At 31.8% G+C, this 128,396-nt stretch overlaps 14 protein-coding genes and 2 long non-coding RNA genes across 24 annotated transcripts; 9 read left to right on the top strand and 7 right to left on the bottom strand.

Annotated features, from left to right (window-relative positions):
• Positions 1-7,623: 7,623 nt before the first annotated feature.
• Positions 7,624-11,238, top strand: LOC105792899 (DNA-directed RNA polymerases II and IV subunit 5A). 2 transcript variants are annotated; one of them, XM_012621743.2, is made up of 5 exons: positions 7,624-7,729; positions 7,928-8,142; positions 9,074-9,253; positions 9,698-9,811; positions 10,908-11,238. In XM_012621743.2, the coding sequence occupies exons 2-5, from the start codon at positions 7,942-7,944 to the stop codon at positions 11,031-11,033; spliced, it is 621 nt and encodes a 206-aa protein (XP_012477197.1). In that variant the 5' UTR covers positions 7,624-7,729; positions 7,928-7,941; the 3' UTR covers positions 11,034-11,238. The 2 variants fall into 2 exon arrangements, with proteins under 2 accessions (XP_012477197.1, XP_012477196.1); XM_012621742.2 differs by having other exon boundaries at positions 7,626-7,774.
• Positions 11,239-12,150: 912 nt separating this feature from the next.
• On the top strand, positions 12,151-13,932 carry LOC105792898 (peroxiredoxin-2). The gene is made up of 3 exons (XM_012621740.2): positions 12,151-12,390; positions 12,502-12,581; positions 13,467-13,932. The coding sequence occupies exons 1-3, from the start codon at positions 12,236-12,238 to the stop codon at positions 13,718-13,720; spliced, it is 489 nt and encodes a 162-aa protein (XP_012477194.1). The 5' UTR covers positions 12,151-12,235; the 3' UTR covers positions 13,721-13,932.
• Positions 13,933-15,178: 1,246 nt separating this feature from the next.
• Positions 15,179-19,598, top strand: LOC105792897 (transcription initiation factor TFIID subunit 15). The gene is made up of 3 exons (XM_012621739.2): positions 15,179-15,451; positions 18,137-18,440; positions 18,807-19,598. Exons 1-3 carry the CDS (start codon positions 15,244-15,246, stop codon positions 19,420-19,422), a joined length of 1,128 nt encoding a protein of 375 aa, XP_012477193.1. The 5' UTR covers positions 15,179-15,243; the 3' UTR covers positions 19,423-19,598.
• A 473-nt stretch (positions 19,599-20,071) lies between these two features.
• On the bottom strand, positions 20,072-27,257 carry LOC105792895 (peroxisomal fatty acid beta-oxidation multifunctional protein AIM1). The gene is made up of 18 exons (XM_012621736.2): positions 27,090-27,257; positions 26,946-27,017; positions 26,787-26,849; positions 26,602-26,658; positions 26,452-26,519; positions 26,252-26,333; positions 26,070-26,125; positions 25,305-25,607; positions 25,070-25,156; positions 24,691-24,865; positions 24,369-24,490; positions 24,051-24,214; positions 22,906-23,160; positions 22,455-22,576; positions 22,235-22,356; positions 21,832-21,980; positions 21,097-21,235; positions 20,072-20,390 (listed from the first exon to the last, which is right to left on the bottom strand). Exons 1-18 carry the CDS (start codon positions 27,181-27,183, stop codon positions 20,346-20,348), a joined length of 2,175 nt encoding a protein of 724 aa, XP_012477190.1. The 5' UTR covers positions 27,184-27,257; the 3' UTR covers positions 20,072-20,345.
• Positions 27,258-34,764: 7,507 nt separating this feature from the next.
• On the bottom strand, positions 34,765-38,388 carry LOC105792894 (rho guanine nucleotide exchange factor 8). Its single transcript, XM_012621735.2, has 7 exons — positions 38,141-38,388; positions 36,429-36,545; positions 36,164-36,318; positions 35,983-36,057; positions 35,640-35,906; positions 35,235-35,555; positions 34,765-35,155 (listed from the first exon to the last, which is right to left on the bottom strand). The coding sequence occupies exons 1-7, from the start codon at positions 38,364-38,366 to the stop codon at positions 34,835-34,837; spliced, it is 1,482 nt and encodes a 493-aa protein (XP_012477189.1). The 5' UTR covers positions 38,367-38,388; the 3' UTR covers positions 34,765-34,834.
• A 5,556-nt stretch (positions 38,389-43,944) lies between these two features.
• On the top strand, positions 43,945-48,940 carry LOC105792892 (subtilisin-like protease SBT6.1). 2 transcript variants are annotated; one of them, XM_012621733.2, is made up of 10 exons: positions 43,945-44,643; positions 44,735-44,863; positions 44,960-45,112; positions 45,378-45,494; positions 45,973-46,157; positions 46,403-46,666; positions 46,770-47,841; positions 47,927-48,409; positions 48,499-48,559; positions 48,698-48,940. In XM_012621733.2, the coding sequence occupies exons 1-10, from the start codon at positions 44,107-44,109 to the stop codon at positions 48,784-48,786; spliced, it is 3,090 nt and encodes a 1,029-aa protein (XP_012477187.1). In that variant the 5' UTR covers positions 43,945-44,106; the 3' UTR covers positions 48,787-48,940. The 2 variants fall into 2 exon arrangements, with proteins under 2 accessions (XP_012477187.1, XP_052491026.1); XM_052635066.1 differs by lacking the exons at positions 43,945-44,643; positions 44,735-44,863 and having other exon boundaries at positions 45,096-45,112; positions 45,368-45,494.
• Positions 48,941-49,161: 221 nt separating this feature from the next.
• LOC105792893 (proline-rich receptor-like protein kinase PERK1) lies at positions 49,162-53,756 on the bottom strand. Its single transcript, XM_012621734.2, has 8 exons — positions 53,066-53,756; positions 52,182-52,733; positions 51,525-51,611; positions 51,370-51,440; positions 50,907-50,983; positions 50,505-50,646; positions 50,222-50,383; positions 49,162-49,908 (listed from the first exon to the last, which is right to left on the bottom strand). Exons 1-8 carry the CDS (start codon positions 53,754-53,756, stop codon positions 49,588-49,590), a joined length of 2,103 nt encoding a protein of 700 aa, XP_012477188.1. The 3' UTR covers positions 49,162-49,587.
• A 4,385-nt stretch (positions 53,757-58,141) lies between these two features.
• Positions 58,142-59,417, bottom strand: LOC105792891 (heat stress transcription factor C-1). Its single transcript, XM_012621732.2, has 2 exons — positions 59,157-59,417; positions 58,142-59,066 (listed from the first exon to the last, which is right to left on the bottom strand). The coding sequence occupies exons 1-2, from the start codon at positions 59,367-59,369 to the stop codon at positions 58,296-58,298; spliced, it is 984 nt and encodes a 327-aa protein (XP_012477186.1). The 5' UTR covers positions 59,370-59,417; the 3' UTR covers positions 58,142-58,295.
• A 1,164-nt stretch (positions 59,418-60,581) lies between these two features.
• LOC105792890 (kinesin-like protein KIN-13B) lies at positions 60,582-65,868 on the bottom strand. Of its 2 annotated transcripts, none has more exons than XM_052620328.1 (12): positions 65,672-65,868; positions 65,297-65,551; positions 64,937-65,125; positions 64,024-64,131; positions 63,261-63,338; positions 62,764-62,849; positions 62,529-62,684; positions 62,141-62,443; positions 61,827-62,045; positions 61,415-61,760; positions 61,261-61,326; positions 60,582-61,177 (listed from the first exon to the last, which is right to left on the bottom strand). In XM_052620328.1, exons 1-12 carry the CDS (start codon positions 65,786-65,788, stop codon positions 61,001-61,003), a joined length of 2,100 nt encoding a protein of 699 aa, XP_052476288.1. In that variant the 5' UTR covers positions 65,789-65,868; the 3' UTR covers positions 60,582-61,000. The 2 variants fall into 2 exon arrangements, with proteins under 2 accessions (XP_052476288.1, XP_052476286.1); XM_052620326.1 differs by having other exon boundaries at positions 65,657-65,867.
• A 5,055-nt stretch (positions 65,869-70,923) lies between these two features.
• Positions 70,924-74,332, top strand: LOC128042899 (uncharacterized). The gene is made up of 3 exons (XR_008198428.1): positions 70,924-71,225; positions 72,056-72,213; positions 73,650-74,332. It is a non-coding gene; the product is annotated as an uncharacterized LOC128042899 (long non-coding RNA).
• Positions 74,333-83,152: 8,820 nt separating this feature from the next.
• On the top strand, positions 83,153-89,531 carry LOC105792888 (casein kinase 1-like protein HD16). 2 transcript variants are annotated; one of them, XM_012621729.2, is made up of 18 exons: positions 83,153-83,334; positions 83,991-84,113; positions 84,194-84,399; positions 84,891-85,016; positions 85,116-85,189; positions 85,628-85,697; positions 85,799-85,854; positions 85,955-86,026; positions 86,118-86,212; positions 86,312-86,378; positions 86,493-86,622; positions 86,727-86,945; positions 87,029-87,159; positions 87,448-87,622; positions 87,711-87,801; positions 88,344-88,501; positions 88,584-88,772; positions 89,318-89,531. In XM_012621729.2, exons 2-18 carry the CDS (start codon positions 84,017-84,019, stop codon positions 89,375-89,377), a joined length of 2,016 nt encoding a protein of 671 aa, XP_012477183.1. In that variant the 5' UTR covers positions 83,153-83,334; positions 83,991-84,016; the 3' UTR covers positions 89,378-89,531. The 2 variants fall into 2 exon arrangements, with proteins under 2 accessions (XP_012477183.1, XP_012477182.1); XM_012621728.2 differs by having other exon boundaries at positions 83,988-84,113.
• A 1,821-nt stretch (positions 89,532-91,352) lies between these two features.
• LOC105792887 (uncharacterized) lies at positions 91,353-96,848 on the top strand. The gene is made up of 4 exons (XR_008198890.1): positions 91,353-91,998; positions 92,128-92,190; positions 92,273-92,636; positions 96,127-96,848. It is a non-coding gene; the product is annotated as an uncharacterized LOC105792887 (long non-coding RNA).
• Positions 96,849-97,426: 578 nt separating this feature from the next.
• Positions 97,427-103,072, bottom strand: LOC105792886 (probable ADP-ribosylation factor GTPase-activating protein AGD14). 5 transcript variants are annotated; one of them, XM_052634621.1, is made up of 14 exons: positions 102,904-103,071; positions 102,395-102,503; positions 101,917-101,978; positions 101,693-101,780; positions 101,529-101,590; positions 101,353-101,449; positions 100,714-101,184; positions 99,504-100,151; positions 99,276-99,413; positions 99,088-99,192; positions 98,889-98,972; positions 98,442-98,616; positions 97,989-98,034; positions 97,427-97,875 (listed from the first exon to the last, which is right to left on the bottom strand). In XM_052634621.1, the coding sequence occupies exons 2-14, from the start codon at positions 102,491-102,493 to the stop codon at positions 97,740-97,742; spliced, it is 2,211 nt and encodes a 736-aa protein (XP_052490581.1). In that variant the 5' UTR covers positions 102,494-102,503; positions 102,904-103,071; the 3' UTR covers positions 97,427-97,739. The 5 variants fall into 5 exon arrangements, with proteins under 5 accessions (XP_052490581.1, XP_052490582.1, XP_052490583.1 ...); XM_052634622.1 differs by having other exon boundaries at positions 98,889-98,951; XM_052634623.1 differs by lacking the exon at positions 98,442-98,616 and having other exon boundaries at positions 102,904-103,072.
• Positions 103,073-105,005: 1,933 nt separating this feature from the next.
• LOC105792885 (nudix hydrolase 20, chloroplastic) lies at positions 105,006-108,609 on the bottom strand. The gene is made up of 10 exons (XM_012621720.2): positions 108,133-108,609; positions 107,951-108,015; positions 107,660-107,837; positions 107,354-107,434; positions 107,120-107,245; positions 106,734-106,813; positions 106,462-106,577; positions 106,165-106,285; positions 105,966-106,049; positions 105,006-105,229 (listed from the first exon to the last, which is right to left on the bottom strand). Exons 1-9 carry the CDS (start codon positions 108,442-108,444, stop codon positions 105,980-105,982), a joined length of 1,149 nt encoding a protein of 382 aa, XP_012477174.1. The 5' UTR covers positions 108,445-108,609; the 3' UTR covers positions 105,006-105,229; positions 105,966-105,979.
• Positions 108,610-112,575: 3,966 nt separating this feature from the next.
• Positions 112,576-116,849, top strand: LOC105792884 (palmitoyl-acyl carrier protein thioesterase, chloroplastic). Its single transcript, XM_012621717.2, has 7 exons — positions 112,576-112,734; positions 113,622-114,194; positions 114,327-114,460; positions 115,150-115,263; positions 115,521-115,692; positions 115,806-115,874; positions 116,127-116,849. The coding sequence occupies exons 2-7, from the start codon at positions 113,712-113,714 to the stop codon at positions 116,394-116,396; spliced, it is 1,242 nt and encodes a 413-aa protein (XP_012477171.1). The 5' UTR covers positions 112,576-112,734; positions 113,622-113,711; the 3' UTR covers positions 116,397-116,849.
• A 6,048-nt stretch (positions 116,850-122,897) lies between these two features.
• LOC105792882 (auxin-responsive protein IAA1) lies at positions 122,898-125,929 on the top strand. Its single transcript, XM_012621716.2, has 5 exons — positions 122,898-123,214; positions 124,096-124,268; positions 125,028-125,139; positions 125,562-125,629; positions 125,717-125,929. Exons 1-5 carry the CDS (start codon positions 122,961-122,963, stop codon positions 125,755-125,757), a joined length of 648 nt encoding a protein of 215 aa, XP_012477170.1. The 5' UTR covers positions 122,898-122,960; the 3' UTR covers positions 125,758-125,929.
• Positions 125,930-128,396: the final 2,467 nt, after the last annotated feature.

The raw sequence follows: 128,396 nt of genomic DNA, 5'->3' as shown, positions 1-128,396 counted from the left end.
AGCCATTATAACCGGAATTTATTTACCAAAAGTACCAAATGAGCCGATAGATAGTGTGATATAGCTCCGACAAGCTTCCAAATTACTATAAAACACGAAAAATAACACAGAGTTAGTAAGTTCGTATAACAAATAAATTAACTTACCATTTAATCACATTTAAGGTAAGCATACAAAACATATCCAAACCAATTTGGCCAAAAGCCTAAACACATATCATTAACATGTTAGCCCTGTAAAACACATATAATAGCCAATAAACATGGATGAACATAACCACTAAGCAAGTTTCATATATATGTATAATCCATTTCATGTTCCAATATATCATGTAATATCCTTTCCATGTATTTCATGTATTTATCTGTAATAGTTCGTATCGAACTCATATTGTCTCATAACAGAACATTTCCCGTTGAACTATTTAAAATATCATTGGATACACGAGTAGTACACATGAGGTGTACTAATCTGTAATCCGTCAATTAATGTACATATATGCTCATACGAGCTATGAATCGGTATACTCTCACGAGCTGTGAATCAGTCAGCTCATACGAGCTGAGAATCGATAAGCTCTCACAAGCTGCAAATCGAGAAGCTCATACGAGCTGTGGTGTATCCGCAACACATGCAGGACCTCAACCAAATCGGTAACTCGAATAACATGTCATTTGTATCCTACGAATTCCTAAGGTTCAAACAGGACTCAGTAATCGTTGGATATGCAATCAGTATTTATACATGGCAATTTATATGAATCACATACATATAATTCAATTTAAAACATATAAGTATACAATTTAATTACACGAACTTACCTCGACGAGTGTACGTAGATACGGAGACGACTAATCTGATATTTTCTCTTTACCTCGATCTAACTCTGTACAAGGTTTGACAGGGTCTATACGAATGAATTTAACTCATTTCAATATAATTCTCATTCAAATTAATCCAATATGGAAATTTTGGAAAAATTATCATTTTGGCCTATACTTTTAATTCCTTTGTAATTTAGTCCCTAGGATCGAAAAATGAAATCCATAAAATTTAATCCTTATTCAAGCCTAGCCGATTTTTATACATATTAATAGCAGCACAAATTTTTCACAAAATTCACAAATTTTACCATAAATTTATCACCTTTTTCAATTTAGCTACCAATTGATGATTTCACCAAAATTCTCTTTACAAAAGTTGTTTATCTAACAACAACCATTCATTTTCTATCATCAAAATTCGAAACTCAAGTATGTTCATCAATAGAAAAACCCTAATACTTTAACAATTTTACAAATTAATCCCTGGGCTAGCTAGATTAAGCTACAACGATCCCGGAAACATAGAAATCATAAAAAAACAAAACAAAAATACATACTTAATTGAGCAAAATAAGCTTGCCTAATTTCAAGCTTCCATGGCTAGGTTCTTTTTTCTTTTTTGGTGGAAGATGATGATAATAGGTGATAATAGTTTATTTTATTCAATTAATTATAACTTTAATCACTAATTTCTAAAAATAACCTTAATAATTCCTTCAAATTCCAATGATGATTATTCATGCTTATCCACTAACAACCTTAATAGCTAATTACTATATAAGGACCTCCAATTTAAAATTCTATAGCTATTTAATACCTTTAGCTATTAGAACTTAACTTTTGCACTTTATGCTATTTAATACTCAGTTCCTCAACAATGGAAGGTATTGTCCCATGGGGAAGGGTTTCTACGAAGAGTCATGTATGATTAATAGGGGAGTCAATAGACCTATTCATGGGCTGGGCTACCTGCCTAGGCCTGCTCGAAATTTGGAAGGATTTGAGCAAAAGTATTAGGCCCGATAAATGGGCTTGGGCAAAAAAAAAAACCCGTTTGAAATATGGGTTGGGCTTAGGCTTGAACATTCAAGGCTCGACCCTTTTTAAGTTAATAATACTTTATATTATGTTATTTTTAGATATTATGTAATTTAGAACACATTAAAAAAATAAATATATATTAAATATATAATACTACTCTAATGTAAACATTAAAATAATTTTAAGATCACTATATAAAAAATTTCAATAAATAAAAAATATATAAAATTATTAAATATTAAAATAATATTGTAACACCCCTAACCCGAATCCGTCGCTGGAACAGGGTTATGGAGTATTATTGGAGTTTATAAATCAAACAGACATAAAATGCAAACATTTCATATCATATAACATTTAAGTCAAAAACCAATTAAAATCATACATATTATCCTTTATACGAGCCCTCGAGGCCCAAAATACACATTAGAAACAAATCGGGACTAAATCGAAAACTCAAAAAAAAATTCGAAAAACTTTCAAAATTTTCAAAGGTGCAGGGGACACACACCCATGTCTCAGGTCGTGTGGACATTCGAAGTAGGGACACATGACCATGTTCCAGTTCGTGTCCAAAATTAGGTGATTACTGACTTAGGTCACACGGACAAGCCACACGCCTTTGTGCTAGGCCGTGTGAACATTCTGTTTTGCTCAATTTAATAGATACTGGGGACACACGGCTGAGACACACATCCGTGCTTCTGCCCGTGTGGACAAAATTAGGTCATTTCTAAGCCACATTTCTCACCCCATTTGTCATCAACCTAACTTAACACTTTTACACATCAACAACCTATATCATAGCATTCAAATCAAGCTAAATTCAAGTTTTATACATATATTATCATCACATATACTCTAGTATTCAAACTTATCAAAATGACCAAATTCACATATATGCATACTTGTACTAAGTATTAACATCTCTATAAGATTATCTTCATTCAACTATACCAAACACTTACATCTAACATGATATAGTCTTATATATGCACATCAAAACATGTTCGTCACAAGCAATCCCTATGGCTAGATATAACAAAACATTAATAAGCCAACATTGGCCAAATTAACTTATACATGCCATTATAAACAGAATTAAATCATCCAAAATTACCGATAGAACCAATGGATAGTGTGATATAACTCCGACAAGTTTCCAACCCGTTCGAGCTTCTGGTAATCTGTAGGGTAAATAAAAACAAATACGTAAGCAATGAATGCTTAGTAAGCTCGTGTAGTCTTTAATCATATTAATTCATTTCAAATATGAAATCTATACATATCAAGAATAATCCAATATTGATACCACAATACTCATGAAGTTGCATTCATCAATTCACAATATGAATAAATCCACAGTATCACTTATACATATTATCCCAAGCTTAGTAGGATTTTATATAACTTTTAACTCTTCCAAATTTCTTTATTTTCATTTGCATTTCTTTACTTTCCACACTTATTCCATATGCATGACAAACAAGTCATAAACATATCATTCAACCATGGTCACAAGCTCGTGCATTTAACCAAAGCCTTTATCGAATTGATCACATAATAAGTCATTTCATAAGAAATTGCATAATTTAAACATTACCACTCTTTCATGAGCACTAGCATATTTTCACTTAAATACTTATCAATTCAATGCATCATATAAATAAACATATTACCATTCAACCAATAGATTGGCACTTGCCTAAGCATCAAGCAACAACACTGGCTAGCGTACTTGCACATATTACATATAAATTCAACATTGATAAACTTATTTTCTCGACATGTCACACTTGAGTTTATTATTCGTCTCAACATACATAATTTTCTTGAATCAACATATCAAAGATAGTCGCATATTTACATGTCATGATACATATCATTTTCTTGTCGTTTATTCATAAACATATATCAATCATTTCATTATATCAATATTTCATGTACCATCATTTTCATGAATTTCGTGTATATTTATTCCGGTAATAGTTCATAATCATGAATATACATAATTATCGTGCAAGTTTCATATACATGTATTTTCCATGTCATATTTTAATATATCAAATAAATAATTATCAGACAATAAAATAATTCATTTCCTACAATTTGGTCATTTTAGCATTTTACAAAATTATCCCTAAAGTTTTTCTTTTATTCAATTTTGTCCCCGAGCCCAAAACATGCAAATTAACCATTTTAATACAAATCTAAGCTAGCCCAAATATTCAAAGCATTCAATACAGCCCATTTTTTCAATAATTTCACAACAAACCCTTGTATTCATATTAATTCAATAATTTAGTCCCTAATCGAAAATTCATCAAAATCAATTAATAAAATACTTTTAAATAACAATTAATATCTTAAATTCATCATTTAATATAAAAATAACAAGGTTCATAAATGGAAACTTTCAAAATCTTTAACAGTTTCAAAATCGAAGGTACAGACTAGCTGGATTTAGTTGCAACGATCTCAAAAACATAAAAATTATTAAAAACGAAACGAAAATCACTTACCGATTGGATTTTAAAGCTTGGCCAAACCCTAGATTTATTTTCATGGAAGCTTTTGGGTGTAATTTTAGGGAAGAAGATGATAATCACAACTTTTTCCTTATGTTTTTATTTTAATTTAATTTAATCCATCAAATTACCATATTACCCTTAGTTAATAATTAATTTAAAACACCAAAACTATGCCCATTTTTGTCCATCACATAAATATATGGCACAATTACCATCAAAGGAAGGTTTTATTTCACAGTTGATCATTCAATTTAATTAAATTTTAACTAAATAAACTTATTTACAATTTAATCCCAAACTTATTAGGACTAAAAGAACAATTAATCCAAAAGCTAGTGGAATCAATCATAACACCATCGCTTGGAAACTTTGACCATGGTTTAATTACCATTTAAGTCCCTTTTCCTTTATCAATTACCCATTTACTCAAATAGTGATTAAATTTTACATCTTTTACAATTTAGTCGTTTTTAATTAATTAACTACCGAAACGTTAAAATTTTTCAACAAAACTCTAATACCAACTTAATGCCACTCCGTAAATATTTATAAAAATATTTACGACTCGGTTTATAGAAACAAGGTCTCGATACCTCATTTTCTAAAACCACTTGACCTAAATTATTATTATAAAACACAAAGTATCAATTCAAAAACCTTTTTAAAATCCCTATTTGACTCGTAAATATTAATAATAATATTTATGAGCTAACTCATCATATTTGGTGGTCTCGAACCACAATTTTTGACACCACTAAAAATTGAGCTATTACAAATATAATATAAATAAAAAAATTTAAAAATAATATGGGTGGGCCTCAAATGAACTTGAGTTAGTCATTTGCAAATATGGGCAGGTTTGGGTAAAATTTTAGGCCTAGATTTCGGGTCAAGCTGGGCTTGGGCAAGCATAAAGTATGTTAATATTATGCTTAGGCCCGACCCATGAGCACCTTTAGCGGAGTGTCTCAACCATATGTGGACGTACGACCACCCATCTATTAGATCTGGTGCCCTTAGTGCAGTATTTTCGTCTAAGTTTAATAAAACTAGAGGAAATATTGACATGTTAGTTATCTAACGTTTAACTAATACTAAGCAGTATTACATGGTTAGATCATAATACGAAAAGACAGCTTGTATTAATAGATGAACCTAAACATGTCCTTAGTTTAATCGGAAATGAGTAAACCGATTGAAAGACTAATATGTCATCTATCAAATCTTATTAGGGAAAAACTTTGTCTTCAACATCAGAGCAAATGACTTCCAAAAGATAGAGACATAGATGTGATTGACTGGAATGACAGTACATTGGACAGGACCCAAGTAGAATAGATCATAAATCCGTTTATTGATTTATTCGCTTGTGACGTTCATAGTGTGGCATACCTTAATCCTAAGTGGGTGATGAACTATATATACGTGACTCTTATACTTTAATGTAATGCATGTTAATTACAATGTTGTTTTTTAATTACATGACTACCAAGTAACTTTTTTAAATTTAAAATGTTAAACAAGGAAATTTGAAAAAAATACAAATGTTAATAGTTGAACATGAATTTTGAAATTTGAAAAAGTAAATGGACTAAATTCCTGAAAATAGAAATATAGAAACTAAATTTCAAATTTCCAAAAAGTATAAGGACTTATGGTATATTTTAACCTTTTATCTTCGAGGGTCAAAGATATGATGAGCTATGGCTATGGGAGTGAAGAAAATTTTACTTTATGTTATTCAATGTTTAAGCCAATGAAGAGTTCTAACTAATGAAGAAAGTGAGAGGGAGTTCTAGCAGCAATAGTAAGAAGATGAATATTGAGATGATACCAAGGTTTTCATAAACAGATTGGTGGGCAAATTGGTCAAATCATGATTCTTGGTTCAATTTGTTTGTCCAGTTCAATTGAATAAAATATTAAAAATCATAAAAAATTAAAAAAATAGAGAAAACAAATTCAATCACCAATCAAATCCATTCACACCAGTTTAATCGATTCGTACCAGTTCATAAGCCAACCTATCCAACCTCTTATTTCAGATCGACACCCCAATTGATTTTCGATCCAATTTTGAAAACAATGGATGATACCCAACTTTATATTTGTCTTAGAGCTACTCTTTGACTCATGTGAGAAGGGTCGGCTTATTCTCATTTTTGGCCTTTTGTTGACAAATTTGATAAGATTTAAGGTTTAGGTTGTGGTGTGGATTTAGGGTTTTTGTGGCTTGTTTATGGAAGTAGGTATAACATACATTACTAGATTAAGGTACACCCACCATAGGGGTGGAAAACAAATTTATGTAACTAATATATTTATATAAAAATATGAAATTTTGATGAGGATTTGGTTAAAATAGTAAAATAAATATATTAAAAAATTAATGAGTATTTGATTGAGTAGGTTTGTGACTTAGGTTCTTTTGAGTTGCATCATTACAGTTTGGATAATTTTTTGCTTTGGTTACTTTAAGTTTAGATTATTTTAGGCTATTTATTAAAATCAATTCATGTTTAAATCGTTTTTGGATTCGATTTGTTTCGAGTTACAAGTTTAAGTTGTTAACTTTTTTGTCAAAATCGAATTGGATTGTGTTTGAATTAGTATTGATAATAATTAATTGTGATGGAGTGTACCTAAAGTGAAAAGTAAATTACATCCAAAGTCACTAAACCATTAGCAAATTTATATTTTGGTTACTTAATTTTAAAAAAGTTATAAAAAGGTCACTAGATTATTCAAAAGTTTTCATTTAAGTCACTAGGCTATTAAAATCATTGTTGTATGGCCTTCTCTATTTGCACCGTCTGCACCAATCGAAAGCTCTCATTTCCCTTCTTTTTTACAACTCAGTTTTTTTTCCATAAAATAACTTTCGACATTACGAATCTACGAACCAAATCTAAACAACTTTCTTCTTTGATCTTTAATATTGATCGTCACATTGATTTGGAATTAATGTATGTGTTTCTACTCATCAATGGGTATTAATTCACCTTACTTATTGCCAAATTGTAGCTTGGAGCCTGCTAGCTACACTTGAAAAAACTTTAACAGCCCAGTGGCTTAAATAAAAACTTTTGAATAGTTTAATAGCTTAAATGAAAACTTTTGAATAATTTAGTGACTATTTTATAATTTTTTTAAATTAAGTGACCAAAACATAATCTTAAGAATAATGTAATGAAGTTAGTGTAATTTACCTTAAAAAAAAAAAAAGGCAATGCTATATTTTATTACATTATTATATTTGTTACCTTCAAGCTATAGTGCTATACCAAAAGGGAAGGAACTTCAGCTGTTAGCATTCAAAAGGGAACGCAAAGAGTAATTTTCTCTTAGGGTTTTTTTCTGCTACACTTTTTGTTCTTTGTAATCTCTCTCTTCTCTTATCTTTCTCGCCATTAATTTTCGTTCATTTTTATTACAATTTTCGTTTTCATTTACCCTTTTTAAGTTTTAGGGTTTCGTTTTGTGTTCTCAATTGACTTCGATTGTTATTGTCGATTTTTTTCATTGCTGAAGGGGGGAAACACAAAATGGTATTGTCGGATGATGAAATCAAGAGGCTTTTTCGAATTCGAAAGACTGTAATGCAGATGTTGAAAGATAGGGGTTATTTCGTTGGAGATTTTGAGATTAATTTGTCAAAACAACAATTCATTTCCAAATACGGCGAAAATATGAAAAGGGAGGATCTTGTTATCAATAAAACCAAGCGGAATGATAACTCTGATCAGGTATCCCTTAATTGTTTCTCTAACTTTTAACCACAAGTGGGTTTCAAATCCATTTCTAAATTGCTTTTTTTAATGTATTGTACTATAGCCATGTTGAGTGTTTGGGTTTCAAGCTATTTCTGAATTGCTTTTGAATGTATTGTAATATGGCATGTTGAGTGTTTTAGAACTTGTTATTGTTGTTCTTGGATTTTGATCAGTTTTCTTCTTTGATTGTCATCTATGTATTGGAATATGGTGTCTTGAATGTTTAAGAACTTGTTGGTTTTGAATTTGGGCTTATATTCATCTTTGTTTGTTGACTTATTGAATTATGTGTTCTAAATTTTGCATACTAGATCTATGTATCGAAATATGGTGTGTTGAATGTTTAAAATCACATCTTTGCTCTTGGATTTAGATCTGCATTCATCTTTGTTTGTCATCTATGTATTGAACCATAGCATCTTGAATGTCTTTGTTCGTCGACTTATTAAATTATGTGTTATAATTTTTGCATACTAGATCAATGCATTGAAATATGGTGTGCTGAATGCTTAAAATCTTGTTTTCGCTCTTGGATTTTTATCTATATCCATCTTTGATTGTCATCTATCACGTCTTTGCTCTTGGATTTTGATCTGCATTCATCTTTGTTTGTCATCTATGTATTGAACTATAGCATCTTGAATGTCTTTGTTCATCGACTTATTAAATTATGTGTTATAATTTTAGCATACTAGATCAATGCATTGAAATATGGTGTGCTGAATGCTTAAAATCTTGTTTTCGCTCTTGGATTTTTATCTATATCCATCTTTGATTGTCATCTATGTATTGGAATGTGGTGTGTTGAGTGTTTAAAAACTTGTCGCTGTTCTTGGATTATGATTTAAATCATCTTTGCTTATTGTCTTATTAATTTACGAGTGATAATTTTTTTGCGTGCAAGATCTATGTTTTCTTCCCTGAAGAAGCCAAAGTTGGTGTTAAGACAATGAAGACGTATACCAACCGAATGAAATCAGAGAATGTATTTAGGGCTATACTAGTTGTGCAACAGAATTTAACTCCCTTTGCTCGAACTTGTATAAATGAAATTTCTTCAAAGTTCCATTTGGAGGTTTTCCAGGTAAAATTCATTATGTTTATGATCTTCAAATTCCACCCAAGTCATCATGATGTTTACCGATAATTTTCTTAATCAATGACTTGCTTTATCCAATCTCTCTCAATGTGATGCTTGGCATATATTATTGTATACGGAAAGCTTTGAGGCCAATGGTTTATCTAATCAAGCGTACATTCTTGAGCTTATCAACATGATAGGCGAACACCATTTATTAGAAAATTTTTGCTAAAATCGGTATACATGCATTTGTATGTATGTATCAGTTGTATAATCATATTATAGCAACTGAAGCATTGATGTTTAGGTTGCCTCATTCATGTATATATATATCAGTTGTATAATCATATGCACCCCTGTTCTTGAAATCTGCTTTTTCAAATAGCATACACATATATTTTAAAATTTCCCTTCCCGTGGTTCTTATTTTGAACTTTTTTGGTGCAGGAAGCAGAGCTCCTGGTCAATGTAAAAGAACATGCTCTCGTGCCTGAACATCAGGTGCTTACTAATGAGGAGAAAAAGACTTTGCTTCATAGATATACCGTAAAGGAAACACAGGTCAGTATTCTGTAACCCGAATTACTATGTATCCGTAGAACCCGGTATTGTAAAGTGATTTTCCCAAATCTTTGTTAGCCTACATGATATTAGTTGTTTTTCAACTTTATACTTAGGTTCATATTAATATGTTCTTGCAAGCGGTTAATTAGGTGTAGAACCACAGCTCTACTTGAATCATGTTTTGTAGAGTCTTTGCTAATTTAACTCGAGATATTAGGTGCCTTAGTAGGCATGCGTAATTTGTTTGCATGTATATCGGTTGGCTGGCTAGCTTAGTAAAAATTCTGAAAGTGTTTGAGCTCGCCTCATATTAATATGTTCTTGCAAGCGGTTAATTAGGTGTAGAACCACAGCTCTACTTGAATCATGTTTTGTAGAGTCTTTGCTAATTTAACTCGAGATATTAGGTGCCTTAGTAGGCATGCGTGATTTGTTTGCATGTATATCGGTTGGCTGGCTAGCTTAGTAAAAATTCTGAAAGTGTTTGAGCTCGCCTTTGCTTGTTAAAGCTGTATGTGCATGTGTATTTGTCAATTGAAATCGCATACTTTCTGCTGCAGTTTCCCGGATGTAATGCTACATTTCTAGGACTAAAATTTGTGTTCTTGATTGTTAGCTCGGGTAGTTCCTGTTTCTGTTGTTTTGGTTACCTTTCTATGGCTCCCTTAATCTTGTGTGAGGAATATTCCTCTTGGGTAATGGGAAGTGAGCTAGTCTCCAGAAATGCCCATTCCTTTGTTGTTGGGACTAGAAATCTTCCTTGTTTGCTAGGCACCAAGTAAAGCGGCCAGTAAGTCTGGTAGGCAGTGAGTACATACAGTGCAAGTAGGGGCTCTTTTGGAAGAGCCCAAATGATGTAACGAGACGGTCTAACTTCGAAAAAGCATTCTGCCCTGTAATAGTCTATTCAATAGACTGACACTAGATAAAACAGTTGGCTAGTTCGTACAAAGATGTCTCGGTAATTCCAAGCTACAGGAAATGTGTGCAAGAACAATGCAAATCTTAGATATTAATTCATGATAGATGCTGTTTTAAGGCTTGTTCTCTGTGTATGTCCATATTATATAATTTTGGAATGGATTGAATGCAGCTGCCTCGTATCCAGGTGAGCGATCCAATCGCAAGATACTTCGGGCTGAAACGTGGACAAGTGGTGAAGATAATCCGGCCTAGTGAAACTGCCGGTCGTTATATCACTTACCGATATGTTGTGTAAGCATGTTCCCCTGTTCGACAACATTATCCTCCGATAAAGCAATTTTTTTCTAAAACAAAGCCCGAACTAACCGGCCCGTATCCTAGTATTCATGTTGTATTCGTGTATTGTCAAGTGTCAAGTATCATAATTGTGCTCAAGAAATTATATATTTATATAAATTTTGATACATTAATAATTCGAATTGATGCAATAATTTATTATAGTCCTTCTACTATAGCTTCATCATTTTAAATTCTTCTATTATATATGTATTTTTAGTCCAAGGTCAACTTTTTTGGTTAATTCAGTCTAATAATTTGATGTTGCTTGTTTCTTGAAACATATAATGATGTGACTCAGATATATGGAAATTTTTGGCAAATAATTTTAAATTATCTAATATTTATCTAATTGTAAAAACAAATTCAAAGCATGCATATCGTGTCACTCGCTACACGTTTGAAAATAATTTTAAATTATTTGATGAAGTTAATGGAAAATGTATGAACTAGTGGATTAAAGTTTACCATGAAAATTCATTTCTTTCAAATAAAAATTCTTTAAACTAATTTATTAATAATTTGGACAAAATACATTATACCCAGATGATTTACTTATGATTCAATCTATAAAAATCAACTATCCCCAAAAATCTACATATTTTGAATTTTATGTGGCTGAAAGGAAATATAACGAATTTTTCAATAAAAATACATGGAAGTTTTTGGGGAGATAATTGGGTTTTTATAGGTTATTAACAATAAATTGTGAGGGTGTCATGATTTGAATAAAAATTCAATGCATAATAATTAACCTGAAGACTAAAATGAACTTTACAAAGTAATATAGGGACTTATTATCGAACTTTACAAAGAAATATTTATCAGCTGCCTAGTAGAATTTGACCAAACTTGTTGCCGGCAAAAGAAATAATCAAATTGTACTAAAAACACGTTTGTACAGGGACTTATTATAGAATTAGACCTATATAGAAATGTAGGAGGGTCCCGCAATGGCATAGATTTTTATCTCCTTCCTTTACGGTTTTGCTTCGCGGATCTCAAATGTGTATCAAATCAAGCTAATAGGTTGCTTTTTTGTCACCATTTCAAAATCCCCTATAAATATATATACACTGTCCGTTTCTCTCACTGTCCAAACCCTCGTTTATATCACCGATCCAATCAATCGCCTCAACTACCTCACCGAACACATATCCAATGGCTCCGATCGCTGTCGGCGACGTGTTACCGGACGGTACTCTCTCCTACTTCGACGCCGATGATAAGCTCCAGCAGGTGTCCGTACATTCCCTGGCTGCCGGTAAAAAGGTTATCATCTTTGGCGTTCCCGGTGCCTTTACCCCTACTTGCAGGTAAAATGGTCGGCTCCTTCTCTATCTGATTTTTTTAACGGTCCGTTGCCGGTGAACGGTGGTCTATTATTATTATTTTTTGGTTCATGGAGGGTTTTGATTTGGTGTCAGCTTGAAGCATGTTCCTGGATTCATCGAGAAAGCGGGGGAGCTTAAATCCAAGGGCGTTGATGAAATTATTTGCATTAGCGGTTAATTTCTATCTTTTATTCTGTTTTATTTGAAAAAAGAAATCAATTAGCGTCAATTTAGTCTAATTTTTAATTTTTAGCATTCATGGAAGAAATATATTGTTATAAAATGTTGATGCCATATTTGATGAAATCTTCTCAAAAGTATAATGTGAATTTGAGTTTGTATATGAAATACTAAAAGTGAAAGAAATGTGCAAATTAAGCCCTAAATAATAAATCTGGGTAATTTGGTCCATGTACGTTTTATAATAAAAAAATGGAAAACTGTCTAAATTTTGAGCTAAATTTATGAAATTTGATAATACACATCTGTAGGTAGATAGAATTGAAGCAGGAAAAGAATTTCTTAACAAATATTCTCGGACCCTATTACTTTAGTCCATATATTGTTAAATTTTAACAGAGTTAATATTTACGGTTTTCTAGTGTTAATATCTTTTGAAGTTTTTATGGTTTTTGCAAATAAAACTTTTTGTTTGGAGTTGAACTGCTAGGGAAAAAAATATTTTGCTTTATTTGCCAATTTCTTTAGCCTATATACTTTCGTATTTCAGTTCGTATACTTAGATTTTACTTGTTTGCACCAATATCAAGCGTACCAGGATTTAGTTTACTTAGTTGTATAAAACAGGGATTAGATTGCACTTTTGACTATAATACATGGTTCGTTTAGATATTTTAACCCGTTAGTTAATTCCTATCTTCATTTGAATTAGATGATTTTAGAAAAAAACACTCTTTGAAAAGCAAACCCTAAAGTTTGTTGGGTGTAAAAGTTTACAAGCAATAGAATGTGTAAACCCTAAAGTTTCCAATTTTTGATTGCCCGATTCGATATTAGTTTATCGAGAGAAACCTGACTTGAATAACTTGAATTTGCAGTGAATGACCCCTTTGTGATGAAGGCATGGGCCAAAACTTACCCTGAGAACAAAGATGTCAAGTTTCTAGCTGATGGTTCAGCAACATACACCCATGCCCTTGGTCTTGAGCTCAACCTTGGCGATAAAGGTCTCGGCACTCGTTCTAGGAGGTTCGCACTCTTGGTCGATGACCTCAAGGTGAAGGCGGCAAATGTCGAATCTGGAGGGGAGTTTACCGTGTCAAGCGCTGATGATATCCTTAAAGCTCTTTAGGTTTGCTTTGTGCCTAATAAGGTCTATGTTTTCTTGGCCTTGGCTATTAATGTAGATTGCTTTATTTAGCACACCTTTTATGGTATTGTTAATAATAAAATACGTCTCTTGGAGCATGTAAGATCGAACGTGTTTAAGAGCGAATATGTTTCCGTTTTGTATCAAAGAACCATGTTCCGTTTTGTGTCAAAGAGCCAATTACTTCTCTCTTATTTTCCTTCGTTGTGTGGCATGATGAGAATGTTGCGGTATCAAATTAAACTGGTTTTACATTTTCTTTTATATTTTTGCACGTGCATGTCAATTTTGACATTCATGAGATATTATGCATTGACAAGTATTATTTTATTTAAAAATATATATTATTATTTAATTTTTAATTGAATTGGCATCACGACTTAATTGAGTATCGATTTGATTAAAAAATTACAAAAATGTCATTTCGCAATTAAAGTGAGTTATATTATTTTGTATCTTAGTCTTTTCATTTTAACAAAACTAATAAAATATACATATGGTGATATTTGAATCCGTTTCAATTGGGTTAGTAAAATTTTTAATTTACTAACTAAAGCTTTATTTTAACAGTTTTATACATTTTCATTTTATTATCTCTATTAACTGTATATATTCATAATGTATTAAAATTAATGTTACAAGTTAACTCGACATCAACCCAAGATTGATGAGAATACTATAGTAAACAATTTGATTCAATTTTTTAATTTTAATATTGTACATATTTCATGTCTCATTATTAATTAGTTTTAAACTATCATTTTATTATTTATTTTATGTTATTTTTAAATATATATCTATATTATAAATTTGTGGTTTATGCTAAAATTTTAGTATTGATAATAAAATATTTTTATTATTGGTTTTTTTTCTTTTAAATTGTTTTGTAAGCAATCGTCAGTGTATTTTTAACAACTTTCACCCAAAAAATTATGGGACCTATGGAGATGCAATAAGTATTTTTAAATCTATAATTTATAACTTCTTTTAAGTAAAAATGAATTTATGAAGTATGAACGATTAGGGTGGGTTTGGATGGGTGGTACGTTTATCTGCAGTTGGTGTAAAAACAGCGGTGGCGGTGAGATTTGATACTGTAGCGATACTGTAGTGTGAGACAAAAAGTAAGCTAAACGCACCGCACTGCACCGCACCGCATCCAATCGACCATCCAAACCCACCCTTAGTAGGCTGTTCTTTTTTCTAAACTTTTAAGTAAAAATAATATTTTATAACATTTTAAAAGTATCTTTAAATTAACGTTATCCAGTACAGGAGTTACCTGTAATAAAAGGAAAATTTGAGGGATTAAACACAAAATTAAAAAGCATCGGGGGCTATTCCAAAATAAAATCTCTAACCTCTTACGCAATAACACATGGCCGAATAAAAACCAGACACGTGGCGCTAGGGTTTATATACTATATCCCCCACCGTTATGGTATCCATAATCTCAGCGGTCAGCTGTTATAGAAAGGAGAAGAGAGCGAGAGGAAGAGAGACAAATGGGGTCTAGAGACAAGGACCAAACGACATCGCATCATCAGCCGCTCCTTAGCAGCCTTGTTGTAGGACCTTCGGCAAGCGACGGAGCTGACGGTGGTGCAAGCGGAGGACGAGGCCGTGGTGGTGGTGGTAGCGATTATGAGCCCGGGGAGGTCCGGCGTGAACCGCATCCTTATTCTCGTTCTGATCGATACAAAGATGAACCTGGTTGGTTTTTATTTTTAATGGAATCGTTTTACCTTTTTTCTTTTTTTAATTTCTTCTTTGGTTTAATCGATTATTGTTTATTGTTTGATTTTGTTTCAGTGTTTTTTTTTTAATATATCGATAACGGTGAAGTTAAAATTATTTTTCGGCCTTGTTTTAGTCGAAAGTAAAAAGGAATCATGTGATTTGAAATTTGAAACCCTAGATCGATGTAGGTATTGAAATGTATGATTATGTTGGATATTTATAGGTATTGATGAAATTAAACGTCTTAATTTTGAATGCAAATTTACATGTCCAGTAGATTTATACTGCTATTGAGGAATTAATAAAGCTATTAAGTGAAATTAGGGTTGGTCAATAAGAGTATGGTTCGTGTCCTCAAGATAGGAAATTAAGCTGTGAGGCAAATAGCCTAATTGCAATGTGTTTGAATATTCTATGGATACATCTTAGTCTAAGGGGATTTGTTTATGCTTGCTGAGGGGAGCCTGACTTTTTCCGGAGAAGTTTTTCAAGTGTGTCATAAGTCAGGAGCCGACGAGGTGCTCCCGCTTTGTGAACCTGCTGCCGCTTCACGTAGCTTTAGGCACTCAGGTTCTTGTTAGAGTTGGGAGTTAAAACTCCTACCGGGGACGATACCGACCCATTGAGGGGTCTGTCGGCTCCCAACAGATGATACTTTGAAGACTTTTCCTGAATGAATCGGTCTCCCTTCAGCAATGTTTATAATCCAATGTCATGTAAACAGACCCGCTCTTCATGTTGTTCTACTTCTAGTATTCCTCATACCTTGTTTCTATATGATTTATTTGCATATGGGTCTTGTAGCCCTTCTTAAATGCTTAGATGTTTATGTAAACATTATTTGGTAACTATTCCAGTTCAATGATGTTTGTTCAGTGTCTATGTAATAGTTACACAACAGTTGGGAATGTACAACCCGTTATCTCTTCCTTATGTTGCATGTCGAGCAAATGGATCTAATACCCTTATGGTGTATTGAGTTGCGAATGAATTTTGCTGTTGTGTGTTACAGCTGTGAGTGTTTCCTGCAAGAACTTGGGTCTTGATGAAGGAATGTTGGTATGAGTGCAATCTTGGATCATTGTTGGGGTTAATTTTTTTTAGTAAAACAGGTTGTGTTTTGTGTCAAATGCCATTGATATGTGTTGGGTATGATGAATGGACTTGTGGTACTGTTCACTAAGGACAACATTGCATCTCGGTCTTGAAGCTGTTATCACTTATCAAATTGGGCAAGAATTTGAAGATAGTTACTATGGGGTTGGGTTTGATAGAATGACATGTCTAATTTGAAATGCTAATTTCAATTGCTATTTGAGAGGCTTGCGGTCAAGTTTTTCAAGATATTTGCAAAACATCATATGGGAATTGGAATACTGACAATGTCAAGCGGTTTAAAATGGCTATCAGTGGTAAGGTCGGTCCCTTGGCTGGAAAAATTATTGTGTTTGAGGGCTTTACGCTTATGGAACACTGCATAGGGCCATGATAACTAATTTTGTTTGCGGGAGGGAGCGGTCTCTCCTGGACTTTTGTTGGTTTTATTAATTTACGGAATGATAATGGAGCTTCTGGTAACCTATAATGAACTTTTGGGGTGGAATTCGCTTGGTCTTTGTATTTTTTTTTTTTTTTCCTTTTCCTTGGGGTGGGGTAAGTGGGTTTAGCTTTGATGGCTTTTGAATAATACTTTATCGGGGATAGTAGTATCATGTTACAAGTAAATGGGGTATTATGGAATATCCTTTGTATACTATATTCTATCTTCATGAAGCAACCTCTCTGTTTCTGTATTATTTTGTGTTTAATGGGGTATAGTTGAGCTGGTGGGCAAAGTTATCAGATAATTAAGCATTTAGCATAAGCAGTCTCCCTTGGGGATGGAAGAAGCCCTGTCGGTTTGTACTTTCTATCCATCAAGTTATGCATAGGGAAGTTAACTCATGTCAGGTGGATATCTTTTGTGGAACCTTTTCAAATAATGTGCTGAGATGTGCCATTCCGCAAATTCGTTGGCTACTGGTTAATTTCAAGTTTCACAAGGGGGGATATCTTTTGCGGTTTACATCCTTTAGTTCTCCTTCGTTGCCTCGGACTACTTCTCTTTATCAAGGCAATTTGTATGAAGGTTTTAGGTGTATTTGGTTGTTAATGGTTTTTATGTTGCGTATATGCTCGTTTTATTCACTGTGGGGTGCATTGTGGATGCTCTCCTTCGAGTCCTTTCTACCTCTGCTGTATCAAATGTGGTTGCTCCAGGTTTTCGATTTTGGGGTCCATAGTTCAGATATTAGGTTGAAAATCCATAGTTCAGATATTAGGAAAGCGACCTTTTTTTCTTCCTGCTGACTGAGCTGTTGCATGGATAATGGTAAATTGGTATTGCCCCTGCATTATGTACCGGTAATTGGTAAAATGCTGTATTTGAAAGTAACAAGGGCAGTTAACTTTTGAAACAAGTTTCCTTCTGTTCGGGATTTTTCTTTCCGTACTCATGATGAGGAGATCTTGACCAGTGGTAACCATCCTTGCGAACTTTAATCTATTGGACAATTGAACGTTTGATTGACCGACATATAAATACATCTTTTCCCATATTCTTTCTCTTATTTTAATTAGTTTTTGCTTATCTATGTGCTGTTGGCTATTTTTTTCCAGGATATAGAATTCGTGCAGGTTCAAGTTCTCCTATACGTCGTAGGGATGCAGATCACCATGGTTCCCATTTTGATCGCTCAGGTGGTCCATCACGGGGCCGTGATTTTGGTAATGGGAGGGATCCTAGTAGATACCGAGACTCTTCACCTCCTTATAGTCGAGGGCCAGGTGGTGGCAGGCAACACAGCAGCCGGGGTTTTGATGGAACTGGTTATGGTCCTGGACCTATCGGAGGTGAAGGCATGACTCGAAATAATCCTAATGTACGCCCTAGGGAAGGTGACTGGATATGTCCAGATCCTTTGTAAGTTCATATCACCTTCATACCCTGAATTTTGTTTCGTCCTCTTTAATGTCTGGGTAAACTACATTAGCTGTCACCCAACTATGAATTTTTTTTTGGTCACCCAACTTTGAAAAGTTACAAAATGGTCACTCAACTATTAAATTGTCTTTTTTGGTCACCCAACTATCTTGGATTTTTGGGTGTTTCCATTTTTACATTACCAATTGGTGATTGAAAAAGACAATTGAATAGTTGGATGACCATTTTGTAACTTCTCATAGTTTACCCTTAATATTTTTATGCTGATTGCTTTGCATTTCGTTGACGACTCCTTATTTCCCCATTTTTTAATCTGTAGAGACTCTTTTTCCATTTATGTCACAGATGTGCGAACTTAAACTTTGCAAGGAGAGAATACTGTAACAATTGCAAGAGATTTCGGTATGCGCCCACTGGAAGTCCCCGTGGAGGCTACCCTGGTCCCCCACCTCCACATGCCCCTCCCAGGCGCTTTCCTGGCTCACCTGTGGATCTATCACCACCTCGCAGGAACATAAACGGCAACTTCAGGTCTCCTCCTCGTAGTTGGGCTAGGGAAGGTCCACGAGACTTTAGAGCTGCTGGTCCACCACCTCCAAGGCATGAAGGCAGGTTTTTTGATCAGAGCATGCGTAGAGACCGACTTGAATATCTAGACGATGACTACAGGGGAAGGAGTAGATTCGATAGGCCAATGCCAATGGATTGGGGACAGAGAGATCGTGGAAGGGATCACTTCTTCAATTCCAGGAAAGGATACGAGAGACGACCACCATCTCCACCACTTCCACCACCACAGCTTCCACCCCGTGGCAGACCACGTGACATGAGAGAAAGGAGTAGATCACCAATCAGGGGTGCACCTCCACCAAAGGAATACCGTCGCGATATGTACATGGAGCGAGGACGAGAGGATCTACGAGGAGGTGCCGGACGAGACAGAATAGGAGGTCCGTATTAACCAAATGGCAGAAAAGCGTATTGGGATATAAACTTTTGTATCGATTATTGTAGCTAATAAATTCGGGATTTACAGCTTTTTTTGGTTGGGTTTGGTTTTTACACTATAAATGCAGCTTGTTATGGTTGTAAACCCTTTTCCAAGTGTTATGAAGACAGCTAGGACTTCATTTCTCAGTGCTTTGGTTAAAACATGAATCCAATTTGCTTTCCTTGCATTCCATTTAGGTGTTGAATTTGCTGCCTTGGTACTCAATTGCATCTTTATCTTTTTGGATCTGAAATCAAATTAGTATATCAAATCCGTTCTTTCTTTTTTGTATAATACCTACCATCTCTAAATCCAAAGAAAATTGTATTCTATCAATCCTGAGTTTACCGTAGCGATAGTCATCACTTGATTTAATGGACTGAGTTTGAGAAGTTCCAATTTTATTGTTTTATTAATTTAAAAAGCTCTTCTATATTTCATGTCTAATTTTAAAATTTTAAAATCGTACCATATTATTGTTAAATCTTAAAGGCCTTTTCTACATTATGCCAAGTAAAATTTTAATTATCGAAATACTATACATTTTCTACCTGCCGACTTAACTCAAATCAAATATTAAAATATTCATACCCATTCAATAGCTCAAACCAAACCAATATTTAAAGAATGCCCATATCAAGGTCAAGATTTATTTTAGGTCCAAATGCCTTTATACCAAAAATATTTCTTGATACTACTAAATATAAATTTATATTTTTTATGCTAAGAAAAAAAAAGCATAACGTCTATTGCTTTCAAGCATTAGGAGTTGGTTCCCAGGAAATTAAGAGAAAACACACATTTTATATGAAAACCAAATTCTAATTGCTTTTATTACCATAATAATAATAAATCACACCGTGAATCCGTTTTTGTGGGTGAATTTGAGAGCCTTACAGCCTTGATTTTATTGATGCAGATGACGTAGCCGGTGCACTCTACAAATATAAAACATAAATAAATAAAGGTAAACGACAATTTGGTACAATTAAATTCATTCAAAACTACAAAAATCATCGTCATTATATTATTAGATTATATTGCAGGTAAAAAAAATTTATATAAAAACTATATTTATTAAAAGTATATGTAAAAAAAACAAATCAAGGTAAAAAATTTCTAAAATTCATAGTGTCATTAGTTTATTAAATGAGTTTTATTAGTTTTATTATAAATATAAAAAACAAAACAACTACATAATAATATAACTTAATTGGCAAAAACATATTTTTAATCATTCTCCAACTAAATTGATATCCGATTAATTTATGACACCAACTCAACGAGAGATTTTAAATGTAGAACTATCATACAATTGTTTAACTACAAATATGGCAACATACTAAAAAATTTCAAACCATTTTGGTATATAATAAATAAATAAAATAAACAAAACGGATAATAAAATGGAACCAAAATAAAAATTTTCATGTAATTTTGAAATTGATCTCAGAAAGCTTTAAAACAACTATAATACGTGCGTTGAACATATTATATTAATTTGTTTTATCATATATATGTATATGTATATGTATATGTATATGTATATATTATGTTCGTATTAGATTCGACTACTAGCAACACCCAAAGATCAATAAATACGAAAAACTAAACTAAAATAAAATAGAAAGATAGGGGTCTTACCAATGGGATGCCCTTCATAGCTCTTTCTTCCAAAAACTTTGATGGTTTATAAAAGCTACCGTACATTTCCGACCATTTTTTAAGACTTCTATATACATGGTTCGCGCCGACCATATCTGCCCAAAATACTATACCACCACTGCCCGAAAGAAAAATATTGATAAGATCATGGGTGAATTATGTCTTAACAAAGTAAAATCAAATTAATACAAAATCCTGGACTGAGAACCGAAATAATCTGAACTAAAGCCGACTCACATGGCAACAATAAGACCTACATATGACAATTATGCATGACGAAACTCAAACTTGTATACTCAAGACCTTAGCTTTTACAAACGATGCCTCGACATAGTTGGCAATTTTATTTTTTAAAATTGTGTGAAAAGATGTGCATAATCAAGAAACCGATCTGGTTTGTAAAGGATCTATAATTTCTCACGTCGCTGAGGAAAATATCTAATGCTTTCAAAAATGTGAAAAACATTTTCCATGAAAAATTGGTTCCTAAACGAATATTAGGAATCAAAGAATAGATTTGAGGTTGAACTTTGCAATGACATTATATCAAATTTCAAAAATGCGAAAGACATTTTCCATGAAACAATGGTGTCTTTCCATGAAACAATGGTTCCTAAACAATATTCGGAATCAATAATAGACTGAGGATGAACTTTGCAATGACATTACATCAAATTACAAATGAGAGACTACGGCCAATGCCGAAAGACTTACCGATAAGATGGGAAGCTCATCCCAAGAACAGATGCAACATCAAGGTCTGATGCTCGAACCACAACCCCTTCATCAAGAACCCGGCATGCCTCGTTAACTACTGGGAAGAGTATCATCTCCAGAACTTCTCTATCAGTAACCGAAATAGGCTGTCAAACAAAAGCAACGATGCATTAGATATTTCACCTACAAAGGCCAAACGAATCATAATCTTGTTTAAAGCATTATATGTTTTGTGTTTTTGTTCAGGTCCATCTTACTTTTTACACGTCTTCTAGTAGCTAGTTTCTCATGTCGTATACTTATGTCTTCAAAGTTACCGGGTGATTATCTTAAAGTTGGCAGTCAATGGACAAAATTCCGTACCTAGATTATAGAATATTTTGGAGGCAAGGGTACATACCTTTCCACCGGGCATAACATTGGTAAGCCGTCTAGATTCCTCGATAATAGACAATACAGAAGGATCAGGCTTTGGCTTGCTTCCCTTCTCATAAATATAGTATCCTTTCCCGTTGTTTTTCCCTGAAATGCCAAAATTCATTGAACATCCCAATATGGAATATGCATTGACAACACTGTTATAAGTGAGAAAAAATGTCCCAGGAACAGTATGTGTTTACCATTTCTTCCTTCTTTAACCAAAAGTTCAAGCAATGGAGACTCGAATATTCGATCAGAGAATGCCTTAGCATATTCTTGCCCGACAGCAAAGGCCACACCATAGCCAGCCAAGTCTTGAAGCCTGCAGAATTGCAAAGGAGAAGCATAACTTATCACCATATATTATACCAGGGCATATAAGTTCGAAAACATTACTTCAAAGTGAATCGCCATAACCAGATGGACCGAAATCCGATCTTTACTAGAACTCTAAGCCTATGATTTTCTGCTTAGATTATCCAATTACGGAAAGACCTGTTATACCTTCCTTTTCAAATTGCAGAAGCATATATTATGATGAAATTTATTGTACCAAAGCTACAATATATATAATCAAAGTTGGAAAAGCGCTCACTGAAATCATGAAAATATATATAACTAAAAGACATAATGCTAAGGAAAGAAGATTACTGGAAAGGACCCAGAGGAAAGCCAAAATTGCAGATCACCCGGTCAATTCTGTACGCATCCACACCTAAATTGACCAATAAATGCGAACCTTGTGTATAGGGGAAGAATGTTCGATTGACTGCAAAGCCAGTGCAGTTACCAACCACAACAGGAACTTTCTTTATTACTTTGCCAACCATCATAAGATCAAGAATTATTTGTGGGGAAGTTTTCTGTGTTCGTACAATCTCCAAAAGAGGCATCAGATGGGCAGGACTGTTTTAAGAGAGCCAAAACAAATAAGCAAATAAAAAAAAAAAGTCAGTTTATTAAGGACCAAAATCAGACGATATATCTATAATATCTATATAATCATATATAAAAAGGTCATGCTGACACGTGGAATGCCTTCTCTTCCCTTTTTTTTTTGCATTTTATAGTAAAATGGTAAATTTTCAATTTTAATCCTCATGCTACACTCAAATTTTAATTTATACAATAATGGTCAATTTTCAATTTTCATCCCTGTGTTACACTCAAATTTAAGATTCAATCTTTATACCTATACTTTTGACATAATTTGGTACCTCAAGTTTTTACAATGACATTGATTAGCTCAAATACTTTGTTTTGAGTAAAATGCTGATATAACTTTTAAGAGTGATTAATACTAATAAAATTATTTGTTAAATTCAAGTCCATTGCAATGCCTTTTTACTCTTTTTTTAATTTCAAAAGTTAAACCAACAAATTTAAGAGAAGAATTTAATGGTGTTAACAATTGGATCTGAATTTTAAATTTGAAAAATAGAAGGACTAAATTTCTAAAATAAAAGTACAAATACTAAATTTTAAATATACAAAGAGTACAAAAACTTTATGCATATTTTAATATTCAAATATTTACTTGATAATTTGACTTAAAAATAATTAATAATTATCCCAACGCAAAGCATGGTAGGATCCATGCTAGTATATATATGTGTGTATGCATATACCAAACTCTTTTATTTAATCTCTAATTCGTTCAAAAGTACCAAAATATGATCCCGTTAGAAAAGTCATAGAGGATTTAGATTAGATTCCTCCAAATATAAAGAAGCATATGATAGAGAATTAAAAAGGCAATAGCATAGCACAAAAAAAGGGAAAATAAGTTCAATAACCTGAAAAAGTGAGCTCCTATAAGACGATCTTGCGAGTTCATTTTTTCTCCTATTAAATTGAGGTCAATAGTGGATGTGTTTGTTGCCAAAATGCAGTGAGGAGGGCAAGCCTTCTCTATCTCACTGAATATTTTTTGCTTTAAAGCGACATTTTCAATAACAGCCTGCAATTAGAAGCTACATTAGAAACATTTCATTGCAAAACCTCCAACATCAGAAAAACCCAAGTTAGAAAGTAGAGACTAGTGATTCACAGATTACGAACAAGAATAATTATGAAATTTATGTGTGGCCAGGTCATGGTAATCAATAGTTCACCTCTATGACCATGTCTACGTCTTTAAATTCAGAGTAATCCAGAACTCCTTTAAGCATTGAGAGAGCTTTTTCCGCCTTATCCTTGGTAATTTTTCCTCTATTTGCTAAACCTCTAACATTCGCTGCCAACAAAAATAAGAAAAGAAAAAAAATATAGTATTAAATTTCTGTAACATGTACATAGTTCCACATGCAACATAGACGTCTCAACACATTCATTATCTTTTAAAGTAAGAATTAAAACATTATAATTCCTTGCGAAGAAAGGAAAACAATCATAGTTTATTGGCTACTAAAAGAGCAACAACTATGAATAACCCACCTTCTACCGTTTTTATTCCCTTCAGGAGATATTCAGAGTTAACTTCCTTGAGAACAACAAATATATTGTTCACAATAAGAGCTGTAGCTATTCCAGAGCCCATTAGGCCTCCTCCAATAATAGCAACTTTCTTTACTTGCCTTGGTTTGAGACCAACATCAGTAACATTTGGCACCTGCAAAAGTAAAATTTCAGAAGAAAAAAATACCACAAAAAATCCCAATTGGTTGTCAGACTTCACTATCAAAAAGTTCGAATTCCTCAACACCTTATAGACAGCCAACTATTTTCACATGGCAAGTGCTACCACTTGCTGAATTACTGCTGAAGGAATTAAAATGAGAAAAAAGTGCAAAGTGTTCCAGCTATCAGCAACTACCTTTGATGTAGCCCGCTGGGCAAGGAACACATGAACAAGACCTCTTGATGTGTCTGAAAGGACTATCTCCTTAAAAACTTTAGCCTCCTGCATAGATAAATTCCAATGTGAATAACAAATATGAACAATCCAAATGTTTAAGCACAACTGAGTGGAGATTCTTATGGGACTAAACTATCACAGAAAACATTAAAGGGAAAGGATAAATGCAATAGGTCTGAAAACCAGAAACTACCTTTAGAACTCCAGTATATCCCCCATGGACAATACCCTCCTCAATTACATCTAGACATACTTGATGCTGAGGCAAATTTGGAGCAGTTTTTTTGGCTTGTAGTCTTGCCATTCTCAACACCTCCCGTGCTTCAGAGAGGGATCCAATTTTGTCGGTTCTGTGAAGTGAACGCAACCATGGCTTACGTCTCTCTGCCATGTCTAAAGCCCATGCACAAGAAACTTTCAGAAGCTCTTTAGAAGGGACAAGTGCATCAATAAGACCTAGCTTCTTCCCTTCTTCAGACATGATTGGTTTGGATGACTGCAAAGCATTATACTTGCACGTATTAGATTTACCAAGTGAAAACATTGGACTCCACAACTATTAAAAATGAAAATCTTTTTCAAGCTTGGAAAGCGCAATACAGCATCAGCTTAGGGTCATGGGATAAATAACAGAGGTAGATTTACTGTCTAATCATATCATATTATTAGAACAATCAAAGCAAATTAAATCCAGTTATCCCAATTTTTTTTTTTCGTAAAACTTAACTTTTCTTAATCCACTCAATATGTCCAGCAACTAGGTTACAACTAAGGAATGAAAATTTAATGACAACATTTTCTATCTTCTATAGAAGATGGAACTAAAACCATGAAATTCTAACATTTTGATGACAACCCTCCCCTCACAATCCCTCCCTTTTCGTAGTAACAAAGCCATTAGAAATAGGAAAACAAGCCATTAGAAAGTTCAAAAAGCATTAGAGACACAAAGTATTACCAGCATCATTTCAATAGCTTTTGAAAGCCCTACAAGCCTTGGGAGACGCTGTGTGCCTTTGAAAGAGACATAGCACAACAAGCCAGTCAGTGCTTGAAAAGTACAAACTAGTAGCTATCATCTAAAGACAAAATAACTGCTCATCTACACATGTTCTTGTCAACATATACTACTGGCCATACCTCCAAAACCAGGAATCACTCCAAGTGACAATTCTGGCAAGCCAAGTTGAGTTCTAGGAGCAGCAATACGTGCATGGCAACCCTGCATAAGAATAACAAAGATTAGACAACCAAGCAAATTTACAATCACGACATACAAAATTGTTAGCAAAAGAAGATACTGACGTAAAAATATAAATTAGGAGAGAGAAAACACAAACCATTGCAAATTCTAAGCCACCTCCGAGAGCCAATCCTTCAACAGCAGCCACAATAGGCTTCTTGCAATCTGAGAGAATGAAAGTACTGCATAAGATAAGCCATAAATAACAGCCAAAAAAAAAATCAACATAAGAATAGGAATCAGGAACCTTCTACAGCATTAGTGACAAGATCAACAGATACATCAGGCATGATCGACACATCACCTGTTTAACCACCAATCCAATACACAATCAGAGATTCTAAACTTCCACTCCTCACTAAATTTAAGTAATTAACTCGATAATCACTAAATTCACACTCAAATTAAATTGCCTAACTAATAAACTCATACCGGTTCCATGAACTTTCGTGAAAACATTGATATCAAAACCACCGGAAAACCTTCCTCCCTTGCCTTCGTCAACCAATTCAAAAAAAAAAAGTCAGCGAGCTAAATTCGAAGAATCAACATGCAATAAAATGATGATTCGATTAAAAACTCGAGACTCACCGGTAAGAACAATAGCTTTAACATCGTTTCGCCTCGTCGCCTCAGCGAATTTCTCCTTCAATCCATCAATTACTGCAAAAATTCAAAAAAATTCAAAAAATCAAGAATAAAGAAATGAAAAAAAGGGTAAATCAAAAGCTTTACTTGGAATAGCTAAAGCGTTAACAGGAGGATTGGAGATGGTGATGACTGCAACGCCGTCGTTTCCGACCTCTATCGTCACTTTACTTTGCGACATCGTTCTTTTTAGCTCTTCTTTTTATTTTTTTCTGCGTTTTTTTTTTTTGGCTGTTATTCAATCTATAAATAATTTAGAATGCCGTGCTTTGCCTTGCAAAACTATTGAGTGTGAATGTAAATTGAAAATTTTAGTTGACAATAAATAAATGGTGAACTTGTGCTATTAGTCCCTATATTATTAGTAATTTATGTATTTAATCTTTATTTTCTAATTTGAGAATTTTATAGTGTATTTTATGAGTTTTAAAATTTCAATCTATGATCAAATGATAATAGTTAAATTTAACTGACCAAACACATATAATGACATGTCAATGAGCTATTTTCATATATGTGCTTGTAGAAAAGCCATCTCGTTTTAGTTAAATAGATTTAATGGAACATTCTTTAAATTATTATTAAAATCTCAAAATTCAAAAGGTATAGAATTAGTTTTATATGAAATTTTCTTTTCAAATTGGGGAAAATTTTTCTAATGATCTTAACAAGTTAAAATTTTTAGCTTATAAGTTTTGGAAAATAAATTTTGAGCTAAATTATCTATTTATTTCATTTATCATAACCAAATTACTTTCATTTCTCTTTTTCTAATTTTATTTACAATATATATTTTATATCTATTTAAAATATGCAACATTGTATATTTCACACAGATTTCTGTTTATATGTAAATATAATATTTAAAATATGATTTATATATTCAAATTAAATTTTACAAGTTAATTACATTTATTACTTAAAAAGTATTTATACTTTTCAAATTGTTAAAAATATTAATAATGAGTTGTTATAAAGTCTTTTATATTTTATTATAATTATTATAATATTAACGGATTTAAATATAATTTAAATATATATTTTTACATTAAAATTATATTAAAATAAATTTTAAAAGAACATTTCGATAAAAAATTTAAAAATTTTAAAAATAATTTCAAAATCACTTTTTCATGGTGTTTTAAAATAATTTTAAAATCACTACTAAACTAACCTTAAAAATATTAAATTTGAGAATAGGACTAAATTTGCATAAAATAAAATTTGACCAATTTATATAAATTGAGCGAAAATTGGGAAACTATATATTTTGTCCACGTTTTTAAATTAATATTTTCTCATATTTGCGGTGCAGTGCTTTCAGTGCCACGTGAATTTTAATGCCCTGGGTCGGTGGCCGTCTGGCTGGTAGGATGTAGGAACTACGGCGTTTTGATCTCTCAACCGCAAGTCTTTCGTCTCCTTTATCAAAAAAATTTCCGACCTTCCAAGAATGAAATTTATGCCTTTTTGTGAGTATTTTTAACAGAATATGATTATACATAGGGTAAGCTATACTCAATCTGGGACAACACCAGAAAATTCTTTTAGAATGGGTTCAAATGAAATTGTGTCTTTTTATTATAGTAAAAATGTAATTTTATTATTTTGATATCTATATTTTTATAATTTTTAAATGATTAAATTAATTTTTATCATTTATAATAGGGTCAAAGTATAATTTTACCTTTACTAATTTAAATTTTTATAAATTTTAAAGCGGCCTAATTGGGAAATTTTCCATTTTAGGGGGCGAGCACTACCAGCCCCCTTGGCTATGCCCTGTACTCAAGGTCACTAAACTATTATTGAGTTTACATTTTGGTCACTTAAGTTCAAAAGGCTACAAAATGATTATGAAACTATTTGAAAGTTCTCATTTAAGTCACTAAACTACTTGAAAGTTTTTATTTAAGTCACTAGACTATTAAATTTTTCTTTTAAAAGTTCGGTTAGCGAGCTCTAAGTGACAATTCGACGATCAATACAATTGATCAATACCCATTGACGAGTTGAATAACATACCTTAGATCCAAGTCAATCTGATGGTTATTGTCGGAGATTGGAGAAAAAAGCCATTGAAGTTTTGGTTCGAAGATTCATTATGTTCAAAACTATTTCGTGAAGAATTAGAATTGTAAAAGAGAAGGGGAAGAAAAACTTTCGTTTGGTATAGGTGATGTGAACAGAGAAGACCATACAACAACAATTTTATCAGTTCAACGACTTAAATAAAAACTTTCAAATAATTCGGTGACCATATTATAACTTTTTGAAGTTGAATGACCCAAACATAAATTTACTAACGTTTTAGTAACCTTGAGTGTAATTTACCCTTATACAATACAAGATATACTAATAATAAAATTAAAAAAATTATACAAATGTAATTCTAATATAAAAATGGATGTATAAATATATTTAATGTTACAAATAAATTATTAACTTAAAATCAATTATATATAAAATAATTAACTACAGTGATATTGAAAAATAAAGTTAATTGCACTAGACGTAGCTCCTACGCTTAAATTTTGTCCGTATTTATCTGTGTTAATTTTTTTTACATGTTAAATTTATGTTGTTTATATAGTATGTATATATAGGATTTTTTATTTCAATAATACAAAAAAAAACTCAAATAGTATGCCCATGAGATTATTTATCAAAATGGTATGTTTGCTACAGTGTTCTATCAGTGTCGCTTGACAAATTGGCGGCACCAAATTGAAATATAATGATCTAAAATATTTAGGGACCTAATATGTAAATTTATCATTTTGATTGAAAAGCTTTTAAGGGTGTCGCTGACCATGTGCTTGTGTCATGGACTTAGAGTTTTCTCACGCGATCCGTGCGGCCTTAGGCAGTTTCTTTGCTTAAAAACGCTTAAGTCAGCCTAACTCGCAATGATAAATGATTCAATAGCAAAAACGCCTAAGTCGGCCTAACTTGCAATGATAAAGGATTCAACAGAATTCCCTCAAGGCACCCACGAAGAACAGCAGAAGAACGAAGTAAGAACGAAAGTTGAAAGATGAACGAAAGCCACAGAAAAACAAGAACACTTGAGAGAAAAGTTTGAATGAATACTCTCAAAATTCTTATTGATAACTTAATGAATTATAATGAGCAAAGAGGTCTCTATTTATAGTTGAGCCTCAAAGTACATCAAAGGCTACAATTAAAAGCTATATACAATTAGAACTCTAAGACACAATTAGAAGTTGTATACAATTAGAACTCTAAGATTACATAATCATATATTCTTGGATCACTTCTCATATTTACCAGGCTCTTGGGATAGGCTTTTAATCTCTCCAGGCAACGGGCCAGTTTGGTTTGGCCAAATGACCTCCTTCAAATACGATGGATCGCACAAGTTTGTCATGGTTGCGTGCTCCCATGCGCAACCCATGACACTTGCACCAAACTTTAATAAAGTCAATTGCTCCATAAACCGCTCTTGTTTATTATTACTTTTTATTTCCTTGCAACACCAAAAATAGAGAGGCCTCTTATAAAGTTTAATTTCTTTTTACCAAAAAATATTTTTGTAAAAAGCCGATTCAATTGGAATAAAATAATTTAAACAAAAAATTATTTTTAAAAATAAATAAAATTTAATTCCAGTTGTAATTGACTTTTTACAAAAATTCACTTTAGTAGAAAAACTTTTAGAGTAATTAGTAAGAGACATCTCTATTTTTGGTGTTGAAGGGAATAAAATAATAATAAATAAAGAGGGTTTATGAAGCAATTACCTTATTTAAAGTTTGGTGCCACCAAAAGTTCTTTTAGCAGCCAATCAAAGTGGAAAATTTACATATCAGGTCCTTGAATATTTTAAATCATCATATTTCTAGATAACACCGATAGAATATTGTAACAAACGTACCATTTTAGTAAATATTCTCATGGGCTTGAGTTTTTTTTTTTTTTTTTGTATTATTGGGTAAAAAGTCATATATACATTATAATTTAATTTATAAATTTTAAATATACATCGTGTTAGATCCGAATTTATCATTTAACTGCTAGATTGAGAATTAGATTGAAAAAAAAGACATGATCAATACAAAGGTGCTCATGGGCCGGGCCGGGTTTGGGCCGGGCCCATAAAAAATTTTGGCTCGGGTCCTAGGACCGGGCCCGGCCTGGCCCGAAATATGGGCCTAAGATTTTGCCCAGGCCCGGCCCGGGAAAAAAATCATAAGCCCGGGCCCGACCCGGCCCGGCCCATTTTTATTTTAAAAATTTTAAAAAAGTATTTTTAAAATATTTTAAAATTAAAAAAATTTAAAAAATATATTTTAAAAATATTTTAAAATTTAAAAAAATTAAAAAAGTATGTAAAAATATTTTAAAATTAAAAATAAATATATTTATTAAATCGGGCGGGCGGGCCGGGCCGGCCAAAAAGTGGTGCCGAGGCCGACCCGTTTTCTAAACGGGCCTCGTTTTTTTGCCCAAGCCCATATTTTGGGCCTATATTTTTACCCAAACCCTCCCATATTTCGGGCGGGCCGTCGAGCCGGGCCGGGCCGCCCGGCCCATGAGCACCTCTAAATACAATATGAATATTTTAAGAATTTAATTAAAATAATTTGAAGTTTAAAGATAATTTAGGGACTTATGGGTTTTTTACCCAAATAGGATAGAAAAAAAAAATACTGAAATGGGATGTCAGAAAAAAAATTTACCAAAATAGGTTACTTTTTCATTGGAGCCTATTTGGTAGGCGCCAATGAATAAAATAATAATAATTTTTTTTAATAAAATATAATTTTATATTTTTTAATATTTTTTGAAAAAATACGGGTCAAAATACTGGTCGGGTCGGGTGGCGCCTCTCAAGTAGGCGCCAATGAAGGAGCTTGATGGAGGCGCCAATGGTAATGTATTTTTTAATAAATAATTTTGTTTATAATTTAAAAGGTTTATAGTTTGTGAATTTTTAGGATATATTTTAGAAAATATTGTGAATTTTTTATTATTATTATTAATTATAAATTATCTATATTTAGTGTTTATAGTTTAGATTAGAATTTTGTATGAATATTTTAAATTTTTGTATGAATATTATAATTTTTTATGAATATTGTAATGTTGTATGAATATTGTAATTATTTTATAATTAAATTTGTATTTATTGTTTTGGATTAGTAATTTTTGTATGAATATTGTAATTTTGTATGAATATTATAATTTTTTGTATGAATATTGTAATATTATAGTTTTGTATGAATATTGCAATTTTTTGTATGAATATTGTAATTTTGTAATTTTGTATGAATATTATTATTTTTGAATGAATATTGTAATATTATAATTTTGTATGAATATTGTAATTTTTTGTATGAATATTGTAATTTTGTAATTTTGTATGAATATTATAATTTTTTATGAATATTGTAATGTTGTATGAATATTGTAATATTATAATTTTGTATGAATATTGCAATTTTTTGTATGAATATTGTAATTTTGTAATTTTGTATGAATATTATAATGTGGGGATATATTGTAATATTGTAATTTTTTGTATTAATATTGTAATTATTTTATAATTAATTTGTTAGTAATTTGGGAAAAATTCACAATATTTTGTTCACCATTGGTGCCTCCCAAATAGGCACCACCATTGGCGCCTTCCAGATAGGCGCCAATACTATGTATTATACGGGTTATATACTAATCCGGAAAAGTATAAATTATATTTTAATCAAAAAAAATTATTATTATTTTATTCATTGGCGCCTACCAAATAGGCTCTAATGAAAAAGTAACCTATTTTGGTAAAATTTTTTTCTGACATACTATTTCAGTAAATTTTTTTTTTCTATCCTACTTTGGTAAAAAAAAGACATGATCAATACAATATGAATATTTTAAGAATTTAATTAAAATAATTTGAAGTTTAAAGATAATTTAGGGACTTATGATGAAATTAACTCCAGGAAAAGTACATAACGACGATATAAGTGCACGCATTTTAATGTTATTTCACATCCTTTTATTGTTATGTCACTATCATTTTCCATTTAAAGAGAAAATACCATATCTTCTATGCTCTTTTCATAAAAGGGTAATATAAATTTTGCCCTTAAATTTATCAATTAAATTCACTTTGGTACATATATGTTTTTTCACACTAGTACTTAAATTTGGTAACTAGATCTATTTGATCCATGAATTTGAGTAAAAAGTATCCTGAAGGTCTCTGTACTAGGAGTCAGATTGCATTTTGTTCCACATTAAAAATAGACAAACTATACATTGTCCGTTAGATTAAAGAGTAAATTGACTATTCTGTTAAAAATTAGTTATTTTACATCAACATAAGGTACAAGTGGCACGTCAATTTTTAATAGTACAAATGAATGAAATTGTTAACAAGAAAAATCAATTTACTTTTGATTTAACATATAATGACTACTTACTTTTTTTTACGAGACAAAAAGAAATTTGACTCTTAATCTGGGCCTCCATGATTCTTTTACCATGAATTTAATTTCCATCTATATTATTTGATGCAATGGCACATTGAGTTTATACTATGTCATAACTTGAAAATAAAAAAATGCCACATTATATATGAGGTTAAAATATGTTTAAAGTTTTGTACTATTCATTTATTTGAAAATTAGTTTTAGTCTCTCTATTTTATCTGTAGAAAATTAATTCGTATACTTTTTAAATTTCACGATTAAAGTCCAATTGTTAATTTTAAAGTGTTATATTGGTAACTCTATTATTGGATTGTTGTCCGGGATATCTTATTTAGAATTAATATATCTTTTTATTTTTAAAATATACTATTTTTCTCACTTTAATTCTTAACGTGTTTCTTTCTCGAATCGAGAGGGATAACTTGGTGTTCGAGATTTTGAAGATTCTAAAACACTCTCATAGTGTAAAATATCGTAATTTTTATATTATTTTCTATTTCTCTATTTTTTTCTTGTATGCTCATGTAAATTATATTTAATAATTAAGTAAATAATATTAATAGGACAACCAGTAAAAGGAAAAGGGTAAACTACACTAAAATCCAAAAATTGAGAGAAAAAAATCTTATTCAATATTCACAATTAAAGGTACTCAAAAAATTACAAAAGAATATTTAAAATAATATTTAAAAATTCAAAATATTCATAAAACATTTTTCTTCCAATATTTTATAAGTATATGAATTCAAAAATTAAAATGTATTAAAATTTTCAAAATTTATATAATAATGGTAAATTTATATATTCTTTTAAAAATCCAAAATGATAAATTTGAGTCTTAAACAAGTAAATTATCAAATTAAGTTAAACATTCCTCTTAATTTTTTTTAAAAGAGTTCTGAAATAAATATATATTCAAGGTTTTATGTTCTTTAAATTAAAAATTAGTCATATTGCCAACAAGATTTCACTATGGTTTGTTTTATTTTTATTTTAACTTGAACAAATTTATTTAATTCAACTCAATTTCATTTCACTCAACTTAATATAAAAAAATCAAATCGAGTTGAGATTATAAAATAAAACTCGTTGTAAAGAAAATCGTTTCATTCAACTTAAATTTTTTTCACTTAATTTGATCGAATGCTCTCAAATGCATCAATTTTAAGACTTAAATTAATCACTTTTGAGATCCAAATTCTGAATGAAGAACAAGGTAAATTATGCAAAGTTATTGTTACGTCGAAAATCCTACATAGGGTTTGAATATATTAAAAAATATATACATAATGCAAGTTTTGCTTCTAACGTTTAGTGTTCCTCTTGTTTTCCTTTCCTTTGTAAGGTTACCATCAGTTAATCGTCGAGCAGTTTTTCATATCAAATGTCACTCAACTCAGGAATGGGAGGTCTTGGGGTCGGACTAACCGGAGGCTTGGATGCTTTTTTGTCACTATCAACCTTAAACAAGTTTTCCATATCAATTGAACTTCTCTTTAGGGGATCAATGCCCCAACCCATGAAATCCAAAAGTGTCGGTGTCTCCGCAGAACTCAACCTCGTGGCGTCATCATCGGAATTCGAGGACGAGGATTGTGCAAGGCTATCGGCATGAAGGACGTCCTCGATTCTCGACAAGATTGAGAAAGCCAAACTTTCGATAATCCTCGAATAGCTTTCCAGGATAGCGTGTCCTATGTCCTGCGAATGTTCGAAATAGTGTAAAATCTTTTGAATTTGAATACATCGAGGAAATAATAATTATCGTTATACTTATTACCTTGTTATCTTGGATCTTAGATATATCGAGTGAGGATTGTGGAAGCCCTGGAAATCGATACTTAAGTAGGTGAAGGATCGTCTCGACTCTCTCTTCGAAGAGTTCCCGTTTCTCTATACTAACGGCGGAACCCCAAGACGACTTTCCTTCTTTATGATGCATCTTCCTCTTCCAAATAATTATCGATGCTTCGATTCTATTCTTAAGGTCGAGAACTTTGTGTTCGGTTGACAAGTCCATAGACGAAAGGAAATACGCTGGATCGAAATACTCAACTGTTATACTTTTATAAATCGAATCACCAAGGCTTGATCTCCCATTCTATATCGACATCACGGCGAACATCGATCAAAATTATGAAAAATTGTTCAAGTTTTAGTTTCCAGGGAGTTGGATTTCTTTTACCTTAGGGAGGGAATCGATGTAACTCTCGGGGACTTCGATTTCAGATAGGACCGAAGCATTAATGGCCATGGCTGCTTTTAGTACTTGGCTCACAGCTTCTTTTTCAGACAACAACCATCTTCGCGATGTCTCCGACAACCCGTTTGGCGGAACCTTAACCTTCGGATGCCACCATTTCCCTTCCCTCCGACTACTTTCGTTTTCCGGATCATCATTTTTCGACACATACCAAAACTCTTGTTCTTGTCCGAAATTGTCTAGTGTATCCTATTACATTATAATTCAATTAGAAACCGTAGCACTATCCTAATTTTAATCATGTTAGAAATATGTGATTACGTACGATAAGTAATGTATCGAGCTTTCGTAGGCCGGGTATGTTAACAAGCAAATCCTTCCTTTGTTTCGTGACCATAATCTATCAAAATCGAAACAATATTAAAAGCAGTAACAAAAAAAAGCAAACATTGAAGTACATCAGGTTTTTATAAGAAATCGTGACTCCTATGTGGCCGGATCGGTACCTCCATATTCGTCCCGTCTTTCGATTTTTGTTGTGAAGGAACAAATTCAACAATGTGATCAGTTACAGATAAAAGCCAATCCATTTCTTTTCTCCATCTAGCTTTCCTTTCTGGTGCCATTGGTGCCAATTTCCCTTGCTCTCCAAAAATGGATGCTACATTATATAATTAAGCTCAAAATTATTCATCATCAAACTCGTATTACATTCGTATCGTATATGTTCGACACATATTCAGACATAAACAATGAACAAAATGTTCTTACCGGCTAGATTCGTCACTGCATTCGACAAAGCCAAAGCCGAAGAAACACCTTTGCCTCCTCCAGACATGTCTTCACCTAAAAGCAACTTAGCAAACCTTTCCTTCATTTGGTCCATATCTAAATCACCCAAAATAATAACAATAACAATTTTAAAGAATAATAATAATTCTAATCCAAAATTTAATTTAGTTAGTTCATGAAATCAATTTTAAAACATGACATCAAATAGATTTAAAGTTGAAATCTAGGTATCAACAGCCCTTTTTCTTTTTCTTTTTTATCCCCATAAGGCTAAGGATTAGTGGCAGATGTAGATTTTTTAAAGAATTTAATGAGAATTTTCAAAAATTTTGGTAGGCATAATTAAATTTTTGAAAGCTTAACGGCAATTTACAAAAAAACTTGGGGGCCTAATTAAATTTTTAATTATTTTTGGGGGTCAAATCCCTCTTGGCCCCAATGACCGTCTGGCCTTACTAAAAGATAGCAATGAGGCTAGATGGGTTTTTTTTCCTTTCACCCCAACTTAACCCAATCGAGTTTTAGGTCTCTCATTGAAATTTAAAAGATGATTCAAACAAATTTAAAATTAAAATCCCAGTATCTTCACCAATTTTTCCTTATCCTATGTTGAGGTCAAGGATCGCAATGAGGCTAAACAATGCTGTTCTTTTTTTCAACTTGACACCAAGATGACCTGACTTTTAAGCATATACCCCATCCTGAAATTTAAAAGTTGACATTTAACAAGTTTAAAGTTCATATCTTTGCATCTTTAAACTTTTTTATCTCTATGATGAGGTTAAGGGTTACAATATGGTGAACCAGGATGGTCTCAAATCCCAACTTTAGCTCAACTTTTAAGTATATATACTCGAAATTGTCTCAAATTGAATTCTAAAATAAGGCATCGAAATCGAAGTTTAAAGTTAAAATCTCTATATCTTCAACCCTCTTTCTTTGTCTTATGTTGAGGCCAAAAATCACAACATGACCGGACAAAAATGTTACAACATAATGAGGCAGAACGGTCCTAGGCCTCAACTTTTGACCCAAAATCATCTCACCTTGAAGACATCAAAATCGAATAACCTTAAAAGGTGACATCGAACAAATTTAAAGTTCAAAACTTAGCATATTCAACCTTTTAGCCCTTATCATCGTGTTGAGATTTTGGGTTACAACATCGTGCGGCAAGACGGTATTAAACCCCAACTTTTGACTCAAATTTTAGGTATATATACCCGAAACTATCTTGCCTTAAATTAGAAGAAAAAAAAGACATCGAAATCGAATAAGTTTAGAAGGTGACTTTAAACAAGTTTGAATTTCATATATTAGCATCTTTAGTTTTTTTTTTCTCCTTCATCTCCATGTTAAGGTTAGGGGTTACAACATGGCAAGGCAGAACCATCTCAAACCCCGACTTTGACTCGATTTTTAAGTATATATACCCAAAACTGTCTCATCTTGAATTTTTTTTTAAAAAGACATCAAAGTTGAATAAATTTCTTATCTTAGAATCATTAACCTTTCCCCCTTTATCTCCATGTTAAGGCTAAGGGTTACAACATGGTGTGGTAGGACCATCCCAAAACCCAAATTTGACTCAACTTTTAGGTATATATACTCGAAACCATCTAACCTCAAATTTAAAAAAATATATATCTATATCGAATAAATTTAAAGTTAGAATTTTAATATCTGCAAACCTGATTGAGGCTTCTCCTTAGGAGCCTCTCCTATAAAAGGGGGTTGATCCTCCATTGGTTTATTTGTATTTCTTGCATCAATGGTCCTCAATTGTTGTTGCTGCTTATGATCATCATCATCGTGATCATCATCGTGATCATTATTATGATCATCATGATTTGCTCGCCTAATACGAAAAGATCCCCAACTTTGAATGCTACATCGACGAGACAATGCTCGAACCATTGTCTCAATTGTCTTCTTTATTTTTCGCTACTTCTTTTTTTTTCTTTGTGTAAACAACAAAGAATATAAAGGGTTTTTATTTATATTTATTTTTTTAGTTATAACAACATTTTATATATTTCACAAGAAAAAAAAAGGAAAGAAAAAACTACAATTTAAAAATGAGAGGCTAAACAAAGGATTTTTATTTATTTTATTTCGGTTGTTAATAGATAAACATAAATTATGAAGAAAAAAAGGTAAACTTTGTCTAAGAAAAGACAATTGAATCTAAAAGCATGTCAATGGGTGCCGAAATGTTCGATAAAAAAAGGAAAAATACAATTTTAACGAATTTAACTAATTTTACCCCGCTGTGAATTTCCGTTATGTTTCTGTTAAAGATACTAATTGTTTTCGGTTAATATTATATTTTGTTTAAGCAATTAATGAGAGATTAATGCTAGTAAGTTATTTGAGTTTGATTTAAAAAAGTCGAATTGAATTTGGTAATTTTGACTTAATCTCGAGTTTGAGCAACTTAAACCAGGGGCAAATTCAAAAAAAATTTTGAGGCAGAATTAAATTGTATATTTTTACAATAGTAAAATTGTAATTTTACCATTTTAATAGCTTACATTTTTATAAATTTTAAAAGATTAAATCAAAATTTCATCATTTTAGAAGGGTCAAAGTGTAATTTTACAATTACTAATTTAAAATTTTATAAATTATAAAGGGGCTTAAATGGAAAATTTTTCATTTTAGGAGGGGGCTTTGCCACTGACCTAAACTATGGATTGAGTACTCGAGCATCGTAATGCTCGATTTGAACACTTCACAAGTCTAATTGGGCTTGTTATTTTAATATATTTTTATATTGTGAAATTTTATCTTTACCTTTATTATATAGAATGAGCTTAAGTACATGAACGAGTTCGAGTTTGAATATAAACGAGCTTAATTGAGCTCGAGTAACTCAATTAAGTCTCGAGTTGAACTCAAGCTTAGAAATCGATGCTTGAGTCAAGTATTGTGCCTCAAATTTCAAGTTGATATTGAGCTCGAGTTTGCCACTATATAAAAATATTTAAATATATATAAATAAACATGTTAAGATATTTTAGTTTGACTTGAAAAAAAAAACTCACATTCAATTTAATAATTATTAAGTCGAGTTCAAGTTCAAGCAACTCAAGCTATCAGTTGAACTGAATTCTAACACCATAATACCGGACTCAAATAGCTTGCGAGTTTAATCATGTTTTTTTTAATATATTTTTATATTATGAAATTACATTTTACTCTTATTTTTTAGAAAGAGCTTAAGTACGAACGAACTCAAGCTAGAGCATGAACGAGCTTAATCGAGCTCGAGTGCAAGTAGCTCCATTAAGTCTCAATCGAACTTGAGTTTGAAAATTGATGCTCGATTTAGCTCAAGTTTAATTATTGATCATATTTTAAATTGGTCTGTAAACATTAAAAAGTTATATTCGAGTCCTAAAAGTATTGTAACACCCCTTACCCGTATTCGACGCCGGAATAGGGCATGAGGCATTACTAGAACACATACTCTTGTAAACGTATTTAACCGAGTTATAAAATTTCATCTAAATTAAAACTTTCAATTTTTTTAACATACTTTTATAATTCTTCACAATATATCCTTAAAATATTATATTCATAATAAATAGGGCCTACGAGACCTGATACATGCCCATGCAATTCAATGCTTCATTTCCATTTCATTCAGTTCACAATTTCTCATGCTCACAATTCAAATCATATCACTAGCAATTTCCATTATTTACCATGTATTTCAATTAAAACACAATAATTAATAATAATTAGATTTGAATGACAGTAATACAAACTTACTAGGCTAAATTGCAGAAATACCATGATATAGGGGCATTTTGGAAAATTTCCATTTCCCTCGACTTTCCACGCGATCTTGATCTAAATTAATAATTTCATTCAATTTATTAATTTAGACAATAAAACTATTCAATTCTTGAAATTTCGTCATTTTTTTCATTTTTATAAAATTACCCTAAAAATTTTACTTTTATTCAATTTAGTCCCTAAACCTAAAACATGTAAATTAGCTATTTTTAAAATAAACTCATATTATCAAAATATTCACATATATTTTTCCTCCTCCTCCACTCCATTCCACATCCTTAATGTACTTAACACTCTTAGAAAAAACATTTTCTAAAGTTTCATTATTCACCCTTAAGTATATTCAAAGTTGTCTATCCAAGTCAGTATCACTAAATTATTTTTATCTGGAGCTACAGAACTCCAAATTATGCACCGTTAATTTTCTCTGAAACTAGACTCATATATATTTTTACCATAAAATTTTCAGAATTTTTAGTTTAGCCAATTGGTACAGTTTATTCTTTAAAGATTCCCCTGTTTCACTGTCTGCCGTTTCTGACCTCTCTTCACTAAAAATCAAATATCTCTTAGTACAAAATTCAGATGGTATATTTCTCTTGAAACTAGACTCATCAAGGAATTTAATCATATAAATTAAAAATTACAATTATTTTTTTACAATTTATAATGATTTATCAAATTTAGAATAGGGGATTCCAAAATCAATCCGACCCTACCTCACTAAAATTTAAATATATCAAAATATATAACTCTTTTACTTGATCTGTTTATTTTATATAAAAATAGACTCATTAAAAATTCATTTCATATCTTATTCACTCTCTAATTCAATTTCCAAATTTTATGGTGATTTTTCAAAGTTAACCTACTGTAGCTGTCCAAAACTGTTTTAGTGCAAGATGTTGATAATCAAATTTATAACACCCTCCTTTCCTTTCTCTACAATATTTTCTATCAATTTCTCTTGTTTCCCTTCACTAACACATCAAGAACATAGAACCTTATATAATAAATCCCTACATTAACATCAATTCCCTACTTTTTCAATAATATCAAACTCAAAAATATATTGAAATCTTAATGTTCTTACCTTGCTCTATTGATTTCAATCTTTAACTTGATTTTCTCTCTCCTCCAGCCTTTATTTCTTGAATCTAATTTGATATTCTAGCTCCCAATAGTCTCCTTATCAACTTTCTCTCTCGGTGGCTATGGAAATTCTTTTGATTTCTAGATGAAAATGGTGAATTTTTTGTGGAAGGACCAAATTGTAAAGAAAGCAAAACTTTCTTTCTTTCTCTCTTTTTCTCACGTTGGTGCATGGAAAAATGGTGGGTTGCATGCATCTTCATCTTCCTTTTCTTATATATATACTAAATAAAATAATAAAATATCATTTAAAAATCAAATTAAAATACTAATAAACTAATATTTATTTATTTAATATAAAATATCTCAAACATCATCATTATCTTCTAAATTTCTCTCTCTTCTAATTGACCATTTTGCCCTTTATGATATTTTAAAATTCCATCCTTGAGTCATCACTTAATTTGGTAAAATTGCAATTTAGTCCCTCAAAATTCATCACCTTTTTCAATTTTGGTCCTAATCCATCCATTTTCCTTAGTTTCTAGATCATTCCACCCTTAAAATATTTACACCACTGGTCCTTCAACTTTTTCATATTTACACTTTAACCCCTCAATTTTTTAGTATTTATTCTTGGGTAACAAAACTTTTCTCACTTCTGCAATTTAATCCTTTCTTGAACTAATATGTCATAATATACTTTCCAATGTTGACATAACTCCAAAATTTCCCATTTTATCGCTTTATTTCCTTATTTTATTATATCAAAGATAATATTTTACTATAAAAATTTTTGGGTATTACAAGTATCAACCAAGTCCTTCCATCAACTTACATGTCTATCTAAGCATTCAACGTTGGTTTGAATCTAACATGAATAATATTTAAAACATGTGAATCAATTTATAAATACATCAGATATAAGTTGTTCATACAACAAGTACACAAATTTTTACAAATTGATTCACATGTTTTAAATATGTTTAACATCAATTTTGAGCTGACATTTAATGCACAAACTAATGGTTTGGCTAATTAAAGGACTTGATTAATATGATTCTGCTACTTTGAGGTCTCAAATAGAACGTTTTGAAGTTTAGAAACCAAATTAGACCATAAATTGAGGACATGTGGTGCAATTAACCCTAAAAATGTAAGTTCGAATATCTCGTGGAGCATATTTAAAACATATGGACCAAATTGTAAATATATTATATCCAAGTCATCTATATAGTAAGTATATACACGTTTTTAATTTGATTTTTTTGTTTGAAATACGCTCACGACAAATTTGAGTGACATTTAATGTTCAAATTGATAATTAGATTGATTAAAGAACTTAATTGATACAACATTAATATTTTAAAGATTCAATTAGAATATTATAAAATTTAAAAACTAATTTAAAATTTACATCGAATAACTTTCAAGAGTTTAACAAAAAAATACAAGGTAATTATTTTTTGATTTAATGAAAAATAAATGAATATTTATTTAAATGTCGTTTTTTAATTTGGGGTTCTATCCCGATAAAAATAACTTAATTTCAATTCAATAATTTTCAAGCCAAATTCAAGCTCAAGCTATCAATAAAAGCCAAATTAAAGCTCAGTAATACTCTGAATAGCTCATGATTCTTATCAAGTTTTTTTTTTAATATATATTTCAAATATTTTCATGTTATCAAATTATATTATTGCCTTTAATATATATTATTAACCATAAGCTTAATTATTGATCCTAGCTCGAGCTTAAATACACATGAACTTAATCGAGTTCGAGTATAAAAATTGATAAACGAGTCAATTATATCTCAAACTGAGCTCAAACATAAAAACAAATGTTTGATTGAGCTTGAGCCAAGTATCAAGCTTCAAATTTTGAGTCAACCTCGAGCTTGCTAGTATTTGAACTTGACTTAACTTGATTACACCCTTAAGTGGAGGATAGAACTAACCAGGTTCGAATTTAATGGAATTTAGATATATATATATATATATATATATTAGAAATTTGACTCAACTTGATTATAAAATAAATAATTTTAATTTTTATATAATTATATTTTTCAAATAAAAAATTTATTTAAACAAACCAGATTGAACCGAGTTTAAAAATTCTTTTAAATCTAGTCGTTATTTAGGAATAGACAAGATCAAGTCAAGTCTGAATAGTGACAAATTTAAACTCGAAATTAACTTAAAATTTAAATTTTGATACTTGACTAAAGGTGAGTTTGGATGGGCGGTGCGTACCAGCAGTTAGTGTAAAAACAACAGTGGTAATAAGATTAGATACTATAGCGATATTGTAGTGTGAGACAAAAAGTAAACTAAACGCACCACACCCAATCACCTATCTAAACTCACCCTAAAACTCGACTCAAATGTCAATTCTTAAGTTCAAGCTCAGTTGGGTACTTAATCAAATTACTCTAACTCTATTAAACTCATTTATCAAATTTCATCGAAGTCTGTTAAACTCACGAATCAAAGTATATTTTTTGAATTTAATTCGTCATCTAAAGAATTAGGGCACGTCACTTACTTCGTCATGTAAGATTTAGGGTTTTTAAGCCACGTGGCATTACAGTCGTAAAAGTTCCTTCGTGTTCTCCGTTTTTAGACAGTCGAGGTTGTCGGAATCTGAAGATTCAAAGTGAAGGCCGAAAAAGAAAAGGCCTTTCCCCTTTCTTCTATGAAGGGATTTTCCCGCCAAATTAATCCACCATTAACGGCCTATCACCATCATCTTCATCATGATCATAATTCAACTTCCATTTCCTCTCAAATCCGCCTTATTCGTTATCTTTCTCTCCGTTTCCCTCTTCCATTTCAAACCCCTCTTCAACCCGACACGTAAACAAACCCTAACCCATTACGGATCCAACAACCTAACCGTCCGTAACAACTACATAATCCGGTTCACTGAGTATAAACCGGCATCCGATCATCGTTCTTACTTGGAATCCAACCTTCGATCCGACGGGTGGGAATGGATCGAAAGACGCAACGTGGCAGCTAAGTTCCCGACCGATTTTGGGCTGGTTTCGATCGAGGGTTCAGTGAAAGAAGCCTTGATTGAGGAAATCGAGAGGCTGGGATTCGTTAAAGATGTCAACGTTGATTTAAGCTATAACAGGGGTCTGCTTGGGGCTGGTGGTGGTGCTTTTGAGAATGGACGAAAACGACCCGGAAAGATTTTTACTTCGATGTCGTTTAGTGAAGAAAAACATTGCCATGTTTCGGGTTTAAGTAATTCGTCGATTAATTGGAGTCGCCATCTTTTGTCGCAGGTAAATTACCCAAAGTTTTTTCTATTCTATTCCTTTTTTTTTTAGAATTTAAATAAAGAAGTTGTGGAATTACTTGTATTTGATGTTGCAGAGGTCTCAAGTTACTTCCTTATTCGGAGCTGATGCTCTTTGGCGAAAAGGGTACACTGGTGCTAAAGTCAAAATGGCTATTTTCGATACTGGAATTCGTGCTGATCACCCTCATTTTCGAAACATTAAGGTGTGTGTATTTATATATGTATATGTGTTTGTATATACATAGTGGCTTTTCAATGGGGAACTTTAATTCTCACTTATGGGAGCAAACTCTTTTCAGGAACGTACTAATTGGACTAACGAAGATACTTTGAATGATAATCTTGGACACGGAACATTTGTGGCCGGTGTTATCGCCGGTGAAGATGCTGAGTGTCTTGGTTTTGCACCTGATACCGAGATTTATGCGTTTCGTGTTTTCACGGATGCGCAGGTAACGCTTGTTGGTATTAGAAATTTTCTTCATTTTTTGTATTGTCATTGGAAGTTGTTCCTTGGCCTTTATAAATCAGACCCTTTCTTTTACTAGAATACTAGAATTAGAATATATTTTAACTGAGAAATAAATATTGATAGGCAAGATAATGAAGGATTTTTATGTTTAATGCAGTATACCCTGAGGTTTCTTTGTTTTGACATTTGATTTATGATATAAAGTTTAGTTAGATTATGAGAATTTTGTCCTCAGCTTATTGCAGGTATCATATACATCATGGTTCCTTGATGCTTTCAACTATGCTATTGCAACCGACATGGATGTGTTAAACTTGAGCATAGGTGGACCTGATTACTTGGATCTCCCATTTGTAGAGAAGGTAGACTCCCTTTGGCATGTTACGTGTCAACCGTCATTTGATATTTTCGTTTCACAACCAAGAAATTGTGAATAAAAATGTCTGTTTTAGTCTGTTTTGTCGATTTGGACTTTTCAACTTTGCCCTTAAGACTTTGGTAGCATATGGAAATGCTTCATTCATAATGATTTATTTCTTTATTGGAGTTCGTTGAATTTTCTCCATAAACTTCTATGACCTCTCCTAAATTCCATGAATCGTGAATTGATCATTCTAATTAGTGAGTTGAGTTTCTCTTCATAGATTTTAGTACATTTTGAACTGTTTGTCTTCTTTGGACATTAATTTCTTAATGAGGATCACTTGTGATGTTACCCACTTTGGTGGTGAACTTGAAATATTATGCACGCGTACACTTTTGCATACGTTCCTTTTTTCTTTTTAATAACATGTAGCCAAGCCCTTTTCGGTTAATGTTTGCTGCTTTATGGTTCTCCAGGTTTGGGAAATAACAGCCAATAATATTATTATGGTATCAGCCATTGGAAATGATGGGCCACTTTATGGAACTTTAAACAATCCAGCTGACCAAAGTGACGTTATTGGTGTTGGTGGCATCGATTATAGTGATCACATAGCCTCATTTTCGTCACGTGGCATGAGTACTTGGGAGATTCCTCATGGGTATCATATCCTTCTAGTATAAAGTGTTACATATTTTGTATTTTTGTACTTATCCTACTTGGTTTTGAACCTCTAAATAAGTTTATACTATTTATGTCACTTTTTTTTTTCCTCCTTTTTGGTCATGAATATGTAGTACTCCTTATTTTTATGCAATAACTTTTCCAGCCCACAATCTGTTTTTCATTTGAAGAAAGTGTGCTGAATAACGCATGAAGATTTAACTTGGTTAATTCCCTTTGCAGTTATGGTCGTGTCAAACCAGATGTTGTGGCATATGGACGGGAAATTATGGGATCTAAGATCAGTACCGGATGTAAAAGCCTATCCGGCACTAGTGTGGCAAGCCCTGTGGTTGCTGGTGTGGTATGCCTGCTTGTTAGTATCATTCCTGAGAACAAACGGAAGGAAATTATGAATCCTGCCAGCATGAAACAAGCACTAGTTGAGGGCGCCGCTAAGCTCGCTGGTCCGAACATGTATGAACAGGGTGCAGGGAGAGTAGATCTGTAGGTTCACCTGATCTCGGTGCTTCTTCCTTATAACATTCAGAATTTTCCTTTTAGATCTATTTAGTATGTTAATAATTGATTAAGTTTATTTCTTTGTCAGATTAGAATCATATGAAATCCTTAAGAGTTACCAACCTCGAGCAAGCATATTTCCTAGTGTTCTTGATTATACAGATTGTCCGTATTCCTGGCCCTTTTGTCTGCAACCACTTTATGCTGGTGCGATGCCTGTGATATTCAATGCTACTGTTCTGAATGGGATGGGTGTCATTGGCTATGTTCATAGTCCACCGATATGGCATCCTTCAAACGAGGAAGGGAATCTTTTAAGTATTCGCTTTACTTATTCGGAAGTCATCTGGCCTTGGACAGGTTACTTAGCACTTCACATGCAAATTAAGGAAGAAGGTGCACATTTTTCCGGAGTGATTGAGGGCAATGTAACTGTTAGAGTACATTCTCCGCCAGCCCAAGGGGAGAGGGATGTTCGAACTAGTACTTGCGTTCTTAAGTTGAAATTGAATGTGGTTCCAACTCCACCACGATCAAAACGGGTTTTATGGGACCAATTTCACAGTATTAAATATCCTCCTGGATATATTCCAAGAGACTCATTGGATGTACGGAATGACATTCTTGATTGGCATGGGGATCACCTACATACAAATTTTCACATTATGTTCAACATGTTACGAGATGCTGGCTATTATATTGAGACACTTGGTTCTCCTCTTACATGTTTCGATGCTAGCCAATACGGAACTCTTTTGATGGTTGATCTTGAGGATGAATACTTCCAAGAAGAGATTGAAAAGCTCAGGGATGATGTCATTAATACTGGTTTGGGTTTGGCTGTTTTCGCTGAGTGGTATAATGTGGACACAATGGTCAAAATGAGATTTTTTGATGACAACACGAGGAGTTGGTGGACACCGGTGACCGGAGGTGCAAATATCCCAGCATTAAATGATCTTTTGGCTCCATTTGGGATAGCTTTTGGGGATAAGATTCTGAATGGTGATTTTTCTATTGACGATGAACAGAGTCGATATGCATCTGGAACAGATATAGTAAGGTTCCCAAGAGGTGGTTATGTACATAGCTTTCCTTTTTTGGATAGCTCGGAAAGTGGGGCCACTCAAAATTTGTTGCTGAATTCCGGCATGAACAAGGTGATTAAACATCTATAGTCTTTTAATAATTTCAGCATACGTGACTTTTAACAGTGAAAATTATGTGATCTCTTGGCATATGCAGGTAGACTCACCTATCCTTGGCCTGCTAGAAGTCGGTGAAGGTCGCATTGCTGTATATGGAGACTCAAACTGCTTAGACAGCAGCCATATGGTTACCAATTGCTACCGGCTTCTAAGAAAAATACTAGATTTCACAGGTTCAAATATTAAAGATCCTGTGCTTTTCTCCAAGTCTGTTAAGCAAGATATGCCATTGTATGAAGATGACAACCACTTATCATCACGAAGAACCGATGTAAATTTCTCCATGTATTCTGCTGTCCTTGGAAAGGATTTAATCTGTCGGACTGACTCTAGATTCGAAGTGTGGGGAACTAAAGGATACAATTTACACATTAGGGGAAGAAACAGAAAACTACCTGGCTATGATGTTATTGATTTAGGACGAGGCTTAAATTCCACTATCGATACATCAAATTCTCGGCGTCCCAAGTTTACAGAGAAAAATAAGGGCGATTATTTCGGAAACAGGTACTTGGGTGAGGTAAGAAGCATAATACTTTGTCTAAACCGATTCATTCTTTTTATATCTTGAGCCCGAAGACCGATAAAACTTACCTCTTGTTTTGGCAGCTCGATGTGCCTGAACTAGTTGCTAGTCAGTGGCTTGTACCTGCAGTTATCGCAATTACAGGTTGGTGAACACCTTTTATAGACACACACATATATAGATGTTGATGTAAATCTTCTTTGCATTTTTGGCCTTGTATTTGATTAATATCTCTGTTGTTCTTTTCACCAAAAATATATATATATATCTGTTGTTCTTCAGGCTTTGTACTATTCTTCAGCATATGGCGGATTCGACAAAAACGAAGGAGGCGAAGGAGATCAATGTCAGGTCGGTTAGCCAATCTATAGTTGAAGGATAAGACTTTTTTCGAAGTTAGTTTCTCTTTTCACTAATTTTCTATCTGTACTGTTACACCTTTTGAAAGTTTTGATAGCAGCAAGCACCACACAAGTTTAACCTTGAAATCGTACATGCAGAATTAGTAGCAAGTTTCATTATTCATATATATTTGGGTGAATATACCTGAGAGACCCCTTTATTATAGGGAACTGATCAAATTAGTCCCTCTAATAAGGCTAAACTGAAATAGAGTTAACATTAACTGTTTAAAAATTATCATTTATTGTTTAACAAAGTTAATATTTTTAAGGTTTTATAGTTCTGTAAATGAATTTATTTGGAATGGAACTGCAATTGGAAAAAACAATTTTCAAGACAATTTTTATATAATAAATGTTAGTTTTGTTACATTTTGGACTTGATTCTTTTCAATAGTATAGGAATTAAATTGATCCATTTAATAATAGAGGGACTAATTTGATCCGGTCACTATAACATAGGACCTCCCAATACTTTAACCTATATATTTGTATATTTGTGTATAGATACACATACATGCATCCATACATATACATAGTGATAATATGATGTGTCAAATCAAAGATAGATCCAAATTTTGAAACAAATAAAAGAATCAACCAAAGCGTATCCATTGTTTTCTTGTGTCTCTCTAATAAATACAAAATCAAATTAAATGAAAATTTGTGTTGTCTCATTCAAAAGCATGCCAATGGGAACTTTACAAAAAAAATGAGGCATTATAAAAGAGATTGAAATTTGAGCTACACCTTTAGCTGTTCTTCTTCATCCTAACCGCTTCCGTTTCCTGGCTGGTCTGATCTCTCATTGCTCGAGCTAGAAAGGGTTTCGTTTCCTGGTTGATTCGAGCAACTTTCATTGATAGAGCCGAAAGGGTTAGAACCGTATTCGGTGCTTGGTTCACCGTACTCGCCACTAGCACCGTATCCTTGAGAGTCCAACACCATTCTCTTGGACCCTTCCGTGTCTTCGTTGTGCTGGCTTGTATCGATGTCTGAGTTTTCATGAGAGCTGTGGATATTGCTATGTTCGGGACTTGCGCTGTCGTTAAGATCGGACATCGATACATCACCTTCTAAAGCTCGGGTTATCTGCTTGGTTAAAAGTTTCGGGTCAGAGTCCAATTATCTTTTCGTATTAGAGTTTCTTGACTCGAATCAAATAAAAGATTAATGACCTAAAGCTATCTAACTCGAATTCAACCTGAATTCCGATTGGCTGTACCTAATATCAAAACAATTGAAAACCAAAATGACAAAGATCCGAAATGATTTAAACATGCAATGACTCAATTGGCTAAAAACATCCTAAATTTGAATGATTTTATACTGAGAACTCGAAACTTGAAATAATTTAAATTTAACATGTGACACAAATTTAAAATTGACCCGAACCCAAATTTACCTGGCTCATTCGTGGTCGATCTCGAGCTGAAAGTTGAACACAAGCAGCAGCACAAGCAACCATACGAACCATCTCATTGTGGTCATATTCCTTTCCTAATTTTGGATCAGCGAAACAGTCGAAGCTCCCATCATCTAAAGCTTTTGTGAGCAAAGGTCTAGCCTGTAAATCCCAAATTGTACGTTTCACTTAATAATGATTCTAAGTTGATTTAAGAATTTGAATCTCGGTATATGCAATTAGTTCATGAAGAGGGATGAAAAAGAGAAAATAAGAACTTAACCCAATCGGCTAAGCCGTCGTCTTTGTAAGAAGAGCTAACTGGTTTATGTCCGGTAATTAATTCCAAAATCATAACCCCGAACGAGAAAACATCTGATTTATCCGTGAGTTTTCCGCTTGAAGCATACTCAGGAGCCAAATACCTAAAGAGTTAATAGTGGATGGAAACGTATGTTATTCAAATGGAGCGTTAAATTCAAGTATATATATATATTTAGACGATCATTTGAAAGGTTATATTTTTATATTCATATTTGAATATGTGTCAGATATGAATGTAGAATACGAATATCTTAAAGGAAAAAAGAAAAATCAAAACAACATAGATAAAAAAAATTAGTGGACAAAAGTTCTTAGTTCACAAACATAAATATATATATACACACCAAGAAACAAATCTTACCCAAAAGTACCCATCACTCTGGTAGAGACATGAGTGTTGACATCATATGAAAACTTAGCTAGTCCAAAATCAGCAACCTGAAAACACAAATTTTCTCTATATTATTCGTATTGAAATCTGGGAATGAATTTGAATACGGATTTAAATATATGCCTCAATAATTATAATGTAGATTTAAATTAATATAGAGCATAATGAATGAAGAATTGAAAAGAATTCGTTCTTGACATACGCATTAAAACCGCACTTATTATAATTTTACATGTAAAACTCGAATGTTAAAAAATAAACTATCTTTTATCTTACCAATTAATGCCAATAATTAACAAGTAAAAAGAAACACAGATGGTTAATTAAATAAGCAGGATTTTTCTCGAACAGCTTGAGGGCATGCGTTTACCTTGCTATTTGTCTTGAATATTTAGAAATTTCAAAAAAATAAAATAAAATGAAAAATAATTACCTTAGCTTCGAAATTGAAATCCAAAAGAATATTAGCTGCTTTAATATCACGATGGATGATCTTTGGATGACCTGGAAAATTAATATTTGATAATTTTTAACATAAATTAAGAGATATTGAAACCTTAAAAATCTAAAGAGTAAAAAAGAACCTACAATCTTCATGAAGATATGCTAGTCCTTTTGCAGATCCTAAAGCAATTTTCATTCGAGTTGACCAATCCATGATAGGTCGTCCCTCTCCTGCAAATCACCATTCTCATATCATTTCAGCTGATGAAAAAAAAAAACTGACCCGTTTTAGGATGTGACTTACCTATAAAAGTAAATAAACTCAAAATTTTTCAAGTTCAGAAAATCAACTTGAAAATTCGAATATCCAATCACAAAAAAAACATAAATTGATTCGAATCTAGAAATGATTTGAAAATTTTAGGACCTAATAGGAGAGGAACATAATGGTGACCAAGGGGACCTTGGCGCTCCCAAAATTATGGGAAAATTTTTATTTTTCCTTTGAAATTTTTAAAAAAATTTAACTAAGCTACTCAAAATTTTGAAAATTTTTATTATATCTTTTAATTTTTTAAAAATAATTAAACTATATTAAAAGAATTTCTCACTAAACTCCTAAATTTTAAAATTTTAGTTAACACCCAAAATTTAGTTAACTTGATCTAAAACTAACCTAATTAACCCATTTCGAGAAGTGTAAGTATGAGTATTGAATATAAGGTATCTACATACAACATAGTATATTTAATTCTTCTATGTTACTAAAACTTTGAACACTTAATGAAAAGACGATCTTACCATGCAAGTGAAACTCCAAAGTGTTGTTTGGAACAAACTCATAAACAAGCATCCTCGTTGTCTCGGATATACAATATCCAACCAACGAGACAAGATGTTTATGATGAAGGCGGCTAATGATCTCAACTTCCGCTTTAAATTCTCTCTCCCCTTGCCTGCTTTCGACCTTCAGTTGCTTCACCGCCACTTCTTTCCCGTCGACGAATGTTCCTCGATAAACGTACCCGAAACCACCTTGTCCTATAAGGTTGGAATCGGAGAAGCCATTTGTTGCCTTTGCTAGTTCCTCGTAGGTAAACATTCTGTTTGAGAAACTTAATGCAATTTTAGGTGCGGTCGGTAGGAATGGGTTTTCTGGAATTGAATCTATATCAGTGTCGAAACCTCCAAAGTTGCACGTAAAAGGTGGTGGAGGCGGCGGAAGCAATGGTATTAAAGATGTCGAAGAGTGTTCCGGGGACGGAGATTTCCGTGGTGGAGACTGTGGAGGAATGGGTTCTGGATCTGGTGGATTTTGTTGCCCTTGATTATGTTGACCACCATGAGTATCATCTAAAATATATAAATAAATGACATAAAATAAGTTATATGACATCAATTCTTTTTCATGCTTGCAATAACTAGATTAATGTATATAATTCAATGTATGGTACGAAACACAAGATAAAATATCAACAAAATGAAACACTTAACAAAAATTTAGTCAACTAAACATGTTTTATTGATGAAGTTGTTACCCATCTCTTTAAGAGTTTCATTAATAATAAATCAAGATGATGCACGATACATTTTTCATGCATTTTAAACGAGATATTTTTACTCTATAAATTTAGTCTAAATTTTCAACAAAAATTGAGATATATGGAAGAAAAAGAATAATTAACCTTTGGGCCTAGGAGATGGAGGAGGTGTGTAGTAACTTTCTTCATCTCTTCTTTTTCTTGTTCTTTTTCTCTTTTTAGAAGATATAAGAGTAAATAACAAACTCAAAACCAATAATATGGCTATCCCCCCTATTGTTATCCCCAATACCAGCATCGTCGGCACTCCACCTCTGGAATGAGATGGCGGCGGCAGAGGATATGCAGTCGTTGAAGTCCATGTAGGCGGTGGTGGTGGTGGTAGCAATGGAGTGTTGGATGAACTTCTCGGGGTTGGTTGCCGTGTAGAAGGGTGTGGAGGGTAAATAATATTGGAGGATGGTGGCGGAGGAAAAGTGGTGGCTGGTGGCGGAAGGGAAGGGTTGGTGGTGGATGATGGTGGAGGAAAAGTGGTGAATGGAAGCGGAGAGGAAGGGTTGGTGGATAATAGCGGGGGGAAAGTGGTGACTGGTGACGGAAGGGTAGTGGGGAACGACGGCGAAGGAGATGACGCGAAGGGAGGAGGAGCAGTGGTTGAAGACGGAGCAGCAGAAGGGGTTACTACTGGAGGCTGTGGATATGGGGTGAGTGGCGTTTTGGAGGGAGTGCTAGTTGGAGGCGGAGCTTCGGAGGTCGATGGTTGTGGTGATGGCGATGTAGCATTGATCGTTGGTGGTAACGCTGCTGGTGCCGATGCCGGTGCTGGCGATGACATTGCTCTATAGGAAACTGAAAAATGTAAAAAGTAAGAACTCTTAAAATGAAGTAAAATCCTTATTGGGTTATTGGTTAAAAAAAGTTATTTAGATAAATACTTAAAGATAAATATTAGAAAAAGTAGAAAATAATCTGATTATAATTATAATAAAAATTTATAAATATAATTACCCTCGAAAATAGTATTTCGAATAAAATTATAATATAAAATGTTACGTAATATCGCGGACTTTCGAATTTAGGACGAAAGGCTATTTATTAGTTCCTAGATTTTGGGAACAGCTTTTTTTCGGCTCTCTTAGAAGCTTCTTTTAATTTCTTCTTTAAGGTACGACATTTTGAAAAAGTATTCACATATAATAAAAATAACATATTAATTAATAATTTAATTTTTAAATTAAAAAATACTTATTTCGTTTACAGTTGGTGAAGTAAAAAACTCTACAAGCGAATTTAATATGATGTCAAATGTCTTTTTTATTTAATTATTATTTTATAGGAAAATATTTAGTACATTGTCATTGGATGTTTTAGACACTCGTCAATCTCTTAATCTTATTTGTAGAATTTTTTAGTCGATGAACCAAATATTTTACTATAAAATAATAATATTTTTATTATATAACGTCTATCAAGTGATTAATCTAATAGAAGAATTTTAATTGTGTTAACCGTTATTTTTAAAATCTAAAAACATAGAATTTATAATATTTAAAAATAAAAGTAATTTTACTTTTTGAAAAATTGTATTAAAATATTTTATTTTATGCTGTCTAATTTGGAAATCTTTCTATTTAATGAAATTTTGAAGAAAATAAAAGGTATAATCAATTAATTAATTATGAATTTATACCTTTATTACTTTTTCATAGTTATCTTTACGAATCAGATATGTTCCAAATTGAAGTAATTATCTTCTTTTTTTTCTCATTATTATCATCTAGTTTTTGGCATAAGATTAAAATGACTTCAAAACACATAAAACCCACTTTTTTTCCTCATATTAAATTTTAATGGGTTTGAAATAAAGTTTTATTTGCATTCAAAAACAAAATAATAAATAAATTGTAATTCAGAAGAGGTCCCTGATTGATATTTTGAAATACAAATATATAAATAAGAAATATATTATATGTGAAATTTAAAACTACATCACATGTGTATCAAATAATATCTCCGAACTCTCAAACATTTTAATTGAGTTATTAAAGTATTAATATTATATCAATCGGTCTTTTTATCAAATTAGTTAGTAACTTATTCATTAAATGTTAGTTCAAATTTTGAGATCGAACATATTTAAAATACATAAATTAAATTGTAAAAATATGCGTATTAATTATATTAGTAATTTGGATTTGATTAATACAATATTAATACTTTTAGTACACGAGGAAGACTTGAATGATGAATTTAAAATTTGACACATATTTGGTATGTTCCTGAGTTTTAGACCCCATGGCATTTATCTTACTCACCAAGGCCATCTGGATGACACGTGGTGGGGCCTACGGCAGTGATGGGCTCAACGTGTCAACTTGATGGTCTCGCCAGCCTGCTCAAAGTTTAAGCATTGGAATCTTACGCGTGTCGTTACCCACTTCCCACTTGCTCGTGTTTTTAACACGCGCCAGCGAGTGAAGAGTTAGATTATGTGGTCCCCACTTTAAAGTACAAAGAAAATGAATAGAAATGAATATGGTTAAAATTTGTCATAACTCCCTTTTCTCTTGTAAATTTGAAATTTAGTCCTTATACTTCCATCTCTAGGAATTTAATCATTTTACTTTTCAGATTTCAAAATTTAAGTTTAACTGTTAACACATTAAAATTATTTTTTAAAATTCACATTTATTATAGAGTCATTTCTTAGTTACATGGCTACCAGGTTGAGTATTTTTTATTTCAAAATGTCACACCAACAAAGTTAACAAAAAATTAACAATATTAATAATTAGACTTGAAATTTGAAATCTGAAATCTGAAAGTAGAGAGACTAAATTCTTAGAAATAAAAGTAAAGGGACTAAAATCCAATTTTGTGAGGAGTATAGAGACTTAAGGCATATTTTAACCGATGAATATTTAAGGTTAAAGTGTGCTTAAAGTTCCTATACTATTTGTGTATTTATAAATTTAGCCCTCGGACTTTTATTTCTAGGAATAATTCTTCTATTTTTGAATTTAAAACGCAAGTCCTATTGTTAACACCATTAAATTTTCTGTTAAATTCAAATGCATAAAATGCTATGTTTCTATTACATGACGATCGAATGAGTATTTATTTTATTTAAAATCTCACACCAATAAATTTAATAAAATAATTTTAACGGTGTTAGCATTTGGATCTATATTTTAAAATCTAGAAAGTAAAATTACTAAATTTTACATGCACAAGCAGTAGTGAAAGATTTAAAGATAAACACTAAAAACTTTATTTAAACTTAAAATTAAACTCAAAATTCAAAACCCAATATAAATCTTAAATCCTAAACCATAAATCTTAAATTTAAAATTAGAGAAAAACATAATAATTATAATTAACATATTCAATCAATTATAAATTTACATGTTAACCATAGTTTAAGCCCGTCTTGATATAGACATATTGACTTTAACACCAACTAACCATATTATAAATTTAAATTCTTTAAAAGGAGTAAAATCATAAATTGACCATATAATTATATATATATAAATTTTCACTTTATATGATAGGTATTTTATTTGTATAATATATATAAATTACATATTTTAAAATAATTTTTATGAATAATTTTGAACGTGTATTGAATGATGGGCATAGGGCATATTGAAGGAATAATTTGGCTGGCTCGATGCTTATGATAAGGGTATGGAAACCCATATGGAACTATCACTATTTTAATATAATAATTTGATACCTTTATTCAAGTTTTAGGGTATATTTTGTCTATTTTATTTAGAAAACTATTTTATTTAAAAATAGTAAATTAGTTGTTGTATTTGATATTAAAGAGTAAAATGATTATTTTTTTAAAGTTTATCTATTTCTACGGTTAAAACTAGTTCTTATATATTAAAATGAGGCACACGTCACATTTGAATATTCCATCAGCCTAACTAATTTTTAACGGTGTAATTTTTTATAAGGTAACTTTCAAAATATTTAAGATAACTTTCAGACTATCATCTATCGTGTTAGATGGCAATTCATTATATATGTGATATGTATTATATTTTTTAAAAACTGAATTAGATACCACGTGCCAACATCTTGTGCAATCACCAGTTTGGTAGAGATTTTGTGGCATCAAGCAAAAATTGATTTTTTTTTTATCATTCAACTATTTAAGTTTGTATTTTTTGATCACCCAATTATGTTGGATTTTTAGATGTTTTCATTTTTACATTAGTCAGTTAGTGAAGAAAAAATGAAAAAACTGAATAGTTGAATGATCATTTTGTAACTTTTTATAATTAAGTGGCAAAAAAAAATATTTATTTTATTCAAGTATACATAGAGTCGACAACTAAATTTTTGTTCAAAAAAAATGGTTTCGACACATAGTATGTATAATTTCTAGAAAGGAGAAGTATATGGCATTGAACCCACACAACACCTTGTTATTGGTTAATATGTTCATAGTTTGTGCCGAAAGACGTTGGAAGTTAAAACTAAAAGTACATTTATGCTATTTTCCCAATAACAAGAGTTAGGATCCATCAAAAATAGCACATCAAAAGGGATTATAAATTATTAATTATCAAATTCAAAGGAAATTTGTCAAATTCTATTATCAGTCCTTGTACTCTGAGTAAATTGTGAATTTAATCCATATACTTTAATTTGGTCAAATTTATTTTCGAATTAGTCAATTTTAATCCCTATACTGTTCAAAATTTAAAGTTTCATCCATTTGGATGAATTCTACTATTAGTCTTGCTTCAATTAAATCGTTCTTAATTCTTATATTTTTAAAATTTTGAAAATTTAAAATTGGCACAAATAACACTATTAATTGACTTTTTATGAATAACACGTAGAAATAACAAATTAATAAGGCATTGCACATGTGATGATGTGATTTTCATATCATATTTTAAAAACAGTAAAATTTATTAAATTTTATCTAGATTGAAATTTTAAAATTAAAAATACATGAATAAAAAACAATTACGACCAAAATTCATAATTTATATGCAAAATTTAACTAAAGAAAATTATATTTAATATTCTTTATTTAGTTCTATTTCATATATCATCTTAATCAATATCACTAAACACATTTAATTTTCTTAATTATGTTCCATAATCATATTTTCTTATTTGATATAAAACTTTCAACAAAAATTTTAAATATAATAAGTAAATAATGAAAATATTTCAAAATAAAATAAGTAATGTCAAATAATTTAATAATATAAATTAAATCTTATAAAATTTAGTACTAAATTCATTACAGTGATTAGGAAAAGAAATGAAAAATCTAAAATTAAAAAAAAAAACTCAATGAGAAAAAAAGAAGATATTTCATGTGAAGCAAACAAACGGAAAACTAAAAGCCACCGCCAAATAGTGAAAATGGATAAGGCAGTGAAACACGCGCCTCCATCGTCCCTCCGGCCACCTCCGCCATATCTCCTAAATAACGCAATTGCCCATTCCCATCACCATACCCTACTAAACTACTCATCCCCGATGAAAACACCGCCGTGCTGTTTCCATTCACCGGCGGCACCACCACCGGCGATTGGCTTGTTATCGTACCGCAACCGTTGTTCATTACTTGTCCTACAATATCTCTACGCTCCAACACCACCATGGAGTCTTCCGGAGACGGCGATGGCGATGACGAAGACGAAGTCAATTCAGCATGCCATCCTTCACCTTCATATTTCACCGAATTATTCGAAACCGCCAGTGGCGGCACCACCTTCAACCGCCGTTTCTCCAACATAATTCGCCTACTCCGCTGCTTTTCGAGCACCAAACACAAAACGAAACCAGGATCCTCGACGACCTGGCGAAGAAACGCCACCATCTGCTTTGGCCGCCGCTCCGTCGTCTCCAATCGCTCGTTCATCCCTTTCAACTCTTCTTCCAACCATTTCTGCTCCTCTTTCATCCTCGCTATCTCCATCACAATTTCACCGTCGTCGTAACCGTCGCCGTCACTGCCGCCATCTAAAACCTCACCTTTCTTCAACCGCACGCATCGATTTCCCCCGGTTTTTCTCCTCACCACGTTCTTCAACAAATGCTTTTGACCTCGAAGAAACCATTCATTCGCAAATTCCCACTTATCTGAATCCACCTTCCTAAAACCCTAATCATCAACCACAAATCATAAACATCTTTAAACCATTTCAAATACACACACGCACACACACACATTGAATTGAAATTTGAAACTTACATAAGTATTAAGCTGGCGAATGAAGCTAGTAAAATTGCTATGTTTGAAGTAAAAAGGCAAAATCTTGTGAGAGAAATCTAAAGGGTCGATGACTATGAAACTGTTGTTAGTTTTGCCCCAGGTGATAAGATCGTCGGTCGCCGGATCGTTGACCATCTGGTAAGTTTTAGCGACGAAGGGCGGAACGACGTCGTTACAGTTAGCAGCTTCCATAATCAAACATGAAAGCTGTTAGCTTTTTTTTTTTTCAGTGAGGAGAGGAGTATCTTGGCTCGAATAAATATTACTTGACAAAAAGATTGGACCAAATTGATTGAATGGAAAATTAGAAATATATTTTATTAAATTTGATAATCGAATTGATTTTAAAGGATAAAATAATATTTCGTCCTTAAGTTTAATTATTTTTTCAATTTGATCTCTAAATCTTCGGTTCACGTTAATTTGATAACTTTTTAATTTATCCTAAATTTGGATTATTGTGATTAGTTTACACTCTGAATAATATTATTAATTATTCTTATTAAAATATTTATGTATTAAAAAATACATTTCAACTCTTCATGTTTACATATTTTATTAATAATGAAAATTATGTATTTAAAAATAAATAAGTATTTTAATCAAAAATTTTCCGTGTTATTTATTTGGATGAACTATCCACCATATATTAAAATTATTAAATATTTACTTCAATGAATAATATCTAAAATTTTAATTTAACTGTTGAGATAATTTTTAAATAATTTATTGTTATCTAATTCCTAATACATCAAATATAATTTTTTTATAAATATATATATATATATTTTTAAAATAATTTTTTATTAAAGAAGAGGCATAATATTCTTTTAAGAGTGGCAACACATAAGATTCACGTAGCTTCGTTTTTATCATATTTTGATACACTCATGTTCTAAAATGGAGTTTGGATATTTTCAAAGTACATTCGAATATGCTCTCCTTCTGCGAGTATTGGGAGTTTGTTCTAACGCATTTGAGCTAACTTGGGCTGGCTAAAGATTATAAACAATTGGATAAACTATAGTCGATGTCACAAAATTATTAATAAATTTATGTTTTACGCACTTAACTTTAAAAATTTATAAAATAATTATTGAATTATTTAAAAATTTTCATTTAAATCATTGAACAATTCAAAAAAAAATATTTAAGTTATTGGACGGTTAAGTTTTTTATTTAAAAAGTCTGACTAGTGAGCTCTAAGTAACGATTTGACGATCGATACTATAAATTAAAACCATCGACGAGTAAAAAATAATACTTAAGATCCAATTTGATTTAACTGTCAATGTCGAAAATCAAAACTATCCATATTGTGTCCAAAATTACCATATATTTTTCCCCGAACAGTTAAACAAATGAAATCTAATATTACTCATTATACACGGACTCAAATACGAGTGTGCTAATAATCAAATGCTTGACATAAATATTTCACATTCATATCCAAATATACATAGTTCAACATAAATGTCGAATACAAACACTTCAAGCAAAACGAAAATGTCATATAATGTTATGCAAGGAGAAGCTTGAAAACACAAAACAAGGTGTTTCTGCTGCAGAAAATTTTACATATTTCAATAGTGTACTTACATGTATGTGTGTATATATGTAAATCAAGATATTACACCAGTTGTTTAACTTGAAGCATAAAAAATGGAGTCAGAAACAAAGATTCAACTCGTCCCAGTCATCATCCACTCTGATAAGGTATTGTGAGGTCATCAATGTCGGGCCGAATCCACGCCGAATTGGTTCCAGTTGAGCTCCACAAATGCATCAGTGAATTTCACGAGCCCATTTTTTGGCCGGTTAAATCAAATGCCGGAAGATATTAAAACGTTGTATTCGTTTAAACGCTTTTGGAACCGAGCCAATCGGTTCTGCAATTGTAAAATGCCTGCAGCCTTCTGTGAAAGAATGGCACTTAATTTAGAGATATAGTTATCCAACTGATTGCCTGGTTGGTCAGCTTCAACTAGCAGATTCATCTCCTGTAAGCATAACAAAGTTACTCATCTGGACTCGGGTTTGAGTTTCGCTACGAATGAAGAGTCAGAGCAATATAGCCATTTACCTCTCGAACAATCTCTATTGTGTGCTCCACTTGCCTTCGATGAGCGGATACGAGGTCTTCCTCTTCCTAGTAATAAATAAATGAAACGAATTTAATTTCGGAAATATATACAATTAGGAAAGATAAATCAGATGATCGGATCGATTGATGGTACCTTCAGCAGGGCATTTAGATCATCATCTGAATTAGTCTCCTCAGAGTGATCCAAATTATCCTCGGCCATTCTGTTCAGACCACTTTTCTGACCCATGTAATAATCCGGATATGCTACGGACACATTTCCTTCTACCCTTCCACTAGGAACACGGTCGACTTTAAAAGGAGACGTATCTCTTTCAATCCGGTCAGACCATCGAGGTTTGTTATCAGGTATAATGTCCTCAAAGGAATCAGTCGGTAAAGATGAAGCCAAGGGCAATGCAGTCGAGTCCCGAAGATTCGAAGATGAAGATAGCGAATCCTTCTTGGCGGCATTGTTCCCTTTCGATAGGCTCTTCACCCTGCAATGCAAGTATCTGCGTCATTATTCAGTTCTACAATTCGACATTAGTTACAGAACCACATACCGATCAGCATATCTGAGTGTATTCAAGGTATGTTCACACGACCCTGAGCTTGGTGAAATACATGATATCATAACGGTACGCGAGTCGCCAACAAATGAATCTCTAAGAACTTCAGTCAGCTTACTTCCTCTGAAAGGAATGTGTCCGTGATCATTATCAAGAGCTCTAATGCATTCTTTTAAAGCAAGTAAACTTTTATTAATTTCAGCTCCTTCCATTCTGCAGAAATACAAAAAAAAAAAAAAAAAATTCAGATTGTTAATACATCTATGTTACAGTTCCGTGGCTATTGCATATGCAAAAACATTTTATACCTCGTCTGTTTGTCGTTATCAGTCGTATCAGCACCGCGCTCGCTTCCAGCAAGGTCGATAAAAGAAAGCTTCCCCACAAGTTTAGCCGGTTTCTTTTCACTCCCATCAGCTGATCTCTTGATGGCAAGCTGAAGAATTGCATGCGACCTCGAGGATTCTTCGTTCGCTCCCGTGGTGCCGGTACTTCTAGTCGCATTACCTCTCTCGATTAACTCTTTGATCGTTTCAACATCTAATACCTTGTACTCTTGCAAACCTACAATACATACCTGTTGTTTACCATCTTCTCTCATGAAAAGTTTTCTGCAAAATGTATAATTCTAATCAGTGAATTATGAACTATAGGACAATTTATCTACGGTTCTGAATACGTATAAACATAACTTACCTCCGATCATTAAGGAGATCGAAGACTTTCCCGCCATATATCTCGAAGAAACTAACAAAGAGTTGGAAACCTTGGTTCCTATATGAATGATACATTAATCTTAATATATCTTGTGATGCTTTTAGAGGCAGTGGTTGCATAGTATACGTCTTTCCACTTCCTGTACCCAGAAACAAAAACATATTCAACTAAAGTTCATTTGCAATAGCATGACTTTCAAATTTAAGATAGGTACTTGCCTGTTTGGCCATATGCAAAACAAGTAGCTTTTGTTCGATTGAAAATTAGTGGAACTATCGGCTCAACACTCTCGGAATACACCTAGAACAATGGAGAATGAACTTGTGCAACTAGCTAAATGGCATATTAAAAAAAGGGTGAATGCACTTGAGGGGTCCCTCTATTATAGAGACTTGATCAAATTAGTCCTTGTACTATTAAAAGAATCAAATTAGGCCAATTTGAAATAGAGCTAACATTTATTGTTTAAAAAATTCTTAAAATATTTTGTTTGGAATTAAACTGTAATTAAAAAATAATTTTCAAGACATCTTTTATACGGTAAACTTTGACTCTGTTACAATTTGGACTTATTTAATTTTTTTAATCCTATACGGACAAAATTTATCCATTTAATTATAGAGGGACTAATTTAATTGAATCTCTATAATACAGGGACTTATCAAGTACTTTAACCCATTAAAAAGTTATTCAGATCTTGGATATATTCACCTTCTCATTGCTAACATCTTCATTCAGCACAGCATCAAAAAGAAACTCATGCTTTTCAACATATTCTGTCAGGTCAACCTGCAGGGTCATCAATAATTAGATCTCATATAAAAATACTGCTTCTCACTCATATAATTAATGGTTAATATAACTTTTAGTCCTTAACTTGGTAATTAGGTCTACTTTGGTACCTATAATTTTTTTCCACTTTAGTACCTAAACTTGGGACTAGATTTATTTTGGTTTCTGAATTTGACAAATATAAAAGTTTAATGATGTAGCATTTTGTGACTATGCCACATCATCAAAACTTGATAAAATCCAAGCTCAAAGATCAAAATGAATATAATTGTCAAGTTCAAGTACCAAATGAATTCAATTGTTGATTTTAGGGGCTAAAAGTTATATTCATGGAAGATGTAAGTGTTACAGCTGGTAGAGATTATCATGAGTTAGCGAGGCTTTCAAATAATAAGTCAATTTGAATTTTCCATGGAAGCTAAAACAAAGAGCAATTAACTTTGTTTCCAATTTTAAACAAGAAATCTCTTGAAAATGCCATAGCAACTGCGGCTTTCATATAAGAAGTCAATTTGGGTTTTCCATGAAATCAAAGCAAAGAGAAATTAACTTCCTTAATTTCCAATTTTAAACAAGTAGTCTTCTTAAAAATGCCATAGCATCAAAAATAAATCCAAACATGAACATCATAATTCATAACACCCAACTGTCGGAAAAAAGAGAAGCCCTGCCAGCTACTCACCTTTAGCTTTTTCTCGTGAACTGTTAGTGCATTGGAATTTGACAGTATAGTAATAATATCTTCTTCTTTCTTTGCCACTTCCTTTTTATTCAATGGTCTCTTGCGCACCTGCATTGGAAGTTATCATTAGCTTTTTCAACTTAGTATATAATTTGGTATCTAAATTTAATTTTAATGTTTAATTTTGTACACAAGTTTAATTATAATATTAAATTTAATACATAAATTTGATTTTAATATTTAATTTGGTACTTAAACAGAATGATATCATGGAATAATTGTTTGATACATTAACTAAAAAGCTCATATGTTAAAATAAACATTTATGCTAAACTTATATGAAATAAAATTTTCAAATGTCAAAGCAAATATTTATCTTAAACTTAAATATTTACATGAGACAAAAAACCCTCAAATATTAAATTGAAAAACTTAAATATTAAAATTAAGTTTGAAACTAAACTTAAATATTAAATTGAGATAATAAAAAACTCAAACTGCAAGATTATCTTCTTAAGGCTGTTAGCATGCACAAGCCATGATTCAGTATGCCAAATTCAATAGCCTTTTAACTTTAGTTCAGGTAATCACTAAAAGCTGAGCACTCACGTTTTCAAACTCCACAATTTCATTTTATTTCTTGTCACAACCCATCAATCAAAAAATAGAAAAATTGTCTTTTCATTCTCTAATACATGATAATTGTACTTTAAACTTTTAAAATTAAAATTTTTATTTAGTACCTAAAAATAATAAAATTATATATTAATACAATATAAAATTATATTTTAATTTTATAAAAATTATAATTCAATTTCTAAAATTTATGAATTCATCCTTCATCAATTCGATAAACCGATTTAATATTTACCATGCAATAAAGAAAACAAAAGGGAGCATTCAATTAACGTACCACAACTTTAATCTTTGCAACATTGTTAGCTCTTTCTTTATCTACAGAGATGCTTTTTAGAACGTTATTCTCAGCCATTCCTCGTGCTCTGTTTGAAAATCTGTCGGTCGATTGATACGGTTCGAAATCATTAAAACTTTTACCTTGAGCAGATTTATGAAGCCCGTATCCTTCATATATGTTATAAGCCTGTAACTCAGGAAAAAAAAAACATAATTACTATATATTTACAGAAGATCAGATCAAACATCACCGAAGAACAAAATTATTATATATTTTAACTAAAATACAGTTTAAGTAAAAGCTATGGATTAACAAAACAGGAAAAGATGGTAATCTAATTGAAGAAAAGAGTAAAACCTCAGGAAGTAGCACAGTATCAAATGAATACAAATCCATTAAGCTGGGGCTGAGCTCACTGTACGCCACGTATTTATCACCGTTCATCCTCAAACTCATCGATCTAGAAGAAATAGGCGGTGCCGCCGCCGCTGGCTCCGGCGACACGGATTTATCACCATTCATCCTCAAGCTAAACGATCTAGAAGAAATCGGCAGTGCCGCCGGCTCCGGTGACTTCTTGCTCACTCTTTTCCCGCCATAAATCTCGAACTCCTATCCAAACAGCAAAACAAAAATAAATAAAAATAATAAAACAATCACAACGCCGTTACACGAAATGCCAACTGTAAATGCGATCGAAAGTGTGGAAAAAAGAACCTGAGAAGAACGGACATCGGAAGACTGAAGACATTTTCCGTTAAACGCAGAGCGGATGAAGTCATCGGAGTGTTGTCGTTGGTGGTGCGCCGTCGAATTATGTTTTCCGATCCGTCTTCCTACGACGTTCATTCTCACTCGCCGGTCGTAAAAAGAATCTTTTTGCAAGGTTTAGAGGAATTTGTTTACAATAGAAAAAACCAAAAGAAAATAGGAATATATACAAGTAGTTGGTATAATATCGTTATCAGTTTATATATATATATATATATATAAAGTTATAAACTGCGACGAGAATTATATTTGAAAAATTCAGTTCGAATGATTTTTTTTTTCTTTTGTTAAACGTAGGCGTTTCGCGGGAAGGAGTGGCTCGTGTAAAACACGCGAAAGGAAAGGACAAATGACGAGTCTACGTGTAATGCGACTTAGATTTGCTTAGGCGGTTTTTGTCTTTTTCCTTTTTATGGATTAAGCTGACTGTAAATGAGTCATTAGTTGTAGAAAGCAATTTGATTAAAAAATTTTAAATTAGATTTTGATAATTATCTCGTTAAATTTGAGTAGGTGAAACTATTAATTGAGTTGAATTTGAGTATTATAATACTTGATTTGAATAATTCACGAGTTTAATCGAATTTTTTATTTTAATTTATTTTTATATTATGAAATTTTATTTTTAATTGTATAAAAAGAGTTTAAGTATGCTTAAGTTTGAGCTTAAATTCGAACAAGCTTATTGAGCTTGAATACAAGCTTGACTACAAAATTTGATAAGCAACTTTAATAGAGCTTAAGTAGCTCGATTATGCCTAGACCTGAGCTCGAGTTTAGAATTGGTGTTCGATCAAACTTGTCACTTATCGTGTTCAGCTTGGCTCAATTACACCTCTAAGTGGGGTGCGCTTCTCTGCTTTGTAAGTCGATTAGAGTTTATGTTTCAAGACGCTTCCTAGATACTTAACTTTTATATGAAGTGTAAGGACCCTCTAATGATAGTTAGGAGTGTACTAAGAGAGTTGTGGAGGTATTTGGGCAGAATTCCAATAATATAAAAGTTGTTTAGGCCCTTTTTTTGAGATGGAGTACATTAATATAAACGGTGAACTTGGTGTGGACCCAAAGACGGGTGTCCTATGCAAGGTTGACAATAAGGTCATAGGATGCTAACATTAGAATCACAAAGTGTACTACTTAGATGTGATAGAATGTGACTCCACTAAATTTTATAGACAATGATAGAGTCATAAAATGCTAATGGTAGGATCATGGAATGGTTCTCCCATTACTTAAAAGTCTTCGTTTTCTCTACAAATAACATGTCAGATACAATAAGCATTAGATTCAAACGTTTATTACTAATGCTTGTAGATAGAGATAAAATAATATTTAGTCATTAAACTTAGCAAATTTTCTCGCATTGATTTTTGAATTTTTTTGTCCACATTCATCCCAAATTTGGAATTCGTTAAAGTATGATAATGCGATACTCTAGATTATGCTACATCAGAATATGAATTTTTTTAATTATTTATATTTCAAAATTTTTAAGAATTTAAAGATTTATATATTTTTAAATTTTAAATAATGACATGTCGCAATCTCAAATATAACGTTATTGCGCTTAATGGACTAAATTAAAAAGATTACCAAGTTTCGGGACTACCATGGAAAAAATTTAAGAATCAAGTTCAGAATTTTTGTGAAAGTGAAGAACGGTGGACCACACTCAAAGAATCAGCGCGTGGTCCTAGCTTATTATTATTGGGTAGTAGGGAATTTTGCGTCTGGGGGAATAGGGTTGGCAAGTAGAATGTCAAAGCGGGGTTGTTGCTGCTCACGTCCTTAACCGACATGAGATTGTTCTTTGTATATCCCCCACTATAACATCATATTAAATGAAATGCTGACCAAGTATTTCATTCTACGCTACCTACATTATTATTTTTTAGATTAATAATTTTATTATGGATTAATTTGATTTTGATACCTTTCCTACCATTTTTAGTTAAATTATGTAATTAGTATATGTGTTTATGGATATGTTTTGAATTTGGTCATTATATTGTGGTTTGCATCATTTTAATCAATGCTGTAAGAACTGGATCATTCATGGAACCAGTTAGAGGGTTGAAATTTTTCATAAAATTCAAGAAACTCAGAACAAAAAGAAAAATAAACATAAATAAATAATAATATTAAAGGTTTTTTATCATGCTCAACTGAGTTTTTACCGATTCAATCAGTTTTGCACCGGTTAATTATTTCGATTTTATAATATTGGTTTAATCAATTGGACCATCAGTTCTCGGTTAAACCAGATTAGCTAACCAATCTAGTCCGATTCCGGTAATCATGATTTTTTTTTCTTGTACTTTTCGCATGTTGAAATCTCAATCTTAAACCAAACGGTAGCAGTTAAATACGTTAGGTAAAATTCTATTATTAATCTCGTACCATGTGTAAGTTGTGGATTGAGTATCTGTTCTTCAATTTGATTGGTTTTAGTTCTTATACTTTTCGAATTCAAATGGTAGTCGTTAAATCTATTAACTAAACGAATGCATCTTTTTTGTTAATATTACATGGAAATAACAAGTTAACATATGTTTCTCGCATAAGATTTTGGGAATAGAAAATTTTAACTTTACGATTTAATGGCTAGTGTATGCGATAGGGTTAGTACTAAAATTCCAAATTTTGAAAAGTGCATGATTAAAAATGACCAAATTAGAGTATAAGAACTAAATTCATAACTTATCCATAGCGCAGGGACTAATAGAAGTATTTGACCAATTCAATTTGGTTCGTTACTTAAGGATCACGATTAACGCGCACGATGACGTTATGATTATTTAATAGTCAGACCCCAAATCATCATTAATTAAAACCCTAAACCGTGGTACCATTAATGTATATTATCAATATATTTATATAACTAAATCTCATAATTGTAATATATTATCAACCACTTATACCATAATGAATCTGGACAACCTCCATACATTGTGGTCCTTAAATAAAATAAAATTTAAATTAAAAATTTATATATACGTAAATACATATGATGAGACTCAAACATGTCTCGATTCTATTTAAATGATATTTTATTTAAATTATGTATGATTTTTTAAAAAATTATTCTCATTTAAGTTTAGATTCATAATTTTAAGGTTTAAAATTGAAAGTAATTTGATTCTTAACCTATTCGTTCTAATGATTTTATTATGGTAATAGTTATCAAATATATATTATATGTGATTATACTTGTAACTAAAATTTTACTTATACTTTCTTAATAAAATTCCAATCAAAATTAAATATCATAAATAACTTAAATCAGTCCAAATTGAAATCCATTTCTTCGGATTGAATCAATTTATTTATTTTTCATTTTTTCACTCAAATTAAAATCGAATTGGTTCCAATAGGTTTAGTTATTGTTTTAATCCTTATATTAATATTGAAAATTGAAAGTTAATTTCATAAATTTAATATTTTATTTTTATAACAACTGAGTTAGAATTTTAGTTTGTCAAACCGCGCAGCCTTAAATATGTTGGGCCTTGAGTCTCTCCCAAACAATGGGCTAATTTTGTTGGGCCGAATGATCTCTAGTAAACATGAAGGGTTTGAAATATGCGTATCAGTTGTGGGCTCCTTTGAGCGGCTCGTGACATTTTGCCCCACTTATTCTAGCGACGCCATTGTCACGTCCTTGGAACCAAATTGATCTATTTTGTCTCAAAACTACCATAAAGCCTCGGTAGGTTCCTAACCAGCCTTACTATCAAGAAGTCCCTTCCATCGAACAAGATACTCATGCCTCGGCCTGTAGTACTCTGTTGAATCACTTGGTTTGCCATAATACATTGAACTTCACGATCATAGGAGACCTTTACCCCCAATGGCACTCATTTGGACTTACCTCGGTTTGGATCCCCTTGATCCTCTTGGAAAGGCTTAAGCATACTAATATGGAACACAGATGAACCTTGAATTTTGCTAGCAACTCCAGATTGTAGGCCACTCTACCTACCCTCTTCAAAACTCTGAAAGGTCCCTCATACCATCACATTAGCTCATTGCGCAAGCCAATATGGCGCAAAATCAAGTGTAATTTGGAAAGGATTGAGTCACCAACTTGAAGTTGCGCATCTTTGCGATTTTGATCAAACCACTTCTTTTTGGGCCGACTTGCCTTGTGTAGGCAAGATCTGACCGAAGTTGTTGGATGTGATCTAATTTTCTTATAACTTGCATCAGAGTGGGGCCATGAAAGCCCATTTGAGATAGTGACGGGACAACAATCACTCACACCCAATGTTGTTACAACCCTTTTTGTAAGACCAAATCCTACAGCTTGTTGATTTGCCTCGTGACATAAGTACAGTCGGACATAATATATAACGAATTAAAATAACTTTGAACAAGACTTACATAATGTGGGATTTAATCCAAATATAAATCTAGATAGAACCCACTTGATTTACACAGGGCAAGACTCAAACTTGAACACTTAAAATCCAAAACTTCATACATCTCTCTATTTTTTATTTTTTATTCAATTAATAAATAAACAAAATTGAAACATTATCAACTGTTGTCATTAAAGTGATGATATGTGTTTTCTGTTAACACTATTAGCACCATATATTTCAACCATATATTTCAAAAGCTTTAATCGCAATTATTATTCGCAATTTCAAATTTAGTTTACTATTAAAATTAAAAATTAAAAAATTAAATTATCTCAATTTAAAGTAAAATGATTAAATTCATCATAGAAAAAAAAATTTAAATCATAGTTAAACAAATTCGATATAAAAAAATAAACGTAAATCAAACCGAATTAGATGTGTTCATGAGTTGGGTCGAGTTTAGGCATGATATAAAAACATTTTATGCTTGCTTAAATTCGATTTGGCCTAAAATATAAGTCTAAAATTCTACCAAAGCCCGTACACATTTGTAAATATTACTAACCCAAGTCCATTTTAAGCTCACTCATATTTTAAATGGGTTTAAATTTTTTGCCTGAGCCTATTTTTCATTCCTAATTTTTTTATTCAAACCCTTTCAAATTTCAAACGAGCTTTTAAGTTTGGACAAGTAACTGAATCTATGAACAAGTCAAATTACCGAACTCAAACCTTAGGTATAACAGTGGATGGGCCTAGCCATGAGATGATGGGCCAATAAACGTTGGACGAAACTTAATGGCTGATCCACCAGAAAATTAGGCTTATAACCATTGCTTAGTTGGGGGGGTGCGTTGTGGACCGACTGAGTCGAGCACGAGTCGGAGAAAAACAGCTATTTGCCAATTAACGGGGAAAACATTAACCACTAAAAACCAACAATGGCATCATCCATTCGCCTATCCTTATCGCCGCCGTCTAAAACCCTAGCTCCGCCTTCCACTTCCACCAGCCGCGGTTGCAGATGCTGCTCCGTCGTCTCCGTTTCAAAATGCCATAAACCGACGAGGAGAAAGAGGCAGCAGGTGATTTGCATGGCTCCCGAGGAAGAGAAATTGATTCGCCGTAATCCCCTCGATTTCCCCATTGTAAGTTCCTTTATTTTTCGATTAATTGATGCTAAATTATTCGAGTTCGATTCGATTATTCGAGCTATCTAGATCCTTCCGCTTAGAGTCGTTTATTAGCTTAATCGATTTTTTTAGAAAAATTTTGATTCGAATTCTAGCTTAAACTCAACTCAAATACAAAGAATCGAGTTCAATTTTCACTAGATAAACAAGCTTAATTGAGCCTAATTAAGTGAGCTCGAGAACTCAAATTTTATACATAAAACGAAAAAATTTTACAATTGCAACGCAATTAGTCGAATAATGTATCTGTTGATCTGATGCAAGTTCAAGTACATGATTGTGCAATGTGCAGGAACCAAATGTTGTAAAGTTGAATAGTTTGGGGGTCATTTAGATATTAACCCTTATATATAATTTTTGTGGTAAAATAACATATAATCCCTGCACTTGGCAGCTTTTCCACCTTGGTCCATTGATTCTTTTGTCCACACGAGTCTCGGAACTTGACCGCTTTTTCAATTTGGTCCTTGGATACCTCTGTTATAATATGATAATGTCGCACTTTAAAATGTGCTACATCAATCATCATCACCTAATTTAAAAAAAAATCCTTATAGTTTTTTCTTCTTTGTATCTTTGTAGATTTATATAATTTTTTTTAATTGGACATGTCACGTTCTTAAAGTGTCATATTATCACACTTTAACGGAAATGTTGCCAAATTCCAAGGTTGATGTGAGCTAAAAAATGTTTAAGGACCAAATTGATAAAACTTACCAATTTTAGGGACTAAATGTTGCCTTTTTTTCCCTTCGCAAATTCGAACACCTTGGGGTCTAAACCAGGGCGTAGACCTGACATTTTCCCTCAATTCAGTCCCATGAAAACACCATTACCGGCGCCAATGCCATATTCTCCTCCCCAAGAAGATGAAGAAGACGAGGAAGATCCAGAAAAGGAACAGGAACCCGAAAACCCCGAAAAGCAGTCATGAGAAACAGTGGTTAGTACTTGGTTAGATAGCTTGCTTCAACTTTCTCTTTGTTGCATTGCCATTGAGTGAAATGGTGGTCACCATTTTGCATTTTTTTTTCCTGCCTAGTATAAGAGTTTGAATGAAATGTTTATGGTCATCCATTTTTTAGTAAAATCTACTAAATTGAGTTGAATTGGGACTTATTTAGGCTAAAATAGAGAAAATTAGGCATTAGTATTATTTAACACATAGATAGAGGGTTATGATCTGAAAAAACAAACTAATTATGGGTCTGTTTGATTGCCAGTAAAATATTTTCCGTAAAATGATTTCGGAAAAATGTTTTACTTTTCTGTAAAATGATTTCTTGGAAAATATTTTCGGTGTTTGATTGAATCATGTAAAATATTTTACTACTTTTATGATTTCGAAATATTTTTGAAAAAATTATTTTTACATATATTGATATATATTAATAAATTTTATATTTTAAATTATTTTTACATATATTGTAATGATTTATTTATAATAATACTCAATTATTAATCTACAATATTAATCGTTATAAATTGAAAAAATTAATATCAAATAAATTATTTGTAATTGTGTTAAAAAATAAGTATTGAATAATTAAAAAAACAAGTTACTGAAAAATCGATAAACAGAAGTAATTTTCTACCGAAAATGAAGGAAGGAATGAAAGAGGCGATAGAGAGGAGAGCACGGAAAATGTCTTACGAAAATTGAAAGGGTAAGACATTTTCCTTAAAATGTAACCCATTTTCCCTTGTTTTGGAGTTTATTTTCCAAATGGAAAATGTTTTCCGCCAATCAAACGTTAGAAAAGTTAGAAATGATTTTCAGTAAAATCAATTCCTTCAATCAAACAGACCCTATAATTATATCGATACTCGTACTCAAATCTTAGTCACTAGTCTTTTGAGATGTATGTAATATACGAAATTCAATATTTCAAATCTTGGAATAAAAATTCGGAGTCAACGGTTAATTTGAACCGATCGGGATTGAATTAAGTAAAAAATCAGTTATATAAATATTTTATTTATAATTTAATGAGATTTCAACTTTTTAATATGTTACTTCTATATTGAAGATGAAACCATTAAAACCAAAGTTCATTATTTTAGTTTTAATATACATTTTATAGATATAAAATTATTAATTGAGTTAAATGATTTTATTTTATTTCTTTAATGTAATCATTAAAAAGCCGATAAAAATAAAAATTAATTTAAAAGATCAAAACCTATAGTATTAACCCAAAACAGATCAAATCAAACCTAATTGAAATTTAAATTATTTGATATTAACTGAGCCGCAATGGTAAGTAGTAACCGGTATATGATCAATATTAAAACCAATATACAATTTTTGTTGATTATCAATTATATTTATCAATTATTTTTACATTATATTAACATTTATTATTCACACGTACTCAGCGTAGGCGGTGCAGTCATTTCTTGCCGACAAATCGAGCCCCCCACGCATACTCGGCAATGTGATGCCTACACCGAAACGACCCCGGGTGCTTCGTCGGCGAACATAAGCATCGCTTTACCATCGAACCAGCTCGCTCGTCTCTAGTAACCCCGGTTCTCGGTGCATGACGGGCGGTGGTGGCGGCAATCAATGATGCTTGGAGTACCAACAACCTGCGTCGCACCGCCGAGCCATGTTTTCCGGCGGATGGAACGGTTGCGTAGCACATCTTTTTTTGTAAAGCTGAAGGAGCTTTTTTTGTTGAGGTGGAGATTATATATATGAGGAAAAGAAGAAAGGTATAGAAGGAGAGGTGGGCGAGTAAAGTTTTTTGGGGGTTTATAAAGCAACTTCTTTTCATTAAATTGCATCAAAAGGTTTATGCGTTATCCTCAAAGCGTCAGCTGCTCATACGGCCACCTGTCATGCCTAGTATATTAAAGGATAAATTCAATCCAAGGTCACTAAATTATTAGTGAGTTTACGTTTTAGTCACTTAACTTCAAAAAGTTATAAAATACTATTCGAAAATTTTCATTTAAGTTATCAAACTATCCGAAAGTTTTTATTTAAGTCACTTAATTGTTAAAAAAACATTTAACTAGCGAGGTTCAAGTGACAATTTGATGATTGGTATGATGAATTAGTACTATTGATGAGCAGAAGAACATATTTTATATCTAAGCTTATCTGACGGTTAATATCATAAATTGAAAAAGAAGTTTAAATTTAATCCGCAGATTCGTATATATTTCATGAAAAAAAATAAAATAAATTGTAGAACTGAAAGATAAGTATACTTTCGGTTAATGCAAGTGTTGCAAACAAAAAAGGGTCATACAACAACGATTTTAATAGTTTAATGATTTAAATAAAAATTTTCAAATAATTCAATAATTATTTTAAAAATTTTAAAAATTAAATTATTAAAAAGATGGTCTAGGTGCTGCCCATCTGTATCCTATATTAAACGTGGCAGCATCTCAATCGCCACATGTACTTTTGGCCAAGGAGTTTGCCATATATTAGTCTCTAAAGCTTGCACGAATTGATTACTAAAGTCTTAAATGAGATAATTATTCTTTAAAAATAAATTGGATAAATATAATGTTTGAATTTTAATAAGTGTTATTAAAATTAAATTGAACCGATTAAAACAAGAATCGATCAATATATTAATCGAATAAAGAGGTTGAATTAATTTAAAACCAGTTGGAATTGAATAAAAAAATTACGGTTAAACCAAATTTATAAACTTTTAACTTTAAATTAATATTTATGAATATTTGATGAATTATTAATCTAATCGATTAAATAAAAAGAGATAAATATATATATATAAATATCTTAACTTGATAACTTGTATCTATTTGGTACTTAATTTTTTTTGAACTTAACGATATTTAAATTTAGAAACTATAAGCTAACTTGGTACTAAAAATTGACGTAGTATTGACGACCAATAGCATGAGGCACGTGATAACCTCACATTTTGACAATTGTTATTGGTTATTAATGTCACTTCAATGTATTTTAACAATTTTATTAGGTACATAAAAAAATATTAAATTAACTTACGATTTTCAAATTTAAGTACCAATAAAACCTAAAAAATTAAATATTAAATAAATATAAATTACCAAATTCAATTAACTCCGTATATATTAACCTAATAAAAAATTAATAATTTGATAAGTTTGACCAGTTATCAATTTTTTAGAACATTGATTATAATATCGAAGAGATCACGTTTTCTGATGCTTCCTTGATTGATGAATGCATAATATTCAGTTAAGGTGTGCATGTGTTTTTTCATGTGAGATAAGGTTTTCAGTGGAGGAAAAGCTGGAAATTAAATTAGGCTTTTTGGCATTACCTCTCAGTCCAATCCAACTATATCATTTTACATACCAGTCATTTCAAATTTGGATTTTCGAGTTTCAATCAATTTGAATCATTTCGAGTTCGATTCGGTTTCGATTTAACTTAATTTATATTTAAATTGAATAAGTTTGGATTGTTAATTTTTTATGATAAAAAATTTAGGTTAGATTTAAGTTTAAGTTGATTAGAAAATCAAACTTGATAGATCTAATTTGACTATAAATATTATGGGTGGATTTGGATGGGCGGTGCGTTTACCTGAAATTAGTGTAAAAACAGCGGTGACAGTGAGACTGAATACTATAGCGATACTGTAACGTGAGATAAAAAGTAAGTTAAATGCACCGCACTGCACCGCCCATCCAAACTCATCCTATACTTGAACAATATATTAAAAAAGGGTTAGTATTTAGACTAGTACATTGATGGTGTAATATGATAATTTTCCATGTTAGAAATATTGAAAAGTTTTTGAATAGTTTTGAAATTATTTTGTAAATTTTTAAAGTTAAATAATTAAAACATAAATTTATAAATAATTTAGTGACCTTCGATATAATTTATCCTATTGGTTTTATAAGAAACAACTAACTTTATTCTTATTATTTTATATTGTTTAAGCTTTTGGGCCAGCTTAATTTGACCCGAAGTGAAATTGATATCAACACGAAAAAGATATACAAAATTTTGAGTCCAAATTCGATTTTATCCATAATTTCATTAGATATGTTCACGAGACAAGTTGTGGATTGGATCGAGTTTTCTTTCTAAAAATATTTCCACACTCGAGTTTGAGCTATTAAAGCCCTTTCAAAAAAAATATTTTTATTTAATTTTAATTATAAAAATATATAAATAAGGTAAACTATATTTAATGTTATAAAAATATATAAAACATGAGTAAGTTTATATTTTGATCACTTAACTTCAAAAACTACAATATGATCATTGGATTATTCGAAAGTTTTCATTTAAGTTATTAAACTATTCAAAAGTTTTTATTTAAATCACTGAGCTGCTAAGTTTTATTTAAGAAAAAATCTGACTAGTGAGCTCCAAGCAACGATTAAACGATTAGTATAGTAGAGTTACTCATTGAAGAGTATAAGAACATACTTTAGATCATGTTCAACCTTAAGGATTGTTTGAGAGTACAGTTGTCTAATGTTTAGGGTTGGAATGAGCCCAAAAAAATATTTTTTTTAACTTTTAATGTGAAAAAAAATTTAAACTAAAACAAATTAATTAAATGCTTAGGTTTTCGATTTTTCACCATAAATACTTCATCTCCTAGGCCCCAAACAAATTTCAGCTTTTATTTTATTTCATTTTATAATTTTTTTTTAAAAGGGGCATAATTTATTGTTTTATCTAAGGCCCCAAAAATATCAAGAATGAGCTTGCTTTAGATCAAAGTAAATCTAATGATCAGCGTCAGAGATTAGAGAAAAAAATTATTTAGATTTTGATGTTTAAAATTATTTCATAAATTAAAAGATAAAAATCTGAACTGTAGAAGCAAAAGTGAGCCATTATGGTGACCTAGGTAGCAATTTAGACCTGTTCATGGGTCGGGCCAGGTGGCCCGACCCGAAGGCCATTCCCAAAATGTGGAAGGGTTTAGGAAAAAACATAGGCCCAAAAAATTGGCTTGGATAAAAAAATAAGGTCCATTTAAAAAACGAGTCAGGCTTCAGATAAGGCATTTTTAGCCCCGGCCCCGAGCCCGGCCCGAATTCACTAAAGGACAAAAAAATCTATTTTTTAAATATTATTTTCTTATTGTTTTCTCCCTATTTTGCTACCATTTTACTATTATGTTGCTACTATTTTGTTGTTATTGTTTGGATATTGTATAAAACTTATTTTATTGTTAATTTTGTTATTATTTTAGAGGTATTTGCTTGTTAAGTTGCATCAATCTTAGTGTTATTTAAGTATACATATTTTTTAAAAATTATTTTCAATTTGTTGAGAAATATTTATTTTGATGTTTTTATCATTTTTAATGTATTATATATTTTTTAAAATCATATAAAAATTAATATGGGCGGACCGAGTCGGGCCCGAGTTTTAACATTTTTATTCGGGTGGAGCTTGGACAAAATTTTAGGCCCATTTTTTGAGTCAGGCCTAACAAATAGCCCTAAAATATTAGTTGAGCTCGATCTAAACCCGGCCCGGCCCATGCACACCTCTAAGTAGCATCCTCAAAAAAAATTAGAATTTTTGAATTCTCCCTGAAATTTTTAGAAAATTTTAATTAGGCTCCCTCAAATTTTTGAAAATTCTCATTAATCTCACAAGAATTTTAATTAGACTCCCAAAATTCTTTTAAAAAATTGTCATTAAACTCGTAAAATTTTTAAAAAAATTACTAAACCTCCCAAAACTTAATCCCAAGATCTGCCACTATATAGAAGATAAAATGAATGAGAGCTTTGATTAATGCAATTGTGCGGTTAGTGCAAACAGAAAAATTATACAATAATAATTTTAATAACCTACTGATTTAAATTAAAAGTTTTAAATAATTTAATGATAATTTTATAATTTTTTTTGAAAATGAGAGAGGAAAACCTATAATTACTAAAAAGGTTAGTCTCTCTAAGTTTATTTTTAATCAGTAAAACGAGCCAAACTTAGCGACTTGCTACTCGCTACTCGCTAATTGGCTAACGGGGTCAATCTTAGCGTAGTCGCCACGACCGAGGAAAAAACACAAATTTTTCTCGTGTCCACGACGCGTTCGAGAAAATGCCACAACCAGTATCTTGACCATTCACTTTCCACGAAATTGTCTGCCCCCCAAAACTAAGCTCTTCACAGTATAAAAATCATCGCCATTCCCCTCAAAATTCATCATATTTCTTTATAAACTTTCCCCGTTTCTCTTCGTTTCCCCTTAAAAAAGAAAACCCAGAAATTCTCCTTTCTTCTTTTCCTTTAATATTTACTTAATTTTGTTAGTTCATAATTATTCGAAGATGATGAGTTCAATAAAGGTGCTTGTTGTTCAAGTCATTGTGGCGTTGTTGTTCGCAGTTTCGCAACTCGGTTACGGGCAAACGATGGATTCTTCGCCGGCACCGGCGCCGGGTCCATCGAATGATGGTGCTGCGATTGATCAAGGAATTGCTTATATGCTGCTTTTGATTGCCTTGGCAATTACTTACCTCATCCATTGATTTTTTTTTATTTAGATTTATTCATATATGACCTTCCCCTTTTTTCAAATTTTCAGTAGTTATATGAGTATTGTAAATCCAGTAAATAATGAAACCAGTTTATTTTTTATTTATTTTGCTTCTCTTGGAATATTTTAGATTTTCCTGTGGTAAATCCGTAGACAAATATTTTTCTAGTGTAATTTGCTAAAATATTTTTCAATTTTGATTTTTTGTTATTATTAATTTTTAAAATAGTTAAATTATTTTTAACGAAAATGTTGATTAAAAACATTAATCAACAATTTTGGCAACCCATATAGCAAATTATGTATATTTTACGACAATATAATACTATCTATTTACAAAATATTCAAACAAATTATAACTAATATATATATACATAATTTCATAAAAATAAAACATATATAATATGAAATATACATGAATTGTCATATTTAAAAATTAATGTCTTAATCAGTATTTTCGTTAAAAAATAACAACAATTCCACTCTTTTAAAAAGAATAATAGTCAAATTTAACTCAATTAAAATTTAAAATATATAAACTTACTATATATTCTAAAATTCTAAAAATTATTTTTAGCATATGAAAACTTTCCTCGAAAGAAAGTGCATTACAAGCAAATACGAGCCCAGGTTTTATACAACATGTAGTTGGATTTGATTTGGTTTGAGTTAATATTATAATTAATTTTTTATGAAATATGTTATTATTAATTATTAATATTTAATACAAATAAAAATCTATTTAATTTATTTAAATAAAATAAAATGTTTATATTTGATACACATCTATATCTATACTTATACTATATATAAAATGAAAGGCTTTAGGGCCTTCCTTCTTTTCCACCTATTCTTGCTTTTACTTTTCTTTTTATATTATTAAAAATAATGGTTAAATTTAGTCCTTTTATTTTTATATTATATAAAATATTAAATTTTGGTTCTTATAATAGGTTCAAATTTGAGATTTAATCTTTGTATTTTAATTATTAACACTCAATGTTCATAATATCATTAGTTAATCTAAATATTTTATTTTAATTAAAATGCTAACATGAAATTTTATAATTGTTAACAACATTAAAACACTTTGTTAAATTCATATTTATTATAATGTCATTTTTGTCACATGATTATTGAGTGAGTATTTTTATTATTATTTTAGAATGCCACACCAGCAAAATTCTACTGGTATTAACAATTGGACCTAGATTTTCAAATTCAAAAAATAAAAGGACTAAATTCTAAATATACAAAGAGTATAAAAACTTTGAGCATATTGTAAACTTTAAAATTTAACTATTAGTCAAAAAATAATTAACCCATCACGAAGCGTGGGTCGAAAATCAATACTGGTCAATAATAAAACCTCAATATCACTAAATTATTGGTAAGTTTACATTGTGGTCACTCAATTTCAAAAAGTTACAAAATGACCATCGAACTATTCAAAAGTTTCATTTAAATCACTGAGATATTAAAATCGCTGTTTTATGGCCTTCTATGTATGCACCACCTACACCAATTGAAAACTCGCATTCTCCTCATTTTTTATAATTTAATTTTTTTCATAAAATAACTTTAAACGTTACGGATCTACAAATCTAAATCTAAATAGCTTTCTTTTTTCGTCTCCAACACTAACCGTCAAATCAACTTGAATCTAATGCATGTTAATCTATTTGTTGATGGGTATTGATCCACCATACTGATCGTCGAATCTTCGCTTGGAGCTTGCTAACCAGACTTTAAAAAATAACTTAATAGCTTTGTGACTTAAATAAACTTTTTTGAATAATTGAATAATTTAAATGAAAACTTTTAAATTATTTAGTGATCGTTTTATAACTTTAAAGTTAAATGACCAAAACGTAAACTTACTAATAATTTAGTGATATAAAGTATAATTTACCTACCAATAAACTACAACCCACCATGTAAATTTTTTATTGATTTTATTGAATAATATTATGACACGTGGTCAATAAAATTAATTAATTTTATTTACAATACGTCACAATCCTCTAATTGGCCTTCCAAAACTAAATACCAAGCTATTTTTCCACGGAACTCCTTGGTGGCATTGTGATTGCATATTGGTAAATTCTGCTATTAGTCCCTATATTTTTGCGTAAGTTGTTGATTTAATCTTTATATTTTAATTCGGTCAGATTTAGTCTTCATACTTTTCAAATTTTGAAATTTCAATATTAAGCCAAATAATAATTGTTAAATATGTTTGATTAAATGTAATACTAGTATTATACTATACATAAAATTGTAAATTTAGTTTATGTTCTCGAATTGGACCACTCTTGGTTTCTATACTTTTAAAATGTGAAATCCTAGCATTGGAACAAACAAGAACTGTTAACTCCATTAATTACTTTTTGTGCGTAATCAATATGTTTACACATGTGATAATATATTACTCGCGTCATGTTTTAAAATTAATAGAGCTTAACTTATTGAATTTAATAACTACCACATGATTAGGACTGAATTTTAATTCAAAAAGTACAAGAACTATAAATAGACAAATTAACTTATAGGGATTGTAAGGACTAAACCCACAATTTATGTATAGTACATTGATAGATGAAATAACTTAACCTTGTAGATTTGCCTCTCTCAAGTCTCATGCTTGTTTTTCTATTGGTTCAGTTAAAATTCGAATTGAACTTGTATTGGTTGAATTAATTGAAATTTTAAAAGCATAACCGTCAACTTAATTGAAGTGTATTATTAACAACTAACGAGGTATTGACACAGTTGTCAAAGGTCGAGGTTTTGGACCTTGCTTATGCCTTGCATAGGTTTTGTCCGGTTATTTTTGGATTAGTCTAGTGTTTGTGTATTATAGTTGTTCAGACAGTAAAAGTATCATAAAGGCTTATGCATTAAGAGTCGGATTGCATTTTACCCTTTATACTAAAAAATAGACAAATTAATCCACGTATCTTAGATCAAAGAGCAAGTTGGTTTTTTTTGTGGAAAATTTTATTCATTTCTACTGTTAAAAATTAGTCATTTTACGTTAACATGAGGTACACATGGCACATGTGTCACTATCTAGTTATCTCGTCAGCTACACCAGTTTTTAATAATAAATATGGATAGAATTTTTAATAAAAAAAAGACCAAGTTGTTATTTGATCTAATATTCATTGACTAATTTGCTTATATTTTGAGTAGAATAGACAAAATACAATACAACTCTTAGTACAAAACCTTTACCTTATTCGAACATATATTTATACTTCCTTTACCTTGATCGGGCATATATTTATACTTATCATGTAATTATATTATTTTTATCGGTGAAACTTTCGAATAGAAGTTTATTATTGACAAATGAACCGAGAGGAAACAAATTCAATTAATTCGATAAATTTTCGTTTAGCAAAACAAAATTAACCATCCAACAATTTTAATTGATATTTTGTAAATCTAACCAAACCATAAAAGAAAAACATAATAATAAATTAACAACCATCGAATATCCAAATAATACATTAAAAATTCAAAATAAATAAAAATATAAAACTTATACAAAAATCATAATTGGGTAAATTATACCAAGCTCACTAAATTATTAGTAATTTTACGTTTTGGTCATTTAACTTCAAAAAATTTCAAAATAATTATTAAATTATTCGAAAACTTTTGTTTAAGTCATTGGGTTGTTAAAATTACTGCTGTATGATTTATTTGTTCGCATCGCCTACACTAATTGAAAGCTCTCATTCTCCTTCTCTTTTACAAATTAGTTTTTTTTCCATAAAACAACTTTAAACGTCACAAGTTTGCGAATTAAAATCAAAATAATATTTTTTTTCGATCTTCGACACTAATTGACAGATTTACTTGGATCTAAGGTATGTTCTTCTGCTCGTCGAAGTGTGCTGATCCACCATACCTATTATCGAATCGTAGCTTGAAGCTCGCTAGCCTAACTTAAAAAAAAAAACCTTAGCAACCCAACAACTTAAATAAAAAATTTTGAATAGCTTAATGACTTAAATAAAAACTTTCGAACAGTCATTAACTATTTTGTAACTTTTTAAAGTTAAGTGACCAAAACGTAAACTTATTAATAATTTAATAACTTTGAGTGTAATTTACCTATCCTGTAAAAAAATTAAAATCTTAAACCTTTGATTAATTCAAATAAATTCGATTAATTTCGTAAATAGAATCAAATTAACAAATAACTAAAAGTTTTATGAAAAGTATATTTTGAACTGATTTTTTATAGTTAACCTTTTAATCGAACCGCAATCCAAAATCACCCCTAATTTCTCTCTTTCTATTTATTTATGTTTCGACAGCTTTAATTTTTACATTTAATTCTTCATTTTATTTATTTATTTTCCAATTACCGAAACTTTTTAAAGCGCGTAATTGTTTAGCGTCATTTTAATTTCTTGTTCTTATAATAAAAAGCTTATATATATATATATATGTCATAATATATCCCTCCGTTTTATCTATTTGTCTTTTGGCTTTGTTGGGGGAAAAAGGAAACAGCAAAAGCCCCAGTAAAAAGAGGCAATTCGATTTGGGTATGTTTTAATGTTTATTTTTTTGTTCATTTGGTGCATTCTTTTGCAGCAATCGGTTGTTGGGTATTTATTGTTAAGCAATTTTTTATTAGAGAAATGTAATTTTTTTAATCGATTTGGGGGATTAGTTTTTGGTTTATCATCTGATTTTTATTGAGTACACAAATTGATTTTTTGTTTTAAATCAGGTTTTTTTTAGAGCTTATGCTGAAATTTTTTGAAAGCTTTGGACTTTTCTTTGCCGTAAAAAAAGATTGGTAAAGTTTTAAAGTATTTTGGGTTCTGAAATTGATTAAGATTTAGTTTTAGTATTTGGGTTTTTTTTTTCTAAGCAAAAGATCAACGGATTTTAAAAAAAATGATGATCAGAGTGGAGATTTTACAGCTTAAATGATGGTTTTACACTTAGTTTTTTTGATGATATAAACATGCAATTTAGACATGGTTTACTAGTACTTTTAGGTCTAAAATTTATGATCTATGATTTGATGAACTAGAAATTTTGAGGTTGCAGTGAAAATTGATTATAAACTCTATTGAATGAATTATGAATTCCCATTTTTTGTTGAATATTTGTTTCATATTTCTTGCTAAAATTAAATGAATATCCATTTAAATAAATGTTAATTCCATTTTTTTTGGTTATGATTTAGTAGGAGGTTTCCTCTTTGGATGGGAAAGAATGCAAGTTTTGAGAGGCGGAATTCGACAATCGAAGAGGATCAACGACAATCCGGAGAGCTCTGCTTCCTTAGTTCCGACTGCTCGGAATGCTGCTGGTAATATCTTTGAAATTTTAATGTTTTCTATAAATCTGATGTACTTGCTGTTTCATTTTATAATATGAATCTGTGATCAGCTAATAGAGGTAGAGGTAGAGGGAGAGGTAGGGGTAGAGGGCGCGGAGGAATGAATCCTGAAGAAAATCAAAAGCTTGTTGGTCCCAGTGCTTGTGGCCGGGGTTGCAATGGAATAAACTTGCCAGTGAGACAGGTCGTTGAAAAAAGTGCGGAAAAACCGGTTGCTGTCAAGGAAGAAGGAAGTACTAGTTCACTACCTGAAAGGGTATTAATTTTCCTTCTTGGGTCATTAGTTTGCTGTTTGTATTATGGAATGATAATTGTTAAGTGTCTCGTTTTTGTGGGTTAGTATGTCAAATTGTTCAATGTAATTACTTCAACTATACCGACTAGGCACTCTCTTTTGGGCTATGTTTGACTATATGGCCAAATTTGACCACTTATAGTCAAGGGCGAAGCCAGAATTGTTTTTAGAGGGGGCTGAGATTAAGTTATATATTTTTGAGAGCTAAATGCAATTTCACAATTGTATTGGCTTATATCTTTATGGTTTTCAAAAAGACTAAATTGAAATTCTAGCATTTTTTGGGAGCCAAACTATAATTTTACCATATATTATCCTAAGATTTTATAAACTTTTGGGGTCTACCCCCCCTTCCGTTTGCCCCTGCTTATACTTAATTTTCGTCTTCAAATTTAACGCACTAAGCCTTTTCAAGTGATTTGTACTAAGGGTATTTGCTTCTCCTTTTGCAGGTACAACTTGGTAACTCTCCTGTGTACAAGTTAGACAGAAAACTCGGTAAAGGGGGTTTCGGGCAAGTTTTTGTTGGAAGAAGGATATCTGGTGGGACGGGGCGCAGTGGACCAGATGCTTTCGAGGTTCCGTTTCACTTTAACGCTTTAGTGAAACCTGAACAAAATTCAGCGCACATATTGACTATGGTGTTGTTAATGCCATTATCGTGCTTCGTTTTACAGGTTGCTTTGAAGTTTGAGCATCAAAATGGTAAAGGATGTAGTTCGGGTCCTCCTTATGAGTGGCAAGTATATAGGTATGGCACTTTTCTGGCAAAAGTATTATGGAGGTACTTATACTAGGAGTCAGATTACATTTTGCTTTCTCTACTAAAAAAATGGGCAAATTATTCCCTGTATGTTAGATCAAATAACAAATTAATCTTTTTTGTTAAAAATATCATCTATTTGTACTATTAAAAATTAATGTGGCTGATGGAGTAACTGGACAGTGACACGTGGTGTGCCACGTGTACCTCATGCTGACATATAGGGGCCAATTTTTAACTGCAGAAATGGATGGAATTTCTAACATACACGGACTAATTTGCTCATTTCTTAGTATAGGGGCAAACTGCAATCCGATTCCTAGTATAGGGGCCTATAGGGTACTATTGTCCAGATTTCTCTCTTACTGTTGTCCGAACTTAAAATTTTATGACCTAATTTGTTTCATTTCTGAAAATTACTGTCAGCACTCTTAATGGTTGTTATGGACTTCCCTTGGTTCATTACAAAGGTCAACTCGGAGGCTACTACATTCTTGTGGGTTCCTCAGTAAAGAATTTCAAATGCAGTGTTATATTTTACGAAAGAAAAAAAAATTGAGTCCTTATTGATGTTTCTTTTGAATCTTGTGAATCTAGGTCATGGATATGCTAGGTCCGAGTTTATGGGATGTTTGGAACTCAAACAACCAGATGTAAGAAACTATATATTCTTCTTTTAACATTATTCTCACGTGCTTTGAAGTTTCGTATATGATCTTCTATTTTATTGTGTTGTGTTTGCTCTTGGTATAGGCTGACAGAAGAGATGGTTGCTTGTATAGCCATGGAGGCAATATCGATTCTCGAGCAGCTTCATTTGAAAGGGTACTTTCAAAATTGTTGCATTCCATTCTTTTTTACCTCACTTCTTTTACTCCTTGTTGTATATTGTTCGTATTTCTAATCTCTACTTCAGTTTTGTACATGGAGATGTTAAGCCCGAGAACTTTTTGCTTGGCCAGCCTGGGACCTCAAAGGAGAAGACCTTGTATCTGGTTGATCTTGGTCTGGGTATGGCTGCTTTCATATCCTTATATATATATATTAGAGGTGCTTTACGATTTTAAGCATTTATTGTGGAACAACCTAATAATTCTTGAACTTTTTCAGCTTCGAGATGGAAAGAGGCAGCTTCTGCACGTCATGTTGATTATGACCAAAAACCTGATGTGTTTAGGTAATGAACTGGAAGCGAATAAGACTGCTTCTTTTAGGTCACTAACACAAACATTTGTCTGCAAATTTTGATTATTTGCCAATTTGAATTTTATTATTGTTTTTTTCATTTTAGGGGAACTGTACGTTATGCAAGTGTACATGCACATTTGGGTAGGACTGGGAGTCGAAGGGATGACCTCGAGTCATTGGCTTATACACTCATATTTCTACTAAGAGGAAAGCTTCCCTGGCAAGGTTACATAGTAAGTTTATTCAACTGCTCCACTATTTTTTTTTTTTCAGAAATTTATAGCTTAATTGCTGTCTTTTGCTGTTAACGTGTTCATTTTCGTGTATACGGCTGCAGGGTGAGAACAAAGGATTTCTTGTTTGTAAGAAGAAGATGGGAACTTCTCCAGCGGCGCTTTGTTCCTTGTGTCCTCCACCATTTCAACAGTTTCTCGAAATTGTAACCAATATGAAATTCGATGAAGAACCCAATTACTCAAAGCTTATTTCCCTTTTTCATAACAGCATAGATTTCAATTCGTCAATACATCCTATCCAAATCGATGGAGCTATTAAGGTTCTTACCCGGCATTTTATCTTGTGTTGGCCAATACCTTTCCTTATATATATATATAGATTGATGAATCCTTAATACGTCAGGTGGGTCAAAAACGGGAAAGATCACTCACCGAGTTGGAAGATGGTGAGCAGCTTAAAAAGAGAGTTCGGCTCGGGTCTCCTGCTTCTCAATGGATCTCAATCTATAATTCCCGAACCTCGATGAAACAGAGGTAAAACTACTCTTCAAAACCAAATATCTCATATTTGGTATAATCTGCCATTCTCTTTTGACCGTGTCTACAAGTGCATGTATCTTTTGGCGGCTTTATATGCTTCACCAATCATTTGAATAGGGGCAATGCCCTTACGGAAATGTAACTTTAGACCATCTCGATGAAATCCATGTAACAATAAGATACCAATGCTAGAATTTCCAATTGCCTAAACTGAACCCCTTGCATGAGCCAATTTTCTCGAATTTGATTCTTCTTTGTTATAATCCATGGTACGTATCACAGGTATCACTTTAACGTTATGGATTCGAGACTCAACCAGCACGTGGAGAAAGGAAAAGAAGATGGGTTGTATATTAGCTGTGTAGCGTCGTCATCGAATCTATGGGCCATTGTTATGGATGCAGGGACGGGGTTTACATCTCAGGTTTATGAGTTATCACCAATCTTTTTGCATAAGGTAAAGACGTAACAGTTCGGTTTTCAGCTTTTTTAGTTTCGTAATTTTAATCAGTGAAGTTTATCTTTCTTACGGTTTATATAATCAGGAGTGGATAATGGAACAATGGGAGAAGAATTACTACATCACTTCCGTTGCCGGAGCATGCAACGGCAGTGCACTGGTCATTATGTCGAAAGGTAATTGAAACCTTTTTAAGATGCATGTTTGCCTTAATCTTTTTGAGTTATTATTTTCACCGTAGTAAATTGTCTGTAAGGGCGAGCTTTGTCGTTATTACTGTGTCGACGGTAAAAGTAGTATCATAGAGACCTCTGTATTTGGAGCCAGATTACATTTTGTCCTCTTTACTCAAAAAATGATCAAATTAGTCTTTATATTTTAGATCAAAGAGCAAATTGGTCATTTTGTAAAAAATCCATCTATTTTTACGGTCTCTGTATTTTAGCATGATTCTATCTTACACATTAATTTTTAACTGTACAAATGGATAGATTTTTAAATAGAAAGGATTAATTTGCTCATTGATCTAACGTATAGGAATTAATTTGCCTAATTTTTTAGTAGAAGGGGCACAATGCGTGACTCCTAGTACAAGGGCCTTCATTGTACTTTTACCGTTATATTGATCAACTCTCGATGACTGTATCTTATGATTATGTTGTAATAAAGCTCGATGCCGGTAATGCTGATATTTCTTTTCTCCTTATGGCTACTAAAGGTACCCCCTATACGCAACAATCCTACAAAGTTACTGACGTATTTCCCTTCAAATGGATTAATAAGAAATGGAAAGAAGGCTTCTCCGTGACCTCGATGACTGCTGCAGGCAACAAATGGGGCATCGTTATGTCTCGAAACGCAGGCTATCGTCTTCAGGTTTGTCCAATTTCCAGTCTATAATACTCTGTTACGTAATAACTGCATCAATCACTTGCGTCTTTTTTCCTTTGTCAATTAGGTTGTTGAACTTGATTTCCTTTACCCGAGCGAGGGGATTCATCGAAGATGGGAAAAAGGGTTTCGGATTACATCGGCAGCGGCTACGGAGGATCAAGCTGCATTCATACTTAGTGCACCCAAGAGAAAATCACAAGATGTGATGCAAGAAACTTTGCGTACATCTGCTTTTCCTAGTACCCAAGTAAAGGTAAATATATATTTTTTTGCATGATTTTTATTGTGTAATTAATTTTGATCTGAGCCCGAGAATCTAATCCGGTTAACCCAAACTCTAACCCTGGTTGATCATAAAAAATTAATAGCCCGAACTTGAAAATAATCCAAACTAAAAATGATTTGAAATTGGATTGACCGAAATGACCTGAACCCAAGAATCCAATCGAATTAACCTGAACTCAATCTCGATAGAAAGTCAATAACCCCAACCTGAAAAGTGATCCAAACCAGAAATGATTTGAACTTGGATTGACCAAACTGACCTGAACTCAAGGATCCAATCCGATTAACCCGAACTCAAACCTGATTGAAGATAAAAAGCCAATAACCCGAACCCGAAAATGATCCAAATCAGAAATGATTCGAACTTGGATTGACCAAACTGACCCGAACCCGAGAATCCAATATTAACTAGAACTAAAACCTGAATGATCCAAACCGGAAATGATTTGAACTTGGATTGACTGAGTCCGAGATGTATTGGCTAATGATTTATTTCATTTATCTATTTTGTAGGATAAATGGCTGAAAAATCTGTATATTTCATCCATTTGCTATGGAAGGACAGTGTCTTGAAGTTTATTATTTGGAAGAAGGTAACCTGCAGCTACAAGTAAACTCGAAACATATTGTTATCTTAAATCGAGCTTGAACTTAAAAAATCGAACTTATCTGAGTTGTATTTTTGAGCTTCGAATTTCGATTCAATATCAAAGCTTATTATAGTCTATATTTCAAGTGTTAAATGAAATTTAATGGCTTAATGCGTAATTTAGTATCTAAGTTTTGTCGCTTTTTTCTTTTAATAAGGTATTTGTATTATTTTTTATTAAATGTGGTACTTGTATTTGATGAAAATTATGCATTTTGATACTTAAAGATAACAATATCTAATATTTTTTAAATGTATTTGATAAACTAAATACAAAATTGAATAAATTCACGTTTAACACTATTTATTATATTAACGAAAAAATCAAATCTAATAATATTAGTAATTGATTTTCAATTAAACATTATTATCTTTTTAACACAAGTACCACATTTAAAAGTTTCAAATTCAGGTATCTTTTCTTACTTCAAAGCCGAATTTATATTGTAGCATTAATAGTGGTAGCTAAAGCCGAAAGAGCTTGTAATATGTCATTCGGAAATATCAAATTGCCCACGTGCTTGTAAATGATTGGTTGTAGCTGTTCTATTGTTTTGTAATTTTGAATAATAATAATAATAATAATAATAAATGGGCATATCATTTGAACCATCATGAAGTAAAACATTGAGAAATAAATGAAAATTCTCCAGTTATTAAGAAAAAAACATATGCCCTTCATGCACGCTAATTGGGTAGCAGACCAATGATTAAATCCTAAATCTGCGGCAAATTCTTTATCATAAACTATCTAAATTTCATCTCGCTTCCATCCTTGAGCATTAGTAGTAGCAAAAGCTTTATAATTTTTTAAATATATATATATATATAGCCAACATTGGTTTCATTTTATCCTCATTGGCCTTAGTGCTCTGCAGGAGATGTCGCCAACGAACTTTCTGTTGAGCAGAAAGAAAAGATTGCCGGTGAGTTTAAAGTGGTGTAGCCCCCGAGCAGGGATAATAATTACCGTCTGACAATATGAAAGACTTCTTAGAGCCCGAGTTTAATGGAATTATATTATGAAACTTCGACCCTACTCTGCATATTAACGAAACAATTTTAAGTCCTATTAAAATGAATATACATTTAAACCTTTAAATATATAACTAATTTTACGATTTGATGATGTAACTTATCGAGGCCAAAGAAAAGAATATATTAGGATGATCTTAAAATATATAATTTTTAGATACGCGACATCATTCATTTTAAAGATGTACAAATATTATTCTGCACGATATCATCTCCAGTTTAATTTCACTTTAACTAAAATAATTGAACTTTTGGAGGAAATGTTGAAACCATATGCCCCAAAAAGAATATAACCAAAACTAAATAAAATTTGAAAATATTTAAAAAATTAAAAAGAATTGATAAAAATCATAAGCACAAATTGAAAAAATTAAAATCAATTATTAAAAATCTAAAAAGAACACTAGTAAAAAATCAAAATTTGAAAAATTATAACCACTATGGTTTTATCAAATTCTAAAATTTGATTAAAAATTTAAAAATAGAAATTAAAAAGAAAAATTACATGCTTAAGAATTAAAAAATTAACTGCACAAAAATAAAACGTGATTTCAAATCAAAGAAATAAAAGACGATTAAATTTTAAAAGGATTAAAATGGTTCAAAAATTATAAAAGAAGAAAACATGTTTGTTTATTAATCTTTTTTTTTTTTTGAAATAAACTTCAGATTGAGCTTTATTTAAATAACTTCAGAACTACACAGATAGACTTAAGAAAAAGAAAGAAAAGGAGCCCAACTATAAGACTTGGCCCATCATAAGGAAAACAAAAACAAAATTAAAACGAAACCTAATCGCCTAGGAAATCGAAAAAGGAAACAAAAATCTGAAACATATTAATCTTTGCGTTTTACCTTAATCGGCACCAAATCCATTACCGTCTTGTCATTTCATCTATCTTTCATTCTTCAAGATGTTTTCAATTCATCCAAGGGCCTGCTTTAGTCAATCTGTTACCAACCCTTCTCAGACTCCCCTAATTTCGTTTTCTCCCCTTTCCTTGTTCAATCTAGTTCTCTCGCTTTTTCACTTTCCGCTTGTTTTTCTACAGTTTCAGGGACACTTCTGACCAGGTAAACTCCTTTATTTCTCTTCAACGTTTTATTTGCTAAGATATGCGCGAGACTATTTGCTAATCTTGGGATATGTTCAAATCTGCAATCCTTTAAGTTTAACAGTAGCTGATGAATGTCATGGATATATGCACTTACCAATGATTTGTCTGGGCTTTTTGTCTTGCAATTTCTTATTATTGATAAAAAGTATCCTTCAATAATAACTTTTTCCCATTGCATGTCAATGCCGATTTGGAGTGCTTTCTGACATGCGATTGCCTCCGCCGCAAAGGCTGATGTAACCCGTTGATGGATCTCCGAGCATGATAGGAGAACTGTACCCTCACTGTCTCTGGCCACTATTCCCACAGCCGATTTATTTTGTCTATCGTCATATGTTGCGTCGAAATTGATCTTAACAACCCGGTCATGTGGCTTTTTCCATTTGTTAACAGTTATGGAAATTTGTGGTTTGTTTTTATCAATCTCATTTAACTCTGATATGTAGCTATGAACTGATCTCCTTATTTCTTTTCCAAATTTACTCCCTTTTTTATGTACTCTATCATTCCTGTCTCTCCAGATAGCCCATAATGCACAACAAAAAATCCTACACTGTGATGCCGAGCTCTATGAAAATACCCAGGTTAGCCACTGTAAAAACTCCATCTGGTTATCTTGCAAACACTTATGATATGATAACTCTCTTCACACTGATGCTGAAACAGGATATTCACGGAAGAGATGATCCATATTCTCTGTTCCTGAGCCACACCGGGGACAAGCTATTGTGTTCATTAGCCTTTTAAGTAGCATATTAACTCGTGTAGCTAGGAAATTCCATGATATCTTCCACACTGTAATTTTTATCTTGGAAGGAAGATTCAGAAGCCATAATTTTTTTTGTAAAAGTCCTTGTAGTCGACTTGTAAAGCATAAGCTCTACGATCATCTTTGATGCCTTGTAATAGTTTGTAGGCACTACGTACTGTGTACTCGCCCGACGCTTCAGCACTCCAGACTTGGAAATCTTCATGTGGTTCTTCAGCCAGCGAAATACTAATAATCTTCTCGGCAACCTCCTCCGGAAAGGTAGACGCTATCAACTCCTTTTTCCATGTTCTACTACTTGAATCTATTAATTCCGCAACTTTAATATCATTCAAATTCGTAGTTAAAACTGGTAACCTGCCAAGCGATATATCTGGAATCCAATAATCACGACTTACTGAAATATTCGTACCTCTGCCCACCTTCCAGCATAATCCCTCTACTAGAACACCCTTAGTAGCCCAAATGCTTTTCCATGTATATGAAACATTATTCCCCAACTGTGAATTTAAAAAATCGACATTTGGAAAATATTTTGCTTTTAAAACTTGAGCTACTAAAGAGTTTGGATTGTTCAAAACTCTTCACCCCTATTTAGCTAGTAGCGAGGTATTGAATTGAGCCATATTTCTGAAACCCAAACCACCCTCTTCTTTAGGCCGACATAAGTACTTCCACTGACACCAATGGATACCTCTTTTCCCGTGCGCTTTCTGCCACCAGAATTTAGCAAAGATGTTTTCAATATCTCCACAAAGAGTCTTCGGTAATAAAAAGCACGACTTAGCATAGGTTGGAATGGTCTGCAGTATTGACTTTATAAAGACTTCCTTACCTCCTTGAGATAGCATTCTAGTACTCCAACCATCAATTCTAGTAGAAATCTTCTATTTTAAATGCTGAAAGGATTCTTTCTTACGTCTACTAACCACACTCAGAAGCCCTAAGTATCGTTCTATATTTGTTGAGATCCTTACCCCCAATATTGCCGAAACTTCTTCCATCTTTTCTTCTGAAGTATTTGTGCTAAAAAATATGGTAGATTTATTGAAATTAACGCATTGCCCAGAGCACTTTTCATATTCCTTCAAAAAAAATTTTAGCACCCTAGCACCCCTTGTCTGATGCTTCCCCGAACAAAATGCAATAATCTGCAAAATGTAAGTGTGAAATTTCTAGACTTCTTCTGCTGGCCTTTGCACCTTTTATCAATCCCGCTTTTGAAGCCATTCTCATAAAAAATGATAATCTCTCACTACAAATCAAAAATAGAAAATGACTCAGCCGGTCTCCCTGACGCAAGCCTCTAGATAGTGTAAAGATTCTTCCACTTCTTCCATTTATATTAATTGCATAGGACGTTGTGGAAACAAAATTCATAACCAGCTCCACCCAGTCGGTTGCAAAACCCATTCGTAGCATCACTTCTTTCAAATATCCCTACTCAACCCTATCATAGGCTTTGCTCATGTCAAGCTTTACTGCCATGTATCCTTTTTTTCCTATGCGCTTCTGTCGAAAAGTATGCAAAATCTCATAAGCTAGCAACACATTGTCAGTTATTAGCCTTCCCGAAACGAACGCACTTTGAGCCGCATCAATACATCTTCCAATTACTGCTTGGAGTTGGTTTACAATTGTTTTTGCTACCATTTTATAAATGACCGAACACAAACTAATGGGTCTAAAATTAACAATGCTTATGGGATTTGGGATTTTTGGAATCAACACTATGTCCGTTTGATTTAAAGTACCAATACTTGCACCATTATTTAAAATTTCCAAACAAAAATTTATTGTTTCCTTACCTATGATATGCCAAAATTTCTGAAAGAAAATTGCTGGAAAGCCATCATGTCCTGGTGCTTTTGTAGGCCCCATTCCTTTCAATGCCGCATACACTTCTTCTGCTGAATAAGTTGTCATTAGCTCTCTATTGACTTCTGTCGAAATTTTTTTCCTAATGCCCGTTAAGAGATAGGAAAAATCCCCAACTCCATTTGACGTGAAAAGCTTCTGAAAGTATGAAGTAGCTACTTCATTAATCTCACCAACTTCATTAGCTTCTCCTCCATCTTTCTCCAGCTTGGATATTGTATTTATGCGTCTTCGATATGTAACAAACCTGTGAAAAAAGCTGAATTCTTATCCCCTACTTTAAGCCAGTTTGCCCTTGCCCTTTGTTCCTAATAAACTTCATCTTTATCAATTTCCATATTCAGGTGAATCTTAGTGTCAATAATTTCTGCCATCATGTCGTCATTCCTCTCTTTTGCCATTAACATATCAAGTTGCTTCGTGAGTTTTTCCTTTAGCCTTCTCGTCCTTTCTTAATCATTCTCGCCCATACAATTAGGTTTGCTTGTAATCTTTCAAGTCTCTCAACTACTGTGCCTGTTCCTGATTCCCAAGATTCTTTGATTACTTTCTTGCACGTCTCCTCCATCAGGCACCACGCCTCAAATTTAAATTTTGAAATTCCCTTATGAATGTTTTCGCCATTTGTATTAAGAAGAAGTGGGCAATGGTTGGACATCGTATGGGGTAGATGTTTGACGCTACCTGCTGAAAAAAGATACTTCCATTTATCATTTATCACTCCCCTATCAAGTCTTTCTCTAATATTTGTTTACTGCAGATTTCCCCTTTCCCATGTAAACCACACTCCCGAATATCCCAAGTATTCTAAATGGTATTCTTCTAAAACCTCTCGAAAGGCGTGCATTCTACTCTCCTTAAAATCACCGCCTACCAACCATGGGCGACTCTTATCTTGCCCCAATTTCTTCAACAGATTCCACGAATCGCTCTTATTGTGGACATATGGAGAACCGTAGAACCCTGTAAATCTCCACTCTTCTTTAACCTTTTCTTCTTTAACCAAAACATCAATATGATTCCTAGAGAAACTTCGTAAACTAACTTCAGTATCTCATTTCTATGCTAAGCATAATCCTCCTCTCGAACCTTCTGCTTCAATATCAATTCCATTCATAAAACCGCAACTTCGTCTAACTTTTTCCATCCTTTGTTTATCAATTTTAGTCTCCATTAATAAGACCATTTGGGGATTGTGTTGCTTTAGAAAATAACGCAGCCTTCTTCCAGCCCGTGGACTCCCCAATCCACGAACATTCCAGCTTATAATTTTCATTGCGTCCGGTCGATTTGCCTGCTGGCAGCCATCGATCTCAAAAAGTCTTGAATATCAAGTTGCTCAGAATTGTCTACCATCACTTCTGAAAAGCCTTTATCGCATTCCTCTGAATTATCTTGTTCCAATCTTTTGATTCCATCTCTGTCTACATTTTCTTTATTACACCTTGTAAGATCTACATCCATGGACTTCCTCTTCCTCGTGTTATTCTCAGCCTTTTCTGTCATTACCGTGGCAATTGGTTGAGTTCTTGTCCAGTTTACCTTATTCTCATATTGGTTTTGATCCTTTTTTCCTGTACAATCGCTCAACTTCTCAGCTTCTCTTAACCCCGAAAAACTATCCTGCTCCTTTAGCACCTCCCCCCTCCCATCAATTCCTTATTTTCCTGTGACCCCCTCACCTCATTATTCTCTCTTTCAAATCTTCTTGTATTTTTTGGCGACACTCTTTCACCTCCAGTATAAGAACATTGAGCCCCCACCTGCTTCAACAAAACATTAAATTTCATACTTTCTTTTCCGATTAATTTTGATTCTGCTTTTAAGGCCAGCGAATAAGGAGGATTTTCACTGATTTTGTTTTTCCTTGCAGGTATTATCTGAGTGCAATTACTTAGCCCATGCCCCAATCTTCCGCATCCAAAACAGAACATCGGCAAATTTTCATATTTAAAAGGGACCCACACTTTACTAACATCATCAGTAGAGACAAAAATACCTCTTCGAAGTGGTCTCTGAACATCCAAGTTAATTCTAAGCCGACAGAAGTCTTCATTAATTTCAGATCTGAGAACCCCACCAATGTGGCACCAATTGAACACAATATAACTTTCTTATCAAACTCTGGAAAACACGAGTCAATTTTCATCCAAAACGTGATGAAATAAGCCTGATTTGATCTTTTTCCACCGCCTGACATAATCTATCAAATAGGATAATACTTTTTCGAAAAAGCCAAGGTCTCCCCTCCAAAATCATCTCCAGATCTTCTTCCAACTCAAAAACTATCAAAAATAAGTTTTGTCCCACCATCTGAATCTCAAACTTTTTCCTTGTCTTCCATATGCCTTTCATATGCGCCCTAAAACTTTCTGGGTTGTATAGTTTTTCTGTCCAGACTGTACATACAATGTAGGTTTAGAACTTGGTACTACCATCGAACCCTTGACTGATAACAGAACTAGTTCTTCTGTAAGAAGAGAGATCTCATCCCTCCCCTCTCGAACGTCACCACCGCTTTCCTCCATCCCAAGCCGCAACAGTTACTGCTTTCTCTAAGACTTTTAAGCAAAACACTCTTGGGAGCAGAGAGAGTTTAAGAGAGAAACCCTTAGAATTTGTATAGTTTATTAAAATTTTAATTTGTTAAGTAATGTAATTAAGTTTAGATATAAATAAATATATAATAAAATGTTTACATTTTTAAAAGTTGATGATGTGGTATTTTTATTATTAAAGCCTAAAAATTCTATATTTTAAGATTATCTTAATGAGATTTATTTTTTAAGGAAAAAAAATCAATTAAACCATATGTTGGAGCACTAATATTTGACATGACTGATCGTAAATGATTACATTGTTGAGAGATGATATTGGAACAACCAAGCCAACACATGGCTTAAACCAGTAATAACTACATTGTTAAGAGATGATATTTGCAAGGATTATTCACCGCATTCTTTCTACCCAAAAACAAAGTTAAAAATATTTTGATTAATAACTTATTAAATTATTATATTTTTGTTACACTTTATTATTTATCCTTTTACTGAAATTTTATAGAGTAATTTAATTTTAATTAGCTCTTTTGATTCACTTAAAACTTGTATTATTTTTATTTGCAATGTAAATTAGGTTTAAAATGTCATGTAGTGCACAAGAAATGCAAAATCTTCAAATAATAATTTCAATATTACATTACAGATGTCACAAAATAATATTCACTCAATTAAAAGGAAACCTTAATTCCTCTAAACACCATAAGATTACATGATATACAAACTATAATATCGAACTGTATAACACAAATTATTAACGTGTCAAAATTTACACCTAACTTGATAAAAATACGACTAACACAAGATGCATGAACACGGAATATCAATTTAAACTATAACCGAAACTTTCCAATCATCAATTAAACAGGTAGCAACGGTACGATACTTAACCGAAAATGGGCTTTGGGGTGCCTTTGTTCTTTTATGTTCAGCCGAATGGGTTGCCCCCACCGACAGAAGAGAAAGGCTGTGGGGTAGCCGGTGCCGAGAATCTACCGGCCACGTGTTGGTCAGTAGTTATGAAACCGTAGGATGATTCGCTGCCAATGCCTCCGGCTTGATGGCTGCAAATCAAAGAATGGAAAAAAGGGTAATGTTTGGGACGGCGGAGTTTAACTCGGTTGGTTCACACAAAATAAAAGAGAATTCATTCTATGAGAAATGAGAAACGATTTACCTCGACGACGGCAAGTTATCGGGCAATTGAGCTCCCAAGTATGGCCCTGTAAAGTTTTGTAGAGTTCAGAACATTAAAGGGAACGAAATAAATAAAAGGAAGTAAAAGTACCATTGCATTTTATCTCCTCTACTCAAAAAATTGACAAATTAATCTATCGAACTGCAAATTGATCTCTTTTGTTAAATATTTCATCCATTTCTGTTGTTAAAAATTGATTCTTGTATGTCATCATGAAGTATACATGACACGTCACATGTCACTGTCTGGTTATTCCATCAACCACATCAGTTTTAACAGTACAAATGGATGAAAGGAAAGACCAATTTGCTCTTTAATCTAATGTGCAAGGACTAGTTTGCCCATTTTTGAGTAGAGGCAAAATGCAACTCGACTCCTAGTACAGGGGCTTCCATGGTACTTTTACCAAAAGGAGGAATGAAAATGGTTTACTTTGTGGCAATGCTGAAGCATAGGGCAGTGACTGCGATGGCATTCCCGACGCATAAGGTAAAGATTGAGATGGCATCCATGCTGATGATGGTGTACCGCGGCTTGAAGTGCGTAATAGGCCAGAAGCAGGTGGCAAATTTGGTAGGGCACCTTGTAAGGAAGCCATAGAAAGGGGCTGCACCACAAGCAATAAGTTCGAGGGAAAATTATTGGGATTTCAACAAGGGAGAGTAGGTTTGGAAGTGTAGTTATTTGATAAGTTGATCGCATATATTCCAAATAATCAACCAGAAAATCCAGTTTAGTAAACTATGATCTACAGAGTCAAACACACAAAACAAGCATGGCAGCATTATAAACTGCCATACAACAGTCCTTAAACCCAAGCAGGATCAAATCAGTCTGGCACAAGCAGTAAAATAGTTCGAAAAGAAGTGAATAACGTACTGTTTGCGTTTGAGCCCGAGGTGCTTCACCACCAAGATCAAATGGGTTTATCGACCTTGATAACTGTGGAAAAGCAGACAGTGGCTGTAACACCAAAATGTATGGACAACTATAAGTGATTCATAAGTAAACTAGACATGCGGTTTAGTAAAGCAAGAATGATCTTGTGAATCTAGTTTTTCTAGGAATGTAATAGTACCGCTGCAGTATGATATTGCATGGTGAACCCCATGCCACGAGGCGGGGCCATTTGCCATCCTGGTGTAGGTGCAGGATAGGTAGGATAGGTTGCAGTAAATAGATCCTGCAAAGATGAAGAGGCTAACACAATTATCTCACGGCAGAAAGCTAAAAACCTACAATGTCCTTGGTCTAAAAAGAAATTACCGCAGGTAGTTCTTGTCTTCCACTTGCTTTTGTTTCTGTAGGTGGTCGCTGTGATGCAATGGCAGAAGTGACATCCTGGAAAGGTTTTGAGACAGCTTGAGGCCCCTGCATATGCGGGGAAGGAGCAAAATTCCATGGCTGCCAAAAAGATATGACATCAAATTAGGTGAACAAAAAGTCGATTATTCATAAAATATTGCAAATATAAGAACACTAGAAGACAAACACCTGACTGGTCGAGGCTCCATTAAGTTGTTGGCTAGTCTGACCGCCAGCTGTGGAGAAAAAATGAGTCTGTTGGTGCTGCATATTAGGCCATTGTCCAGCATTATTAACACCAATCTGGGAACTGCCACTGCTGACAGGCACTGTATGCGTTAGTCCAGGAGCAGCCGCCAGAGGACCAGTAGGAGGCAATGTTGAGAAATTGCCAACTGGTGCAGATGCAGGAGCACCAGCACCAAAAGGTATTGTTTGGATCTGTCCCGTAAATGCAGCAGTGGAAGGTGCCATATTCATATTGGCCGCATGAGCAGGCAACTGACCACCAACACCACTAGGTACTCCTGATAAATGACCAGGTACAGATACCGGAACTGACAATTGAGAAAGAACAGAGTCCAAAGTGTTCACATTAGAAGAAGTCTGAGAAACATTTGTCTGGGGGGAAACATCGAAAGAGGCCCAGTTCTCGTTGGTAGAAGAAGTTGGCTGCACAATGGATTGAGTCGCGGTAGTTTGTTGTGTCTGAGTAACCATAGGAGCTACTGGAGGTTCAGGATCAGCATCAAAATCAATTAAGCTACCAGTTGTCTCCAACTTGGCTTCTACTGGATTACCGCTGGAATGTCCTAAGCTGCTAGAAGACGCGGTTCTCTGCTAGTAGAAATCCTTCAGTAAGTTCATTTCCTTTATGTAACTTCAAGGTATAAATAATCATACAACAAACATCGCAAAAGTGTTGAAGCAGCAGAGTACCATGGAATCATAATCAAGTCATTATAACTCAGAAAATTATCATCATTGGCAGCATGGAATATCAATCACTATAGCTGGCATAGAATCATGTCCAGCACAAGCTACCAAGTAGTTCTAATAAAAGGTTTTCAACTACTATCGTATAGATGGGAATTATAAGGTCCAATTAAAAGTAGGATAAATACTCTGAATAGATCACCAAAAGAAAGGAGAAAAAGCAAATTCAAAAGGAATGAGAACCGTGCCAAGTGGTTAATTGTGGCAAAAGGTATCATGTTAACACTAAGGCTTTTGAAAGAATTTCAGAAAGGCATAACGGTAAGACATAAATAAATCACTTCGATGTTAAGTAAGAGGAAAAGCCTATCTTTTTGCGGGATCAGATCAAAAGAAAAAAAAAAGATTCGTGAATTAGACCAGAACATTAGAATAGTGTTTCCTAGCACATAGTAGAAACTACCTGCGTCTGAGGGCCATCGACAGTTCTGTCGCTATTTGCTTTTGGAGGTTCACTTACACGAAGGGGTATTACATTCTCACCCAAAATTTCTCTAACAGGACGAACCACTGGAGGACTGGATGACTCTTTTGGCCGCTCAGGTGATCTCCCTTCTAACTTGGGATCTCCATCAGATACTCTATTATCATCAGGTTTCCTCCCATTACCAAATCTATCTTCTCGGCGCCAGTCATTGATAACCTCAGGGCGAGCAGGGCTTCTTCTGTAATCACCATATTGTCGACTTTCTTGATCATATCCAGGACTTCGCTTTTCATCATAACCATATCTAGAATTTCTGTCATCATTTCTTCCCCCTGGACTGGACCTGTCACCGTATCGGCGATCATAGGTATCTTCATATGGTGGACTTCTAGACCCTCCCCGATATCCATCAGCCCTCCTACTTCCATAAACATCTTCCTTATCACCCTGCACAATGTACAATTCAGAACATTAAACAGCACTCTTCAGTTGCAGATTCGACAATATCAAGATATCTAAAACTCCCTCCCTAAGAAGCAGGGACCTAACCTATCTCACAACTTGATAACTGATTGACATGCAATGCAAATTAGGTACAGGGAAGTTCATCTTTACCATCTTTCCTCGTGGAGGCTTGTCATAGTTTCTCTCTCCACTGTATCTTCTATCCTCGTAGACATGCTTAATGAAGTCCCGAAGCCTCTCAACATTACTGGCAACAAAAATTTTGCCTCAAGACACAAAGAAACTAATAAAAGTACAAAATAAAGAATGGATATTTGAGTGATAACCTGCTGTCAGGACCAGAATTACGCTGAGGATCCCATTCTTTCATATAGATTTCTCTAGCGCGCTGCATGTAAGTGAAAGGAATGAGGGAAAAAATGAGAGCTGGAACATCATAGTGAGAGGAAAACTACACGTATAAAAAGAAGGAAGAGGAATTTATCTCTACCTGATTTCCACCTTCTTGAAGAGCAGTAACTTCTTGAGAAGTAAATTTAGCCATCGATACTGATTTAACTCTGTGTGTGAATTCCCGGCTGGAAAAAATTAAAACCAGGAGCCAGTTTTAGTAAACCGACTATCATTACAAAGGCAATTAAGTCTTGGATATAAGTTAATCAGCAGCCAAAAAGTAAATAAATCTTCATGTGCCAGAAAACTCTGAATACTTACTGTATTCCACTACAGGTGGTGCAAACAAATGTCCAGAAGTTTGTGCAAACATATTGAGGTCCCTGCTCAACTGACAAGTTAGCAAATAGCAAAACTGTAATAGAGAAAGTAAATGCACTCCATATTTTACACATGAAGGATATCACACTCAATTTCATATAAGGAAAATGTTGCAAAAAAAAACATATTTCAATTTCGAAAATTCGGAAGCAACATTATATGAGGATATTCGAACAATATTTTATCAAACAATCAACACTCCCCCAAAAGTTTAAGAGTGGAGATTCAAGCAACCATCATAACATTAACCAGGCTTTCTAATTGTAAAAAAAATTAAAATACAGTATTCAAAATATACAACCTAATGTAGTTTTATTTCATCAATCTAATGCAGGAGACAACAGTATAATCATCAAATAATCCAATGCAGTTCTCCGACTACAATCCTAGGATCAAAAAATAAACAAGAAAATCATACCAAACTATTGCAGTTAATACATCTTCGATTCTCCGGTTGTTTGAGAAGACCTCGAATTATCCGTTCATTTCTCTCGTCTTCCTTCACTCGACTCGCCATGACTTCCTTCCTATATCAGGATAATATAGGCCAAAATAGAAAAAAAAAATTTAAATGAAAAAATAGTTAAAAAATTAGTAAGTCGACATGAAATTTCTCCAAATTATCATTTTCACACACAAAAAAATTAATTAATTTCAAATTTCAAACCAAATTAACTCCAAATTTGCGTCTTCTACATTATTATCATTACACTGATTAAGCAAAAGTATACAATCAAAAATTTTCCAGCTAATCAAACAAATTAAAGAAAAATAAAACACAATAATAATAATTCAACTAACCAAAAGCCACGGATCTGAACAAGCAAAGCAACTTAAAACCACAAAACAGCAGAAAAACATCAAATAAGTACGTGTTTGGAACCCTAGAAAAGTTTACACCAAGAAAAAGGAAACAAAAGGACTTACCTGGAATCAAAGAGAAAATAAAGCAAAAGCTTGTCTTAAACTTTAAACGAGGCTTTTAAAAAAATCAATTCCGATCCAACGCCAAGAATATTATGTAAAAACAATTAATAGAGAAATTATTTAAGAAAACACACGAAATTAAATATAAAGAATAAAATGAAAAATAGATATATATATATATATATATATATATATATATATAAATTTGTAGATCTTTGAAATGGTGTGTTCGTAAGAAGCTACGGTACAGCTAAGAACTTAAGAAAAAAAGAAGAAGAAGAAAATTAGGAGAAAAAAATGGCTGCTGTAATTTTTTTATTGATTTAATGAGTATATTTAAGAGAGAATTTAGAAAGAGAGAAATTCGGGATTTAATTAATTAATGTTAATTAATTATTACTTTTTCAGAACAAAAGTGAGAAAAGAGGAAAGGCTTTGTCGCCGTGCAGTTGCCCTTTTTGACGGTATTATGGATTTTTTTTGGGTTTTATTTTACGGGTAAACTACATTATGGTCCCTTAATTATTAGTAAATATACATTTTTGTCATCTAATTATGAAAAATTACAATTTAATCTTTCAGTTATTTGAAATTTATCATTTAAGTCACCACTCTGCTAATTTGTTAATGGATGTCAATGTGAGATGTTGAGTCACTACTCACTATTATGCAAATATATTTGGGTAAAGTACACTGTTAGTTAATCAATTATTAGTGGCATAATTGCCAACAAGGGTACGATGTAGCTTACCCAAATATATTTGAGGAATAGCAACTTAACTGCCATGTTGATGCCCGTTAGCAAATTACCAAATCAATTTCAAATAATTAAGTGACCAAATTGTAATGTTTCATAATTAAATAACTAAAGTGTATATTTACTAATACTTGAGTGACTATGAGAGTAGTTTACCTTACTTTTTATTTTTACCATTAAAATCTATTAAATTCTTTTTTAGTATTTGTTTTAGGAAAAGAAGATATACAATAATTCTTTTATAAATTAAAATTTTCATTGTTAACACATTAAAAATTAGGAGTTAATTGCAAAGGACGCTCTCAAACTATAATTGAAATTCAAAATTAGCTCTCAATTTTTAATATGTTTTAATTGAACCCTCAAGAATCATGGTCATAATAAAAAATAGCCCTTACAAATTTTAAAAACACTATGTTTGACATAATAGATTTAAGTTATTTATGCTACCAGATCCACGAGTTTTAAATGTAACTTCACATTCAAGTTGATGGAAAATTTTGATCGATATGATACTGATTCTTTAAATACTCTTTTAGAATATTTTTAAAGTTTAGAGATTAATTTAGAATTTAAATATAGTTTGGATACCTCTAATGAAATTAACCCAAAAACACAAGGTCCAATTCTACTGCCAATCCCTATATTTGAATAAAATTTGAAATTTAGTCTTTATACTACAAAATTAAAATTAAACATTCTTAGTTTTCAATTTTGAAATCCGTTAACCTTTTCTTACCAAAATTTTTCATTAATATGATTATACAATTATACCAACTTCACAACAATTTTCCAATTTGATACTTAAATTTTGATTCCGTTAAAATATTAATTACATAATATTTGAAATTATAATTCAAATAATAACACGCATCATACTTTTTAACAGAATCCAAAAGGGGAAAAAAAAAACACTATAAATAGGGGATAAATGTTTTTTTTTTTTCTCTTAGGCTTTTCATTTTTCTTGCTCTTGTTTTCGGCTTTGTACTTTAAAAAGGGTTTTCATTTAGTTTTGTTGGTTTCTTTGTTCTTAAGAAAGCCCTTTGGCAAAAAGAAAGAAGAAGAAAACCCAACTCCATACAGATTTATTTATCACTAGATTTAATTGTTTTTAAATATTTATTTATTCTGTTTATAAAAATTTAAATAGTAATAAAAGATAATTACTATTAATTAAACATAAAGTTTATGGTGATATGAATTAAACCCGGATTCCGAACCTACTAATGGCAGTCGCCTGCCATCCCTGGAAAGTAACCGGTTAGTTCTCGAGCCCATGCTTCATTCGGTCACAAACTATGTCAAGAAAACTGCAGAAGAAATGAACAATGAATGCAGAATATAACAGTTCAAAGGATGAATAATAATAATTCATGTTATATGAATCTTGTAACACGTTCATGTAATGTATTCATATCGTGTAACCATGTCGTATCTAGAGTTGCTCGTGCCTCTCGCTTATCGTTGTTTTTGCTTGCAGGTATTTCAGATAGAATACTGGGTGATCAAGCAGCTCGGAGATCGCTGGTTCTTCAATCTTTCGCCTTTTATTGCTTATATGTAAGTCTACAACATTCAATTTACAATATTATTATTACAGTAATGATTATATATATGATGGATACATTGGTTATATATATCAAGATATGATCGAGCTACTTGAGTTCGATTTGAAAAAACTTCAACTAAATTCGGTAATTATCGAACCAAGCTCAACCTCGAGCAGCTTGAGCTATCAATTGAGCTGAATTCAAGCTTTGTAATAATACTCGCCCCGAACAGCTCACGAGCTTTATCGAGTATTTCATTTTTAATATATATTTTATATATCTTATTATCATTTACATTATTACTCTTGATATGTATTATTAACCCTAAACTTAATTATCAAGCCAAACTCGAGCTTGAGTACAAAATTTATAGAGAATTTAATTGAGCTCGAGTAACTTGATTATATCTCAAGCTAAGTATCCAACTCCGAATTTCAAGTCAAGCTTAAGCTTGCCAATATTCGGGCTCGGTTCGGCTCAATCACACCCTATTCATATAAATATGTAATTGATGGAAGACATGTCTGTCATAAAATTACAGGGAAGTGAAGTATTAATGAGGAAACCGAGAATAACTCTGTGTTTAATCTAGTAGGTTCATCTAATTATGACATTAAGTTCGAGTTTTCAGATCTTAAAACTTCTTTTGTAATTAATCTGTATAACCAAAAAATTAAGAGGTAAACTAAACAAGTTGAGCTTGAAACATCCAAATATTAATAAAGAAGAATATGGCTATGATTTTTATATACCTTTTTAAGTATATTTACGAGCAATCTCCGCTCTTCAAACTTTGAAGAAGATCCAAATATCCAAAACATTCGGGAGTTATGTACCTGCAATAAACATTAGAGACAAGAAAACATCAATGTGTAGGAACACGAAGCAAGGAGCACTATTTTTTGCGCGGGTGTGCGTACAAATTGTAAATATAATAAAGAAGAAAGTTACCCGTGTCGGAACAGGAAATCGATTATGACGATGTTGCAATTGGTCTTGAAAAAATCTGTCCTTTTTATGATATTAGCAACATGTTTCACAGGGATCAACTTGAAGCTTTCTACCTCTCCATCTGCCATATATATATGTATGAAGTCATGAAAGTCCCATCAAAGGTGAGATAAGTTCATTTGAAGTATTACTAGTCTGATAAAAATCTCCGAAACAATTTAACATATTAACAAAATTTGAAACTTTTGTCTAGTGTATGTTTCGACAGATGGTAGAATTGTGCTTTGATGTACTTACCTTGATTATTTGGTACAAAACTTTCGGGGAGTTTTAAATCATAAGTGAATAGAACATCTCGCTTGAATCTGTGCCCATCGATATCTGAATATGAAACAGCACCAACCGATATAGCTCTGTATGAGGAACATAATCGGTTAAGAGCCTTTCAATATATACCGAGCAAAATAAACTGCATCAAGCCATAGATATCGACCTAACGAGGTTCAACTTCCAAGCCGATATAGGATATGCAAGATCTATTAATATTTATAATAAAACGAAATACGGACCTACTGGATAGGGTTCTTGGTATTCCGGCTTCCTCTTCACATTCCTTGATAAGATTCTCCCCACAAGCAATTCCATGAGGCTATAACCAAAGACAAAAAATTTCACCATCAAATAAGTTACAATTGTCGTAATTGTATTACCTGATAAAAAAGCGACATAAAGAAAAAAAGAACGCTTTCACCACTTTTCTGAAACTATTAGAAACTCCATAGATTGAACCATTTTCTTGACTTTCATTATAAACATAAAGTCGGATACTCAGATTCATCCTTTAATATGAAAATTTTTCCTTGTTATGCACATTTAGTTTGTTTCGTCACAGATAACTCGCGGATGTTAACTGTTCTAGAACTACAACTTGGTAAAGAAGCAAGTTTTTACAAACCAGTCCTCCAGCAACTAGATGATCAAGCATTCCAGGAAAAGTAGACTTCACGAGACTCCTCTTTCCTAGCCATAGAAATTTTTGCTCGTCTTTTTCAACATATCCGTTCATGTGAACACCATAAGCCTATGGATTCAGAAAAGAAACATTTCAGCTTCTAATATTGTGAAAGTTTCAGTAATGGAAGATAGGTGATAGCATCCCGATATGCAAATCCTATAGGGAAAAACACACCTTTATTCCGAAATAAGGTGCAGCGGCACGCTCAAGGGAGAAAAAAACCGGGGCACCATACGATGATGTCACAGGGAACAACTGTTTAACATCAATAATAAAACAATCGTTCCATAAAATAAAATCCCTACAAGAAAATGTAAACTCCAAGGACCTTTGATCGATTTAATCGGAAAATAGGCATCAAGAGATCCTAAAGATAAAAGGGCAATTGATTTCCGGCATTTTAAAAGCAAGTACACAAAAAAGACGATAACATCGTAATAAATCAACTTCTAATTCCTTACATTCAATTTCAAGCAGTACCTCATTCCTTATACCTGGAATCAATTCATTTTCAGCTAAGCATTTGATCACTTCTCCTACAGCTCTAGTTCGATCATCGGCCGATTTTAATGATTGATGCAACATCACTTTACCTCCATCACAATTATCTTTAGATAATATAAAAACGTCCTCAAAACTCCTTAAATTTTCAGCAAAACTGCACATTAATTACAAAAAATATCATAATTAGCCTAGCTAACACATTCTTTTAATTCACATTAGTCTAATAATTAAGTCTTAGAAATAAAGAAAAGCATAAAAAGAATTCACCCTTTATGTATGTAGCCAACAATTTGGTCTTCGACAACAAAAGGAAGGAACTCAGATTGCAATTCCTGTATTTACAAACAAACACCCCAATTTGAAAATAAATAAATAAATAATTTCTGTTTGGTTGCCAAGAAAAAGTTTTATATAGAATTTGGAATTTAGAAGGTGAGAGAGATGCTCACAGCGCCACGGTTGCAAGCTTTGATTTTATCGAAGAAACCTCGGAGATTGGAAGAATCGTTGGGATTAAACTCCGGTTGAGAGACGCGAACGACGTCGTTCCAAGAGAAAGTGGGAGTGGAAGAGGCGGCGCCGGCAGAAACTTCGGTTGAAGCTGAGACAGAACGGAGATTTGTGGGTTTCATTGGGCGAGCGAAAGGAGAGTGAAAGAGCGGAAATGAATGTATTAAACTGCCGGGAAACGGCCGAGGGGACCGGGCGGCGCGGCAAGATGAGATTGAGAATCGGAATTTAGCAGTGCAGCAGCTGGCCATTGAAGCGCCGCCGGCGAAGCTTGCATTTGGGGGGGGGGGGAACGCGATGGAAGATGGATGGATTGTCGGCGGAGGTAAACTGTGAAAAGAACGTTGCGAACGACACCGTTAAAGAAAATCAAACATTTTGGTTAAATTTTCTCGTTGGTCCATGGTCAATTGGTCATGTTATCCGACAAAATCCGAAGTTTTGTCTGAAATATGTGAGAAAAATTTTTTTGATCTATTTTGGGTCGAGATTGGGCTTCATCAGTTTAAGCCTATCCTGTTTTATATTTTTTTAATATATTTTTATTTTGTTTTGGGTTGAGCTATCTGTTAAAGTCTAAAAGTTTATTCGAAATTTGGAGAATTTGAATAAAAGTGTAAATTTCAAGTTTGGATTAAAAAATAGAACTATTTAAAATATGGGTCGAGATTGAGCTTCAAAATACAATGCCTAATTTGTTTTATATTTTTTAAATATTTTGAGTTAAGTTATTTGGTAAAGCCTAAAAGTTTGCTCAAAATATAAAAGGGTTTGGACAATAATGTAAAGCCCTAAGCTTGAAAAAAAAAGTTCTATTTAAAACATGAGTCAATACTAAACTTCAACGTTCAAAGCGTCGCTTGTTTTTATACTTTTGAATTTTTTTTTTATTTTCATATATTATGCAATTTATTTCATACAAATTTAAATATATAGTAGTACAATACTATGTAAACATAAAGCAAAATTATGTTAAGTTTTCTAAATTACAAAATAATAAAAGGAAAGCTATTTAAAATGTTTAATTAAAAACAAACTATGTTAGTCATTTATAATTACGAGTGGGTTTGAGTAAAATCATAAATCTATATTCTAAGTTAATCTAGACTTGAACAAACATAAAGTATATTAATATCACACATGGGCCCGACCTGAACTTGAATAGGCTCAGGCCATGAACACCTATACATAGACCAGTCAATTAGTTCAGTATTCTGTTCAAGTTGGTCTTGGATCAGATCAATTTAGATTAATATTTGTCACGTCGAGCTGTCCAGTTCATAAACACCTTTAGTCTTTATATTACATGTAAGTCGTGGATTTAGTTCTAATTTGATAATTTTTAGTGTTTGTATTTTTAGAAATTTAAAATTTCAATGTTGTCTTGAATTATAGTTGTTAAATTCATTAAGTGAAATTATATTATTTCTAAATTTATGTCACAAACATGTTATCACACGTGCAACGTAAACTTACTATTTTCACATAGTACACACCAAAAAAAATCATGTCATTTTGTTCAGTGGATTTAATGACTACAATTTTGAGTCAACACTGAAATTTCAAAATTTGAAAAGTTTAGAGACTAAACAATGATCAAATCGAAAATGAAATTGACCTAATGAATTTAACTACTATTATTTTGAAATAGGATTGTAATTTTATAAATTAAAAATACAATGACTAAAATAATCATACATATATATACAAAGACTAAATCCAATGCGTATGCACAATATAAAAACTAATAAACATTTGACGTTAAACGGAGAATCAATATATTTAACTTAATTACGATACGAATATCATATAAAAAATCATTATAATTTAATCTTTATTAATTTTGAAAGTGAACAAATACGATACTAAAATTTTTCGTCAATTATACATACTAATTAAATCTATTTATAATATATTTACTTTTTAATATGTTATTAATTAAAATAAATAAATTATACTATTAACCCATGCACCGTAGTGAAAGAAAACTAATATAAATATAAAGAGATGTGATAAAGTCAAAACCTTGGCAAAGGATTGAAGTTAAACGTGTTGGACACCATTAATACCAGCAAAATTTCATGTAGTTTAACAACTCTTTCAATTTTCAAATCAACCTTTTAATCATACTTTTATAATAAAATAAAATAATGCAAATTCCAAATTGGAATTTGAAAGCTTTGCACAATAGAATTGCAACAAGTAACTTCAAAACAACTTGCCTCAATCTCCATTTCAGTTGGAAAATGGAATACTAATTTTATAAAGAGATTTAATTAATTAATATTATATTAATTTAAAATATGAAAATGTTATCGAAAATTTGAACGTTACACTAAATTCGGGGTTAGGATTTGATACATTAGTGTTGAAAATTTTATTTCATAATCAGTCTTAAAACTTCGTCATGTGTATTTTTTAAAATATTTTATTATACATTTATAGGTATTTGTCAATCTTTAATTTTACCCGTGAAGTTTAAAAATCATACTGATGATGTACCAAAGCTTTTTCCTTAAATTCGATCCAAATTTACATCATATTCACTCCTCAAATACAAAGATTTAAGTTTTGTTTAAGTTACAAGTAGTTAGATGAACATGATGTAGTGATGGAACGTGAAATTAAATTTATTTTATTCAAAATTTTAAGGATTAATTTGGTGAGAATTTTCAATAATTTAAAGATATAGTTAAAATTTTTGCAAAAAAGTTAAAGGAGAATTTTCGAAAATTTTACAAGGTTTTTGCTAAAATTGTCAAAATTTTATAGGGCTTAATTGAAATTCTCAAAATGCATTTTATAAAGTATAGGGTTAGATAACTATTTAGAGCCTGAATTTAATAATAATCTCGTATTGGGCTCGACTTTTTATTGTTTAAATTAGTCTCGAATTTGATAATTATTCTTATATTGGGTTTAAATTTTTTTTCCAAGTTAACCTTTGAACTTAATAACTGTTTCTATATTGGGGCTTGAATTTGACAATTACCCTACATTGAAATCTGAACTTTAAGTTTTTAATGAAATATTATGGACTAACTTCGACAAAAAAATTAGGCTCTAATACTGAAACAATAGTCTAGTCCAAAATTAATTTGGATAGAAAAATTAAGTCTCAATTTAAGAATAATTGTGAAATCCAAGTTTCAAAAAGTAATTTAACCTATAATATAATATAACTTAACTGTACATATTGTAGAAAAAACTCTACGTAATTCCTGCTGATTTCAAGTAGTTGAACTACTCCTTCAAATTCCAAATCAAATTTTCATCATAATTTTATAATAAAATAAAAACAAATGCAAAAAGCTTGCAAAAATTGACGATTTATCATACGTAATTTCAAAACAATTTGCGTCAATTTTCATTTTAAGTTAGAAACATGAAATTTTGTTCAATTATTCTCTAAAACGTAAGAATAAGGATAAAATGTGATATAAATATCTCTACGCATTTAGTTTTTATAATTCAAAATTTTGATTTAATTATTAACACTGATAATATTTTAGTTAAATTCAAATTCATTATAGTACTATTTTCTGTAATTATATGATTATTAAGTGAGTAATTTATTTCATTTTAAAATGTTACACTAATAAATTTAATCAAAAATTAACAGTATTAGTAGTTAAACCTAAATTGTAAAATCTAAAAATAAAAGATTAAATTCTAAAATTTTAAAAATATAGACACTTATGATTGTTTTAACCACGGAATAAATAAGGTTTAGAAGCCATTTTACTTTACTTTTTTTTAAGAATAGTTTAGTGTTTAGGTTCGAATATCATTATATGTAATTGATGTATGAGTCTTTAATCCTATCATATGTATATGTCATGTATGTACTTTGTCTAGATTCTTTAATGTTTTGTTCGGTTTTTCATCCATTGTGCTTTTGCACAATGTTGTTTGAATTGGACTGGACTGATTGAACCAATAATCAATTGAGGGATTGGTTTGGAATGTGACTTTGAATTGGTCTGATCGGGAATTGATATGAACCAGTTGAACTGATTAAAAAATTGGTTAAACAGATGGTTGAATCGGCTAAAAACAGATATTTTTTTAAAATTTTAAATAATTTTTTAATAAATCGATTGGACCAACCAATTAGTAGCTTAATTGGTTCGACTATCGATCGAGTTTAAAAAAACTTTTGTATTGATTTGATTTTACAGTGCAGTTTTTACCATACTTGATGATATTAACCTTATCTATTTTTTTTAATAAGGAGGTAAAATACAATCTATCTCTTAATAGAGGGGCCTCTATGTTAGTTTTACCATAGTTGATGGTATTAACCTTATCTATTTTAAAGACATGTGTACGGTATAAAACGGTGTCGCTGGACGCCGATTCCCAGCCACGCAGTGAACTCGCTTTTTTTATTTTATATAATTTAGTTATCGTTTAGAAAAGTCGAAGCGAAATTTCAGAAAATATTACTTTTTAAAAAAAAGAAGCAGAAGAAACAAAAGGAAGGGGAGCGAACAAAAAAGAGTAAGGAAAAGCAGTACTTTGATCGCCAGCCCTAGAAGGTACGGACACAAGGGTTTTACAGATCCTTAAAACGCAAATTTGCATTTTCTCGAGAAAATTTCTCATCATTTGATTCGGTTTTTTCTTCGTTAAGGATGGTCGTAGTTTTTCTTTTCTCAGTTTTAGTTTGATCTGTGCTTTATTGGTTGAAATGATGCTGATCTCTTTAGTTATCGAGAAAATAAATGAGAAGGATGTATTGTTATATTGGTTTTTTTTTTCTCGAAAGGTTTCGAGTGATAGTGGCGGCCATAGGAGATCTAATGTTTTCTCGCATTTTCTCGGCAATCAAAGGCAGCTTAAAATTATAATTTATATGAAAAAGTTCAGCTTATTGTTTAGTTTATTGTATTTTTTTTCTCATGAAACACAGAAAGAGCAAAGCTTTTTAGAGAATGCTCCATTCTGTATTGTTTGCTATTTTCTCTTTCATTTTTTAATTTATTTTCCGGTTTTTCGTCTTTTAAACTTTTTAAGCGTATTACTGTTTTTGTTTTTAGCGATTCTACATCCATTGTGCAACATATGTTCTTCATCGCCGATTTAAGATTCTTTTTGCGACGCTCTTTGTTTAAGTACTGTGATTTTTAGTACATAACAGTTTGCTTTGAGCTACTGGTTAATCCTATCTTCCTTTTTGTAAATAGATCCTTACAAATCTAGAACTTAGAAATATATACAAACACGTGTATATTATGTTCTTTAGATTATGGCTGCTTATTAAATCAAGTAGAAAGAAATTATTTACCTATTAGATTGGAACCTGCTTTTAAACATATAGAATATGTAATCTTCTATATAGTCAAAATCTGAAGATTTATGTGATTATATTTATTGTTAGTGCGTCTTTAGGAAATGTTCTGATTCTTTAATACATGTGATACAGTTAACCCATGCACCAGCTGCTTGTATAAAAAGCTTTACATTTTGCAAAAGAAGGGATTTCAGCACGAAATTGAAGTTGTTTTTAAAAACCATGGTTGCCACTGCTGTGACATCGGCGTTTTTCCCAGTCACTTCTTCACCTGACTCCTCTGACTCGAAAAACAAGAAGCTCGGAAGCATCAAGTCGAAGCCATCGGTTTCTTCTGGAAGTTTGCAAGTCAAGGCAAATGCTCAAGCACCTCCGAAAATAAACGGTACCGTGGCGGTGACGACTTCCGTGGAAGGTTCCAAGAACGATGACGGTGCAAGTTCCCCTCCTCCCAGGACGTTTATCAACCAGTTACCTGATTGGAGCATGCTTCTTGCTGCTATCACAACCATTTTCTTGGCTGCTGAGAAGCAGTGGATGATGCTTGATTGGAAGCCGAGGCGGCCTGACATGGTCATTGATCCGTTTGGCATAGGGAAGATTGTTCAGGATGGTCTTGTTTTCAGTCAGAACTTCTCGATTAGATCATATGAGATAGGCGCTGATCAAACAGCATCCATAGAGACACTAATGAATCATTTACAGGTAGAGTTACAGTTATTTGGCTAGTATGTTTGAACAATGAACATTGGGAAACAGGATTAACATTTATTGGTTTCTTTTGTAGAGATATGGCATAAGCTTGAGTGTTAGTTAATACATCTCACTTTTTGGCAGGAAACAGCCATAAATCATTGTCGAAGTGCTGGACTGCTTGGAGAGGGTTTTGGTGCAACACCTGAGATGTGCAAGAAGAACCTAATATGGGTTGTCACACGGATGCAAGTTGTGGTTGATCGCTATCCTACTTGGTAAGACATGCTTTTTTGCTCATGATTATAGCAACAATTCATGATAAGCCACTTTTGCTCTACAGTATGGCTGTGGCATGTCTTTTGATACTAACTAGTTCAGTTCTTGAATTCCGGCAATATTCTGTATTATACAAATGATCTGTATCACATCTGGCGGACTTGTGTTTGTTTCATTAAAACTTGGATTTATGTTATTGTTTAAGCTTTTAAAGGTTAAGATATGAAGTTGAAGACAATTAAGGCTAGCCCCCAGCAATGAATAACATAAGAAAGATAAACCTGATACGCTTCTTTGTTTAATGGGATTCCCTATTTAATACTAAGAACGGGACCTTAACTTGTCATTTTTGTTAATGTTAATACTTCCCCTCTAATTGTGATTTAGGTACCTATGCACTATATTGTTTTAAGCACTTGGCAAGTTATTGGTGTTGACAATAACATTCACTTAACTGATATTAGCTTGGCATTAGGGCTTGTTTCAAAAATAATAATAATAACGAAGAAGTTGGCCTAAAATAGTTATTTTTAGCAAGGTATGTACTTGTTGGAGCACCGTTCTTTTTTGTATGTCACAAAATTAGTAGTTCTGGAGGTATTAAGAGTATATAGAAATATTATTATTATTTTGGTTAAGTGTATGTATATATTAATGAACATTGAACTTATTTTTGTCGGTCTTGCAGGGGTGATGTTGTTCAAGTCGACACTTGGGTCAGTGCATCGGGGAAGAATGGCATGCGAAGAGATTGGCTTGTCAGCAATAGTGAAACTGGTGAAATTTTAACACGAGCCACAAGGTCGGTTATTGTTTATGAAAGGATCATGACCATATGTTTTTTTTCGTGATGTAACCTGTTGAACTCTAAAATATTTCAAAATTTGTTTTGCTAGCATTTAATATGTTTTCAACCGATACACGAATCGATATTTTGGTTTCCCAGGCCACATCGAATGACTTTTTCCTGACCTTTTTTGGTGTGCTTGCACTTTAATGAACAGTGTTTCATGAGTGACTAATCCCAGTCTCCTCTGTTTTTGTTTTGTTGATCTGCAGTGTATGGGTGATGATGAATAAACTGACTAGAAGGTTATCTAAAATCCCAGAAGAGGTTCGAGGGGAAATAGAACCTTTTTTTATGAATTCAGATCCTGTTCTGGCTGAGGATAGCCAGAAACTAGTGAAACTCGATGACAGCACTGCTGAACACGTGTGCAAAGGTCTAACTGTAAGTCCCCGCTTCCCCTGTTTCTCTTTCATATACTTACAGCGTCTGTCACTTGTAATTGCTGTTATGTTCATTTGTTGCAATTTGTAATAAAGTTTATATCTAATTTGCAGCCTAAATGGAGCGACTTGGATGTCAACCAGCATGTCAATAATGTGAAGTACATTGGCTGGATCCTTGAGGTAGACTCACTCCGGTTGTATTTCAAGGATTTTCTTTTGAACATGCTAACCCTTACCTCTTCGTATCTGAAGATAACAATTAAACGGAAATCATAACTGATTTTTATTTCATATACCTTAATTTTTACCTATGATGTCAAGCTAATATGAAATTGGAATTTTGGTAGAAGTCTTCTTCGGATCTTCACGAGTTAAGTCGTTTATAGTTTGTTGGTTACACGCATTTTAACCGGATGGTAGTATTTGTTGCAGAGTGCTCCATTACCAATCTTGGAGAGTCACGAGCTTTCCGCCATGACTCTGGAGTATAGGAGGGAATGCGGGAGGGACAGCGTGCTGCAGTCACTGACCACTGTGTCTGATTCCAACACGGAAAACGCAGTAAACGTTGGTGAATTTAATTGCCAACATTTGCTCCGACTCGAGGATGGAGCTGAGATTGTGAGAGGCAGGACCCGATGGAGGCCTAAACATGCCGAAAGTTCTGCTAACATGGATCAAATTACCGCAGAAAGGACATAGAAATCCGAGTAATCTCATTGCTGTGTGTAGTATCTATCGTGCTCTTTTCGGATTTATATACATATATTCCTTATGATTATTAGTCTTCCTTTGAGAAAAAAAAGGGGTTGTAATTAGGCTTGTTTAAGAGTCGGGTTTTCGTACATAGCCTTGTAAGGCTCAGCTCGTATGACCCGAGCCTCGGACACGGATTTTGTGAATTCGGGCCTGTGCCCTAACCAGCATAGGCTCTGTCCACGGAAAGGTGGTTCTGCTTTTGAAAAATTGAATAGCCATGTGAGATGGCTCTCTCCCTACATTATGGGCTTAGAGACCGGGTAGTTTAGGATAAAATTTATCTTTAATTTGGGAGGATTTGTATATTTTTTTTGCCTTTATTTTAACCTAAATTTGCTTATAATTATTTGGTTTTATATTTAGGTATTGAGTCAATGAAGTTTTTAAATTTTAAAATGTTTTGATTGGCTTACTTTGACAAAGCATTGTATCAACCAATTTTTTTAGATCAAATGTAAGCCCTTGTGTAACTATTGCATGCATGTTAGAAAAAAAAAACAAAAATTCACTTAAATTTTGGTGAGGTGTTTATTTTTTTTAAGGTATATATGCGTTTATAAATTGATTTATGTACTTAAATGTAATTCATGTGACTGGTTGCATTTAGAGGTTTGCATGGACTGGGCTGGGTTCAACTAAAAATTTAGGCTCATTTGTTAGGCTTGAGCTTGACTCGACCTAAAAAATAGGCTTAAAATTTTGCCTAAGCTTGACCTAAATAAAAATGCTAAAACCCAGGCCCGACTTGGTCCTACCATATTAATTTTTATATTATTTTTATATAATTTTAAAATATATATAATATATCAAAAATATTAAAAACATCAAAATACATATTTCTCAAGAAATTGAAAATAAACTTTAAAATATCAAAATACTAAAACATCAAAATACATATTTCTCAACAAATTGAAAATAAGCTTTAAAAATATGCATACTTAAATAACACTAAGATAGATGCAACTTAACAAGCAAATGCCTCTAAAGTAATAACAGAATTAACAAATGTCTTTAAAATAATAACAAAATTAACAATAAGTTTTATACAATATCCAAACAATAACAACAAAATAGTAGCAAATGGCTGTAAAATAGGGAGAAAACAACAAGAAAATAATATTAAAAAACAGAAAAAAACATAATTTTTTTGTCCTTTAGTGAATTTGGGCTGGGCTCAAGGCCAAAAATGCCTTACTTGAGGCCTGACCTATTTTTTAAACGGGCTTTACTTTTTTGTCCAAACTCATTTTTTGGACCTATATTTTTTTCTAAACTCTCTTACATTTTGGGCTGACCTTTGGGCTGGGCCGGGTAGCCCGACCCATGAGCAAGTCTAGTTGCATTCAAAATCAAATAAAGGGGTTAAATTAATTTTTAAGTTCATCATTTCGAATTGGTAAAAAAATAGAAAATTGAGATAAAACGGTAATTGAATTTGTTTTTATTTTTATTTTTAGCATTTTATTAATATTTTAATTATTTAGTTAATGATTGTTGGATTGATAATTAAACTAATTAAATCAAGAATTAGTGGTTTGACAAGTTCGATCACTAGTTTAATTTTTAAAATATTGCATTTAATATACAATATTAAAATATTACATTTAATATATGCAGGTAAGCAAACGAAAGAATTTGATTGATGCATAGTGATATTTTGAAATTGATATCTTTGAATTTTAAATTGTTTTTTCACTATCACAAGTTGGCTTCCTTAGGGAGGTGTCTTATCACCCAAAAGTTCTTTATATTGTAACAGCTTTTGAATTCACCTAATCGGGGCGGAGATTGAACTAGTTGAATAATCCATTTTTATTGCTTGGACCACATTGAGATTATCTATATGGATCAAAATTCTCTCCAACCCCTGTTCTTTTAATAGAGTTAATTAGGCTATTCAAAACACCCCATAACTCGGTATCAAAGACTGAGCATTCTCCCAAAGAGTGATTAAATTCTACAAATTCATTCCCCTAGGTGGTTTCTCGTCACTTCCCCAATGGACGCATAGCCTGTAATCAAATTAATAGCACTGCTAGGTGAACACAATTATTTGATAAATGATACATTTGAATGGAAGTATTTTGTTGATTTAGATCCTCCTTAAGTGTGGACCAAAACTGTCTCGCCCAAGTAACAGTGACTTTAATAATCTCAGAAGCTTTCCACGTAAGGCTTTGAAAGACAAAAAAAATTCCTATTCTTCCAAATGTGCCACAAAACAATACCAAATAAACTTGCACAGCTGACATCCATAGAGTCCAACAACTCACGAGATTGTAGGTTGGATAGCAATGAAAATTATTTAATAAATTAACAATGAATATTTTTAACTAGGATGAAATTTTATCATGTATCTTAAGTTATATTTTAAAAATTAAAAATAATTAAATATGACGTGACAAAATCTCATCCATATATTAAATTACAAATTTTATCACTTATGTACAAAATAATTACTTTAATTAAATTAACTATAACTAAAATTAACATTAGTTAACTTCAATTAAACAAATCATCATTTTTTAATAAATAAATTAATGAGTAATTCTTTAACAAAAAAAAAAGCTTAGAGTCCAAGAACTTTAGGATAATCCATCTTTCGAGAAACATGAACGAGTTATATATATATATATATATATATATTGAAATTAATTATTAAATTGATTTGGAAAATAACTATTTAATAATACATGCATGTAATTTCAACAAATGCATGCATGTTCACGTATGGGAAAACGTGTAAGGGCTTTAATATCAAATTAAATATTTACACGTCTTAATAATCTTTTACACGATTTTATATTCTTCAATAATAATATATAATTGTACTAAAATTCGATATTTTTATTATATTAATTAAAAAAATATTTTTTCAATATATACTTAATTGGTTAATTTTTTAAATCAAATAAATAATTAAATATTTTAATTTATTCAAAATTTTACCTAAATTTATGAAAATGTATAAAGTGTTAAAAGCAAATTTTAATCAATTTTATTAGGGCTAGAAGTACATTGATACGTTGCACATTTTACAACAAAACATATAGAAGTGGATATAATGTAAGACAAGCAAACTAGTATAATAAAGGGACTAGAAACTAAACCAATTTTATTCATTAAACCTCCAAATTTTTAAAATTTTTTTAATCAAGTCCTTAAAAGCTTAATACCAAAATCCGTCATTGTACCTACATATATATATATATAGCAGACCAAATAATTTTCCTTCTATTATAAAGAGTAAGCACTCAATAACCCAATGAGACAACTCGAGTTCGGGTCCCAAAAAAATATTATTAAAAAGAACCGTCACGAACCTTAAAAGAAAGTTACGTGAACCATAACACGAACATAAATAATACCTTAATTTAAAAAAATAATTATTTTAATTATTGATCAACAATCACATGCACATGAAATAAAGAAGGGTTTAATTAATCCACACCATCATGAAATTGGATTTTCACATGATTTGGCATCAATCCCTAATTATAATAGTAAGTTGAGTGCATGCATGCAATGCACTAATTCACTTTTGTCAATTAATATTATTTTGTTTGCAATTTATGTCTCAATTCAGTCTTCCATCGAGCATGCTTCAATGTCATTATTTTATCCAAATCTTGAATCTAAATGTGTCACCATATTTAATTTTAATTAGCATTAGATTTTAAATTAGTCCCTAAACTCTAAATTATTTCTTTTAAGTCCTTATAGTAATAGTATCGTATAAATTAAGTTCTTTTGTTAACTTAATTGTCAATTTAGAACATGTTTAAAACACGTTGATTAAATTTAAATGCATCGGTACTTTTTACATGGACAAATCAGTGACGGTTTCAAGGTTAAGTCCCTTTAACTTTTTTTTGAAATCACAAGTTAATATAATAAGAAAATTACACTTTTGACCCTTAAAAATGTATAATTCAATTTTGGTCCCTCTAAAATAAGTTTCTAGCTTCATGGCTATGGACAACTTAACATGACGTGTTGTGTAAACAATCATTAAAATTTTTTTAACACATCATATTTAATTTAACCGTGTGATAAGTACACGTGTTTAAAATTGAATATACATATTTTAAATGCAATCAACATCATATTTAAAAATTAGGCTAACCAAAGGACCTGGTTGATTAGATATTTGTACATTACAAAAACTCAATTAAAATGTTTTTGAAATTTAAGACCAATTTTGAATCCAAACTATAATTCAAGGACGTATGGTGAAATTGACCCTATTAATAAATTTCACTGTTTCAAAAAAAAATTAATAATTTAATTTTTTTTTCAAAAATAGAAAAATAAATACTGCTGATTTAAAGCCCAAAACTTTATTCGGCGAAGCCACGTGCGGCAACCGGTTTTGCGGTTTGACTTCAAGGCAGTAAAAAAGAGAGGAAAAAGAACCAAACGAACAGTCAATCGACACGTGCCAGACATTCCAACATATAGCACGTGCTTGTCGGAGATTTAATTTTTTGTTTCTTGTGTTGACTTAATAATGACTTGTACATTTAGGTCCCACGTGTTCTTTTGTTTGACCTTCTTACCCCTTCATTTACGAGATAAAGCTTATTTAGTCACTAAATTTGATAACATTTCCAGCTTGGTCCTTAAACTTGGATCGAGTAAGATATAGCGATGTGACACTCTGAAATTGTGCCATGCCATCACTTAAAGTATTTTTTAAAAAATTATATAATTTTTTTAAAAAATAAATTATTATAAATATAAATAAATTATATATATTTAAATTTTCTAGTGATGATATGGATAATATTATCATATTTTAATGGAATTCAAATTCAAGAATCAAACTAGGGAAAATTGTCAAGTTCCAAGTAGTGGTGTAAATGAAACATTGGTGCTCGTAAGTTATTTTAGTTTGACTTGAAAAAAAAATTTTGAATTCAATTTAATAATTATCGAGCCAAACTTGAGCTCAAACAACTCGAACTATCGTTAGAGCTGAATTCAAGCATTATAATACTCAACTCGAACAACTCGCGAGCTTGATCAAAATTTTCCTTTATAACGTATTTTTATATTATTAAAATTACATTTTTCTCTTGGAATGCAATTTTTAATGTGTATAACAATATGTGCTTAAAATATTACAAATATATTACGTTTGCATGACACAAAGTTATTAACCCAAATCACAAAAATTCAAAAGAAAAAGTAAAGAAGGCTAAAGATGAAATTAGTAGTCCCAAATTGGGGCAACATTTTCTATTGATTGGTAAGCACTTTTGACGAAAATTTCAACCCTTTTTTCTATTTCAAGCACCCTAATAATTATATAGAACATGATAATAAAATAGTCAAAATGTAATATAATTTAATAAAAATAATATAAATATGTTAACATTTCAAATTTTATATAATATATATGATATTTTAATCACAATTTAATAAAAGGATCATTTGCACTAAAAGTCTTTAAACTATTATCGAAATTTTTAATTGATCCGAAACTTTATAACGTTTTAATTTCAATAATCATTGAAAATTTTTAGGCTCGAACTTGGACTTAACCCAAATAAATCATTTTACTTTTTAAAAATATTAACTTTATATTTTTATATTTTTATAATTAAATATAAATAAAAATATTTCAAAATTATTTAATTGAAATTTGATCTGATCGCCGGTTTTTGGTTTAACTAATTTGATTATCGATCAAACAATAAATAAATAAATTATTAAAAAATATAATCCAATTCAACTGGTTCGGTTTTCGATATTTATAAGTTCCAAGCTGTTAGTTTAGAAGTTGATTCAATTTCTTTATCTGGACTAAAATACCCAAAGGCGGATTTTAATAAAGGCCAAGGGGGCTTTGGCCCCCTAAAATTTTTAGATAATTTTATTGCTCTCTTGAAACTTTTAGAAAATTTTAATTAGGTCTCTCTCAAATTTTTGAAAATTCTAATTAACCACACAAATTCTTTTATAATTTTAATTAGAGCCCTTAATATTTTTTTTTTCAAAATAAATTCTCATTTAACTCTTAAATTTTTTAAAAAATTTACTAAGCCTTAAAATTTAATCCCAAGATCCATGATTGAATATATCAACTAATTTTTGATCCATTAAATTTGACCGACTTATCCAATCTAATTCTAACAACATTGTATTAAACCGGTTTTATATAATTTGAAATTAAACTAAAATAGGGATGGAATCTTTTAATAAAAAGTCGAAAAATATAATAATATGCACGGATTATACGGTCTAAAATTGATTGAATGAACCGAAAAAGTGCTCGAAATTCCATGATGCTCATGTAACTACTTGAACCGATCCCGATCCAACGGTCCAACTCCCACGTGTCTTGTGCCCATTGGCTTCACAATTAATCTTCTTCTTCCATCATTGTTTCATCCTTTTTGTATATAAAAGCCGTAATCCCCTGAGCTTTTTCTTATTTTGCAAAGAGTTTCAGTTTTTCTTTTTCTTTTTAATGCAAAAACGCCAGCTTTTTAAGAGAGAGATATGGTATTGAAAGAAGAACCGAAGTCACCGGAAAGTGACGTCACCAGCATGAGTTTCGAGGAGACGAAGCTGACTTTAGGATTGCCAGGGGAGGGACGATCGTCGGCGGGAGCTGTAAAGTGTTCTGCAAAACGTGGCTTCGTTGAGACCGTAGTCGATCTTAAAGTCGGGAGTTCTGGTAACTGCATGCCTGGTGGACGTGATGACACTACTACTGTTATCGATTCCGGTGCCGGAAAACCTCCTCCCGCCAAGTAAGTACAGCGAGACCTTTTTTTTTTCTTGAACTGTTTTTTAAAAAGGTTGCAATTTCAAAATAATAAAATTAAATTAAATAAATTTCGAAAGTTTTTTTTCCACCTTGAAAATTATATGTTTTTTTGCTATAATAAATGGTATTAATTTTTCACCTCTTGACTTGCTAGTAATATATAAAATTAGGTTCAGAAAAAAAAACCTAAAAAAAATTATAGTTAATTATTTGTTTTATTAAACATATAATTGAAAAAATCACAAAAATTTCAATTATTTTATTTTATTTTGAAAAATATGTAAATATTTTTATTTAAATTTCTTCTATTTTCAGTTAAATTAGATTGAATTATGAGCATTAATCATGCATATATAAAATTACTTGGTATATTTCATAAGAAGGATCAAAAGAGTACCACATCCAACCCCATGGTGTGTTCAACGCTCCAAGTATAGCTTGAATTTGAATTGCGCTAATCATATTTGTTGTTCGAGTTTTGTCCTGTTCTTATAATTCACTAAAAAAAATAACACATCTCATTAGTTACACTAAAAAAGTTAATTATTAAAAAAATCATCAACTTAGCAATAGATTTATTAAAAGTTCCTCACTTTTAATAATAGATATTATTTTAAGGATAATTGTATTTATTTTTATAAAAAATTAGAAAAACATTTACACATTTCAACACATAATATTGTGATTTTATATCATTTTAATCAAAGCCAATTTTGTTATTATATCATTTTTAAAATTTTGTTACATTTTCACCAACAAAATCTAATATATATAAATATATAACATAATATTTTGTTTAGAAAAAAAAAAACAGATTTATGATTTTATTTTGTGTAATTAACTGTACTTATGTGGGTATTGAAGGGAACAAGTAGTGGGTTGGCCACCAGTGAGATCAAGTAGAAAGAAGGCTATAAATGAGAGGTTTAGGTATGTGAAAGTAGCCATGGATGGAGCTCCATTTCTTCGCAAAGTAAACTTACAATGTTACTCTAGTTACAACCAGCTCTTGAAAGATTTCGACAACTTATTCGATTGTGAGTATTATGATAATTCATTTATGTACAGTTTTATGCATCATCAATGAATCAAATGCTAATACGTTATTAAAAACCTTTAAAACTTATCGAGGGATTTCTACTTCTTTGGAAGCTGTTGGATCTTTCAATATGTGCAATATTCCGGTCGTAATGACGAATTTAGAAAATCTTTTAAGAGGGACTGAAATTCGAATTATAAATTTTTGAAAGGTTAAAAAATATACATTTTATTATATATTAATTTATAATTTCATCATTTTTGAAAAGGACTAAACATATTTTTATTTCATTTTTGCAGGCTAAAGTATAAAATTAGCTTATATAAATTTATAATGTAATAATTTATAGGGGGAGGCCTGTGGTTGCCTACCAATTGGAGTTTTGTCTCTGGACATTGACAAGAGCTTAAATACCAGTGGTTGTCTAAAGAGGCAACAAGTTTAACAAAATGGAAATGCTTTGTTGGAATGAACCGTGTAGGGCGTGCGATCATCTACTAAGGAAATGTGAGCATTTGCACGCATGATCCATTCCAACGAGGCACTCCCACTCTGATAAGTCTATTGCATTTTCAAGCACTTGGGTTCTGGTTAAAGCTGGAAGATAAAGCATTAACATGGGATAATAATGAACATTTTAAAGAACCTATTAACCTCTTGAAGGAATCGAAAATCTCTCTTAACAACATAATATGGTTGATTGATGATACATGGAATTATATTGGGTCGCAATATAACGATGGTGATGATGGTTTAGGTAGTAATAAAGAGGAAAGCAAGCTTATGGATGTGGTAAAAAGAATGGAGTATGTACCAACTTATGAAGATAAAGACGATGATTGGATGTTAGTTGGAGATGTTCCTTGGAAGTAAGTTTATTTATTTTTTTAATTATGTCTTAATAAAAATTGCTATATATTATTTATTGTTTGTTTGTTGTACATTTAATATATTGTTTTCTTTTAGTATTCAACGATTTTTCAAAGTTCTATCATATGATTTAAAACCTTTCCTTTACGAGGAGGTTTTAATTTTTTAAAAAAATTCTCTAAATTTTTTGAAAATTTTAATTAAATGTCCTAAAACTTAATAGCACATTCTATCACTGAGTTTTGAGTTCCAACTTAGATTATAAAACCTTGATAAAGCATTGAACCTTAAATGTAAACATGCAAGGACAGAAGTCCAAACCCCCGCATGTACGCTGGCTTGAGAAAAGCATCTTGAAACTCGATTATCACATTTTATATCTAAATTAATTATTTGTAATCTCTATTTTTGATTGAAATAGAATGTTCGTAGAGTCATGTAAGCGTATCCGTTTGATGAAATGCTCAGATCCTACTGTCTTCACCTTAGGTAATTATATATACATATACATGAATCTTTATTTCATTGATTATAGTATTCTTAGACTTGATCACTTATTTAATTTAATTGATGCAGCATCAAAGGGCTGTTCTTCTTCCTCTTCTCCAAAATGTTGAATCCCAAGCTGAGTTCATAGTGAGTGTGGTTTATATATATGTATGTATGTATGGTAACCCCTTGTAATTATGTTAGATTCCAAGAATAAATTTGTGCCTTTAATATAAAACTTTAATCATGTTCCACAACTGAGTTTTTATTATTGGATATCATTATTTTGCATATTTTAAATGATTTGTTTATTTATTTATGTATTTTTCAATCCAAAGAAAAACCAAAGTTAGATTTGATAGAAAATATATATGTCTGACAAAAATAATAAATTTTTAAAAATAAGAAAATGAAAATTAATAAAAGATATTAAAAAGTAAGAGTGATTAAAAAATAAAATTATGTGTTATTATTTAATTAAAATTGATAGGTAAGGAGTTATTTTGGTGGTTAAAAAAGATATAGTTAGTTTGATTGGTATGGATATTGCTTTTAATGTAGGAGGATGTATGTTCGAGTGCATTAAAATGTATTATCATTTTATTTATGGATTGAGTAGGAGCTATGAGTAATTTTAAATTTTATTTTATAAATTAATTTTTTATCTTCCTTAATTAACTCGTAATTCTAAATAATATTTTCTAAAATAGTATATAGAAATATGGATTTGAATAATTATTATTTAAAAGCTATCATGTACAATTTGGGTTGTTCATTAGGCCATAATAAGGGTGAAAATATTTTATTAACATTTTAACTTTTAATGTTTATGTTTGGGTTTTTGGGAAAAAAGAAATAATTCATTTTCATATAATTATACAAATTAGCGAAAAAAATCATAAATAATTTTAAAAACTCATTTTTTATAGATTTAACAAAAAATAAATATAAATAAAACCCACTCATAATTTTCATAAAATGAAACTCAAATTTGAGCGCATAACGTCTCAACCAAAGTTTCATTTGCAACTATTTAACAATATTAAATACAAATCATAACAAAAATATAATTATATTATAATAAAGAATTATTATTTAGTATATTATTAATTGAGTTTTTAATTTCACAAGTAAAGTCGATTATATATTTCATTTATTTATTTTAATTTTTAAATATTAATTAAATGCATGTAACTATTTCTTGACTTTTTTATTATTATAAAACTTTAAAACCATTTAATTAAAAAATATTTCATAATAAAATATATCAATTAACTTTTGCAACTATAGTGCCTTGATTTAGCCGAAACGCATAATGAAAACAAATCCCAAATAGCACCAAACATGCTTATTAGGTGGAAAATACTATGAGTTGGATTTTATTTTATTTTATTTACCCAAAAATAGATAAATTAGTCCCTGTATATTAGAGCAAACTGATCCTTCTGTTAAAAATTCCATCAAATTCTACTGTTAAAAGCTAGTTTTTATATGTCAACATGAGTTACACCTGGCATACCATATGTCGTTATCTGATTAAACTATCAACCAAGCCAGTTCTTAACAGTACAAATGGATGAAACTTTTAACAGAAGGACCACTTTACTCTTTAGTCTAACGTATGTGGACTAATTTATCTTTTTTTTTAAGTAAAGAAAGTAAAATGTTAACCCATCAATAGTATTTGAATTCATTATTTATTTTAATTCTCAATTTTTTATTTAAATATTCTTTTAACTTAGTGAATTAAGATATTTAGCCAACTTAGATATGCAACAAGTAATTTATTTAATTCAGATTCGGAAAATAATAATCGAATTTATCACGAATAAAAATGAATTCAAATTCTAATAGATTTATAGATTTTACAGATATTTTATCCACAACCATTCATAACAAAGTTGTGTTGGTCTTGAATCAAGTCATTATAATTTCGTGTCATTTTCAAGTTTGTATAATTCCGTGTTTAAATTGTTTCCAATTCAAACTACTTTCTATTTTCCAAATCATTTAATCCAATAAAACAAATTAAAATTCCACATCAACAATTAATAGAACAAGCAAACAACTATTCCGCTCGTTTTCATAATGTACATGAACTCTTTTGCTCATTTTTCAAATGGATGGGTTAAGCAAAACGGTTCATTTTCATAACGTACATGAATCACTTTTGCTCATTTTTCAAATAGAGAGACTAGAACCTCAAGTTATAGTTTATTAACAGTGTTTCCACCTTCCTAAAAAATACCTATGTTTCAATCATCATTATACTAAAAAAAAAGAGAAAAAGACTAAAATATAATCTAAAATATAATATAAGGACTTCTATGATATTTTTATCAAACCCATTTCTAATTTGTGCAGTCCTTGGCGTATTCGGTCTTTGAAAAAATCGAAACCAACGATTGTAATCTCAACTTCTTCTCTCCATAATGTAGTTGATCCTTTTCTTAATTCGCCAGCAGCTCCCTTTACATATATAAAAATAGGGTTAATATAACTTTTAGTCCCTAAATTTTGCAACTAGGTCCATTTTGATTATTAAACTTGGATTCCATTAAAGCTTGATGACATAGCACTTTGAGATTGTGCCACGTCATCACCTAACACAATTTCTGAGTGTCACATCATCAAACTGTTCTTTTTGCCAAGTTTAAGGACGAAAATAGACTTAGTTACTAAATTTAAGTACCAAAGTGACAAAAAAAATACAAATACTGAATTGGAACAAAATGCCAAAATTAAGGACTAAAAGTTATATTAACCC

This window comes from Gossypium raimondii, chromosome 8, assembly GCF_025698545.1.
Source record: "Gossypium raimondii isolate GPD5lz chromosome 8, ASM2569854v1, whole genome shotgun sequence".
In the NCBI taxonomy this organism is placed as follows: Eukaryota; Viridiplantae; Streptophyta; class Magnoliopsida; order Malvales; family Malvaceae; genus Gossypium; species Gossypium raimondii.
This window is presented reverse-complemented; position numbering and strand designations above follow the sequence as displayed.

Bases quoted from the DNA above. Each gene is read 5' to 3' on its own strand.
- LOC105792882 (XM_012621716.2), top strand. From the start codon at position 122,961: ATGGTATTGAAAGAAGAACCGAAGTCACCGGAAAGTGACGTCACCAGC. The intron at 125,140-125,561 runs GTAAGTTTATTT...TGATTGAAATAG, and splicing joins GTTGGAGATGTTCCTTGGAA to AATGTTCGTAGAGTCATGTA. The intron at 125,630-125,716 runs GTAATTATATAT...TAATTGATGCAG, and splicing joins TCCTACTGTCTTCACCTTAG to CATCAAAGGGCTGTTCTTCT.
- LOC105792898 (XM_012621740.2), top strand. From the start codon at position 12,236: ATGGCTCCGATCGCTGTCGGCGACGTGTTACCGGACGGTACTCTCTCC. The intron at 12,391-12,501 runs GTAAAATGGTCG...ATTTGGTGTCAG, and splicing joins GCCTTTACCCCTACTTGCAG to CTTGAAGCATGTTCCTGGAT. The intron at 12,582-13,466 runs GTTAATTTCTAT...TTGAATTTGCAG, and splicing joins TGAAATTATTTGCATTAGCG to TGAATGACCCCTTTGTGATG.
- LOC105792892 (XM_012621733.2), top strand. From the start codon at position 44,107: ATGATCATAATTCAACTTCCATTTCCTCTCAAATCCGCCTTATTCGTT. The intron at 44,864-44,959 runs GTGTGTGTATTT...AACTCTTTTCAG, and splicing joins CTCATTTTCGAAACATTAAG to GAACGTACTAATTGGACTAA. The intron at 45,113-45,377 runs GTAACGCTTGTT...AGCTTATTGCAG, and splicing joins GTGTTTTCACGGATGCGCAG to GTATCATATACATCATGGTT.
- LOC105792899 (XM_012621743.2), top strand. From the start codon at position 7,942: ATGGTATTGTCGGATGATGAAATCAAGAGGCTTTTTCGAATTCGAAAG. The intron at 8,143-9,073 runs GTATCCCTTAAT...TTTGCGTGCAAG, and splicing joins GGAATGATAACTCTGATCAG to ATCTATGTTTTCTTCCCTGA. The intron at 9,254-9,697 runs GTAAAATTCATT...TTTTTGGTGCAG, and splicing joins TCCATTTGGAGGTTTTCCAG to GAAGCAGAGCTCCTGGTCAA.
- LOC105792895 (XM_012621736.2), bottom strand. From the start codon at position 27,183: ATGTCGCAAAGTAAAGTGACGATAGAGGTCGGAAACGACGGCGTTGCA. The intron at 26,126-26,251 runs GTATGGCCAGTA...TCTCTTTCAAAG, and splicing joins AGTGATTCCTGGTTTTGGAG to GCACACAGCGTCTCCCAAGG. The intron at 22,357-22,454 runs GTAAACACATAC...TTGGCATTTCAG, and splicing joins GGTTAAAGAAGGAAGAAATG to GGAAAAACAACGGGAAAGGA.
- LOC105792888 (XM_012621729.2), top strand. From the start codon at position 84,017: ATGCAAGTTTTGAGAGGCGGAATTCGACAATCGAAGAGGATCAACGAC. The intron at 85,698-85,798 runs GTGGGTTCCTCA...TTGTGAATCTAG, and splicing joins TCGGAGGCTACTACATTCTT to GTCATGGATATGCTAGGTCC. The intron at 88,773-89,317 runs GTAAATATATAT...TCTATTTTGTAG, and splicing joins TTCCTAGTACCCAAGTAAAG to GATAAATGGCTGAAAAATCT.
- LOC105792897 (XM_012621739.2), top strand. From the start codon at position 15,244: ATGGGGTCTAGAGACAAGGACCAAACGACATCGCATCATCAGCCGCTC. The intron at 15,452-18,136 runs GTTGGTTTTTAT...ATTTTTTTCCAG, and splicing joins TCGATACAAAGATGAACCTG to GATATAGAATTCGTGCAGGT. The intron at 18,441-18,806 runs GTAAGTTCATAT...TTTATGTCACAG, and splicing joins TGGATATGTCCAGATCCTTT to ATGTGCGAACTTAAACTTTG.
- LOC105792884 (XM_012621717.2), top strand. From the start codon at position 113,712: ATGGTTGCCACTGCTGTGACATCGGCGTTTTTCCCAGTCACTTCTTCA. The intron at 115,264-115,520 runs GTCGGTTATTGT...GTTGATCTGCAG, and splicing joins ATTTTAACACGAGCCACAAG to TGTATGGGTGATGATGAATA. The intron at 115,875-116,126 runs GTAGACTCACTC...TATTTGTTGCAG, and splicing joins ACATTGGCTGGATCCTTGAG to AGTGCTCCATTACCAATCTT.
- LOC105792891 (XM_012621732.2), bottom strand. From the start codon at position 59,369: ATGGAAGCTGCTAACTGTAACGACGTCGTTCCGCCCTTCGTCGCTAAA. The intron at 59,067-59,156 runs GTAAGTTTCAAA...GTTGATGATTAG, and splicing joins TTCGCCAGCTTAATACTTAT to GGTTTTAGGAAGGTGGATTC.
- LOC105792890 (XM_052620326.1), bottom strand. From the start codon at position 65,788: ATGAACGTCGTAGGAAGACGGATCGGAAAACATAATTCGACGGCGCAC. The intron at 62,046-62,140 runs GTATAAAATGTT...GTATTTCTGCAG, and splicing joins GATAACGACAAACAGACGAG to AATGGAAGGAGCTGAAATTA. The intron at 61,327-61,414 runs GTACCATCAATC...ATTTATTACTAG, and splicing joins ATCTAAATGCCCTGCTGAAG to GAAGAGGAAGACCTCGTATC.
- LOC105792886 (XM_052634621.1), bottom strand. From the start codon at position 102,493: ATGGCGAGTCGAGTGAAGGAAGACGAGAGAAATGAACGGATAATTCGA. The intron at 101,185-101,352 runs GTAAAGATGAAC...TACATTGTGCAG, and splicing joins AGCCTCCACGAGGAAAGATG to GGTGATAAGGAAGATGTTTA. The intron at 99,414-99,503 runs GTGTTTGTCTTC...TCTTTTTGGCAG, and splicing joins ATGGAGCCTCGACCAGTCAG to CCATGGAATTTTGCTCCTTC.
- LOC105792894 (XM_012621735.2), bottom strand. From the start codon at position 38,366: ATGGTTCGAGCATTGTCTCGTCGATGTAGCATTCAAAGTTGGGGATCT. The intron at 36,546-38,140 runs GTTTGCAGATAT...TGGGTGATTTAG, and splicing joins TAAGGAGAAGCCTCAATCAG to ATATGGACCAAATGAAGGAA. The intron at 36,319-36,428 runs GTAAGAACATTT...TATATAATGTAG, and splicing joins TGCAGTGACGAATCTAGCCG to CATCCATTTTTGGAGAGCAA.
- LOC105792893 (XM_012621734.2), bottom strand. From the start codon at position 53,756: ATGTCATCGCCAGCACCGGCATCGGCACCAGCAGCGTTACCACCAACG. The intron at 51,612-52,181 runs GTAAGATCGTCT...GGTGATTTGCAG, and splicing joins TTTGGAGTTTCACTTGCATG to GAGAGGGACGACCTATCATG. The intron at 50,384-50,504 runs GTTAAGTTCTTA...TGGGATTTACAG, and splicing joins ACGACGGCTTAGCCGATTGG to GCTAGACCTTTGCTCACAAA.
- LOC105792885 (XM_012621720.2), bottom strand. From the start codon at position 108,444: ATGGCCAGCTGCTGCACTGCTAAATTCCGATTCTCAATCTCATCTTGC. The intron at 107,435-107,659 runs GTACTGCTTGAA...GATGTTAAACAG, and splicing joins TTCCAGGTATAAGGAATGAG to TTGTTCCCTGTGACATCATC. The intron at 106,050-106,164 runs GTAACTTTCTTC...TGTTTATTGCAG, and splicing joins GATTTCCTGTTCCGACACGG to GTACATAACTCCCGAATGTT.